This window comes from Mesocricetus auratus, unplaced genomic scaffold (assembly GCF_017639785.1).
Source record: "Mesocricetus auratus isolate SY011 unplaced genomic scaffold, BCM_Maur_2.0 Super-Scaffold_100006, whole genome shotgun sequence".
Taxonomy (NCBI): domain Eukaryota; kingdom Metazoa; phylum Chordata; class Mammalia; order Rodentia; family Cricetidae; genus Mesocricetus; species Mesocricetus auratus.
The window spans coordinates 43,630,799-43,754,573 of NW_024429190.1; the positions used below are offsets into that span (position 1 = coordinate 43,630,799).

Below are 123,775 nucleotides of genomic sequence, written 5' to 3' on the forward strand. Positions count from 1 at the left end.
TCCATATTTGTCATTTCTAATACTTTTGAAGTCTTCATTCCATCACACGAAAGCACCCAGAAGTTTGTGTTCATGGACAAAACAACGTGAAGAGCTGTTGTGTTTAGGATGGGCAGGCTGCCTTCTTCATAATGAGAAAGAGTCCTTAGACCTAAGAAGACAGCGCTGAGATGCAAATGAGAAATTTTCTGGAGATCTGATTTTTGTATTTTTGCCCCACTCAAACCCAGAGTTTCCAGATGTGGCATGGTGCCAACCTCTTTACAGGTAAGCAGTGTGTCAAAGTCATTAAAAGAAAGATCTAAATGTCTGAGACCTACCAGGGAAGACCAAATTATGACCTTTAACCTATTGTAAGACAAGTCTAAATGGCTTAACCCCCTGTTCAGGTCAAAGACCCTAGTATCCAGCTGTTGGATCCTGTTATGGCGTAGTATCAGGAAACGCAGTTTGGAGAAAGAGTGGAAATCGGAGGTTATAGGATGAGCCCATTATGGTTGTGGCTGCGGCCAAGTCTGGAGGAATCTCCCTTAAAGCCGTATTGGAGCAGTTGGAAATCAGTTCCCTTTGTTCTGGCAGCCGTGGGGCCCAGGCTTCTGTGGACATAGCAAAGTTATAAAGTATGCAGATGTTGCTGCCGAATCTCATTGCATTTCTAAGGAGTCTACCGCTTGTTTCCTCATATGAAGGATGAATGTGAGTTCAAATCCCTGGAAAATGGCACAGAAGGGTGGGTGTTTATGGGTTTACATACTGGAGGACTTTAATTTTTTTTTAATCCCAATATCTGACTACAGTCATCGATAGACATACTGCATCTTTTACTTCATCTCCGGGCTTTGGTCGATAGATCTGGAAGCCAGCTACTTAGCGTGCACCACAGCCCTGATGCTGACCGGGGCCGGTCCTGCAGGGAGAGCACAGAGGTGGGAGAACACCTCTTCCCTGCTCACTTTAGGGCCTGTCTTGTCAGGCCACCCCACCCTCGCCCACCAACCCCCACCCTCATCCCAGTTGACAGCCCGAGGGTTTGAAGAAGCTTGGAGAGGCTGAAGAGATGGATGATGACTCGGTGGCCAAGAGCACTTGCTGCTCTTGCAGATGACCTAGGTTTGATTCCCAGCATCACATCAGGTGACTCATAACTCCCTATCACACCAGCTCCAGGGTACCTAATGCCCTCTTGTGACCCCCAAGAACACGTGCACACACATAGTGCACACACTTACACTCAGGTACATATGTATACACATAAAACAACTAATCTTTAAAAACATTGATAGTGGTGTTTTACCACCCAATATTGTATACCCTGAATTCTTGCCACAGAGCGACTATTCAGCCCCTTTTATGGGTAGAGAGTTCCTGTGCAGGGGGCTGAGGAGGTCCTGAGTCAATGTAAAAAAGGTGGATGGAGGCCAGATTCAAAGTGTATTGTTGATGTGGGCACAGCCATGTCAAGAACACTAAGGCCTCAGACCCAAAGCCTTTCTCCAGGAGAGTCTCAGAGGTGATGGCAAAGCCTTCCTCTGGTCAATATTAGTGTTTATGAATGACTGACCAGTGCATACAAAAAGCAGCAAATGCAGTTCCCTCCTCCCAAAGGACAGGGACCTGAGACTGCTTTCTCAGAGACCTCCTGCTGAGACTAGCTGGCCCCTCCCCCTCATTCCACACATAACGTGCGCACATAATGAGTGAGCATGGCCCACCTGATGCTAGCATTTCTTCCTGCGTTTGTGTCTATTCTCTCCTCATTCCCTCATCTACCGTCCAGGTGTCCAGGACCAATCTGTGCACAATGCAGTGTTCCTGGAAGTAGTATCCAACTTTAAACATTTATCTACACGTTATGGTGGGCCCCAAACACCTGCCTTTATGCCTCCGTGTATTCTCACACTGGTGGCAAAAGCAATCTAAACCATTGCCAAATAGTAACAAGCAGGATAGAAATCAGTTTCCTTTCTTGGTGTGCATTGTTCCAGAGTCATACTAACTGCATTCACTCCCTGGAATGTACAAGTTCGTTTATCCATAGACATGACCTTGTTTGCTTATTCCGGCACTGTTATCTCCGTTTTGCAGATGCCAGCACTCATGGGTTGAGAATCACAATGATTTTGAATTAGATGAGGCTTAAGTTGCTGGACTGACACAGAATGGATGTGGCAAGAGAACTAACATTTTCACCAAATCTTCTGTTCAAGACACTTGTCAGATATTCGTGCTGCCAGGGACTTGTCTAGACACTAGGGAAACATCACTGCACTGGGCGGGAGAATTTCCATTCCTACACATCTAACAATTCAGGGAATAAGGAGAGATGCTGTATACAATAGTATGTATACATTGGGTGCTGATAAGGACTCACGGAAAGGGTGATTACGGAGAAGGTAACAGGGTATCTGTAACACATACAGGTGGAAATGGTAGGAAATAAAACAGAGAGCTATTGAAATACTTTAAATGCTACTTCATTCTTCCAGATTTCTCTTTCTCTGGAACCTTTTCAAATTTCTTTTTCCCTCCCACTCAGTGGAGAAACTCTTTAAAAAATGTGGCTACTCCACCAAAGTAGTTAAAAAATAAAATCTCTATTAATCCATGTTGCTGTAACAAATCACCACAGGCTGAGTAGGTGCCAACAAGAAGCAGTTACCCTTCGAGGTTGAGTATTGAGAAGTCAAGATCCAAGCAGGGCACACAGAGGCAGGCAGATCTCTGTGAGTTCAAGGCCAGCCCGGACTACAGAGCAAGTTCCAGGACAGCCAGGGCTTCATAGAGAAGAAAAAGCCAAGATCCAGGCTGGTGGATTGAGCGCCTAGTAAAAGGCTGCCTCTGCTTCACACGAAGGAGGGGGCAGGAAAAGAGAAAGGGGGAGTGAGGGCATCAAAAGGAAGAAAATCATGGATTTTCTACATTTTATAAAAGATAATTAGTTATCCATAGTGTTTGTATGATTCCTATATTCTATAAGCTTTTGCTCCTGGTAAGACTTCTCAAAGGTCCCAGAAGGACAACTAATTGATGAAGTCTCCAGTTCTTAACCATGTGACTGTCACTGACCTAAGAGGCCTTCGGGGCTATTTTTCTTTGCTCACTTATTAGTGGCTTCCCTAGAGTGCTACATGCAAAAAAACATTATGGGATTTTAATATGCAAGTAAGCTTTATTTATCTTAACAAGTTCCTGACAGATTTTTAAACGGTTATATATTTAAGGGCAAGTGTTCAGTATCTACTTCAAAGTATTCCCAGAATGCCAGTTTTTGGTTTCTTTTTTAAATTTGCCTACAGGGGTAATTACTTCTCAAAAGGCTGTGTCTGTGACATCTAATGTGGAACTATGAAGTTACATTTTTTTTTCCATTTCCTTAAGACAACATGTCAAATATTGGAAGGTCTTTCAGGCCAGCAAGGTGGCTTATTAAGTAAAAGAAAACCCACAGAACCAACTAACCTGGGCTCATAGGGGCTCACAGAGCCTGAACTGACAACCAGGGAGCCTGCATGGGACTGATCTAGGCGCTCTGCGTATGTGTTACAGTTGTGTAACTTGGTCTTCCTGTAGGACTCCTAGTAATGACTCTGACTCTGTTATCTGCTTTTGGTACCCATTCCTCCTGCCAGACTGCCTCATCCAGCCTTGGTGGAAGACAGGATGCCTGGTCTCACTGCAACTTGATGTACCATGGCTGGCTGATATCCATAGGATGCCCACCTGTGACTGAAGAGAAACAGTAGAGGCGTGGATGGGTGGGGGTGGGGAGGAGAAGGGAGGTTGGGGGAACTGGGAAGAGGGGAAGGAGGGGATGCTTCAGTTAGGATGTAAAACCAAGAAAAAAAGAATCAGGATTTACTCAAGATTAAAAAAAAAAGCACCACACAGTGGAAGGGAACAACAAACTCTCCTCTGACTTCCCACTGTGGCACAAACACATACATAATCAATAAATGGAAAATAAAAATTAAAAAAAGAATATCTCTCGTGGCGCTTGTTGCAAACAGTAATTTCCATGCATTCAGTGTCTCGTCTGAAGTTCTCTTCACCTGCAGATCTGTACTCAAGTTCAAACTTAACTAGTCGTGGACTGTGCAACTGTTAAGCCATCATTTAATGTTTAAAAGGGTTTCCATTCATTCGTTGAGGCTTGTGCAAAGGTGCCTAACAGATAAAGTCCTCTAGCAGTACGCTGATCACATCACACACAACAGATATCAGCTATCATGGACCAGAGTGGGACAGGGCAAATGATGTACCTACCACACAGTAGATATCAGTTATCATGGACCAGAGTCGGACAGGGCAAATGATGGGCCACTTTTAAGGCTTTGAGAAAGAACACAGTCTTTCTCAAAATTAATGTGAAACCGACATTAAATAAACATAAAAACTTTTCACAAAGACAGAGTTGGTACTCTGGCTTCCTCCTAGCCCCCAGCTCCGTCTTGGTTTGACAAGGTCACTGGGTTCATAGAGGTGATGTCAGTGTTTTCATCTCGCAGAACTCTTGAAGCTTTTAGACCTGAGAGCCACAGCCCTTAAAAACCACAGTGACTCCCACCCTGCTGCTTTGTGTGGCATCCCTTGGCCTGCAATGTCAGAGTTTCCATCTCTCGAGTGATGCTTCCTCCTGACCAATACTACAACCTGATGTGGAGTTACAACGAGAGAGGAAGAAACTCCCACTGAACTTCTCTTAATTTAAGAAACAAATTTCCCTGTCTCTCAGGCAATTGTCTGTGTAGTGGCATCTCATTAACGCATTTTGAGAGTAAGGCATAAAAATCATATATTGTTATAAGGAGGATTAAATCAGGGCCACGGGCATGCTAAGCGCACATTGTACGGCTGAGCTATGACATTCACCCAACATAAAGCTTCATGGAAGATGCATCCAGTAAGTAAGTAGTATATATTGTCACTTCATCGCCACTATTGCTGCTATGTTGAAAGCAGCTGAAAAGCAGAGAAACTCCTCCATTCACAGATTATGATGTAGAAGTCCAGCCCAAAGACACTACACAACAGCAGTTGGTGGTTTGCCCAAGAATGTGTCCTTTAATAATCCCAGTACCCCTATGTGGAAGGAATTGTCAATAGGGTGGGAGGATGGGGGGATAGTGGGGGGGGATGAGGGAAGAGGGGGAGGGAGAGGAAACTGGGATTGACATGTAAAACAAGCTATTTAAAATTAAAATTAAAAAAAAAGAAAGAAGATCTGAAAAAAATAATCCCAGTACATGGAGAAACGCTTAAAAAGCCACCAAAGGTTGAATGATCTTGCAAAACGAGAGTAAGAAAGACCATTTTTTAGTGTTTCTGTGTATCTGACATGGAGCGGTGTGTTTCCCACACACTGTCTTATTCAGTCCTTCCAATAACCTGACAAAATGGTGGCCACTATTATTCCTGTTTTTCAGATCTAGAACCCAAAACTCAGAGATTAGGTAACTTGGCCAGGGCAGCCTAGAAAACAGTAGAATGGGGATTTGAATTTGAATGTGTCTGGTGGGAGTTAAGTTCCAAACAAGTGTGTTTTCAAACTCTCAAAGCTGCTGCTTAGGTTGTGATGACCAAGGTGGGTTCCACTCACCTGGACAGCTGCTGTGGGGGCTTCCTTCTCTCACCCCAGTGTCTTCCTCAGCTTCAGTACGCTGTGATGGGATGCTCTATGTGTCACACGTCAGAGAGACTTTGCCTGCCTGTAAATATATGGAGAGTTATTAGTTCACAGGCTCAGCCGAGGTACTCCAGGAGAATGCTCTTGTAGTCTCAAATTCCTTGATGTGACCCAGACACCACAGAAGCCCCTCAGCCATCATTGGCTGCTTCAGGGATCTGAAGCATCCTTTGGAGCAGAAAAGACCCATCTGACCTGTCCCACTCTTTAGACACACAATGAGATGCAGAGCTTCCCAACAGTAACAGAGCTTCAGGTTGGTAACAGAGAAACTCAGCGCAATCCCTAGGACCATCCACAGTGGGCAGAAGAGCTGGCCGGGTGCTGTCCGAAGCGAAAATAAATTCAAACTTCCAATTTCCTGTAAGACAATTCTCAGATCAACGTCAGCCCCATAGTCACTAACCATTCAGCTTTACGCTAAGTCTGCATGTTCTCATTTGTATTAGCTCTTTGGAGAGATTTGTGCTTGCAGTCTTCTGTCTCAGTGGAGATGGAGGTGGGCGGATTTCTTAGACAAGGTCAGAGGAGGCTGTGGGAACAGTTTGAATCAGAGTTTCCTGTGAGGCTCAGACCATCCCCCTCTGCTTCGTGCTGGTGACTTTACGTGTCACAACAGCTAACGTGGAACAACTCTTCTTTTTTTTTTAATTTCAGCAAAACACACATTAACACTTGCCTTTTTAAAGACTTTAATTCTGGGGTGTTGAGTACATTGCAAAACCTTTTCATCATCCATTGTCACAAACTATCTCCCTATTTCTCCCCTTTCGTCCTCTGGTATCTGCTGTTCTATTTTCTGTCTCGGAATATGATGGTTTTAGTTGCCAGTTGTAAGTGAACTCAGACAATATTTGTTCTCTTTTTTTTTCTTACAGGCTTATTTCACTTAGTGCATTTCCAACGCCACCCCACTCTGCCATGTTCCAGCATGCCTCAGAATACCCTTCCTTTTTAAGGCTGAATAAGATTCACTTAATGCACAGGCGACATCTTGCTTAACAACACTAACCTGGGTTGCGTTCGGATGCTTGTGTAAAATGATGCTATGAAAAGGGAGCACAAACATGCATATCCCTGCAATTAGAGCCTTTGGTGTTGCCTCACCCCCAGGTTCAGATCAGTTACTTTGCCTCTCAAATTAGGTGGGGCAGCAAAACGATAAGAAGAAGAAATTCCAGCGGTCAGTTGTAAGAGCCTGAGAAGTGGGTAGAGACTGTCTGTGGTGTCGGGACCCTAAAATAAATGTTAGTCAAAATCCAGTCACTATAACGAGCTCCCGAGAAAATCAACTTACAGCAGAACTTTATTCTGGCTTGTAAAGGCTCCAGGGCATGGTCCCATCACCCCGCCATTTGGGGTCTGTGTGAAGCAGAGCATCATGGCATGGAAATCTTTATGAAAGAAAGTTACTCACCTTGTAGTACCCATGAAGCATGGGGGAGGAGGTGACTGGAGGAGAAGGGAGGAGAAGGGAGGGCAGAGAAAGGGAGGGGAAGGGTGACAGAGGAAAGAACTAGAGACAAAGTACATCTTTAAAGGACAGGTGGCATTCATACATATATGTCGTTTATATATATATAGTTATATATATATGTATAATTTTTACCCACACAGAGTGAATAAGGGGTGACAAAAGGAAAAGAGGAAAGAGGGGAAGCCTGTAATCTGTATTCCTCACTAGATATGCACTTTTTCAATTGACCTTGGTTTAGGAGAGTCTATGTAGGCATGGTATGTATGCAGGTGTGCACACCAGTGTGAATGTACATGGAGGTCAGAGGTCAACATCAGAAGCCCCCCCCCCCCCATTTTTTGAGGCAGAGTCTCTCACTGAACCCATTACTGACAAATTTACTAGACTGGCTGGTCAACGAGTTCTGATAGTCTACTTGTCTTCTCTGGACACACAGCGCTAGGCTGCCATGCACCCAACTTTACATGTGTGCTGAGGACCCAACGTAAGGTCTTCATGCCTGTGCAGCAAGTACTTTGTCACTGAGTCCCCTCCCCAGTTCCTCCTTTTTTTTTGCCACAGGTATTTGCATGTAGCCAGGGGTATTCTCAAATTTACAATCCTTTGCTTTACTTTTCGGAGTTCGGCAATTTCAGGGGTGTGCTCCATGTCTGGCTTCCCTGCTCCAACAATTTGTTCTCTTTTGTGGTAGTGGTGATAATGTGGATGGGAGCCAAGGTCATGTGCATGACAGACAGGTCCATACCACTTAGCTGCACACAATCCTATAGAGCTATCTTTGTGACTGTAACCAGGAGTCGCTATGGGTCTGAGGCTCAATTACAGAGCTCAGGCTTGTGGAAAAAATCTTGTTAGACACTTGACTGAGCTCAAGGATTTCCCCTAAGACTCCCTAGTTTGCATGGGAGCCACATACCATTGTTTTCATTGAATGTGAAAAAACCCACTACACAATGAGTCATGCTTACTAAGTCTTTTCTAATCTATCCAGTTTATATTCACTTATGAGAGCCAGTTTTTAACTTTCAAAGATTTCATGAGACAGTTAAAAACACTAAACCAAAAGCCGCATGTTGGTGGCGCACGCCTTTAATCCCAGCACTCGGGAGGCAGAGACAGGCGGATCTCTGTAAGTTTGAGACCAGCCTGGACTGCCAAGCGAGTTCCAGGACAGCCTCCAAAGCCACAGAGAAACCCTGTCTCAAAAACAAAACAAAACAAAACAAAAAACAAAACAAAACACTAAACCAATACTAAAAATGGACTTGTGTCTACTTGTTATTTGAACAAATGGCCTTAAAAAAAAAAAAAAAAAAACCAGTAAATTCTCCAAGCTCTTCACTGCCTGATCATTCTACTGTGTGCTCACTGTATTTATCTGTCTGATCATTCAGTCTATGACCGTTATGCTCACCATGATTGTGTCTGATCATTCTGTTGCAACTCACCATGGTTGTGTCCTGGAGAGCCTTTCTCTCCACTGTATCAGCATGGTGAAAACACTGTACTGGGACATTCATGCCCATCTCTTTCCAACTCCACCTTCAATGATGCCACATTGACACCTTGAAATTGACCATGAAGTGCGTGCATGCATGTGCGTGTGTGTGTGTGCGCGCGCGCACGCGCGCTCATGCACACCCATGCACCACAAAATTGCAAACATCAGTCAGGAAAATCAGAATTTATTCATTGTTTTATTAAATGTCTAGGCAAAATAATGAAGAGAGTTTTACTAACTTTTAAGATCCCCCCTTTTGGGATTTATCAGTACACTGCTGTATCTATCTGTGTTGTCTACATCTGCGGTGGACAAGTGAACACAGTCACACTTGTATAACCCTGGGAGTGGGGAGGCTGAGGCAAGAGGATCATCACCCTCAGTTACATAATGAGTTCAAGGCAAGACTGAAATACACAAGACTCTGTCTCAAATGCAAACCAAAGGCTGGAAAAATGGCTCAGGAGACACTTTCTGACCAAGCCCTGAGCTCAGTCCCCAGAACCCATGCAAAAGTGAAGCAGAGAGCCCGCCTCACAAAGCTGTCCTTCGACACCCCACACACACCAGGGCGTGTGTCACCACAAATACACAAGTAAATAGATAAATATTAACAAAAAATAGCTTTTCTTATAACTCAGTGGTTCATTTTTCCCACAGCAATGTTCGTCTTCTGGCCAAATTGTTCAGGGTTTACTTTAATCTCTATATAAATCCTGACACATTGCTTATGGCAACATCACACACTATGACCACCTAGTATCATCCTTATCAGTTTTTCACTTTATTTGGTTCATTTTTTCTATGTATATGTATTTGAGATAAAACATTCACCACACTCTCAAATAGCTAACTCAAAATTTTAATATACTTAAAGATATCAAATTAGCAGACACCACCCTTAAATGACACCACCTTCTGCCATCTTGTACTGGTGTCTTAGTCACTGTTATGTCGCCGTGAAGAGACACCATGACCACAGAAACTCTTATAAAGGATCTGGTTTATAGTGTCAGAGATTTAGTCGGTTATCGTGGGGAGCATTGGCAGCACTCAGGCTGTTACATGGTGCTGAAGAAGGAGCTGAGAGTTCTACATCCAAATCTCCAGGCAGCAGAGTCAGCCACTGGGCCTGGCTTGAGCATTTGCAACCCCAAAGCCCACCCTAGCAACACACTTCTTCCAGCAAGGCCATACAAACCTCAACAAGAACACACCTCCTAATCCCTGTCGAGTTCAGCCACTCCTTAATAACCAAGCATCCAATCATATGAGCCTATGGGGGCCATTGCTGTTCAAACCACCACATTCCCTTCCCTGGGCCCCCAGGCTTGTAGCTATATCATAATGCAAAAATGCATGCAGTCCAGTTTCCAAAGTCCCCATAGTCTATCACAGCATTGGCACTGTTTAAAAGCCCAAAGTCTCTTCTGGGACTCATGGCAATCTCTTAACTGTAACCCCCTGTAAATCAAAAAGCATATCATATATTTCCAACATAATGGCACAGGACATACATTACCATTCCAAAAGGGAGGACACAGAGAATAGTGAGAAAACACTGGACCAGACAAAGAGCTAAAACAGCAGAGCAAACTCCAAACTCTACATCTCCATCGTCAAAAACTCTTCAGATCTCCAGCTCCTTCCCGCTTTGCTAACGCAGCTCATTTCTCTCTCCGGCCGGTTCCACTCCCTGTCCGCAGCTCTCCTTGGCAGGTATCCCACGACTCTGGCAACTCCAACGTTTTTGGGTCTGCAATGAAATCCAAGCTTCACCTTCACAGCTTCACACAATGGACTCTCTGAGCCTCCACTAAGGAACACCTCCGACACATGCCTTCTTTAGCCACTGAGGGAAATTCTGTAACTCCTTTCTTACAACCTTTACCCGGAAGCCAGAACCACAGGGCAGAAGCTGCTGAGTTCTGCTGCGCGATAAGGCTGAAACGTGGTCCCTTGTTCAGTTCCATCTTCACCAGCTGTCTGTTTCTGAGGGTTTCCTTCACTGCTTAAGTTTTTATTTAGTTCCTTTACACACTTTGGAAACTTAGCTGGGCGAGGTGTGGCCCTAAAGTCACCACTCCCTTTATCCCATTTGGTGTCAGGCTTTTCTTAATCTTCTTATCCCCTTGAGCACAGGACTTAGCTCCATCACACTTTATGGTGGCCCCTTCTCCTCTGTACATTTGGTTTTGTTTGTTTGTTTGTTTTTGCTTTTTTCGAGACAGGGTTTCTCTGTGGCTTTTGAGCCTGTCCGGGAACTAGCTCTTGTAGACCAGGCTGGCCTCGAACTCACAGAGATCCACCTGCCTCTACCTCCCGAGTGCTGGGATTAAAGGCATGCGCCACCAATGCCCGGCTACATTTGTATTTTTCTGTACATTTTTCTCTCTTGCACAGCTTGCTCCTTTTCATTATAGGTCTCCATAAGACTGGCCACTAAAAGCCATATGATGCAGTCGATATCAGGCTGTTTTGAAATCTCCTCAAGCAATACCATTAATCCCAAATCCTCAGTAGGCTTTTCAGAGAATGCCAAAATATCACAAGAATGATCTCTAGGTCATTTACTAATGTTTTTCTCCTCTGAAACCTCTTGAGCCAGCCTGTCATAATCGACACTGATCTCAGCACCACTGTGTTCAATGTTCCTACTAGTATGGCCCATTAATTTAAATAATTCAATTGATTCCTAATTCAAAGTTCCAAAGTCCACATTCCACCAAGAAGTATGGTCAGGCCTGTCAGAGCAGTGCCCCACTCCATGGTACTAACTCCTGTCTTAATCAAAGTTCTATTGCTGTGAAGAGACACCATGACCACAGCAACTCTTATAAAGGAAAGCATTTAATTGGGGCTGGCTTACAGTTTCAGAGGATTAGTGCATCATTTATCATGGTGGGTAGCGTGGTGGCATACAGGCAGATGGTAACTGAAAGTTCTACATCTGGATTTTCAGGCAGTAGGAAGAAAGTACGACACTGGACCTGGCTCCGTTGAAACCCCAAAGCCTACCCCTAGTGACACATTTCCTCCAACAAGGCCACATCTCCTAATCCCTGTCAAGTAGCAACCCTCCTTAATAACCAAGCATTCAAATGTATGAGCCCATGGGGGCCATTCCTACTCAAACCATCACTTTGTAAAGTTTTAATAGGCCCCTATAACGTCACGCTGTCTAGGAAGAAAGGAGGCATTCTCAGGCCCAGTAAGTCACCAGTAAATAGTGTCTGCCTCCTCATTCTCAAGGCATAGTGTTTGTTAGGATCTTCTTGATTTGCTTCAATGGCTGTTTTTTTTTTTTTGTTTTTGTTTTTTGGGTGTTTTTTTTTTTTTAAATCAAGTCCCATTACCACTTGTTTGGGTGGTTTTGCCCAAGAGTTGCTTTCTTTTCTTTTTAAACAACCCTGTAGGGAGAGATTTTAGATACCTGTGCCACTGACCACGCCTGCTTTGGGCGTGGCTAGAGACACATATGGCATGGGAATGAAAGGTTCTGCAGGAGACGCACACTCTCTTTCAGGCTTCCAGTCCGGTCTCAGAAAGCTGCTGATTCACCTGGGTTGTTGCCAGTTTCTCTTGTAAGTACCTTCCGCAACAAATAGGTACCTATACCCTCATCAAGAGTGCGATCTGTTTTACAGCGACATGACCCTGTTCTAATTTGAGGGTGCCATCCATCATGAACTCTGGCATAGCCAAGGGAGGCAGGGAAAGCCGCTCTGAAGCGATGAGGACCCATCAGAAGAAATGATTGGCAGAGAGAATGAGTGTGAGTCAGGGAACCCAGCTCCTCTCCGGCATCTTGCAGGCTCTACTTTCCTGTCACCGTGCAGGCTGGAAACTCAGTGATTTTACTTATTAATAAAAAGAAAACAAAGGGCTTGGGACTTCCTTTAGTGGGTAGAAAGTGCTTGCCTAGTGTGGACTAAGCTCTGGGCTCCATCCTAAAGCTGAGTGTGATGGTACACACCTGTAGTCTGCCCTGGGAGGTGGTGTAGATAGAAGATCAGGCTATCCTCTGCTCATGGTGACTTTGAAGCCAGCCTGGGCTACATGAGGCCTTGTCTCAAGGAAAAGAAAAAGGAGTGATAATCCCAAAGAACAAACCTTGGGGACACTTGGTGGCACCAAATGCAGCTGAAACCTTTTACTTTTGTTTCTGGGTCTGTTTTTAACAAGGGGACATTCGTGTGTCTATTTTATAGACAAGAAAAAGGAAACTTGGGGAGATGAAGAAATTTATTCAATGGCACAGAGTCATTGGAAATTGAATGAGGATTTAATGACAGGAATGTCTTCCTAAAAAGCCCAGATTTGCTGGGTGTTGGTGGCGCACGCCTTTGATCCCAGCACTCTGGAGGCAGAGGCAGGCAGATCTCTGTGAGTTTGAGACCAGCCTGGTCTACAAGAGCTTGTTCCCAGGACAGGCTCCAAAGCCACAGAGAAACCCTGTCTTGAAATACCCCTCCCAAAAAAGAAAGCCCAGATTTAAACTTCATTCTCCACTGTTACGTCTCCCAGAGATGCCATTTTTATCGCTACCCTATTTTCTAATTTGCTCATTGGAAACTCCATGTACAGAAAAGTGTGGAAACAAAACAAACACTAACCTATAGACAAGCAGCGGCAATGCTTTTGCATACTTCGACTAGGCATTTTTCTTTCTTTTTTTTTTTAGTTTTTTTTATATTTTATTTTCCAGTTTAAATTTAGATAAGAAACAAGGTTGCTTCACAAGTCAGTTCCAGGTCCCTCTCCCTTTCCCTCCCGTTATCCCCTCATTCCCCCAGGGAGGGTGAGGCCCTCCATGGGGGTGTCCATAGTCTGTCATTTCATATAGGGCAGGGCCTAGACCCTTCCCCAAGAGTTCAGGGTGAGAGTGCACCTCACATTGTTCTATGGGAGTCCAAAGTCCGTGTGTATACTTGGGATGGGTACTGATCTGCTGCCCAAGGCTCAATAGATTACCTAAGCCTCCTCACTGACACCCAGATTCAGGGGGTCTTGATCAGTCCCATGCTGGATTCCCAGGCTGATGCCTGGGATTCAAGAGTTAACCTTTGTCTGGTCAGCTGTTGCCTAGGCATTTTTCTATGCCTATCTTAACACAACTGAAACCACCATGTGCTTGCAGTTTTGGATGTTGAGCTTAATGTCATAGTTGTATAAGCATTCTTCTATGCTGATAAAATGCTTCTTCTATGCTTAAAAAATTATGGTAAAAATACACAATGTGAAACTAGCCATCTCAACCCTCAGTACTTTATTGTATTTATTTATTTTGGGCACACACACACACACACACACACACACACACACACACACACATGCACTGTGGCATGCATGTGGGAGGCCAGAGGGCAACTGTGGGAGTAAGTTCTTACCTTCTAATATGTGGGTTCTGGGGACTGAACTGAAGTTGTCTGGCTTGGCAGCAAGCATCTCAATCCACTGAGCCATCCTACCAGCCCATTAACTCTAATATTTTAAATGGCCATACAGATGTCTGTAACTGAGTACGACACATGCCAGTAACCCCAGTTCTCAGGAGTCTGGGGCAGGCAGACTGCCTGGAGTTCAAGACTAGCCTGGGCTGCAGACTGAGATACCGTCAGGAGCCTAAACTTCTGAAGAAGGAGAGAGCAAGGCTGACTAAGAAGGTGAGGCATCGGCTCGGTGAATGGAGGACCCTGTGTAGAAAACCAGTTAAGCCTCGTCCCATAAGGGAAACATTCGTATTTCACAGGAAGATCTTCTCTTCTCCAAGTTTTATTTTCTTGTATGTATGTATATATATATATATGTATATATATATATATATATTGTCTTGGTTACTTTCCTACTGCTGTGGCAAACACCATAACCAAAAGTAATTGGGGAGGAGTTTATTTGTTTTCCATAACCCAAATCAATAGTCCATTGAGGAAAGCCACAGCAGAAACTCAAATGGCAGGAACCTGGAGGCAGGAGCTGATGCTGGGGCCATGGAGGAGTGCTGCTTACTGGCTTGCTCCTCATGGCTTGCTCAGCCTGCTTTCTTATAGAACCCATGACCACCAACCCAGGGGTGGCACCACCCACAATGGGCTACCCACCCCCATCAATCACTAATTAAGAAAATGTCCTACAGGCTTGCCAGTTTGCAGCCCAATCTTCTGACATCATTTTCTCAACTGAGGATCCCTCTTCAGAAGAGTACAGCTTGAGTCAAGTTGATCTAAAACTAGCTAGCATATATGTGTGTGTATGCATGCATGCATGTATGTATATACGTATGCATGTATGAATATACAGCATTTATGTGTATATATATATATCAATATAGTTTTGAAAACAAAATTCAGATTGCATTAAAAATGTTTTCTGTCTTGTTTTTCTCTTTTTATTACATTGTAAGCATTTTCCCTGATCAGGAAACCTGTTACACGTACACACACAAGTACACATATGGGTGCATGTGTGTGCACACACATACATGTAGAGGTTAGAGAACAACCTCAGGTGACGCTCTTTGGGTGCTGTTCACCTTTAATGAATTAATTTGCTCTTTTGAGACAAGTCTCCCCATTGGCCTGGAATTCACCTGGGCTAGCCTGGCTGACCAGCAAGCTTCACAAATGTACCCATCTTTGCCTCCCTAGTGCTGGGATTACAAACGCATGTCACCATGCCTGGGCTCTGATGGAACTTGAGTTCTTGTGTTTGTAAGGCAAGCACGTCATTAACAGTTATCCCCTAACCCCCAGACCATCGAATCTTTAAAAACCCAACCTTAACACCTAGAGAATCTCACAGTGGAACAGAACATCCTGCCTACCTTCTGTTTGAAGAGCTCCACTTTGTATAGAGGATGTGAGAATATGTCTCTTTAAAACACTCCCCTGGGCCTGCTAAGGGTGGGCCTGACATTCCACTCTGAACAATTAAGAGATGCATCTGAAAGCCTTGGAAATAAAGGTGCCAAGTTTTGATGTAAAGGGACAGGCTTGACAAGCAGGACCCTTTGTCCTTAGCGCTTCATCCTTCTCGGAATGACAATCAAATGAAACCAAGAGCCATTTTAAGACAGGATGAGGCCTATTTGCTTTTGGCATTAACCTGGAAAGACTGAAGAGGCTTGGATCATGAAAGACGGTACTCCGACTACTTACCTGTAAAATCGATGCAGGAGAAAAATAAGCCCCTGCTCACTTCAGGAGGTGGGTTTTGTTCTTTAGGGGTCCTATTTACCCCCGAAAAAGAGAGGTGTGCATCTCATCCCTCCATGCCTGGAAAGAGAACAGAGCCACATGGAAAGCTTACCCTGTGAATGCTGCACTTAGGGGAGCCCATTTGAGCATTTTTAAATTCATGACCAGGTAAAAAAGGCCCTGCATCTGGGCCTGCTTTCCAGTGCCTGGGGATTTCCTGGGAACTGCACATAGCTTCCAATCCCAGCAAGAGCCAAGCACCCTAGATTCCAGGTCTTCTCTTCCACTAACAAGACCAGGAAACCAGCAGATCCAGGGAGACCAGGGGACCAGCTGTTCCAGCAGGACCAGGTAAAACAGGCCCTGCATCCGGACCTGCATTGCAGTGCCTGGGGATTGCCTGGGAACTGCACAGAGCTTCCAATCCCCGCGGGAGCCAAGCACTCTAGATTCCAGGTCTTCTCTTCCACCAATGAGACCAGGAAACCAGCAGATGCAGCAAAGGGACCAGGGGACCAGGTGGAAGGCTAAGCACCCCAGAATCCTGGTCTTCTTCTCCACCCACGGGACCAGAATGAGGACAAGGAATAGAAGAACTACCAGATTATTAGACTTGCTAGCACCCACCAAAAGGGAACTCTGGTCCCCTAACCACCAGACCAGTAAGGGGTTCCTTCTGCACCCACTAGAAGAGGAGATGGGAAATAGACAATACAAAAACACACTCAGCAACAGAAAAACAAATATGACACCACCAGATTCTAGAGACTCCACACCAGCAAGACTCTAACTTTCCAATGCAAATGAAGCAGAAGAAAATTACCTTAAAAACAATTTCATGAAAATGACAGAGGCCCTAAAAGAGGATATAGGAAAATCCCTCAAAGAAATGGATGAAAAAACAAACCAAAAAAATGCAAGAAATGGAAGAAAGAACAAACCAAAAATTCATAAAATGCAACAAATGGGCGAAAAGATAAACCGAAAATTGCAAGAAACAATACAAACAGTGCAAGGGTTGAAAACTGAAATAGAGACAATAAAAAAAATGCAATCTGAAGAAAGGCTGGAAATAGAAAAGCTGGGCAAATGGTCAGGTACTACCGATACAAGCATTACCAACAGAATACAAGAGATGGAAGAGAGAATCTCAGGTGTTGAAGATACACTAGGAGAAATGGATTCATCAACCAAAGAAAATCTACAGAATAAAGAAAGAATATTAAGAGCAGCTAAGGAAAAATGGCCAAGTAACATATAAAGGCAAACCTATCAGAATTACACCTGACTTCTCCATGGAAACTCTGAAAGCCAGAAGGTCCTGGATAGATATTCTACCAACACTAAGAGACCATGGATGCCATCCCAGACTACTATACTCAACAAAGCTCTCAATGAATATAGATGGAGAAAACAAGATATTCCATGACAAAACTAGATTCAAACAATACGTATCCACTGAGCCAGCCCTACAGAAAGTTTTGGAAGGAAAACTCCAACCCAAGGAAGTTAACTACAACGAGAAAATCATAGACATTAGAGAATCCCTCTCTACCAACAGCCAAAAGAACAAAGGGGTGAAATTCCACACATAATTCCACCAACAACAACCATTCCAAATCAAAGAAGAATGAGCAATCAATGGTCATTAACATCCCTCAACATTAATGACCTTAACTCACCCATAAAAAGACACAGGCTAGCAGAATGGATTCGAAGACAGAACCCATCCTTCTGCTGCATACAAGAAACACACCTCACCCTCAAAGACAGACATTACCTGAGAGTTAAAGGTTGGGAAAAAATTTCCAATCAAATAGACCCAAGAAACAAGCAAGGGTAGCAATCCTAATATCTAACAAATTAGACTTTAAAATAAAATCAATCAAAAGAGATGAAGGAGGTCATTACATACTCATCACAGGCAAAATCCACCAAGATGAAGTGTCTATCCTGAACATCTATGCCCCAAATACAAAGGCATCCACATTCGTAAAAGCAACATTACTAAAACTTAAATCACATATAAAGCCACACACACTTATAGTAGGAGATTTCAACACACCACTCTTACCACTAGACAGGAATACCAGACAGAAACTCAACAAAGAAGCAAAGGGTCTAATATAAGTAATGACCCAACTGGAATTAACAGACATCTATAGAACATTTCATCCACATAAAAAAGAATATACCTTCTTCTCACCACCACATGGAACCTTCTCAAAAATTGAGCACATACTTGGCAACATATCAAACCTCAGCAGCTTCAAATAAATTGAAATAACTCCATGCATCTTATCAGACCACCATGCTTTAAAATTAGAATTCAACAACAACACAAATTGCAGAAAACCTACAAATTCATGGAAATTGAATAATGCACAACTGCACCATTCCTGGGTCAAAGAAGAAATAATAAAGGAAATTAAAGACTTCCTCGAATTCAATGAGAATGAAGACACAACATACCCAAACCTATGGGACACTTTGAAAGCAGTGCTATGGGGGAAGTACATAGAACTAAGTGCCCACATGAAGAAACTAGAGAATTAACAGCACAGCTGAAAGCTCTAGAACACAAAGAAGCAAACTCCCCCAGGAGGAGTAGACACCAGGAAATAATCAAATTGAGGGCTGAAATCAATAAAGTAGAAACTAGGAAAACAATACAAAGAATCAACGCAACGAAGAGTTGGTTCTTTGAGAAAATCAACAAGATAGACAAACCTTTGTCCAAACTTACCAAACAGAAGAGTATGAACATGCAAATTAACAAAATCAGAAATGAAAAGGGGGACATAACAACGGACTCTGAGGAAATCCAGAGAATCATTAGGTCATACTTTGAAAACCTGTACTCCACAAAATTCGAAAATTTGAAGGAAGTGGGCAACTTCCTGGATAGCTATCACTTGCCAAAATTAAATCAAGAACAGATAAGCAATTTAAAGAGACCTATAACCCCTAAGGAAATAGAAGCAGTCATCAAAAGTCTCCCAACCAAAAAAAGCCCAGGTCCAGATGGCCTCAGTGCAGAATTCTACCAGAAATTCAAAGAACATCTTATACCAATTCTTCTCAAAGTATTCCACGCAATAGAAGCAGAAGGGTCTTTGCCAAACTCTTTCTATGAGGCTTCAATAACCTTGATACCCAAGCCACACAAAGACACAACTAAGAAAGAGAATTTCAGACCAATATCCCTCATGAACTTTGATGCAAAAATACTCAATAAAATACTGGCAAATCGGATCCAAGAACACATCAAAACAATCATTCTCCACAATCAAGTAGGTTTCATCCCAGGGATGCAGGGATGGTTCAACATGCGAAAATCCATCAATGTAATCCACCATATAAACAAGCTGAAAAACAAAAATCACATGATCATCTCACTAAATGCTGAAAAAGCCTTTGACAAAATCCAACACCCCTTCATGATAAAGGTCTTGGAGAGATCTGGGATAACAGGAACATACCTAAACATAATAAAAGCTATATACAGTAAACCAACAGCCAACATCAAACTAAATGGACAGAAACTCAACACAATTCCTCTAAAATCAAGAACAAGACAAGGCTGTCCACTCTATCCATACTTTTTCAACATTGTACTTGAAGTTCTAGCTAGAGCCATATGACAACAAAAGGATATCAAGGGGATACAAATTGGGAAGGAAGAGGTCAAACTTTCACTATTTGCAGATGATATGATAGTTTACATAAATGACCCAAGGAACTCTACCAGGGAACTCTTAGAGCTGATTAACATCTTCAGCAAAGTGGCAGGCTACAAGATCAACTCAAGAAAATCAGTAGCCCTACTATATACAGATGATAAAAAGGCTGAGAAAGAAATCAGAGAAACATCACCCTTTACAATTGACACAAACAACATAAAATACTTTGGGGTAATGCTAACTAAAGAAGTGAAAGACCTGTATCACAAGAACTTTGAATCTTTAAAGAAAGAAATTAAAGAAGCCCTCAGAAAATGGAAAGATCCCATGCTCTTGGATAGGTAGGATCAATGTAGTAAAAATAGCAATCCTGCCAAAAGCAATCTACAGATTCAATGCAATCTCCATTAAAATCCCAGCACAATTCTTCACAGACCTTGAAAGAACAATAACCAATTTTGTATGGAAAAACAAAAGACCCAGGATAGCCAAAACAACCCTGTTCAACAAGGCAAGGTCCGGAGGCATCACTATCCCTGACTTCATGCTCTATTATAGAGCTATAGTCCTGAAAACAGCTTGGTATTGGCACAAAAATAGACAGGTAGACCAATGGAATCGAATTGAAAACCCTGATATTAACTCACACCTGTATGAACATCTGATCTTTGACAAAGAAGCTAAAAATATACAATGGAAAAAAGAAAGCATCTTCAACACATGGTGCTGGCATAACTTGAGGCTGGCATGTAGAAGAATGTGGATTGATCCATGTTTATCGCTATGCACAAAAAAGCATCTTCAACACATGGTGCTGGCATAACTTGAGGCTGGCATGTAGAAGAATGTGGATTGATCCATGTTTATCGCTATGCACAAAACTTAAGTCCAAATGGATCAAAGACCTCAACATAAATCCAGGCACACTGAACCTCTTAGAAGAGAAAGTGGGTGGTACCCTTGAACGGATTGGTACAGGAGACAGCTTCCCGAACATAACACCAGTAGCACAGACAGTGAGATCAACAATTAATAAATGGGACCTCCTGAAACTGAGAAGCTTATGTAAGGCAAAGGACACAGTCAACAAGACAAAAAGGCAGCCCACAGAATGGGAAAAATATTCACTAACCCCACATCTGACAGAGGGCTGATCTCCAAAATTTACAAAGAACTCAAGAAGCAAGTCTCCAAAACACCAAAAGATGTAATTAAAAAGTGGGCTGCAGAATTAAATAGAGAATTTTCAATAGAGGAGTCTGAAATGGCTGAGAGGCACTTGAGAAAGTGCTCAACATCCCTAGCCATCTGGGAAATGCAAATCAAAACAACTCTGAGATACCATCTCACTCCTGTCAGAATGGCTAAAATCAAAAACACCAATGACAATTTATGCTGGAGAGGATGTGGTAAAAGGGAAACACTCCTCCATTGCTGGTGGGAGTGCTAACTTGTTCAGCCACTTTGGAAATCAGTATGGAGATTCCTCAGAAAAATGGGAATAAACCTACCACAAGACCCAGCAACTCCACTCTTAAGTATATATCCAAAAGATGCCCATTCATACAACAAGGATGTCTGTTCCACTATGTTCATAGCAGCATTATTTGTAATAGCCAGAACTTGGAAGTAACCTAGATTCCTCCCAACCGAAGAGTGGATAGAGAAAATGTGGTACATTTACACAATGGAGTACTATTCAGCAGAATAAAACAATGGAATCCTGAGATTTGCAGGCAAATGGATGGCACTAGAAGAAACCCTCCTGAATGAGGTAATCCAGTCACAAAAAGAGAAACATGGCATGTACTCTCTCATATATGGATTTTAGACATAGGTCTGGGGAGTGCCAGCCTACAATCCCATGGCCAGAGAGTCTGGAAAACAGAACCTTTATTCAGTGGCTGATGGAAGAAGAGGCAGACTCCCAAGGCTAAGCACTGAGCTGAACTCAAGAAAGCCAGTAACAGAGAGGGAGGACTGATGACCAAAGGGATTAAGACTGGGCTGGTTTAACCCCCAGAAACAGCTGACCTGACAAGGGTTAACTCTTGAATCCCAGGCATCAGCCTGGGAATCCAGCATGGGACTGATCAAGAGCCCCTGAATGTGGGTGCCAGTGAGGAGGCCTAGGTAATCTATTGAGCCTTGGGCAGTAGATCAGTATTTATCCCGGGTATACAAATGGACTTTGGACTCCCACCCAACAATGTGAGATGTACTCTCACCCTGAACTCTTGGGGGAGGGTCTAGGCCTGCCCTGAATGAAATGACAGACTATGGACACCCCCATGGATGGCCTCACCCTCTCTGGAAAATGAGGGGATATTGGGGGATTGGGGGGAGGGCACGGGAGGAATGGAGGGAAACAGAGATGGACCTGGAACTGACTTGTGAAGCAACCTTGTTTCTAATTTAAATTTAAATTTAAAAATAAATAAAAAAAATCATGTCTGGAAATCTAGAGGTGTTGGCTAGCCCCTTAAGGGCACTTTTAAAAAATAATCTATAGTGTAAATAATGAAATTAGCTTAGAAAGTTTAAATAGTTTGTTTACAATCATCACAAATGAATGTAGAAGCTAGAATTAAAACCCAAACAAGGCTTAGAGATTGCATTTGAATTCTATTTCTTTTCTTTCTATCCTTCTTCCTTCCTTCCTTCCTTCTTTCCTTCCTTCCTTCACTTCTTCCTTTCTTCTTTTTTGTTTGTTTGTTTGACACAGGGTTTCTGTGTGGCCCTGGCTGTCCTAGAACTTACTCTGTAGACTAGGATATTCTCGAACTCAGACCTGTCTCTACCTTTCAAGTGCTAGGATTAAAGTCGTGCCCCACCACCGCTTGGCTGAATCCTATATTTCTTCTCATTTATCCATTTCTTTCTTTTAGTACTTCATTTTTATCTGTGCTTTGACCCAAATTCTTCATCTTGCAGCTTGGAATTCTTTGGGAGGAGATGCCAAAAGTGTAACCGCAGCCTCTTTGCATGAAGCTGCTCATGAGTTCAGCTGTCTACAGATAGGACTGGATCTAATGTCTCAAAATCCTGACTTTGCTGGATAAACTCTCAGAGTCTTTGCGCCTCCTTACAGAACTGCTTTTTAGACTTATGAGGTGCTGGGGGCTGAATTGTATCTTCCAAATTCATAGGTTGCACCCCTGAACCTCAGTACTTCAGAATGAGACCTTTCTTGGAAATGGGAGTGTTGCAGTTCTAATTAAAATAGGAACATTAGTGTTGGACCGAGGCCAATAGATGTCTGTATGAAAATGGGAAATTAGCACACAGAAGCAGCAGACATGCAAACAGGAAAGACAAAGTGAAGAAACACAGGGAGAAAATGGCCAAATGCAAATCAAGAAGAGGCAGGGAGCAGGCCCTTCCCTCCCTGATCTCACAAGGAATCAACCCCATCCTCTCCATGACATCCAGCCCTAGGACCTGAGTCAAGAAACTTGAACTGTTCAGTCTGGGCAGACATGGTCTCTGCACAGAAGTCGCTAAAGCTACTATAAAAGCACTTGTTAAGGAGTGGAAATGGGATTGTGAAATCTAGAAGTGTAATTTGGGAAGTATAGTGGGCCCAGAGGAAATGGAAGGATCCAGTTAGAACGACTGTTGCAACGCCATTACAGAATGACAGGTTTGTGGTCAATGTTCGCTTCCCATTGTGCTTTCATAGACGTTAAGCTGTGTTTCACAGATCTCCAGGTCTGATTCAGGAGTCTAACTAAGACCATTGGTAATATGCTCTTCCTTTTCTTTCTCCTCCCCTTCTCCTGGAGATAGGATATAACTATGTAGCCCAGGCTGGCTTAAAATTCAGAAACCTCCTACCTCAGCCTGGAGTTGCTGGGATTTCAGGCATATACCAATGACTGACTGCGATATGATTTTATTTAACTGCCAATGACTTGTACCAGTCTCATTTGTCATAAACCTCATATCCAATCACATTCATATTCATCCCCAGAGTAAGTCTGAGTATCCCAGCCTTTGCACTTTATTATAATGACCTTTTCATTCTTCACCATTACAAATAGACACTTCCTTCAAGACCCAATGGAAAGCCTAGCCTACCATTTCTGGTATTTTTGTTTGTTTGTCTTGAGACAGTCTCTCTCTCTCCAGAGCCCTGGCTGTCCTGGAAGTTGTGTAGACTAGGGTGGCCTTGAATTCACAGAGCTCCATCTACCTCTGTTACCTAGGTGCTGAGATTAACTACCTATTTCTAAGATGGCCACGTTAAATAATCCCTGTATGTTTCACTGTATGCTCTTGTCTCATTATTCTTTCTGTATCTGGAGTCATGCAGACTTCCAAGATTCACTGTGAGATCCTTAGACCAAGGAGTCATCAGTACATGCAATCATGTGTAGACTATGCCATCCTCTGTCCTTCAACTCCTCCAGTAAGTGGAACTAGAGATGAGAGCTTTACGTGCAAGCAATTTATGTGGGAAAGCACTATCAGGGCCTAAGAGCCAAGGGACTCAGAGGGCGAACTGAGAGAGATAGGGAAGTCAACCTGAAGTGGACCAAGTTGAAGTTTTTCTACTGTTGACCCAGCACTTGGAAATACACACACCTGCAGAGGGAAGGGCTTTTGCCAATTCTACGGAAAATTCAATGAATATGGTTATAGCAAAGAAACAAATTAATCGCTTAAGTATTTGAAATTAATGATCTTGGGGCTGGAGAGATGGCTCAGAAGTTAAGAGCACTGGCTGCTCTTTTGGAGGATCCAGGCTCAATTTCCATCAACCACATGGCAATTCACCACTGTCTGTAACGCCAGTTCCAGGGACTCTTATGCCCTTGGTGGGTCTCTAAGGGCATCAGGCATTCATGCAGTATACAGAAATAAATGAGGCAAGATACCTATGTGTACAAAACAATATTTTTTTTAAAAAAAGAAGAGAAGAATTTTAACAAAAATTGTAATACTCACTAATTTTTTATCACACATTAGTGGTAAACTGGGCCTTTAAAGCACAAATTCCTGCATCATAATGTCAAAATCATTTTTAGGTTCATGCTAATGGCAATGGCACCATTATCAGAATTGCCCAAAGCAGCAAACCTAATGAGGTGACTATTCTTATCGCTGTATGTGACATGTGGTTTCTGTTTGTTTATCCAGCTTGACGTTAATGGTTGCTCTTAGGTTGGCCCAAAAAAGTCCGTGTTTGCTTTTCTCGATGGGCCATTCCAAATAAGTCCTCCGTGACATGAGAGTTTTAAGCTTGTAGTAGTTGCTAGGAATGTTGTCCTGTGGAATGGGTTCCAGCAAGATCAGGATTAAGTTATCAGATCCTTCGTGGAAGAGATTGTGATGGGCAAAGTAGAGTTCATAATGGCACCACTCACTCTGGATGAAGTGGGGAGACAACACAAAGATGGACTTGTAACTCTTCTCGATGAAATGTATGATATTCTCCACGATGCTCTTGCCAGGGATAAAGTTTCTCTCGTGGAGACAAACCCGTATGCCGTCTTTCTCTAGGTTTGGCAGTAATTCACTCTTCACCCAGGCGGAATCATGCTCACTGTATGAGACAAAAGCATGGAACTGGAGATCCCTCTGGAGCTCCTCTACGGGGATGTTCCTGGCCCTGCGCCGGGTCTGTGTCCACTGACACACCATCCTGAGGTACCAGGGCAGATCTAAGCAGTAGCAGAGGAAAGCCACAAAGGCAGCCAGCACCAGCAAAATGGCCCCGATGGTGACAATCAGCAGACCAGTATCACAGGACAATGGAGACATGTGGAAGTCCTGCAGTAGGGTCCCCTGAGCACTTTCTGGGAAGTCACATGAGTAAGAATCAGGCCATCCCTCTACCACTTCTGATACTTGGCCTATGCGTTTGACAAATTCTCTCAGCTCACATGTGCACTGGAATGGGTTGTTCCCTGCTGCTATGGACCTGATCTTCTGACAGCTCTGGAAGAAATCTGCTGAGGGGAGGGAAACTGAATTATGCTCGATGACCAGCACAGAAAGGCTGCTGAAGGCCCCACATCCAGGAAGGTCCACTAAAGAATTGGATGCAACATTGAGTTCCTGTAGAGCTTGCAGGTGGGTGACATCATTAGGAATGCTCATTATTCTGTTGTTGTGAAGGTCAAGGACCTTGACCTTGGGAGGCAAGCATCTGAAGACAGAGCCAGTAAGCATATTTGAAGACAAATTTAAAACTAGCAAACTCTCAGTCCAGGAGCAAAGGCTTTCCTTGTCACTATAACTTAGAGAATTCTGGCTAATGTCTAGTTTTTGTAACGATGTCATCTCAGCAGACATAAGAATTATATTTTCAAGTTTTTTCAACTGGTTCTTTTGTAAACTGAGTGTTTTCAATTCGATTAAGTTTCTGCAATCTTTAAAAACCATGTCTGTTAAGAGGTTATCTGAGAAGTCCAAATGCAGAAATGGGCTAGCTTGGGATGGGCAAACCATGTGAAGCATGTGTGTTCCAGACAATGTGACGCTTTGGATGTTCATATTGGAAAAGATACCATATATGTAATGCTGTGGGAAACTGAACACATTGCTGACCACTTGATATATCGACAAAGCCTTCAGGGAAGTACCGGAGTAATTGAAACTTCTTTGGTCAACTTTATCTTGTAGTTTCATGTTTGAAATTGAGAAATACTTTACCGGTGTATGCCAAACCAACTGGAGGACTTTAATGAAGGAATTCCATGTTGTTTCAACGTTATTTAAGGTAAGATTTGACAGCCTCAGATTCTTTCTAAGCTTGAACAAAGCACTTAAGAAATAAGAGCACTCCTTGTCTTCAAGTCCACACTTGATGTTAGACAGTTCCAAACTAATTGCCGTGCTCACTGACACATCCAGTAGGAAGCGAAATTCTCTTTTCTCAGGGAAGACAATGTGAAGATTCCCAGTGCGAATGTGCTGAAGACTCTCAGGGTCTTCTACTTCCCCGTAAGTGTCTCCTAAAACCAGCAGAACCTTGCTGATATTCAAATGAGCAATGGACTGCACACTGGAACTTTGTACCTTGCTACCACTCAGTCCCAGAAATTTTAAATGGGACATGTTGCCAAACTCTTTGCATATGGGCAGAGCATCAAATGCATTAAAGGAGAGGTCTAAGTGCTTGAAGTTGACTGTTGGGGAGCAAGAAATCACCCTTAACTCATTGTGGGACAAATCCAAATATTCCAGTTCAGTATTGAATTTGAAGACACCAATATCCAGACACTGGATTCTGTTATGGGACATCATCAAGACCCTCAGCTTGGACAATGAGAGGACATCAGAAGTCTGAAGCTCAGATATATTGTTTTGTGATAGATCTAAAGTAGTTGTTGTCAAGGGTAGGTCCTTGGGCACATGGGCAAGGTTTGCTCTTGGTATCTTAATGATAAGTTCACTTCCATCAGACAGTTGCATTTTGATAGGTATCAGTCCTAAGACAAGGATAAAATAGAAGCCGATGGAATTTGTTTTAGTCATTGTATGGCAATAGACATCCCTGAAGTGGCTGCTATTCTTCAGAGCATCTCAACATGAGTACAGATCCTAGGAAAAATTCACATTAAATGATTATATTAAATTAGGTACTAAACAGTTTTTGTTATTAGAGATTCACAAAATAAAGGCTACATTCTTTAGAGTTAGACAACCCAAAATCAGGAAGATTGATTAATTCAGTAAATGGTAGATAGATAGACAATAGGTACTGTGAACTTTAATCAAACAAAACGTGTGTGTGTGTGTGTGTGTGTGTGTGTGTGTGTGTGTGTGTGTGCCACAGTGTATGTGTGGACAATTTGTGGGAGTCAGTTTTCTCCAGAGACTGAACTCAGCTTGTCAGGTTTGGCAGCAAGTGCCTTCACCCACTCAGCCACCTTGCTAGCCCCAAACAACTTGATATATGACAGGAGCTAGAGAAGACTCCAGAGAGACCCCTACCCTGCCGATGCCTGTATTTACAGCCTCCAGAATGAACTGCTGTTGTTTTAAGCCACCAAATCCATGATTATTTATTGCAGGGGCTGTAGGATTATAGCGCGGATGGCCCACGGAACCACCTGATGCTGTGTAGTTTAGCGCTAACTTGACACAGGCTAGCGTCATTGGAAAGGAGGGAACCTGGATTGAGAAGATGCGGCCATAAGGTCCAGCTGTGGGGCATTTTCTTAACTAGTGATTGTGGGGGAGGGCCCAGATCACTCAAAACCTTGTTGGTCACAGCAAGGAAGCAGGGTTAGATCCTATATTAGTTACTTCTGTTGCTGTGTTAAAACATCCTGACAAAGCAACTTAAGGAAGAACGGGTTTGTTTAGTTTACGGTTGCAGGGGGACAGCGTAATTACGTTGGAGAAGGCGTGGCCGCGGGAGCTGGAGAGCTGGCTGCTCACGTTTGTCCGGACACAGGAGGCAGAGCAAGAGGAAGGAAGTGAGACCAGGCTATAAACCTTCAAAACCCACCCCAGTGACAGGCGTACCCCCTCCTCAAGGCTCCACTCCCTAAAGGTTCCATCACCTCCCCAAATAGCGCCAACTGGAGACCAAGAATTCAGACACATGAGCCTATGGGGGACATATAGCAGATCCACAAACAGACCGTAAGATTCCCGAGGATATTGAGTCATAAGAGTAATTCACTCCACCCACAGAGACAGCTCACCTGATCTTGTGGCAGCTCACGGACTCTGGACCTACAGCTAGGAAGCCGACATGGGACTGACCTAAGCCCTCTGCATCTGGGCGACAGCTGTGTATCTTAGTCTTTTGTGGGCCCCTAGCAGCGGGACCAGGATCTATCCCTGACGCATGAGCTGGCTCTTTGGAACCCACTCCCTATGGTGTGATGCCTTGTTCAGCCTTGATGCAGGGGAGGAGCCTGGTCCTGCCTCAGCTTGATATGCCATGTTTTCTTGACTCCCATGGGAGACCTTACCCCTTCTGAATGGAGATGGAGGAGGAGTGGGTGGGGGGAGGGAAGAGGAGGAGAGGATGGAGGCTTTGAAGGTTTGTGGTGGGTATGTAAAATTTAAAAAAAGTTTAAAAAAGAATAATTCACTGATTCTTTCATTCATTTATTTATCCAGCAAATATTGGAGGGATTCAAGGATGAAAAATCTTCAGAAAATCTTTTTCGTTCATTCATCAGATGAATATTTCCCTCTCTGAAGGGCCAGACATTGTCTGGGGTTGTGTCCATTGGTGTAGTTATCAGCCCACTACCTCAGATGCTGTCCTGCTGGCGCCGCTCCGGCGGCCTATGAAAACAGGTGGGGCTGTGTTGACATCAGTGACAATGCATGAGAGCACAGTGACGCTTGAGAGCACATGTGTTGACATGGGCACTAGAGGCTCTTGAAGTAAAGGCTGCACAGCTCTGCAGTTGTCTCAGTGGACTGATTTAAAGCTCGCTAAAATGGCATTAGAAAAACAGGCCACCGGTACACCAACACAGCCAGATCCCTGCCCACATGTCCTCAGCACACATCAGTTGACTGCAGAGCCCTTTCCCTTCAAGCCATTAACTGGAGATATTCAGTTTATGAAACTACTTTTTGTTTGTATAACTAAGACATTAAAAGATTAGGGCTAGTGAGATTGCTTGGTTGGTAAAGGCACTTGCCACCAGCCCTGACAACTTGGGTTTGATCCCCAGGACCCACGCAGTTGAAAGAGAGAACCATCTCCCACAAACTGCCCCAAATTCCACACGAGCACATGCAAACACACACATACACACATACACACACACACACACTCACATGCACACACACTCAAAATAAAGAAATGCCTGTTTTTTTAAAAAAATCAAAGTATTATATATGCAAAGAAATAAATGTTAGATAATTGTAGATATTTTTAGGTATTTATGTAATTTTAGATATTTGGAGCTATAAATTGTTGATAATAAACTCACTAAAGTCACTGAAAATTGATGTCTAAATTTTCTTGTCCAAACAAGAATCAAATCTTGTTATTACTGTTTTTGTTTTTGAGGTGCCTCTTGATATGTAACCCTGGCTACCTTGGAATTCATTTTGTGGCTATGTAGACCAGGGTGGCCTCAAACTTGTAGTGACCCTCCTGCCTCAGCCTCTAGAATGATGGGATGTTGTACTATGCCCTGCCAAAACATTGCTGAGCAACATCTTAACGCTACTCACTGATCCCCATCTATTTTAGAACCTCAAAGCCACCTTACCATAACGAACTAAAAGGATGATTCATTAACTGAGCAGGAGTGAAGCCCTTATAAGCAAAAAGTCTTCCAATACATTTATGTCTATCTTTATGCTCCAGGACAAGTAGCTGCATCAAATGACACAAGGAAGTAACATGATTGAGCTACCTCTGTCCAGAAACTCTGGGGACATTAATTCAGGGTGTGGCTAGTCTTAAATGGGACAACACCCACACAATGAACCTGGCTCTTTAAGTTCAGTTCTGCCAACACGTGTGAAAGAGTCTGCTCTGGGCTGGTGTAACTATTAACCACTGCTGGAAAGTCCAGACAGAGGGCAAGAGCTTGGCTTCCTACGTGACTTTACAAACTTCTGCACTGATTGACTTGAGTGTGGCTTGGAGAGCATTTTCAAAACCTACAATTTCACCTTGACCTCTAGCTCCCCAGAACAGTTTCAATAGTCTGAGAAAACATCAAGAATATCCAGTAAGAATAACCCAGAATAAAAATGAACATAACCCTCTCCATTTACCAGAGCTGTCTATCGCACACAGCACTGAACTCTACTGGACAGTCTGCTTTCATTGGTATGATGAAACGCCCGAGACAGACTACTTGACAAAGAAAAGAAATTAATTTTACTTACCATTTGGGGCCACAGTCAAGGGGTCACATCTAACAATGACCTTGATAGCAGAGTCCCAGTGCATCAGAGGGCATCCCATGACCAGAGATGGGGACATATGTATGTATGTTGGTCACCCCCCCTGATTTTGTTAAGCCATCAGTATTCAATCACAGGTCTCTACTCTTATCTGATGGAATTCAACCCTAGTTTCCTCCAAATGCCATCGTTAGACTGAGCTTCCGCACTCTTTGTGCCTGGCAGAGGGTAGTAAGTTCCAACACATGGACTCTTGGTAGACACACTCAAATGTATGCAGGTCACAGCTTGTCCATTTTCCTGACCATTTCATTGAAAGGAATATGGATGGGGAGGAGGAAGAGAGGAGGAGGAGGAGAAGAGAAGGGGTGGGGAGGGAGGAGAGAAGAGGAGAGGAGAGGAGAGGAGAGGAGAGGAGAGGAGAGGAGAGGAGAGGAGAGGAGAGGAGAGGAGAGGGAGGACAGGGAGAGGAGGAGAGGTCACTTAAAACCAAAAATAGCTGTGTCCAAAAAACAAACAAAAAACACCTGTGACCAAATACTCATACACACACACACACACACACACACACACACACACACACACGCACATGCACACGCACACGCGCACGCACACACACACACACACACACAGGAGCTCTTGAAAACAAATCACACAAAATAAAGTCTTTCTCTGATTTAGGTTGGACAAACACTAGTGTCAAACCACACCAGTCACAGTAATTATCAGAAGCAAGCCCACTTAGAATAACTTACGTGACTTGATCATAGGGACATTTTCTATTTCTTCATGGCAACTAGCACTGTCCTTCTTTCAGAAAAAAAAAGAGTAATTTGTTTTGCTTACCAAGGCAACCTGCCTCACCAGCATAGCAGTAAAAAATTCAAGTACTTACTTCCTCAAGCACTTTTTGTAACTCCTTTCAGCATTGCAAGAAATTGCTCTTTACTGCCACCTACTGTTAGTTACTGGAGCTACACCACATAGAAAGCTTGAGCCCAAGTTCTCTTGTTCCTAAGTAGAATGGCCAATGAAACAAATTTGTAGACTTGCAGTCAAATTGAGTAATCTCTTTATGGTTCTGTCTTTATCTTTCACTTCAGTAGGCTCATTGCTGTCTCTACTGGTGGAGTGAAACAGCGGTGTTAATAATTCGTAGACCGTTATTGGTCGAATTCAACCTGCTGGCCATGGTGGTTCTGACAGTGCTGCTGTGTTTGTGGCACATCTCATCTGCTTCGCCTTTCCTCTGAACTTTCTGCTTGTTTTTAGAGACAGGGTTTCTCTGTGCAGCCCTGACTGTCCTGGAACTCACTCTGCAGACCAGGCTGGCCTCGAAATCACGGAGATGGGCCTTCCTCTGCTGCGATTAAAGGTGTGTACCACCACTGCCTGGCTTCCTCTGGCCTTCGGATGAGCTCACTATCTAGTGACCCAGCAGTGAAGTCAGGAGGCAATATCAAAGTTTTACAGAAGATGTTTTTGTTTCTCATAGATAGGAGAGATAATTTGTGAGAGGTTTATAGGGCAAATGCTAGTTAGTCTTTTGGATCATTAGTTTTCAGATACAATTTGGTGCTAAGATTTTTCCATTAATATTTTCTAACTTTCTTCAAGATATCAGGTTTTAAAGTTCTGTGTTTAAAAAAAAACAAACAAAAACCTGCCACCAGGGCTCTGTTTTCTCAATTAAGACACAAGACACTTGCTCTGCTTGATTTTTGTCAGCTCAAAGACTCTATTCTGATGGCCCCACTACATAAAACAACCACGACGTATAGGCAATCAAAACTAAAGAATGACAGCCACCTCCACGCTCGTCTGGTCACTGTGCATGTGGAGACAACAAAACTCCTTCCTTCTGCCCCCACTGTAGTCAGCTTTTCTACCGTACCCAGAGTGGCTCCCTAAATCAAGACCTCGGGGGTTTCTTTTTGACCTGTCTCTGTTCCCCAACTCAGAATTTGTTTAATGGAAAACATTTAATTCCAGTAGACAAGCTGACAACCAAGCACAGCCACCACGGTCCCCGAATGACCTGTCCCTGTTCCCCATCTCAGAATTTGTTTAATCAGGAAAATGTGTGGTTAAATAGGTTTCTGAAACTGAAAAGAAAATGAAGTGCTAACCCACTCCACCACTTCTTCCTTTAAACTCATAACTGGAGGCAGGGGTGTCTCTGAGAGTTCAGCTCTGGGCTTCTGTATTATTAGGGTTCTCTAGAGGAACAGATCCTACAGAATGAACCTGTATTTCTATACAGGAGAGTTATTAGAGTCGATTGCAGACTGTGGTCCAGCTAGCTTAACAATGACTGTCTACATCAGAAAGTCCAAGTACCCAGTAGCTGCTCAGTCCATGAGGCTGGATGTCTCAGCTGGTCTTCAATATACATCAGGATCTCGAGGAAGTAGGCTCTAATAACAGGGAAGGAATGGAATTGCCTGTAGTCAGACTTTTCCTGACCCACCAGTCAGCTCCCAAATGACCAAGTGAAGACATTTTATTAAGTAGGAAAGCTTGGTCGATAGCTTAGGCTTGTATCTAGTTCTTATAACTGGAATTACCTCATCTTTTTTTTTCAAGTTTCATTGACAATATTTTTAAATTTCGTTTTATATTCCAACCACAGTTCTCCCTCCCACCCTTCCTCCCACCTACCTCCCTCTTCCCTAGCCCACCCCCAGGCCACTCCTCCTCATGGGTAAGGGCTCCCATTAGGAGTCAACATAGTCTGGCACAATAGGTTGAGACATAGTCAGGCCTTTCTCCCATGCATTAAGACTGAGCTTGGAATCCCACATAGGGAATGGGCTTCAACAAGCTAGCTCATGTACCAGGTTTGTATCATGGTCCTACTGCCAGGGGTCACTCTGATAGTCCAAGCTTCACAACTGTCTCCCACATATGGACGGCCTAGTTTGATCCCCTGGAATCTCCACAGCTGTAGGTCTAGAGTTCGTGAGTTTCCAGGAACTTGGTTCAGCTGTCTCTGTAGATTTCTCCATCATGGTCTTGACCTCCCCTGCTCATGTATTCCCTCCTCCTTCTCTTCCCCTGGATTCCCAGAGCTCAGCCTGGTGCTTGGTTGTGGATCTCTGCATCTGGTTCCATCAATTACTGGATGAAGGCTCTATGATGATATTTGAGGTATTCACCAGTCTGATTACAGGGGTGGGCCAGCTCAGGCATCCTCTCTACTATTGCTAGGAGTCTTAGCTGGGGTTATTGGTAGTCACCCTAGCATGAGGTTTCTTCCTAAGCCCATAGTGGCTCTCTCTGTTAAGGTATCTCTTTCATTGCTCTTCCACTGCACCCCTCCCCGCCTAGGCCATCTCACTCCCTCCTGTTCTCATCACCCTTCTCTTCCCCCTAACTGACACTACCCCTGCCCCCAATTTGCCCCATAGATATCAACTACTTTCTCTTCCCAGGGTAATCTATGTGTCCCTCTTAAGGTCCTCCTTGTTACCTAGCTTCTCTGAAGCTGTGGATTTAGTCTGGTTATCCTTTGCTTTACATCTAATATTCACTTATAAGTGACTACATACCGTGTTTATCTTTCTGAGTCTGGGTTACCTCACTCATGATGGTTTTTTCTAGTTCCATCCATTTGCCTGAAAATTTAATGAAGTCATCATTTTTTTTTACCACTGAGTAGTACTCCATTGTATAAATGTACCACATTTTCCTTATCAGTTGAGGGGGCATCTAGTTTGTTTCCAGGTTCTGGCTATTATGAATAATGCTACTATGAACATTGTTGAGCAAATGTTCTTGTGGTGTGATTGAGCATCCTTTGGGTAAATGCCCAAGAGTGATATCACTGGGTCTTGAGGTAGATTCATTCCCAATTTTCTTAGAAACCTATATACTGATTTCCAAAGAGCTGTAAAAGTGTGCACTCCCACCAGCAGTGGAGAAGTATTCCTCTGGCTCCACATTCTCTCCAACCTAAACTGTTCTCAGTATTTTTGATCTTAGCCATTTTAACAGGTGTAAGATGGTATCTCAGAGTAGTTTTGGTTTGCATTTCCCTGATGATTAAGGATGTTGAGTACTTCCTTAAATGTCTTTTGGCCATTTGCTATTCTGTTGAGAATTCTCTGCTCAACTCTGTACCCCATTTTTCAATTGTATTTTGATGTCTAGTTCTTGAGTTCTTTATATATTTTGGAGATCAGCCTTCTGTCAGATGTGGGGTTGGTGAAGATCTTTTTCCATTCTGTAGGCTAATGTTTTGTCTTATTGACTGTGTCCTTTCCTTACAGAAGCTTTTCAGTTTCAGGGTGTCCCATTTATTGATTTGTTGCTTTCAGTGTCTGTGCTACTGCTGTTATGTTCAGGAAGTGGTCTCCTCTACCATTGCACTCCAGGCTACTCACCACTTTCTCTTCTATAAGGTTCACGTAGTTGGATTTATGTTGAGGTCCTTGATTCACTTGAATTTGAGTTTTGTGAATGGTGATAGATAAGGATCTATTTGCAATGTTAACTTCCTGTTATGCCAACACCATCTGTTAAAGAGGTTTTCCTTTCTCCATTGTACCATTTTGGCTTCTTTGTCAAAAATCAGGTGTTCATAGGTTGATATCAGGGTCCTTGAATCGATTCCATTGATCCACTGGTCTGTTTTTATGCCAATACCAAGCTGATTTTATTGTTATAGCTCTATAGTAGTTACTCATATCTTTTAATCTATGTCCTTTTGCGTCATTTGGCTACCTTTACTTTATAAAGCCCATGCTGCTTCCTCGATCTGTATCCCTGGTGTCTCCTTGCAACTCCACCTTCTTCCCAGCATTCTCTCTGCTCCCCTCCAAATCCAGCCTAGCTATTGGCCATTTAGCTTTTTATTAAACCAATCCAAGTGACATTTCTTCACAGTGTACAAAAAGATTATTTTATAACACTTCCCAGTAAGAGTGAGGGCAAACAGGCAAAGAGCAAAATCTTCCTTCTTCCTTGTCCTGTAAATAGATTGCCATGAGAATGTGTGGCTCGGATTTAGGGTGGGTCTTCCTACCTCAAAAGATCCAATTAACTAAAAATCCCTCACAGCAGGGATTTAGTTGAGGTTTTAGTTAATTTCAGATGTAGTCAATTTAACAATGAAAACTAGTTATCACGGTTCCCAGAGTCATGGGCCTTATGATTCCCACATCTAAAGAAATGCCCAAGGATGTGCCCACTGGGGTAATAGTGGCTCAAAGGTCATGAGGCAATCAACCACTGGAGTCAGATCTAATCAACAGGAAAGAAGTCCTTCCTGGCACCTGGTACTATAAACCTGGTCAAATGATCGTGAATCAGGGGCCCCAAGCCCTTAGAATGGAACTTAACCACTGTTGTCTTGCTAAATGAACATGTTGTCAAACTGCCTTCTAAATATTAAAGTTTATAAACATAGATTAGTGCTGCCTTAGACCTTAGCCAGAGGAGCCTCTCTCTGCAGTGGTCAGCACTTGGTGAAGAGACTCCTAAATTGTCAAAGTGCTGAGAATCAGTGACTGTTGAGTGCTCAGACTGAAAAGGGACATCAATATCAACCTTCAGCAGAGGCTCAGGGGACATCAGGAAACACAAAGCATAAAGTAAGCGAGCACTGGAGGATGGGGAAGAGTCCCGAGGAGTGCTGGCTTCCGGATGTCACTTGACCAGTGCGCTCACGAACTTAGAACAGCTGTGTTTACTCACATGCGATCACAAAACAACATCAACATTCCAACAGGCAGTGCTAAAGTAGGATGAGAGAGGAGAGAGGGGAGGAGAGAGAGAGAGGGAGAGAGAGAGGGGGGAGAGAGAGAAAGAGAGAGAGAGAGAGAGAGAGAGAGAGAGAAGGCCTGAAAGGATGTATTGGGTGGAGAGTTGGAGTAGAGATGATCAACATACATGTACACATACATGAAATTGCCAAAGTGTAAAAGATACTCTGTTAAAAAGAAAACGACCCAAGAAAGGAAAATAAGTGGAATGCCAGGCAAAGCACGCCACCATCCTAGTATCCCACTTCCCTCCAAGCTCACACCCCCATCTTTCTCTAAGCCACTTACTCACCTAATTCTGTCTCCCCAGTTATCCAACGGATAACCCATGTATCAATATAGCCATATCTTCTAGAGAAATCTTTCAGTCTCAAAAAACATGGTGTTTTAAATTTCTAAAAGTATTTACAGTAATATAACTTTGAAGTGTATCCAAATATTATTTCACCACTCAGTCAATACCAAACATTATTTAGCGTGTGCGCATGTGTGTGTGTGTATGTGTGTGTGCACATGTGCACACATTTTAATTCCAAGTCTTCAGTCTGATGTGTGTTTATTCATCTCGATGGGTCTCCCACATTTGAGGAGCTCAGTGATCATATGTGGCTAAAGGCTACCATATTGGACAGCCAGACTAGCTGACACTATGACAGCCATGGAAACACATGTCAGCCTAAGTCTACTCCTGTATTTCAGGCAACCCCCAACTTTTCACCACAGTGACTTCTCTGTCCCACATCCAGACGTGTGTTTTGGGGTTCAGGGCACTGTAAATCAACTGTCAAGTAGTTTTGATCTGTGATTAATTTTTTCTAACCCTTACTGAATTATACTCTAAAAATAAAAACATAAAAAGCAAACAAAAGTATAATTCACACACCACAAATCTTTTCAGTACCATAAATACTTTTGATGTATGTAGAATTGTGTGATCATTGCCATAATCAATTTACAAGATTTTCATCATCTTAAAATGAACCACTGCATCTCTTGCCCATCATCCTCTACACATCAGCCCAATTTACTCTCCAGAGGACACTAATTTCTGTGGATTTGCCTCTCCTGACTACTTCAGATAGTGGGTTTATACACTCCAGGCTCCTTTTAGACTGGTTTCTCTCCTGGTATCATGTCTTCATGGTTCATCCATGCTGTCACATATAAAAATATCTCCTCCTCCTCCTCCTCCTCCTCCTCCTCCTCCTCCTCCTCCTCCTTCCCCTTCCCCTTCTCCTTCTCCTTCCCCTTCTCCTTCTCCTACTTCCCCTTCTTCTCCTTCCCCTTCCTCTTCCCCTCCCCCTCCCCCTTCCCCTTGTCCTTGTCCTTCCCCTTGTCCTTCTCCTTCTCCTTCTTCTACTTCTTTTTCTTCTTCTTCTCCTTCTTCTTCTTCCGCCTCCTCCTCCTCAGTTTTTGCTCAACTTCCTTTTAAATTTTAATTAATTTTTATCTTACATACTAACCAGTTTCCCTTCCTTCCTTTCTTCCCACTGCCTCCCTCACTTCCCTTCTACCCACGGCCATCCACTCCTCCTCTGTCTCTATTCAGAAAAATTTCCATGGGAGTCAACAAAGCATGGCATATCAAGTTGAGGTAGGACCAACATCCTCCTCCTACATCAAGGTTGGCAAGGCAACTCAGCATGTGAATTGAGTTCCCAAAAGCCAGCTCATGCACCAGGGACAGGTTCTGATCCCACTGCTAGGAGCCCCACAAACAGACCAAACCACGCAACTGTCACACACATGCAGAGAGCCTAGGTCAGTCCCACTCAGGCTCCCTAGCTGTTGGTTCAGAGTCGGTGAGCGAGCTCAGGCCATCTGTATCTGTGGGTTCCCCTGTCATGACCTTGAAGCCCCTAGGTCACACAATCCTTCATTTCTTTCTTCAACAAGGCTCCCAGAGCTCGGCCCAGTGCTTGGCTGCCAATCTCTGCATCTGCTTCCATCAGTTACTGGATGAATGCTTCCTGATGACAATTGGGATAGTCACCAATCTGATTACAGGAGAAGACCAGGTCAGATACCCCCCCACACACTATCATCACTGCGTGTTTTTGACAACTTTGTTAAATATTAGTTGTCTGAGTCAGGCATGTGGAGCACCATATTGCACTTAATAATTTGTGTTTATTGAACCATGAATTGAAACCAACTTGGTCATAATGTATGATCTTCGTAAGGTGTTCTTGAATTTATAAATCAGAAACTAAAAGACAATGAAATAACCACACCAGAACTACTGAAAAAGGTGGTCCTTTGAAAATTAATGAGATAGACAAAATGCTAACCAAACTAATCACAAAAAAGAGAAAACCTAAATTAATAAAATCAGAGAAGAAACAGGGAAATCCAGAGAATCATTGATGAATACTTTTTGTCTTGGCCTGTGTGTTTTGTATGTGTGTGTATGAGCACGTGCATGTGTGCATTCGTGTATTTATGTACGTGCATGTTTGTGTGCATATGCATATGTGTGCACATGGGTGGGAAGACCAGATGTGTCTTGTGTAATTACTCTCTATCTTTTATTTTGAGGCAAGGCCTCTCACTTACACCTGGATTCATCTAGTCTAACTGGGTCTGCTTGCCCCAGGGATCTGCTGTCTCTGCCCGCAGCACTGGTGTTACAGGGTGGTCATCACGCTTGCCTGGCATGTATGTGGGCAATGCAGATCTACATTTAATCCCCCACACTTGTGCAGCAAGTGCTTTGCTCACTGAGCAATCTCTCAGTTTCCCCATCCCCATCAATGAAAACGATAAGAGCCCACATTAAAAAATAAACTGAATAATCTCCCAAACTTTTCAGGAAGACCCAGTACCAAAGCTCCTAAAACTGCTCCATAAAAGAGAAATATGAAGACTATTTCTTGCTGCTCTGTGTATACACATCTTCTACAGTACCAGACTAGTATGTGAACTGTTGTAGTTGATGCTTGTCTTGAAGTGCCCTTATTTATCCACCAAGTTTAAAAGATAGTTTAATTGGGTATAGCAAACTTGCATGGCCATTATTTACTTTTGGAGTTTGAAATATACCTTCCTACATTATCCTGGATTTTAGAGTTGCTGATAAGAAGTTTGAGGTTATTCTGATGTTTGCCTTTATGAGTTTCCCATTGCAGCTTTTAGTGTGGCTGCTTTGCTTTGTACTGTTGACATGTTGACTACAATACATCCTGGGAAAGAGCTCTTCTGGCCATGTCCACTGGGGTTCTAAATGCTTCTTTATGTTTGAATGTCCAAATTTTGAGAATTTTTGCTGTAACTTCATTGAATAGATTCTCTGTGCTTTGGTGTCCACCTAAACCCTTTTTTCCATACCACTAGTTTCCTAGGCTTGGCCTCTTAGCTGTGTCTCAGCATTGATGTGGGCACGCTCATTATTTTTTTTCTGTATTGATATTTCAGTGCAGTGTTTTGTCAGCCACATCCTCCATCCTTGATAGTCTGCCTTCTGCTTGGTTTAGTTGATTAGTGATACCTTCCACTGTGTTTCCATTTGATGTACTGGATTTTTCATTACCCGCTTTTTTAAGACTTAATTTCTTTGCTGAACTTTTCTTCCATGTTGCTAGCTTGTTCATGTGTATTACTATTTTTTCCTCATCCGTGTGGCTGACTTTTTCTTCTATGTTGCTAACTTTCCTCTCCAGGCCCTACATAGAATTCTTTTGCATATTTGCACTCTCTTTTGGGTCACTGATCATTTTTAAGTGCACTTTTGAAATCTTTATGTGGTATTTTACTTTCTTCAGTAACTTTTAAATTTTTATTAGTTTATTGAGCGTTTTGTACAATCCACTCCCTTTCCCTAGCCACCCAATTTTGTGTCCTTAAAATTCTTCAAGGCCAATTTGTGCTGCTCAAATTCTCTTGGATGTGTGGATGATCAGTTCACCAGGGGCTATACTATGTCAGTATCTTGTGTTCCATAATAGCTCTTTTATCCTGATCTTTTGGAGGGTTGTGTTGCTTGGCTTTTCCATCCTACTTGTGTCCCTGAGTTGTAATTTTTGTATCTGCTTGTTTGGATAATTTCTGGCTTCATCTGAGCATCTTCTAATTGAGTAGCTTGTGCATGGAGGCATAATGTCCAGTACCACTTCAAAGGGGGAAAAACCCACTATCCTTCTATAACAGCAATGGCATCAAGCGTACAAGACCTGGAAACACACCTAAAAGCAGTTGTAACCCATTAACACGCCATCACCTATAATCACAAAACTGAAAATGGCATGCCAGGGGCCTCTGCTGTCCACACTTAATTATGTTTATAAGTATTGACAGATTCTATCACCTTCGGGGATGTGGAGCAATATTTCCTGTTTCTTTTTTACTTTATTTTATCATTGAGCTTTTTTCATGTTTAGTGACTATTTGTACCTCTTTAGTGAGTTATTTGATCATGGAATATAACTGTTTTCATATTGTGATCATAGTTTAATACCTTAATGTGCATTCTTTTTTATGTTACTGACACTGGACCTTCCCAACTTTGTGCAGACATTTCACCCCCTGCTCATCTTTCAACTTCATGATGTTTTTGAAACAATGAATCTATATATTTTACAATAGATTTCCTTGGTTATTGTTGCCATCCAGCTGGGTGCTGGTGAACTTAAAGATTCTGGTTTGTAGCATTTGTTGATACTTGGAATGCCAGTGTTCCTTCCACAGCTGGTTTCTGGCTACCCGCTGATATGGCTGCAGAATTGATGGGTAGTTAGCAGTTGGCTATTATTAGTCTAAACAAGCTGGCTGTGATGGTTTGAATGAAAATGGACCCCATTGGCCCACATGGAGTGGCACTATTAGGAGGTGTGGCCTTGTTGGAGTAGGTGTGGCTTTGGTGGAGGAAGTGTGTCATTGAAGGCAGTCTTTGAAGTTTCTGATGCCCAAGACAAACCCAATGTCACTCTCTCTTTTCCTGCTGCCTGCTGATACAGATGTAGAACTCTTGGCTACTTCTCCAGCAACATGTCTGCCTGTGTAGCCATGCTTCCTGCCACAGAGACAATGGACTAAGCCTTTGAAACTGTAATCCAGTCCTAACTAAATGTTTTCATTTATAGAGTTACTGTGGTCATGGTGTCTCTTCACAGTAATAGAAACCCTAACTCAGGCACTGGCTTCAGCATGACATTGGCATTTTATTTATTTGTTTTTGAGACATAGTCTCACTGTGTAGACCAGGTTTGTTGATCTGTCTTCTTCTGCTTTCTGAGGACAGGGTTAAAGGCATAGGCCCTACTACTTTGATATTCCAAAAGTTCTTTCCTATAACAAAATCAAATATCTATAACTATGTTTTTCTCAAAGGTCCTTAGTAATTTCAATCTTTTATTATCCAAATAAAACATTTGCTAAGAAAAATCAGAAGAGACAAGTAAGTGAAAAGAAAAACAAACATGTCAACAATAATCCCACCACATTTTTGTGGCATCAGTGGAGATTTTTTCCCCCTCTAAACCTATGAACATGCTTCGGCTCTTCATGCCTGCTCACAAACTGTTGTTAATAAACTTTTACCAGTCTACCTATATACACCCTCAGGAGGATAAAACTCAGCTGAAGGCCAACAAGGAGCTATAGGACTCTCTGAGGACTGACATATACTATCACCCTCTTTCTTGTGTGTGTGCTCATACTGAATCCATCTGGGAAAGGAGGAAGAAAAGGGGCCTTTCTATGAATGATGGAGTATTTACTTTAAAAGGACTGTGTCAACATGAGAGGAGATAGCTAAACTAGATGAGGCTGAGCTGCCTCTGCCTAACAAAATAAGTGCCACACCCATCCCTCAGCCTCATTCCACAGCTCAGTGGCATCAAGACCTTCATCAACTCTCTGTCAAAGACATGAAAGAGACAGAAGCTATGTCTGTCAGCTTTGTGCCACTGTGACTGAAGACCTCATGTTAACAAAGGAGAAAGCGTTCATGGCTTCAGTCCAGGCTCATCTGAGCCTCCGGCTTTGGGACCTGAGGCCACACAGAGTATCATGGCAGTGGGGGCATGTGATGAGTGGTTGTTCACCTGTGGTGATGAGGAAACTGAGAGAAGGGGGAGGAGGAGACAGAGAAAGCACACTTAATTGTGGTGGTTCATCCTGTAATGCCAGAACTTGGGAGGCTGAGGCAGAAGGGTCACATTGAACTCAAGGACTATCTGAACTACTAAGGTGAGACCCTGACTTAAGAACAATAAGAAAAATGAGTTTTGAAGAAAATATAGCCTTCAAAGCCATGTCCCTAATGACCACTTCCTACATTTAGGGCCCCATCTTAATTTTCCAATCAGCAGTGAACTCAGCAGTGGGTAAGCCCATTGATGAAGTTAGTATCTTCATAAACTACTTAGAAATAACACCATCAGATTTTTCCTCAAGGCCTTCAAGCACAAGCCTTTGAGGACATTTTATCTCCAAACCATATATGTTAGTTTTTTGTTTTGCTTTGTCACTTGATACAAGGTAGGGTCATATTTTGGGAAGAAAGAACTTCAACTGAGAAAATGTCTCAATCAGACTGCAGACAAGCTTATGGGCATTTTCCTGATTAACATTTATGGGGGAGGATTCAGGGTATTGTGGACAGTGTCACCCCTGGGTAGGTGTTCCTCAGTGCTATAAGAAAGCACATTGAACACGATGCAGAGAGCAGGGCTGAAAGCAACATTCTTCCACGGCCTCTGCTACAATTCCTGCCTGCAGATTCCCACTTTGAGTTCCTGCCCTGACTTTCCTTCACAATACACTGTGACCATAAGCCAAAGGAAACCCTTTCTCCCACAAGATGCTTTTGGTCATGTTGCTTATCACAGTCAAAGAACCCAAACTAGGACAGCATGGCAGAAGTACCTCCAGATAGGGACCTAAAACCACAATGCTCATCAGAGTCCAAGCTGACAGGTTACTAAGTTGGAAATCCAAGCTTCAAGTTTTCACATCCTATTCATTTGATAATGCTAACTTTGTAATAAAAGAAGCTCTAAGGTTGGCCCAAAAGAGTCCATGTTTGCTCTTCTCTGTAGGCCATTCCAAATAAGTCCTCTGTGTCATGAGAGCCCGAAGCTTGTGGTACCTATTGGGAATGTTGTCCTGTGGAATGGGTTCCAGCAAGATCAGGATTAAGTTATCGGATCCTTCGTGGAAGAGATTGTGATGGGCAAAGTAGAGTTCATAATGGCACCACTCACTCTGGATGAAGTGGGGAGACAACACAAAGATGGACTTGTAACTCTTCTCGATGAAATGTATGATATTCTCCACGATGCTCTTGCCAGGGATAAAGTTTCTCTCGTGGAGACAAACCCGTATGCCGTCTTTCTCTAGGTTTGGCAGTAATTCATTCTTCACCCAGGCGGAATCATGCTCACTGTATGAGACAAAAGCATGGAACTGGAGAGCCCTCTGGAGCTCCTCTACGGGGATGTTCCTGGCCCTGCGCCGGGTCTGTGTCCACTGACACACCATCCTGAGGTACCAGGGCAGATCTAAGCAGTAGCAGAGGAAAGCCACAAAGGCAGCCAGCACCAGCAAAATGGCCCCGATGGTGACAATCAGCAGACCAGTATCACAGGACAATGGAGACATGTGGAAGTCCTGCAGTAGGGTCCCCTGAGCACTTTCTGGGAAGTCACATGAGTAAGAATCAGGCCATCCCTCTACCACTTCTGATACTTGGCCTATGCGTTTGACAAATTCTCTCAGCTCACATGTGCACTGGAATGGGTTGTTCCCTGCTGCTATGGACCTGATCTTCTGACAGCTCTGGAAGAAATCTGCTGAGGGGAGGGAAACTGAATTGTGCTCGATGGCCAGCACAGAAAGGCTGCTGAAGGCCCCACATCCAGGAAGTTCCATTAAAGAATTGGATGCAACATTGAGTTCCTGTAGAGCTTCTAGTTTAATGACTTTTTGAGGAATGCTTTTTATTCTGTTGTTGTGAAGGTCAAGGACCTTGACCTTGGGAGGCAAGCATCTGAAGACAGAGCCAGTAAGTACATTTGAAGACAAATTTAACACTAATATGCTCTCAGCCCACGAGCATGTTCCCTCATATGCACGAGAGTCCAAGGAATTCAAACTAACATCCAAAGTTTCCAAAGAGGCCATATTTTCAGTCATGAGAGCTACCTTGAAAAGGTTCTTCAAGCCATTCTTTTGTAAGATAAGTGTCTGCAGTCTCTTTAAAGTGGGGCAGTCTTGGAAAACACTGTCCGTGAAAACGTTCTGGGTAAAGTTCAGAAACACAAACGTGCTTGGGGACGGAGGGCAGAGCATATGAATGAAAGGTGTGTCTGCGATGGTCAGCTTCCTGATATTCATGTTCACAAACACAGAGTACAATGCCTCCTTTGAAAAGATAAACACCTGGTTTGTAATGTGCTCTATTGTCAATGCCTTCAGTACTGTCTTGGAGGAAGTAAAATTTTCATAATTGATGCTTTGAATTATCGTTAAGTTGTAAATGTTGAGGTACTCCACCGGCCGCGGCCAAAGGAATTGAAAAAGTTTAACCAAGCACTTCCAGGTTGTTTCCACATGGTAGAGAGTCAAATTTAATAAGCTTGGACCTCTGGTGAGTTCTAATAAAAATGTAATTAACTTTTGACAGTTTCCATCATTCAATTTAATATTACTCAGTTGTAAACATCTCAAAGCATTCACAGATATGTTCACTTGCACAGAGAACAAGCTATTTTGATGAAAGACCAAATGGAGAGCCTTGGTATTCAGAACCTGAAGACTTTCTGTTTCGCCGTCTTTTACATGATAACCCACCAGGCCCAGAAGAATGTAGTTTAGGTGCAAGTGAGCGACTGGGAGCAGATCCAGATGCCGGAACTTTGTAGCGCTTAACCCCAAGAAACTCAGCTTCGTCAAGTTGCCAAACTCCTTATACACGGGCAACACATCAAAGTCATTGAATGAGAGGTCTAAATGCTTCAAGCTCACCACAGGGCAGCAAGAGATGTTTCGCAAGTGATTGTGGGAGATATCTAGGTATTCTAACTCCCGGTTGAATTTGAACACATTGAAATCAAGCTTTTGGATTCTGTTATGGGAGAGTCTCAGGACCCTCAACTCCAGCAGGATGCTGACATCAGACATCTGAAGCTCCTGGATAGAGTTTTGAGACAAATTTAAGGCTTTTGTTCTTGGTGGCAGGTCTTTCGGGACATGAGTAAGGTTCCTGTCTGAATAGTCTACTGCAGGCTCCAGTTCATCAGAGGACTGCATCAGGCTTCCGACTATCAAGGCCAGGATGCAAACAACATGAAAACTTCCCACGATGGGTTCTCTGTCTCGGGTCATGTTGCAACGGCTATCCCAAAGGATCAGCACCATCTTCACAGCATTTTTACATGAGTTCAAGCTCTAGAAATGAGGTAGATAAAGATTAGGCAATGGCTTTTCAGCTTCCATTTCCCAGAATTTCAAGTGCTTCCCTCATCCACTCTAGAACTTATCACTATCCTATGGCTTTGTCTGTTATTTTCTCAGTCTATAACTACAGGGGACAACATGAACTTTTAATCAAAGTACCAAGGTTACATGTTTTGACTAGTCTGGGGGCTTCCAAAAGGATGTTGGGGGGCATCCCCTTTGTTTCCCACTCAGACCTATCTCAGGGCTGGAGCAACCTCCTGGGTGGCATTTGTCAAAAAACAAAATTTGAAAACAAATACTAGCTGCAGCCCCCTGAGTCAGAGGTAACAGAGCATAGACATACCAAGGCCAGAAAAGTAAGAGAAAGGAAGAAGGGATATACATATGGTGATATATTACTTGCCTGAGGATTCAGAAAAGCAAAGTCAGCCTCCAGTTTATAGAGATCAGGTGGTGACACACACCTTTAATCCCAGCAGCTAGAAACATGAGGTGGTGGTACACACCTTTAATCCTAGGACTCGGGATTAAGAGATAGCCGGATCTCTGTGAGTGAGTTCAAGGCCACCCAGATCTACACAAGAGTGAATCAGTCTAAAAGAGAATTAGAGCTCACACCTTTAATCCCAACATTCAGGAAGTATATAAGAAAGAAGCCAGGTCTCAGTAGGAAGCATCCATTCTCCAGTCACGCTGAGGAGAGGCAGCAGGATCAGCCCTTTCAGCCTGAGGTAGTGGTCAGAGCTAGTGGCCCCCTACTTTGCTTTCCTGTTCTTCAGTTTGAAGTTTGAACCCCAATATCAGCCTCTGGGCCTTTTATTATCATTTCATATATATAAATATATATATATATAATGGGTTGACATACACATACACACACATAAATATATATATATATATATATATATATTTGTGGGGCAAGAAGAGAAAGGAAGAGGGGATGGAGCCAGGGGAAGGGAGGCAAAGAGGCACAAAGGCCTCCACACAGATACACGCAAGAGCCCACACCATTCAGGCTCTGAAGCGCACAGAAAAATGTCTGAGTCCCATAGGGGACAGAAGCCAGCAAGAGACTGTGCTCTAGCCTTTGGAGTCAAAGAATTCTCCACAAACAGCTTGACTCTCACAGCCGCCCCCTGCCCTGCCTGTTGTGATACTATCAGGTTGACAATCCGGCGTCAGCACACATCTCAGGAAAACAGAGGCACTTGGATCCTAGCAGACGTTCATTTCACTTGTTCCTTTGATGCCTGAGATTTATTTTCAGTCTCTGGGTCTGAGCGTTTGACCCATGCTTCCTGAAGAGGAGTATGTATTTCTCCAACAGCTATTAGCCTAGAGGCTACAAACTGAAGGAAATGAGATTTCAGCACAGAAACTTTGAAGTTCCTATATCTAACACAAAATGGGAGAAGAGAAAATTTTGTCAAAACACCTGGGAGAAGCCAGTCGCAGTGACGCAAGGTAATCTTTGCCCTTGAAAAGGCAAGGGAGTTGAGAGTTTTAGGCCAGCCTTGGCTATGTAGGGATAGCATGCTTCAGAAAGAAAAGAAAAAGCACATGGAAGAATCTAGAAGTGTGTAAGGCTAAAGTATGTCAGCCAATAACTATTTTTTCAGAACCCAGAAGGTTTCATACGCATCATGTTAGATCACAGACATTGATGTGCATATCAGTGGCATTGAGTGACAAGAAAAGATTACCCAAGTGAGATACGGAGACGAGCTCACAAGCTTGCAGACCTCGTGTTTCACTGAAGACACATGGTTGAGACCACGGGCTGGCTCTACCCTCCTTCAGGTTCTGTTCTATATGTAAAATTATGTGTGAGCTTGGGGCACCAAGGTGAGCATTTCTTAAATAGAGGCTTGTACTGGGGAATGACTAGGAACAGGCTTCCACTATTCACAGTTGCTTAGTTTTGCTCACAGAGTGATCCACTGTTCATCACTGGAGGGTCTGCTGGGAATGGCAAAATGGTCATGAGATAAGCGCTTCTGGGTAGAAGAAAGCTCCCCTCTGCCCTGCCACACAACCTGTCCCACACAGCCACCAAAACATCCACGAAAATTCACAAACACTTAGAAACCCACCTTGGCACCAAGAGGGAAAAACAGAAGAGGGAGGCAAGAGGTCAGAATTATATGATAAAAAGAGAGCCCACCATTGCTGGCTTTGACATGGAGGAAGGACTTGGCTTCATCTGTTTGCTTGCTGATGCATTGGGAAATTAGGAAAATTCCTTCTTAAAGTTCTGGAAGCTGAGAGTTGAGTGCAAGCATCTGGTGAGAACCCCCTTGCTGGTGGGGACTCTTTGCAAAGTCCTTAAGTCATCCAGACCATGATGTGATGAGAGGTAACAAGCTTGTCAGCAAGACAGAGAAGGGGGACTCTGCAGCAAAGCCACTCCCTCTACAGCTCACTAACTTACTAACCCACAAATAGGTTGGTGCTTCCATAAGTGCTCTGCTGAAGACCCTGCCTCCACACGCTATTCACACATGACTTTGGCGATTAGGTTTCTAGCATGTGAATTCTGTAGATCAATACTTAAGCCATAGGGAAGGTCACGCATGCAGGTGGCTTCTAGAAACTGGAAGTGACAAAGGAACTGCTTGCTCCCCAACGGTCTGCAGGAAGAATTCAGCCTCACCGATGCCTTGATTGCAGACCTACAAGACTTGCCTCAGATGCCTTCATGGAACTGGAGAGCAACGAGTGTTCCTTGTTGTGAGTCCTGAGCTGGCAATGATTTACCACAGCAGCAGCAGAACAGACTGGGTTGACCCATCTTCTCCATCAAAACAGGGTAGTGAGCACTGTCACTGGGATCCCCAAACACACTTGGAAGTGTGCAATCAGACTCGTGAAGCTGAGGAGGACAAGCTCCATGGTAGCAAGGAGTGAAACGCAAGCCCCAAGAGAGGCCAACACCCTGGAAAGAGAAGAAAAAACTGGGTAGATATTCATATTATACGCCCTTAGAAGGGGGGGAGGAGAGTCTAAAACAGTGGCTGGGGAAGGGAGGGTCAATTTTCTTCCAGGGTAGAGCCCTGGGTAGGTCTGACACATCCAGCAGAAGGTCGCATACCCAAGAGTGTATGGGTAGCACAAATCGGACTTGATGGGTTTAGGGAAAAAAGAGGACACTAAGGTGGGTGGATAGGGATGAAGGGTGGAACAGGAAGGAGCTGGGGGGGGGTAAATACAACCAAAACACATTGTATGAGATTGCCAAAGAACTAATAAATTAGAACGCATTGTATGAGATTGCCAAAGAACTAATAAATTAGAAAAATTTAAAACCCACGTGAAATAAACCCCAAATAAAATGTCATATGCAAATAAGTGTGCTTGTATTATTTATAGTATGAATGCACACATAAAGAGCGCCAACCTCTTCAATAGGATAGTAGAGGTTCCATCCTACAAATTCCTCGCCGCAAGGACACATATGGGTCCTGAGGGTTGCTCGAAACCTCAAGCAGTTCTCAGGGTACCCATTCTGCGAAGCAGCGCAGTGTATACGTAGTTGAGGGGGCAAAGGGAAGGTATCACTGGAAAATTCAATAGTCTATGTTTCTTTAAAGAAAGTATGAGAGGACAAGAGAAAGACTTTAATACATCCAACGAAAAGTGAAAGAAAAAAGAGCAGTCAACACAACCCCTATTTCAAAACCAAAAAAGGTGGCGGGAAGAGGGAGTCTGTGAAAGTTAAAGCTACCAGAAGGGGAAGAGCGGCTAATAACCGCAGGCAAGGGCGAGCAAGAAAAGAGTTTTGTCATGAAGCCAACACAAACCCGAGAGAAGCCTGGCTTTGTCACACTTTGGGTGGAGGAAGAGCGCTGAACTCAAAGTTACAGAGGTTGGGAATCCGGTCTCGGTCACTTTCACCATTTAAATGTTTGCTCAGCGTCCTCTATGAACAACTGGACGGTAGAAACTAGTGCTGGGCATATGAAACCACACAGGTTTTCCTCCAAAATGCTCACAAACCAGTGAGAGGTACGGATCGATTAAAAATTATAGTCCCACGTGACTGGGAAACGAAGCACTGTTCCCATACATCCAGCACAGTGGGCAGCCACCACCACAAATGACTACAAACTTCCTGAAAGGAGAAAACAGCCCAAACCAGGAGGAAAAAAATAGTCACACGAGTCTGCTGGCTTCCTTGGCTACTGCTGAAAGGCCAGCTGTTTTCTGTCCAGTGTTAAGTCACACTATTTATCTTACGTAGTTCAAAAGACAGCCACACTTTAAAACACCAATCTCAGAGAATTGTGGTTGCAAAAATTTCCAAGAAAAGTTACCTATTCCCTACACGGCCGTTACCATTTTCTTTCTCGTTTGAAGCGTCAGCGCAATAATTTGAAAAATTCAGAAAAGCCTTCTTACTTACCAAGACTTTCTTCTCCGAAGAGAAAGTAACCTCCGAAGTGCTCTGAAAAAAATAAGTGCTTGACCAAGCCCAGTCCTCAGCCCGGGGACAGTGGTACGTGAGGGGTTTGGCGCCATCTCTTGGCCCTCGGTAGAACTGCCCCACGAATAAAATCATTCCAAAGCAGAGCTGCCGTATAAATCAACGTATAACTAACTCCTAGGATTCATGTAAGCAAGCAGATTATGGAAATTTTGGGAATTACTAGAAATATTTATCTACTGTACGTTTTGCCTTTTTTGCGTTTTCAGGATGAATTTTAAATCGCTACCAGGATAGAAAGTTATGAGACTCGGTTCTCAGCTACCAGGATCCTTCACACCGCCCACCCCCACAGATTGCCAGGGTTATTCAATCATGGTTTGATTGAGTGGGACTGACGGAGATCCTTTAAAAGTAAAATAAGCTTAACTTCATGGTTAGCTTTTTGGAATATCAATTTTTTTTGTGGTTGATACACATTTAGCCTGACTCCACAGTCTGGCGGTCATCTGATACTATTGGCTGTTCTAATTTTTAATCCTGGAAGAGCAAGCAACTCTGGGACCCTTCTAGACCAGCTCAGAAATTAGTTTTCTAAAGATCGTTTAGAATTTAGGAATACTTCCAGTAAGGCAGAGAGAATGACGGGCTAGCCAGACCCTACTTTCAGGAGGAAGGGAAAAGCAACCTCTTACTGTTCATCTTTCCTCACCAAACCTAAGAGGAAGTCTTCTCAGAACGGGAAGGCTCAGCAGAGAGTGAGGGGGTTGGGCTGGCAGCCAATGAGCAGCAGGTATGAGGGGTGACACTGGGAGAGGGGACATAGGCAGAGGGGAGAGGAGCCAGGGAGACTGGGTCTGCTTCTTAAGAAATCACATGATGCAGATGTACACACACAAACTTGTGTGCATGCACGCACACACGCACATCTACACAGAGGCACGTGTGCACACCACTGAAGATTGGTCACATGACTCGTGTCTCAACTGTATTGCATAATAATGTTGACATTTGGGAAGGTAGGCACTTTTCTTACTGAGGCTGTCACAATTCTAAGAAACGCCTTTAATGGGGAAGCTAAACCAGTCGAGTTCGTGTAACATGGAAGAGACCACATGACAGTGAAACGGGCAAGATGAGAACACATCGGGCTGAGTTCCTCCTTGGCTACTTTCGAACTGCGAGGCTTTGGGCAATTGTGCAACCTCACTGAGATTGCTTTTATCTACAGAATGGTCAGAGCTGTGGTTTTCACCAAGCAGCTGGAACGGTGATCGACACAAAGGAGAAGCCAGAATACGGGATTTGAGTCCCGTGAAAGCCGTGTTTTTAAATGGGGAAGTAGAAAGATCATAGGACATTGTGACCAAATGAGGCAACGCAGGCTGCAGGACCATGGCCTGGCCCACATCGACAGGGCTTGTCTTCCCGCCAGCTTTACCCTGAGCACTTTCCCTGAGCACTAACCTCACCGCGGTGCTGGGAGAGAAACACTTTCACCGCCCCTACCTCCCACTGGCTCAGGAGCACTAGGCAATGGATGGTGGGGCCAGGGGCAGGGGTGGGGGTGAGTGGGGGGTGGGAGATGGGGGGTGGAGGGAAGCAACCCCAAGACTGTGTGCTCTGCATGACAGTGTACCAGGTTCCAAGTCACAGAAGGAGGCACGGACAGACAACCATCTGACTCAGAGAATGATGTTCAGAGCAGATGAATGCCAGAGGCTGGAAGGGAGAACCACCATGCCTTCATTTCCAACTTTCTGACTTCTGGGACTTTAAGAAGAACAAATTGCTGTTGTACTAAGCCACACGCCTGAGGGTGGTTTATTATGTCGGCCACGGGAGAGTAATACCAGGATTGCATACATATGCTGAACACATACAACGCTTTTCTCAGAATTCTTGTCTTCCAGTAGAACTCAGAGATTTCCACTGACTATCGTATGTCCCTTTGTCCTTAAAAAAAATAACATATACATATGTCAATTTTTTTGAGATAGCATCTCACAGGTGGGCTTCAAATTTGCAATTCTGTGAGTTCCAGGACAGCCAGGATTACACAGAGATACCCTCTCTCAAAAAAAAAAAAGTTCAAATTTTGCAATCCTCCTGTCTCAGCTCCCCAGTGTTGATACTGTAAGCATGTGCCACCCTGTCCAATCTTGTGTGTTGTGTTATTTTTATTTTTAAAATGCCACAGTGGGGTACATAAGACAACATGGCCCAAGGCCAGCTAATATCCTGTCCCAGTTCAGACAAGAGCAAAACATTATTAAGTATTGATATTAAAGTTAATTTGCTATTGAGTTCCTGGGGGTGACAAGCCATGGCCATATAAAAAATGTATTTGTAATAATACCACCATATAATAGTATCCAAAATATGTAAGATTTTCAGCAAATCATTATAAATGTGACTGAGAAACCCAAAGAGAGGACAAAGCAAGCCAAGCGCATTAACGATAGATGGAGAGCAGAGAAAGCAGAAACAGGTCTTACATGGGGATGTACAAAGCCAAGCCTCCTCACTGCCCTTGGGAAAATACAGACACAAATCCAGACACTTGGTGATACCAAGCCGGAGTGAGAATGTTGGGATACAGGAGCTTGCCAGGGGCCCTGGTTTTTATAAACGGTCCAAGGAGCCAGGCACTGATACCATTTTCGAAGCCCTTCTATGACTATGCTGGAGCTGTAGGAGAATCTAGGAGCTGAGACCCTGCACACTTAGCCGGGTGTCGGGTTTCCTATCTGAACTCTCACAGGGGCCTGGAGGTGTCTGTCCTTGACTTTCTTCCTAATTTCCCCATCTCTGTCTTTCCCACCAACATTTGAAACCAGTCCTTGAAATCAGTCTGTCTGATGCTTCAGATTTAGTGTTTCATTCACCAAGTTGAGCACCAGCCCTTGGCTTAATTCTAGGGTTTTCAGTGGTTATGTAGCAAACCCCTGGTTATATCCCAGGTACTTTTAATAACAGTGGCTACACTCCAGCCATGACCTGATTTGTCTGTGCCTGACTTCCATTCCCACCTTAAGTCTTGCCCCCTGATGCCAACAATCCCCCGGCCTCACTGCGACGCTGGGAAGCATCACGACCCATCCCTTAATTGTTCCTCTGTAGTATGTATCTACCTTATTTATCTCTCCTCAATGCAAGTTAAGCTGCTCTCTTCCCTGGACCACGGAGCCAGAGGTGCTTAATGGAGTTGGGAGTAAATGCCTGCACCACCTGCTGGTTATCATGTGAAATGCATACTGTGTCCTAACCTCAAGGGGATGCAGTTCTACCAGACTGACCACCGTCCTTCCCTGGCCCAAGGATCTCCTACCCTTCCTCCCCAACCCCCAACCTTTACTTGTTCTCCTTTACTTGTCTGACATTACTCCCCTTCTTCATTCTTGACTGATGATGCTTCATATTGCACGAAGGAAACAGACCTCTCCAGAAGTGCTCTGCCCTGTGCAAAGCCCTGCCAGCCTACCTGAACTGTCTCCTCACTAAGTCACTCTTGCAGTGCTCCTCTCTGCTCAACATTATTCTGCACACGACGCTTCTGTTTCTTCACTGCTGGAAAGCAAATCCCTTACTTTAAACGCACAGCCTCCTCATCCTTGTTACTCCTCATATCAGAACACGGCTGATATTTTCAGTCACTGTCAAGCAAATCAGCACTCCCCGCTGCTCAAGAAGGATAACTCTTTTTCGAGGTCATAGACGGACTATCATAATGACAAACAGTGGTCAAGTTTCATTTTTTTCCGTCTAATTGGGATTATCAAGCAGCATTTTACATGGCCAGGACATCTAGAAAAGTTTTCTTTCTAGGCGCTCTGGACACCCATCTTCCCTCCCCTTTACTTGAATTAATTCCCCGTGAACTCACTGGCATTACCCCCCACCCCCTTAGGTTCTTTCTGTATCAAACTTCTTTTCTTTAATTCCATCCTTTCTCCTGGCATCAATGACTCTCAGTAACCATCTCCAACCCAGATTTCCCTGAACCTCAGACTCTTCCATCAAGGCCTGCCAAACACTTGTCAAGCCGTTTTTGTCGAAAATCAAGCCCTTGAATCCATCTCCCAAACTGCCCTTTGCATCCTTTTTCATCTGTCTTTGATCTTTCCACTCTCCAGAATCTCAGTCCAAGGTCCTGGGAGTAATTGGTAATTCCTTTCTTTGGTTGAAGCTATCCAAATTGACATCCAATCCAAGCACAATTCTTTCCTGGGTTTTCTTCAAAACAGAGTCATAAACAAAGCCCTTCTCATGCTGAGTCTCACAGTCTCATGATGATGAGATTGCTAAGTCAGGCTGTCATCACCATCAATGGTTCACAGGGATAAGCAAAGTAGTTCCTTAGTGGCCTCTACAATTACCTCTACCCATTCAGCCCCATCCACTCCAACCCAGCTAGACTCAGACCCTATAATTACAGTATCCATCTACTAAAAACCGCAGGGCTTCCCTTCTACTCAAAAGTATAGATGAACCCCAATCCTTCTCACCCACGGTACTCTAGGCCTTATAGGTTCTACAAAACCTTAGTTCCTCCTGGTATAGTATCAAGCTAGCGCCTTCAGAGTAGAACCCGCACTGCTTGCTATGTAATACACGCTTTTGTAAGGTTGTGTTGAAAGGCTGGAGGATGACTCAGGGGTTAAAGTACTTGTTTCAGAAGTGTGAGGCTTGGAGTTCAGATACGCAGAATCCCATTAAACACTGGGTGGGCTTGGCAGCCCAGTGTAATTCTAGCCTTGACAGGAGGAGCTGGCATCCTCAGAGCAAGCTGACTGTTGAGACTAGCCTTATCCGTGAGCTATGGGTTTGAATAATAAGTCCTGCCTCCTTGAGTAAGGTAGAAGAGTAATTGAGGATGATTCTCAACATCAACCGTGAACTTCCATATGCCTGTGCTCCCACATATAGGCCCACATACATGAAGACATGCTCACGTGCACACACACACACACACACACACACACACACTACATATATACATGAAAAGAGAAAAGGAAAGAAAAGCATTGAATAAATTGTTCAACCATGCTGAATCACAATGGATGGCAATTGGGACACGTTTGGTAAAGGCGGCCTGACTCTTCTATTTCTAACCTCTTGGAAGAGAATATATACAAAGATAATTATTGCAGCATTCTCTTTAAATGAGTGAAATAAGAAACATACTAAATATCCACTAACTAGAAAACTGATGCATTGTGACACAGAATGGATATCTAAAAGACATCAGAATGAGTGTTCTAGAGCTACGTGTATGAATGAACTTGGTAATTCTCAGACAAAATTTGATGTGAGAACTGGGGATGTAGCTAAGTTGGTAGACTGATTGCCTAGCACACAGAATGCCCTGGCTGTGATCTCCAGCACCATATAAATTGGTTATAGTGGAGAATTCCTGTAATCTAACACTGGGGAGCTGGGGAGAATCAGGTTTCTTTTCCTTCCTTCCTTCCTTCCTTCCTTCCTTCCTTCCTTCCTTCCTTCCTTCTTTCCTTCCTTTCTTTTTGTTGTTGTTGGTTTTTCGACACAGGGTTTCTATGTGGAACAGCCCTGGCTATCCTAGAACTCAATTTGTAGACCAGACTGGCCTTGAATTCATAGAGATCCACCTGCTTCTGCCTCCTGAGTGCTGGGATTAGAGATGTGTGCCACCATGTCTGGCTAAGAACCAGGAGTTTAAGGACATCTTTGTCTACATAGCAAGTTTGAGACTAGCCAGGAATACTTGTGACCCTATCTCAAATAAACAAATAATTTAATGTTAAGTTATGAGTATATATAGTTATTTGTAAAATTCAAACTAATATATATAATTTAAATAACACATAGCATTTAAATAATTTTTATATATTTATAGGTGAGGATATTGGCAGTAAACACTCAAAAATATGAGTGAAGGGATTCACAGCTACCTCAAGGCAATGGGGACCTTCAAAGAAAGTGGATAAAGGAAGGAAATAGATTCTTAACACTTTTTCTTTTGAAACAGAATTTCTGAAATAAATATGTCAAAAACTTAAGACTTGATATATTTGAGCCTCATTATGGCATATTCTCCCTTTTTTGCCCGCAAGTAAGTATTTGTCCTATTATAGACTTCTGTGTGTTTCAAACAGTCCAAGATATTTTAAATCAATGAAAAAAATTAAGTTTTGAAGGAAAGAAACATCTGGAAAAGACCTGGCTGGATCGGAAGCAGCTGTCTTTGAATACAGGATATAATTTACAGTGCAGCAGGGGTGAGGAACCGTCTTGTTGCTAGGATTGTTGGGTTGATAATTCATTGCTGAATAGGCATGGCATTTGGATTAAAGGAGGAAAAGGAGGCCCTCCCTGTCTGACTGAGCTGCCACCCTCAGCGGAGTGGCAGGTGCAGCAGAGACAATGATTGTTCCTAGGCAGGCACAGAAGTCCAAGAACGAATGCTGACATCAGTGGTTCATTGAAACATGCCTGGGGCACAATTTAGTAAGGGTCACAGTTTCAGAACTGGAAGAAAAGGGGGCAAAAAATACTCCGTGCTCTGTTTTCGAAATGAAAAGTGGGGTTCAGGGGCTAAGCACTAGATTGGGTATTAAGTTCTGGCTTAATTCACAAAGATCAATCTCTAAATTGAGGTTTTCACCCTTCCTCACATCCATATAACTTTCCAGTTTTTCTATGAATATAAAAATAAAAAGCATTCATTAGCTTCAATTTCTTTTTTCCATAGGGAAGATATAAGGAAGGAACCGGAATGACCTGATCGTAGATTAATTGGATCCATTGTTATACAAACGAAATATAATGTTGATCTTCCAACTCCTTGATTGATACATGTTGACCAAGAAAGATGGATGTCTGCAGGGTATCCCTATGAAGCTCAGATCAGCCTCAAGTTTTCTGTGGGGCCCTGGCTGATCTCGAACTTTCAGTTCTTCTGCCTCAGGTCTTCTGAGTTCTAGATTTATGGACACACCCATCGTCCCCACCTTCAGCATCTTGCCATTTTTATTAAAAGAAAGGAACTGTCTATGTAAATATGTGCTTACACAATGGAGGAAAACTACAGTAGAACCCACACACTCAAAAATGATAGTGAAGTCAGGTGGTGGTACCCACTTTTATTCCCAGCACTTGGGAGGGGGAGGCAGGCGATCTTTGTGAGTTCAAGGCCAACCTGGTCTACAGAGCGAGTTCCAGGACAGTCAGGACTATTACACAGAGAAACCCTGTCTTGAAAAAACAAACAAAAAGGATACTGAGCCGCACATGATGACGCATCCCTGCAATCCCAGTGACCATTAGGCTGAAGCAGGAGGATCACAAGTTCAAGGACTACTGGGCTGCATATCAAGACCCTGCCTCACAAATGATATAATTAAAAAGGGTTAGGAACATAGCCTGTGTGTAGCATTTATTCTGAAGCCCCGTGTTTAATCCCTAGTACTGCCAAAAAGATGTTGATAAAAAAGATGATGACAAAAGTGACGTTAAAGGGACTAGACTGAGGTTGTTGCCATTTTCTTTAATGTTGGATTTATAACTTATTTAATTTTTAGGTAAAGGTATTTGTCTTTATTCAGATAAGGCTGAATATATAGTATTAATGTGTACAAATTCACTGCTGATTGTAAAAGAGCAGAAAAAACTGAAAGGCTATACGATATCATGCATTATTTAAATGTTATAGAATTCAAAGGAATAACATATTCTCACCAGAAGTTGGCATACGTTTGTGAAAATCAGGCTAGAAGATTAATGGCTTTTTTTAGTAGACAAAGATTAGGATGAAAATAAAATTTTTCTTCCACATAAAGATGCATTTCAGATGGTTTATAAGTGACATACAAAAGTAAGCAACTAATATAGGCTGGCAGCAACCAGCAACGACCAGGGTCTGAGAGCTCAGAACAGACAATACCAACACCATGGAGGAGCCAGTAAGACTTTAGCCCCATTTGACAGTCTCAAAAGAGAGGAAGACAAAGAAAACAAGACCAAGTTGACAGAAGCAAATGGAAATACCTTAACTAGCTTAGAAACCCAAAAGCATCAGTCTTGAATGTCTCTACTTGGAGCCCTTCCCACTCTGAAAGTTCTTTCTCATTTTTTATTAAATGGAAAAGAAACAAGTAACAAACTTTCTAACAAAAGTCAACTGTCTATACTAAAATTAAGAACGCCTGGTTGGTGAGAAATCTCCCTAAATACACAAAATCCTATTCTAGGGGTTTCTTTTTTCGATTGCCCAGAAATGGACAAGCAATTCCTCAGGGTGAGTCCTGTCCTGTCCCAGGACAGCCAGGGCTACACAGAGAATCCCTGTTTCCAATATCACCCCTCCCCCAAATGGTAACCAGATACAGATATGTGGCACTTTATACACAATGAACTGGAAAAATCAGAAGGTTTAGCAACACCAAATGCCGGTGAGGGTACAGAAAGAGAAGCCCCAAGAAGGAGGCCTGTCCCCATTCAGAAAAAAATAAACTAGAAAACCAGAAAAATGAACCTCTGTAATCCACAGTCCCATCCTGGACAAGCATGTCAGAAAACTATCCCAGAAAGGGACACAGCAAGGATTTTGCTATGGCCTGAAATACGGTTCCAAGGAGCTGGAGGTTCAGACATCCGTCACTTAAGGTAGTGTGTGAGTAAAATTCATCATCATTATTGGATCAGAGCAGATCAGAGCAACAAAAGATGTAGTAGGCATCTACAAGGTTAGATAATCACTCATACTGACTGAAGACAGAGTGTCTACTGCGTAATGTCATCTAGGTACAGTAAAAAGCATACACACTCAGAAACGTATCTTATAACAACATTCATACCCAAAGTTATAAACACATTAAATAGGTACTAACAGAAGGGAGGGCATGAAGGAGAGCCACAAAACTAGAGAAGACCTAAGTGCAATAGCTGTGTGTACTTGGGTGGGGCTTGGATATAGATGCCAGGAGGTGTGTACCAATTATTGGGTGGCATCCTAGAAGAATGGATGTGCAGGGTTGCAGACACAGCTACCGTTATCTGTATAAAATTACCCCACTTGTATGCCCGGTACTCCTCTTTGGAGTGTGTGTCCTCACTTGTTGATCTCCCTGAAACCGAGGCTTCCCACCAAGAAATGCACCTCAAGCAAACTGTGTTCCCAAGACCCAAGTGAGAATTAAAGTAACCGTTGGCCCCCAGTGTGGCACCTACCTAAATACAACTTTCATTTAGTTTGCTCACTCGATGAGTATAGTTGCGCAGGACAGTTATTTGATGAAACGAAGGGCAATAGTGAAGGGGAATGGCAGAGAGCTGGGGTCTTCTCTATGTCCCAGGGGCTATCACACACTGCACAGCAAGCGAGCACAGCCGCAAGCTGTCTAGGGCAGCCACAGCCTGGAACTACCAAGTCTCCAACCGTTTGAGCCTGGGATCAACAAGGGACAGATCAAATGTCACACTTTGGTTTTACCTCGGCTTTATAAATTCTTAGCACGTGCTTGACTTTTTTTCCAAAAAAGAAGATGTGACTAGTGAAAGGAATAGGAGAAAAATTAGCCTTAAACACATCAGTCAGAAAGATCCACTGTTTCTGAATTGTTTTCGCTAATTTTTATATGAATCGTGTACACATACATATTTACAAAAGTAGTCCCTACTAATGCATGCATTTAGTTAGCTTCCGCCACCCCTAACTAATTAATCATTTAGACCCATATTAAGGAAGGCCTTACTATATGGCCTTCATCGAAATAAATCATGCTTTTTGATACAGCTGACCTGATTGTTTGGAGTTACTATAGTTCATATCACTAACCCCTGATTGTGAGGTATCCAGAGTGCATCCGGCTCTCCACAGCCTAAATAGTTAAAATCAACACGCGAGCACACACACACACACACACTGTTTGCTCAGGACAAATACATTTTCCCATTCCAAACACAGATGTACAATTCCCTCACACGCTAAAGAGATTGAACTCGATTCATATTTCCAAGTTGGCCTTCCTTTTAGATTCTGTTTGATTGCTTCCTTTTGTTATTGTTTTTAATAACATCCCACTCCCACCTATGACGTGATCAGAGAATTCCACCTAACTTAGAACCTGGGGATCCCACGGCGTAGCCCAGGGGACCTCTTCCTTAGGACTGTGTAGGGCTTTCCCGGTGTTTGTAAAGGAAGGCAAGGGACCCGGCGCTGTGCGGTACCACCGAGCTGGGACAGCTGAGTTCGCCGCAGGTCAGGTTGCAGTTGGGCCGGGCCAGGGTGTAGGCGGGCGGCCCGGGGCGGGGCAGCTCGGCCAGTCCCTCCCCTGCAGCCGCGTCCCCGCCGGTCCTGCCGACGTGGCGGGGCGGGACCCGGGGCTCCCGCGCGCACTCGGCGGCCAAGCGGTAAGAGCCCGGGGCGCTTTCTCCCCATCCCCCTTCCCGGGCGGGCGGGGACCCGAGCGCCGCGACCCCTGTCTTCCATGGGTCGTGAGAAGCCTGCGGCGGAGACAACCAGCCTGCTTGGGGACGAAGGTCGGGGGAGGCGCGGGCGGCGCGGCCGAGGGCCCTGCGTGGGTGCGGGAGTGTGAGTGTGTGTGTGTGAGTGTGTGTCGCTCCGTGTCCACGCTCATGCACACACCCACACGCCCGCACGCCGGGTCTGCACCCTCGCCCCGCCTGGAGCTCCGCGGAGCCGGATGCCAGAGTCTTGGCACTAGCCAGTCTGAAAAGTTTCCCCAAGCGTCCCAAGTCGAGGGGCGAACGATAGGGTCCTCCCCGGGCAAAGCGCAGAGGGATTCAGTCCCTGCAAGGCAAAGGCCTCTATCCCTAGAGTGTGCATGCCCTCGCCCTCGGGAAACTGAGCTCAGGCCTTGGTCTCCATCCTGGTCCATCACCCCTCCCCGACGTTCGCCCCCCTCCCGCTAGCACCGCCTGGATTCCCTTCTTGGTTCCCTCTTCTCCACCCCAAATGCAGCCCCTCTACCCAGCCCGCTTGTCTTCGTCAAGGAACCTGGTGAGTATTTCCCAGCCCTGAGTCAGTGCCCGGATTTCACTGGCTTTTCTTAAAGGAGGACTTTCTGCAGGCTATGGGAGTACTGTTTCCAGGCTGGACCTCTTGATGGAAGCAGATGGCTTTTAAAACCAGCACCCCTTGAACTCCTCCCTGGGACACTACATCCCAATGCTCTCCAGGCTTCCTAGAGGCTCCGTCCATCCCATCCCACTTTCCTAGGCTTTCCCCTGCATCTCTTCTATTAATTCTGAGATGCTCTGATTAACTTCTTACATGGAAAGCCATCAGTGAAGGACTCTAGGGTTGGAATCCGAAGCATAAGTGAGCCAGTGTAGAAGGATTCAAAGCAGGGAGACGGACCGTCCTGAATCTTGGAGATTCAGACGTGTTAGCAGCTTTTTTCTTTCATCAGACCAGGCTTATGCGAAACACCGTCTCTTTCAAATCAATATCAGACGCAGTATATTTCAGTTCGGTAAATATTTGTGGGTCAGAGTGAAGCAAGGTCTTGTGGGTCACAGGCCTGAAGGATGACATAGAAGAGACTTCTAAAGGCGGCAGAGAAGTCCGTGAAAGTCTCAGAAGAAGAGAGACACGGGAACAGTTCGTTGTTTGGAGGGTGTGGAGTTACAAAGCGCAATTGCAGATTAAGGGTGACACTAGATGTTGGGTAGCTAAGGGACTGAGAATTAGCCTGACAGGAAGGCATGACATCAGTGGAGGCAGCCAGCCTGGAGGCTTAGGAACACTGTGAGAATAGTGAGGACCAGCGTGGGGAGGCAAAAGTGTAACAAGTGTTGAGTTGCAAGAGACAGGTGGCCTTGGATCAGGAAGGGTCACCGGATGCCCCTAGTATTCGTTTGTTTGATTATTGGTTTACTTATTGTGTATTTATGTGTGTATGAGTGTTTTGCTTGCATGTATATCTATGAGCCATGTACATGCAGCACCCATGAAGGCCAGAAGAGGGCGTTGGATCCCCTGAGGGTGGAGTTACAGAGGGTTGTGAGCTGCCATGTGCTGGGAATCCAACCCTCCTGGGTCCTCTGGAAGAGGCTCTTAACCACTGAGCCATCTGTCCAGGCCCTCTTGGTTTTTAAACAAAGCAAATATAGGTCTCTCTGGTGCTTCAGAAAATGCCTGTCAGGTGTAGAGTCAGGCCTGGGGGCTGAGTGTGTGCACTGTGAAAACTGGACAGGTCTGAGAGCCTCTCTGGGGGTTCACCCTGTCCTTCTCTGAGCCTCACTTTTGTAAGGTAAGGGAGGCAATCGGCAACAGAGCATGTAACTGTATTTGCATCTCACCAAGTGAGGCCATTAGAAAAAGAAAAAAAAATTTTCCCTACTGCCATTACATTCTCATGACACTCTAAAACCAAGAAAAGCACAGACACTAAATGGCGTGATGAAGGCAGAGCTTACTTTGAATAAATTTAGATGTATGAAAGCCTTGAAACCCTGTCCTGATGTTTCTCTGCACTCAGGACTTGGGAACAAAGTTTCCAGATCATGTTATCCACTCCAGCTTCACAGAGGAGGGAGCCGGAAGCCCAGGACAGTGAGCCAGACCCAGAGGCCACCGCTTAGCCCTTTCAGCTTCAGAATCCACCTCAGTGTTCTGCCATGCAGCCACACGGGTGTAGCCTCAGCCACACAGATGTGCACCGACTGTCCAGAGCTCACTTGCGATCCTAGGTCTTTGCACATACTCCTGCCAGCCTGAAGAGTTATGCCAAAGCCATGGTCAGGGTCCTCCCACGCGCTAGTCCAGGGGTATTGTTTATTTTTATCTTATTTTGCATAGTTCTCTTTCCATTTTTCCTTCCTTCCTTTTAATTTAATTTGTGTGTGTGTGTGCTAGGAATCAAACCCAGTGCCTTGCATGTGTTGGACAAACACTCTCCCACTGAGCTGCCCTGCATCCCTGGGTAGCTTTTTAATGGTTTTGTTTTAGCCCCTCACAAATTTCTCATCCCCCATGCGTTCTGCTTACTTAGGGTGCTGTGATGTAGCTGCTCTGATGGGTCTAGGAGTATTTTAGGTGACTAATGAATTGGCTCATGAAAAACTAACTTATTCCCACCCTACAAAGGCTTCATTATGTCTCCCCCTTCCTCTTCTTGGAGCTTCCTGAAGCGCCCTCCTTGTTTCTGTGGGTCAAAGCCACGGACATGGCTGCAGAGATCAGTTTACCAAACCAAAATCAGAAGAGACTTCCAACTGTGCCGATAGGAAGTGATGTACCTATCCCTGGACACGGCACATTTGCTACAGCTGAGTCCTGCATGCTTCACCAGTCCCTGCTTGGAAATAGCTGCCCATTTAGAGCACAGTTTCTGGTGACAAAGGGCAGTCTTAAAACTGATGACCTGTTTCACATCCCAATATCATTCAGAACCAGTGACGGTCAGAACAGGCAGAGGGTTTGGGATGTAGCTCAGCTGGTAGAATGCTTGCCTAGTGTGCCTGACACCCTGGGCTACATCCACTGTAAAAACAAATGTGTTGGTGAACATCTGTAATCTTACACTCTAGAGGTGACATCATCAAAGATTCAGGGTTAGCCTTGGCCACAGAGCAAGACCAGCCTAGGCTAGATGATATCCCATCTTGAAAAAAAAGTAAAATAGAAAGAAAAGGCAAAAAAGATTGTTTTGGTAGATAATAGAGAAAAATCAGACCTATCACAGAAAACATAACTAAATAACTATATAAATAAATGAAGATTAGGAGTGTAATTAAATGTTAAAATAGGCTTCGCCCTCACAACCATTTTGGCCTTTCTGGGGAGTAGGCATCCTGTAAATTCATTTTAACAACCCTGCACTGAATGCCTTGTGGATTATCCTTTGCCTATTTCCAAAAGGCTGGTTTTTGTTGGTTGAATACAGTGCAGACACCAAGAGACCTTTAATTGCAGCAGTGGTCCTTGCCTGTGGTCCTTGCTCAGCATCCTTTTAGGTCTATATTCTAGAGACAAGGCTGGGCCAGTGCTCAGCTAGCTTCAGGTTTCGGAGTTCTGCAGTCAGCTAGAAGCTCTAGAAAAACCCCATCCCAAAGGACCTTGGGCTGCTGGCTCGACATAATCTTAGACCCTGGGCATGGAAGGACAGGGGTCACCAGTGCATCGTATCTGCTGGAGCACATGTCTTAGAAATAGCTGTGTCAAGTGGAAATGCATCTCTACTTTATTCAGTTTGGCAGACCCTAAAACATACATCCAAGGGGAAGACACCCAGTGATAAACTTTGAATGTTTGCTAAAGACCTCTGGGTATTGTGTCCCTGGATAGAGCAACATAGGTATTAGTCAGTCATCTTAGGATATAAATTAAAATTCATTAGCATGTGTATAGGTCATATGGCGTATCACAGTATATTACAACACCTGTGAGTGTTATAATAACATAATTAATACAAATAATAAAAGTGTCCATTGTGGTTTTTCATTTGCCCATTAGTGTTTGTCATGGCCACATTTGTTCTCATATTCCTGCTTGGAGAAAAGTTAAAATTGTTGCACGTGGTGATACATGCCTTTAATGCCAGCACTGGGGGGTGGGGGAGGGGGGCAGAAGCAGGCAGAGTTTGAGGTCAGCCTGGTCTACATAGCAAGTTCTTACCAGATAGTAAGACCCTGTTTCAACAAGAAAAAAATAAAAGCTAAAGAAAAGTAAAGTTCATTGGTGCTTCTTAGTGATCCAGACTGGTAGTAAGGGTGTTCAAATTAGTATACAAAGAAATAAAAGCATCAGATAAGGTCTATGACAGGCTATAGTTGAAAACAAAACAAAATAAAAAAGAAGAGCTAAAACTACTGTTGATGTGTGGACCTGCTGTTTCTTCTTGAAAGATGGGACAAGAAGACAAGAGTAAGAGAGAGAAGTCTTAGGCACCCGGCCTGGGGCTACATAGTGTGCTAGGCTCAAAGGCTGGTGTTTCCATTGGGTTTGGTTTGTGTGGCATCTGCAGTGATTTGCCACTACCGAGAGCCGAGAAGCCATAACTGCATGTGAACAGAAAGGTTCATCTGTGTTCAATAAAAGTTTATTTACCCAAGCAGGGCAGGGCGAAGGGCAGGATCTGAGCAGCAAGTCGTACCTTGTCAGCCTCTTACCCTTGTCAGCCTCTTACCCTTGTCAGCCTCTTACCGTAGGCCAGGCCCAGCTCCCTGAGTTCTCGTTATCAGCTCCTAAATGACAGTAGCTTTTCAAGTGTCCCTGCTAGCCAGTCCATGCTGTCCTGCCCCTGTGACCCAACACAGCAGCCCTCCAGTGGCCTTGAGCCATCTTTACTGCTCCAACAGGGTTTTAGACAGATTCCTTGACTGCCCCCAGCTAGCCCTGACTTCCGTAGACTTCACACACCAGCGAGAGCAGAGGGAATAACCTTTGCCTTTCCCACCTGTAGACTTGCTTACAGGAGTGTTGAGTTCCAGTACATACTTTGGTTTAAAAAGAGACATTCCAATTTAATTTTAGAGTTTGTATTTAAACTTAAATTTTCTTCCAAAGCTCATGGGCTCACAGGGCCCCTAACTTGGCACTGAAGAGAGGTAGCAACTTCAGAAGTGGGGCCCAGTAGAAGGAGTTGCAGCCATTGGGAGTGTGCCCTTTAAGGAATTCCAGCCTTTGGGAGTGTGCCCTTTAAGGAGCGAGTGAGACTTTAGTTCTTCCGCTTTGCTTCCTGAGTATGAAGTGAGAGGACTTGGCCACAAAGTGACATTCATTCTTCTTATGAGGTGTGACTTTGATCAGAAGCTATGAGCTAACCAGGCATAGACCAAACCCTCCCAAGATGTGAGTCAAAAATAACCCTTCACAGGTTGATCATCTCAGGGGTTTGTTATGGTGACAACACGTCTGAGGTGTGAAGGACATCCCATCATAGAGTCATTTGGAACCACCTTCCATAAGAGTACAGGCATTCTCTACACAATCTTAAGTGCTGAGCATATTTCTTGAGCTTCCTGATATATGCAGAACACACATGTAAAATATATATATAAACCGAAGATCCTAGTTTTTATTGAATTTACATTATAAGAGCAATGCCTCAAGTAACTTTAATCAGATAATTCTAATTGTCCAAGATGCGGTAGAAGCAAAGCACTCTGAGAATCCAGAAGAAACATTAAATCTAGTTGGGAGACACAAAGAATGAAGGACATGATGGTTTTACCTGGACTTTAAATATATGTGCAAAGCAATCCGTCGGCCCAATTCAGAGAGAATAAACACCTAACAGACTTCTTACCAAAGCCCATAGAGCCATCCATGGTGTCATCATAGACATTGCTTTGCCTGTGCTGCCCATTACAATAACTACGTGTAGCTCACCTGCCTTTTGCTGGGTCAATGCTGCCCTGGCAGCCAGGCTACTTGACCCAATTAAACCCATTGCATTTAATTCATTCAGTTGAGCAGAAGAGCGATGCCAAGGCCCTTGGAATGTGCAGACACATTCACGACAGACTGCAGCTGGCTATATAACTAGACCCAGGAGGCAAAGACTATGGATTTGGGGAATAGCCCAGGGAAAAAGGAAAACCCAAAGGTGCAGTCACATGCAGGTCCACAATGAGGGCCTGGCAGTGAAGTAGGAAATCATGGGCATGGCTTCCAAACACCAAAAGCTCTGAAGTGATTCAATCTCAAGGTCAGACATTTCTCAAACTCTGCCATTTACTAAAAGTGTATCCTCTAAGCCTCGGTTTTCTGATCTGGAAAATGGAGCTCAGTGTATCTAACTCACAAAAAAAAATACATTTGCATAACCTGGTCACTGCAAGCACTCAGTAAATCATAGCTCTGAGTATTTTATATTCTCTTTTTTAATTTAAAATTTTAATTTGAGAATTTTATGCAGAGTACTTTACCTCATTTCCACCCGTCTCCCCCTTCAACTCCTCCCTCGTCCTCCATTCCCTCTAAATTCATGACCTCTTCACTAATGATTACTACATATGTGTACTTACATGTGTGTAAATATGCACACACATGTGTTTATATGGATACAACCTGCTGAGTCCATTTAGTGCTACTCATATGTGTATTTGGCTATGGCTGACTGCTTGGGCTTAGGTAACCTATCAGGGGTCCATCCCTGAAGACCAGGTCTCCTCTGCCTGTAGCTCTTCATTTAGAGGCGGGGCCTTGTGACATTTCTCCCACCCACTTCAGTTTGTCAGCTGGTGGTTGTCGTTATGCAAGTCTTGACTGGGCAACCATATTGTTAAGATTTCATGGGTACAGCTTCCCTGACATTTATGGAAGACACCATGTCACAGCAGTTGTCCTCATCATCTGGATCTCACCAGCTTTCTGTCCCCTCTTGCACAGTGTCCCCTGAGCCTGAGGTGTAAGAGTTGTGTTGTAAATGGATTGACTGGTGTCAAGCACCCCACAGACCAGTTTTGACTTTCTGAAATAATCTTCATCTCAGCTTCTTTGACGAAGGGCAAGAACTACTTGTCTATGGGCACAGGGATAAGGGTTTAGAATGTAGCTAGAAATTGTACTGGTTTAGGAAAATGACAGGCAGTAGTGGTTCTCTTTAGAGTCCGTGACTTAGATATACTATGTTTTCTTAAGAAGGTGAAGGTTTCCTGAACAACAGCACTGAGATTTTAAGCCTGTTGTTGGCAGAAATGTAGGATTTGTTGTGAGAAACACACAAGACAAGGAGGCCAGCCTTTAAGAATAAGATATGGAAAGATGTCCACTTGACCACTAGAATTACTTATCTGGGTGTAGACCTTTCTCTATGTCAGCATATTAAGCTATAATTCACTGATCATAAAATCCACATTTTATGGAGTTTCCCGTGTTTAGGCATTCTGGCCAGTGGTTCTTGGTGTATTAGCACACCTATACAGCCACTGCCACCATTCAACTTTATAACATTTTGTCACCTCCAAGAGAAACCTCATCTTCATTAGCTGTCCCTTCTCGTTCCCCTCTCCTTAGTCCCTTAAACCATCACTCATCTATTCCATGTCTGTGGAACAGGGGCAGGAGTCTGAGAGCCACAATGAGCTCTTACCTGTTACAAAGGACTGTGGTCACCAGGAGCCATGTGTGTCCTTAAGTCCTTCTTAACTTGTACACAACTTATACAGCACACATTTACGGTTTAGAGGTCAGAAGTCAGACGTGAATTTTCCCTGGACTTAGATCAGATGTTGGCACGGCTGGTTTCTCCTAGTCTCTGGGAAGTAAGGGTGGTTTCCTTGCCTTCTTCAGTCTTCAGTGTCTGCCTCAGTCCCTGGCATGTTGCCCTTGCTTTATTTTCAAAGTGCATCACTTCAGTCTCTGCCCCCTGTCATCATGTCACCTTCTTCTCCACATGTCACTCTGCTTCTCCATCATGTCCAACTTTCTTGTGTTCACTCTGGCAAGGACACTTGTGACTACAAGGAGCTTGTGACTACAGTTAGGGCCACTCAGAGAAATGAAGACGACATTCCCAGGCCAAGATCTTCAGTAGCAACCAGTGTTCCTATTGCCATGTGAGACAACACTCAACAAGGGCCACGGTTAAAAGATATATATCTTTATAAGCCATTACTCTGGCTACACAAGGTCACATAGAATTATTTCTTGGTAGAAGATAGCTTACCCCCACTTGGCATAATTGAATTGAATGAAGGTTGCCAACACAAGTGTTTATGATCCCCTTGGCAGATATTAAAATGTCTGATGATGCCAGTGACATCATAGCCAATGAAGTCAAAGAAGATGCTGCTGAGATGCCCCATAGTGACTCCCCAACTGAAGATGCAGAAGTGCAGTGTGGTCCAACTACGACTTCAAATGAGCCAGTGCCAGCTGACCACTCAGGAGAGCAGCATGAGACCACAGCTGCATGTGCAGAGACTGCCCCTACAGGACTTCTAGAGCAATCCAAGGCCGGTGCTGCTGAAGAGGATCCCCTCAATGGAGAAGTGACTGAGGACACGCTGGTTGAGTGCATTGATTCCGTTAGCCTCGAGGGAGATACTGGATCTGACGTATCTCTGAAAGAACAGAACGACGTGGTAAGAGTTGCCATATTTTAACCTAAACTCTCCCTGACACCCAGTCTCCAATGGCTAGCTGTTGCTAAAAGCAACACAGATTGTCACAGATTGGATAAGTTATCAATAATAGAGGCTTATTCTGATTCATAGCTGTACACCAGGGTTTAGGGGTTTTATAAAATGATGGCCTTCTGGATGGCAGTGTCCCAAAGCAACTCAAGGCATCACTTGACAAGAGATCATATATGAAACACCTCGGTGACTGGCTGTTAGAGCTGCCCCATTACCAGGCTAACCCACTGATGGATTGAGCCCATGAATGCATTCATCCATTTATGATGTCAGAGCCCTGATCACTTGTGTTTGGTTGTTTGAGTGCTGGGAATCAAACACCTGGTCTCTCCAATTCTAGGCAAGTTCTCTCCCACCAAGCTACATCTTTGGTCTTCTAACTAATCCTTAAAGGTCCCACTTCTTATTATCACATGGAAATTTGGTTCCAGCATAAGTTTCAAAGGGAGGTTCAAAACCACATTCTGAAATGATACCATATTTAGCCCACATAGTTTATGCCAAATTCTGCCACTGGGACTTGAGAGTTCAAGATGTGCTGTGACGCAACATGTGTCCTTAAAGCATATTGTGTAGTGGGAGGGAAGACATTCAGAGAAGAATGTCTGGATCTGATATTTTTTATCATTGTGTTAAGAATCATGATAGCCATCAATTGGACATGGCCTGTGTGTCAGGAGCTTTGCTGACCACCTGATGTGCTGTGTGGTTCATTCCTTGTAATGGTTCAAAGCTAGGTGATCCTAACTACAGTTGATAGACACCTAAGCTCGAAGATGGCAAGCAGCTTGTCCTGGGCTTCTCAGTGGGTAACAAAAGATATTATGGTGTTAGCCTTAATAATTCCAGATGACAAGGATGGGGGAGGTCTCTGGATAACCCCTGGAGTTCTGCTGCATAGCTAAAAGTCTACTGTGGAGAACTTCAGCATTGAGATCACAGTTTATTATCACTTGTCACCTTCGTGGGGACCAGGTGCCCCTCTCCTTAGTACCCACACCTCTCCTTCTGCAAGATAACCTAGGCCAGTGTCTCCCTATGGGTACCCTTTTTTTTGGAGGGAGAGGGATTTTTGTGACAGGGTTTTGCCATGTTCCTGAGGCTAGCTTCCAATTCATCCTCCTGCCTAAGCCTACCAAGTGCTGGGGTTATAGGCATGACTTGTGCTGTAGCGACATGGCCATCCAAGCTAGATTTCCTGGCACTCTCCCCTCCAAGCACAACAAAAAACAGAAGGCATTTAGCCTTCTGGGTGATCTAGAATGATGATTCGTAAGAGGGGTCAGGGTCTAGCTTTCACCAAGAACTAGCCTTGTTAATCTCATGGTGTACACCTCAAGTTACTGAGAAGTGACCGAGTGGAATGTTCTGAGAGTATACATGAAACAGGGAACCAAGAAATCTGGCCATTCATTTTTCCATTGTGTTACTAACTGTGTTAGTTTGGTCAAGAAACATCAATTCTTTTTGTCTCTATTTTTTTCCTTTATTAAAAAAAAAGAATTTTCACGTGAAGACTTCGGGGATTTCTCCCAGTGTTTTTTGACTTGTATTCCAGGTGTGGCTTCTCTTTATCTTCCTCAAAGGTTTGACTCTCAGACCTGCTCAAAGACAGTATGAGCTCCCTGAGGGAGCAGGGTTTGGCTTCCTGTTACTGGAAACATACAGCCTTTGGCATTGCAACAGGTTTCCTACAAAGTTCACTCTGAAGAGCCACACAATCAAATTTAAACAAACAAAAACGAAACAATGTCACAGTGTCATAAGAAAGTTTGCAGTTTTGTGTTGGGTTACGTTCATAGCTGTTCTGGTGCAGAGTGGACAGACCTGGAATTCTAACCAAAGCTAAACAGCCATTCTGTGGGGATGGTATGGAGAAGACTTGAGAACCAGCTGGACATTAGGATAAGATGTGGAAAATATCCACTAAAGTGGTCATGTACAGGGCCCTTGAAGCCAGCCATGACCTCCTAAAGGACCACAGACTCCCAGAACAGAGGGTCACAACTCTACCCAAGCATCCCTGTCTCTGGGGATGCTAATGATGAACTGACTCCTGAGCCCCACCCTTTTAAGGAGCTTTAGATAGTTCTCATGCTTGTCTGGGATTGAAAGTAATATTCCAGGCCAGAAAACCTTGAGGAAACTTTTAATGACTCTTTGAGTAGGAGATGTCTTGGTACCACTTCAGCTCTATAATTCTGTGGTGCCAACCAAGCACTTCAAAAGCATCTGAAGAGGATTGTGTGTTAGATTATTAAATGAACATCAGAGTTCAAAGCAGGCCCCCGGGATATGCAAGACAACACACGCTATTACCATTGTTCTTGACTGCCACACCATCAGTACATGGTATGACTGTACTGAAGATACTACACACTTTGGCTATAGAACATAGAGAAGTCAATCAAACTTACTGGGGAACCTTCCTTCCCATTGGCTCGCTTTCATAGTGCTGGAAGTTGCTATGCAAGCTGTTGGGGGAAAGAAAACATCAGTGAGTGGTATTACTCAGCACTGTACCCCGATTGCTGCAATTCTGACCTGGCAGGCAAGATATGCTGCTGGTGCAATAGAGGCATGCAAGTAACCAGAGCAACCAACCACTTCGTAATTTGCTATGAGGCCTGCTCTAGAAGAAGAAATTTCAAGTTTAGTACTATAATCCTAGTCACAAACTCATGACTTAGGCAGTCGTAGACTCTAAGGTAGAAGTCCTACTATTTTGGTAAATGGTCATGCTATCTAATTGCCTTGAAAATATTTATACCACACGGTCAGATTTTAACCCTTCTTTGTAGAAATTACCAGTAAAGGACATTCTTCTCTCTCTCTCTTAGTTTCTTATCCTGAGTTCCTTAAGTTAATATTAGAGGTGATCAATTCTGTGCCTAGTCTTCAAATACTGATCATTTATTATATTTGCTTTTTGTTGGGTACTTACCGGCAATCTTCTTGCAATGAAGAAAATAACCATCAAGTCAGTTAATAATAAATTCTTTAGAAAAAATAGTGTCAAGCAGGCAGGAAGGAAGCCCTTGAAATAGAAGTTTATTCCTAAATTGGTTACTTGGCTACTGAACACATAGGAAAATAGTCAAGTTCAAAAGCCTCCTTGATCCTAAAGTATCTAATCCTGATAAAGTCTCATCAATCCCTTTAAAGAAGTTTTTGTAGGAAAAATGTCTTTTAGAGCACATTAGATTTTGTCACACTGCATAAATATCTATCTTTTAAGTGATCTGTGTTTGCAGCATTGCTGGATCTACCATTATGTTCACTTTTACCAGACTGAGTGGAGACTATACCTTGATAGACAAGGCCAGAGAACAGTATATGGCCAGTAGTCTACCAGGTGGCTACTGAATCAGTTATTTTGTGTTGCCATTCACAAACACCCAGCACAAACAACCTAAGGGGGGGGATATTTACTCTGAGTCACAATTTCAGGCGACTTTGTCTGAACATCATGGTGACAAGAGCATATGACAGAGGACATGTTTCACCTTGTGGTAGACAGGAAACAGAGAGAAGAAAGATACCAGAAGAGGCTAAATCTACCTCCCCAGGACACACACACACACACACACACACACACACACACACACACACACACACACACACACACACCGTGCCCCGTGGCATCCTACCTCATATGATTATTTGTCTTCTAATAACACCTTAATGTCATGAAACCACCAAGGGATTAATAAACTCACAAAGGTGGCGCCCTCCTATGTGATTGTCTCTGAAAACTCCATCAGACACACCCACACACATGCTGCAGGCACTCCTAAGTTATCTTTATCCAATCAATTTGCCGATCCAGACTTTCCACCACACAGCTCTGAAGGATCACACCATTATGCTATCAGGGAAACTATCTGATCACCGGGCGGTGGTGGCGCACCCCTTTCATCCCAGCACTCAGAAGGCAGAGGCAGGTGGATCTCTGTGAGTTTGAGGCCAGCCTGGTCTACAGAGGTCAGGCTTCAAAGCTATACAGAGAAATCCTGTCTTGAAAAAACAACAACAAAAACAGGCTGGAAAGATGGCCCAGTGGTTAAGAGTAGTGCTGCTCTTCTAGAGGTCTTGAGTTCAATTCCCAGCAACCACTTGGTGTCTCACAACCATCTATAATCTGGTGCCCTCTTTCTGGCCTGGAGGCATACATGCAGGCAGAACATTGTGTATATAATAAATAAATAAATCTTAAAAAAGAAAAAAGGAATCTGTTTTCAGGACTCCTTCTCTAGCCTTGGAAACTATGGAGCTAAGCCTTTCTGAACAATTTACTCAAAGCATCTGGGGGAGAGAGTCCCCATCCTTACTTGAACATCGGATGTTGGGATTCCTCGTTTGATACCTCTACCACTAGCATGCCACCAGCAAGCTGAGAAATGTGGTATCTACAGGATTTCTGCAGCCTAGCTAGGGCAGGCAGCCATACAGAAATGGTTCTAGCTGCAGCATGAGGGAAGCCTTTAGTGGAACATTTATTTAAACCAGTCTTGAGGATCAATTGAATCTTCCCCCTCAGTTCAGAAAGGTTAATCTTGGTTGAGAATGGTACAAATGTTCTTATGGATCTTGCAAGATTTGGTAATGTACCAGCCTAGCAACCCTTAGAAGACCCAGCTCAGGTCAAGTTTCTCTAGATTCTGGTGTGTGTGTGTGTGTGTGTGTGTGTGTGTGTGTGTGTGTGTGTGTGATATATTCATGCACATGTGCAATACAGAACTCACTGATTGGGTAGACCAGCTGGCCCAAAAGCCTTTCTTATGCCTGGACATGTAAAGGTGGGAAGACTCATAAATATATTTAACTATCTACAAATCAGATATTCAAGGTGTTGGTAAAAAGTGTGCTGTGTTCACCATTAAAATCCATTTCTGCAGTTCAGAATGCTAATTAGCAAAGCATCAGGTGTTAATAGAAGTAGAGATAATAGAATTGCTTATTAAGACTGCCTCTGGAGCATGGCTTACCTAATGAGGATGCCCTGCTGTCCTGGACTATACATATTTTATTGGAATTAACTTAATTAACTTAATCTAAGAAGCATACACAATATCATACTATGTATGTAAAAGTGTTCTAAAAATAACTGAAGTCATAATACTAAATGCTGGCAATAAACGAGTAACAGCGAAAAGACAGGGCAGAGGCAGTGCTGTTGGATACAGTTTGACTTGGATTTCTGTGGTGGTTTGAATGTAATTGGCCCCCTTAATCTCATGGGGGAGTGGCACTATTAGGAGCTGTGGCTTTGTTGGGGTGGGTATGGTCTTGTTGGAGGAAGTGTGTCACTGTGGGGGAAACTTGATTAATGTTTGGTCCATTTTCCCCCAAGTTGAATACATTCAAGTATTTTAAATAACAAGAATGTGACACATTCTATTTCCTTTTCAAGTACCTCATTTATCTATCGATTACAAAACCTTGCTGAGTGCTTAGTAATTGTTATAAAGCTATTAAATTTATAGAATAGGCTTAAAGACCTAAATGCTAATATACTATTCCTAAATGTGGGACAATTTTAGCTTAAAGTCTCTACTGTGATAATTCAGCTATTCATTGTAAATTGGTTTTCAAACCTTGTCACCCTGTTAAGTTCCATAAATATTAGTAGTGCAGAAAAGGTGAAATGTGTACAAAAAACATCAATAGCATGACTTTGGTGCTTTAGCTTTTCTATGTTTAATTTTTAACTCTCCCCAGAGTTGAATTATGTGTACTCATCAGGGAAGGAAAATTACTTGGAAACAACTGAGATATTGTGACTCAGACCTTCTGACAGAGCTGTAGGTTCCCTGGACAGCTTGCAACCTCCCTGCCACATTGAGGCTCCTTTTAGAGTATCTGTGCTGTGACTTTCAGAACTTAAGGAAGGCTTGGTGTCCTGGGTCCAATGGCCAACATCCCTGGTACAAGACATACACAGTACCCGATTCCTCATCTTGAAGTGGCGTTTATTACATAGCAAAAAGTTCTAGAGTCATTTGACATTTGTTTTTCTATTTGCTAGCCAATTACCAGCTGCCGGGCATATTAAATATTGTGGATTTGAGTCAGAGGTTGTCACCCCTGTGTGCATTGTTCTTCCTAATCATGGGCAGTGATTGGCCATAGGAAAGAATGATATAGTCATCAGCTTACGTCTGTCTTCCCGAGGGCACAAAATTGCCACTGGATTCCATTGCCAAATGAGGTGATCAATGTGGACACCACCAAGGAGTGCAGACAGTCATGAGTCATGGGTGTTCTACTCATGTTAACAAACCTCTCTCTCTGTTTCCAGACAGAAGGAAAAACTGACAGTCAGCTTACAAAGTTTCGTGTTGTTACTACCTAATCACAGAGTGTCTATATGGCTGGGATTTCATGCACAACTTTGTATGAAATAATTCTTTTAATCTTCACAAAACCTGTGGGATTATTGGTTCACACACACATATTTGAGTACACTCTGTACAATTTCATAAAAGTCTATGATAGCCTTGAGTATACCCCCCCTTCTACGAGCTCTCCTCTGCCATGTCTTGCATTTTATAATGAATGAATGAGTGCTTAGATGAGCTTTAGTAACTCGTTTTCCAGAACAGCAGAACCGCAACTCAAACCCAAGCAATTCAATTCTATGACCTTTTCTATTGCTCACATCTTTCTGCTGAATGGATGGTGTTTGGTATTTACTTGATAAATCAGTTAGGAATGCATCTAAGAAACAAATAACTAAAATCTAACACAGTGGTTTATGGAACAGCGATGGATTTTTCTCCCATGATACAAAAGATGGAGACAAGCAGCTCCTGGTGTTGGTTTAGTGCTCCATCAGGACCAAGGATGGTGCTTCCTTGACCTTTCTTGAAGCAACAGAAGGGATTGCTACTGTCAAACATCATATCCACATTCAGGGCAGGAGAAAGAGAAAGAGTTGGCAAAGGCCATAACTGAAAATTTATCACGAAAGTCAAAGCTTCCCTCTTTATACACGTCTTTGTGAAAAACTGGTCATGATACCACCATTGTCTGAAAGAGTGAGAGGCAGTAAGGAAAGGCATCTGGGGATGACTGACAGGCAGCCTGGGAGCTACAGCGTCTACGGATTATATAAGCCTCCTTCTCCCCTCCCTCCCTCCATTCCTTCTTCCCATAAAAAAGCTCTGAGGTGTTGCTTGGTTGACTCCTGATGTATGTATTCTTCCTTTGCTTTCTGTGGTCTATTTGTGAACTGTAAGAGAAAACTGTGCTTCCACTAACTGCATCCAGACTCTTGATGTAATCAGCAGAATCTGTTGCAGATCTGAGCAAGATAATGGATGAGTATCAGTCATTTAGCCAACAAATACCATTAAGCACTCCTCTCGACCCTACGGATAGATCAGTGACCAGAACAAGAAAGAAAGGGAGAGAGACAGAGAAAGAGAGATCAAGAGGTGGGCAGGGAAGCAAAACTGAGGGAACCTTCTAGAACACAAAGCTGGGAATGCAGCCAGCCCCAAGACTAGAGACCATAGATCTGAAATGCTTCTGTTTGCTTGGCAAATAGAATAGGGTGGCCCATATTGCCTGAATTTTAACCTTCTGTGGCTCACACTAAACCACAATCTCTAGTCTAGAATCCAGGGAGACAGAATGTGACTGCATAGGCCAGGAACAGTTTCATCCCTGCAGGTGAGGTCCGGAGTGACAGGGATCATTTGAGTGAAGCCAAACAGCTTGAATTCAAATATCCCATAAAACTTTCTGTTGTCACCACCCCCTCCAGTCTAATTGACGCCCTTTTTGGACACTTAGTCAATGTTGGACACCACCACCCACCCACCACACTACCGTTCCCATCCCCATTCCACAAGTCTGGAAGTTAAAGGTCGTGAAAGGCACATTTATTTAGCCCTGAAAGCATAGACTAATTCAGGGCCATTTTAAATGTTTTTGCATCACTTTTGTATTCTGTTGTGTTACATTCCCCTGCCCCCTCCACTCCTCTAACCCCACCCCCACTCTGCATGTCCTTGTCCCTGTCTTTCAGGGAATGGGATGAGGAGTACAACTCCCTTTTCACATTGGGCCAAGTCCACAGGAGCCAACGCCTCCTTTACTCAGTTTGGTTACAAAGTACATGCTGCAATGTAGGTCAGGATACTCTTTTATGACCCATATGAACTATAAGCCCGGGAGATATGGTTAACTTGGTGTTTTTTTTTTTGTTGTTGTTGTTGTTCTGGAATCTTCTCTGTATCTCTGAATGTTTTTCCATTCAGGGGCAAAGTGACTATCTGACCTGCTGCTAATTTGCTCTCCTGCAGGCTGTGGACTCCCCACCACGGGCAGGAGGATGGGCAGGCTGGGGATCCTGGGGGAAATCTCTGCTCTCATCTGCATCAGCCACAGTAGGTAAGTGTTGGGTGTTGCACCAGAACAGAGTTCAGAAGCTTGAAGGGACAAGAGTTGGTGACATAGCACATAATGATGGAGTTTAACACTTGCCCATGGGAAATCTGTTTCAGTGTTCAAGTCAGTATTGTTTGGGGGGGGGTTTAAACCACTACCTTTTTTATCCCTTAATGTATAGATTTAAGAAGTAGATATTTGCGTAGGCACACACATATTTATGCATATACATAAATACAGATACACACATAGATTTTTTTTAAAGATGAGTCTTGCTGTGTAATCTAGGCTGACCTTGAACTTGTGATTCTCCTGCCTCAGCTTCCTGATTGCTGGGATTACATGTGTGCACCACCACACCCAGTTGCTATATTCATGTTGATTGATTTGTGTGTGCTGAACCATCCTAAAATCCATAATATTTTAAACACAGACAATTTTTTGTGTCTAATACAAGAACTGAAACAACCAGCATGAGGGGAGATAGTGTTAGGGATCCCAAGGCTAGAAACAGAGAGTGGGGGTCAGGAGTTAGATTCTCAAAAGATCATGGAAAATCACAGTCAGAAGCAGGGGTTGGAATGGGACCATCTATGAGCAGGGATTCTGTAAAGTTACGGGTTCTAATGCTGCTGAGCCCATCAGGCTCCAACAGATAACTCCAAAGCCATGGTCACACAGGCAGCCCTGTTAATGTCAGTGGGATAAACACACACACACACACACACACACACACACAGACAGAGAGAGAGAGAGAGAGAGAGAGAGAGAGAGAGAGAGAGAGAGAGAGATGAATGGGTGAGAGAGAGATTTGTGGGAAAGGTGGTCAACATGGATGGTAGAACATAGGAGGTGAGATTAGTCAGTAAGTATGCAAAGTGTACATATGTAAAAAAATTAACAATTAAGAAAAAAGAAAAACATATGGGTTCCTGCCTGAGCTGTTAACTTGGTGTTGAGGGGTAACTTCCATGACATTCAGAAACAATGTCAATCCCAGCACTTTGTAGCATTAACAGTTTATCATTGTGGGACAAAGAAACTTATTAGAAAACAGGGCACTCACAGCCACAGAGACACTCTTGAAGGTTTATAAATGGCCTGCAGAAGGTAAAGGAAGAAAATAACCACATTCAACTGCGATTAACTTCCACTCAAAGCCTCATGTTACCCCCAGGGTGATTCAGTTGCAGACAGGCAGCAAAACATAGTCCTTTGCATAGGGCTGTCAACAGCACTGGAAATACAGAGGCTGAAATGCTGCAGTACAGCCGTTGTAAGTCTTTAGAGCTGATGGGAAAGCGAGCAGAGAACAGAAACATTTGGAAGGTGGTGCTTTCTTGGAGTGCTAGAATGTGAGACCCAGTCTTGAGTACTTCTAACCTGCTGAGGCAAGACACTGTGGCTCAGTAGCTACACCTTGTAGGTGCTCTTTGTGACACGGGGGTTCTCTATTTGAAAAAGAATGGTCAGGGGAACTTGAGAAAGCCTAAGGTCCCTTCCCACTTTCCTCCTGATAGCCACCTGTGGAAGGAAGTACGAATGAGTAGCCACTGTTCTGGATGGAATCAGATAGCCTACTGATGGGTGTTTGTCTCCTCTACACTGTTCTGTCTTGTCTTGTGGCTTATTAAAAAAGCATATGTGAAATCAAACATCTCAGCCAACAGTTCTTTTCGAGGAATCCTCCCTCTTAAAAGGTATCTACATCACTCACAGACAAACTGCGTCACAGTCTAACAATACTTAATCATCTGCCACTCATGCGTGTTGGAAAATTCATAAAATACATTAAAAATCCTTGTTATTCCATGCAGAACCCAAAAGGGGGAAATGCCAAAAACACAGAAAAATGACCAAAAACTGATAATATTGATAATTTCAAGGCAACATCATAAACATCAGCTATGGCTTTCCACAAGCACCTAGTAGACATGGCTTCCCTTTAGAATGTATTGCTAAGAGTAAAGTGATGGTCCAGTCATGAAAATGAGAGCTGGCAGTGCTAAGACATAAAGATTTCAGAGTCAAACCCCTACCCTACAGAATGGAGCAATTTATTACTCCATCCTATGAAGGCCTAAATGTTTATTTGAAAAGTTGGTTGTGGCAGTTTTAGGACTCTAAATACCTAATCAGGAATACCTGGTTGGGTGACAGAATGCATCTGGACACATTAACTTTTTTACTTTCTCAAAAACACTGTTCTCCTCTTACCCATCCTTTCTCAAGTTGCAGTTTTTCACATTCTAATAATACTTTCTACCAAACACATCCAGACAACCTTAGTGTTTATTACAAAGAATGGCAGACTCATCAAAATTGTGCTACTATGAAAACTCCCCTCTGTACACAGTACCATTGACTGCAAGGGAATATTTATCTGTCTGTCTGTCTGTCTGTCTGTCTATCTCAAAGTGATGCTGATGATCTAAAAATTCCTAAGCATTGGGAATTTTAGAGAGCCCTATACCAATCAGGGTTATCTAGAGGAACAGAACTTATAGAATGGATGTGAGTATATATATGAATATATATATGGAAATTTATTAGACTGGCTTACAGACTGTGGTCCCACTAGTCCAACAATGGCTATCTACCAATGGAAGGCCTAAGAATCTAGTAGTTGTTCAGTCCTCGAGGCCGGTTGTCTTAACTGGTCTTCTGAATCCCAAAGAAGTAGGCTCTAATGCCAGTGAAGGGATGGACTTGCTTCCTTCTTCCATGTCCTTTACATAGGCTGCCAGCAGAAGGTGTGGTCCAGATTAAAGGTGAATCTTCCCATCTCAAAAGATCTGGATTAGAAGTGAGTCTTCAAACGTCAGAGGATTTAGTTAAGAAAAAATCCCTCTGCTCAACCATTTGGGTTTTAGTTAATTCCAGATGCAGTCAAGTTGACAACCAAGACTAGTCATCCATGAAAAGGGGTATGGGATTGATGCCATTGCTTCCCACAGTGCTTTGCAGTCTCTGTACTAGGGACGAGATTGGTGGGTTTCTGGTGGACTTTGATGAGAATGCTGTCAGCTCAGTAGCACTTACTGTTAATCCTGACCCTAGGGTAGGGTATATACGTGAGCATTTGACTACAGAGAAGTTTGGCCATCATTTGGGAGAGGGAAGAGTTTTCCAGAAGGCAAGTTGATTGGCATCTTTTTTTTAGTTTGCTTTAGTTGACAATGGCAGCCTCAACTGTATGTTTTTTCTAACAACAACAACAAAACTACATTCTGCTCTTTGTTGTAACAAAAAGAAGATTTAAGAAGGAAATGACACTGGCGTATGGTATCACTCCAAACCTCACCGCCACAGCCCCACATCTTACAGCACAGGGGTGATTCCAGACTACAAGCCCTGGCCCTGCAAGGCACGGCTGGGAAAGGTAGCTAGAGTGAGATTGCAATGTGAAGTGAACTTTTCCTTGCTCTGTGGCCACTGTGAGGTAAGTCAAATCCAAATCCAAATGTTTTAGAGGACAAAGCTCTTGAGCAAGGATCTGACTTCTGGAGTTAGAGAATCAAGGCTACACTGGCATTCTATAATGACTCACACATAAAACTTCCTTAGTGTAAAGTAATGAGTACACAGGTTGGTTAAGGTGTCAGGCAGACTGGGCTTGAATCTACCTCCCACCTACCAACTCGGGGACCTTTGGCAGGGGATGTCATCTTGACAGGTCTCAGTTTTCTTGGCTATGGAAGGGCTGTAACACCACCTCTTAACACACTGCTATTGTGAAAAGTAGATAATTTACTATTCTGAACTTTTTAGCACAGTGTCTGGGATATCCTACAAGATCAATAAACACCCACAGTGGAGAGATTTAGCACATCACTAGAAAGTACACATCATAGATTTCCTGGCAGAGAAGGCACAGCAGCAGAGACACAGGAGGTGAATTACTTCACGTCACACAGCAGAGAAATGGTGGAGCCCAAGTTCTTGGGTTGACTTTGGTGTAGACTGCTTTTCTTTAGAGTCTAAGTACAGGTGACTAAAATACCAGCTGACCGTTGAAAGTTTATAAATGATGTTGTCCTGTGGCAGTCTTGCAGTCTTATTTTGATTTGGGTTCATTGTTTTTCTGGTTTTGTTTTAGTTGTTTGTTTTGCTTCCCAGCGTTCACTTTCTACTGCAGCTCGAAAACCAGCCCCAGGCCCAGCCTTAGAGCCTTGGGATTCCAGGGCCTTCCATGTTTTAGGGTATTTAGGCTCGTGGTGACGTGAAGTTAATCCACAAACTACACTAAATTGTGTCACATGAGTTGGTTGTCTTTCTCTTGCTGATAGAATCCAGCCACTGTCTCTGGAAATGGAGTCATCAAAAGACCGGTGGTTCTATTATGATTTCCTTATTCTGGGCACTAGATGTCACACTAAGTCAAGCTTTAGAAGTGACTTGACTATGTAGGGTGTGGCAATACCTACTATACATACATATATACATATATACATATATATATATATCCTACAGCTTTTAGGTAAATGTAAAGCTTAACTTTGAATTTCTAGTAGAATCCAGAAATACTTTCTTTTACTCACACAAAAAAATTAGAACTGTTAATCAGAAAACAGCAGCTTCTTGGCATCTGTGTTCCATTAAATACGTCTTGCTTACATGCACATTAAAAACTGTTTCATTCCAAAAAAAAGGAGTTTTCTAAAGACAGTTTTATACACACTTCTGTGTTGTCATTTGTAAGGCTTCCCCCCACCCTTTGTCTTTTTGTGTTGTTTGAGACAGTGTCTCATGGAGCCCAGGCGGGCCTTGAACTTGTTAGGTATCTGAGGCTCTTGAACTCCTGATCCTCCTACCTCTGCCTTCCAAGTTCTGGGACTACAAACTGACAGTCCTCTGTGTTCTGAGATGGCGAGAAACTGTTCTTCCCAACAAAGAAACAGACAAGATCTAACCTGCCAGGAATGGAGAGGGTCAAAGGGGTGATGATGAATGAAAGGCTAGCTGAACTCACAGAGCAGGCTAGGCCCCCAGCCTCCGAAGCTCACTCACTCTGATTTTGGCTCTCAGAAATCTATAGCTGTGAATTGCGCGTGGAGATTTTCCTTTTGGAAAATTCATAGATTTTTGTTGTTTGTTTCATTTAAAAAAGAAAACAATGACCTTAAGGAATCTGAAGTCAATGACTTAAATGCTGAAATTTCAGTGAATTTTTATTGAAATGTTTGGAATTCATTGGAGGCTAGAAAGAATTAATTTAAGCCAGATTGAAAGCTTATAATTAAGTCTTAGGCTTAGCAGTTTGTTTTTTCAAGTAACTCAGTAATGAGTTTGAGCTGTGTTTAATGATCTGCATGAGTGTAGGCACATATTTCTATTGTAATTAAAGTTGTAAATCATGTTTCCTAGGTTTTCAGCATTTGTAGGTAATATATGATGACAAATAATTTTCAGTTGGAACGAACCAGTGAATATCATTGCCCTGTGTTGAGGTTGCTTTGATAAATTGGGTTATAATTGATAAAATAACACTTGTTTGTATGGTGTGTTTATATGTGGGTGTGCATATGTGAGTGTGTACACAGGCCAGATTTAGCCTCAGATGCCACTCCTCAGGATGTTGTCCACATTGCGTTTTGGGACAGCTTGGCTCACATAACCTGAAATTTACTGATTCAATTAGAATATCTGGACATCAGGCCCCAGGAATCCACCTGTCTCTGCCTCCTAGTTCTGAGACTACATCCCGTGCCACCACCCCCAGATTTTTACATGAGTTGTAGGTATTGACATCAGGTCCAAAATACATTCTTTGAATTCACCTGTTTCTTCCTCTAACTCCGGAGATGGATGAACAGTCATTTGAACAGTGCTTTGTATTTTTGACTGGTTCTGTTTAGCTGTGACTTGGCTCTTTGCCCCTAGGAGTTATGATTACCACTGCCTTATGTTTGAACAAACCAAGGTCCCTGCAGATGTCCTTCCTTTCTTCTTGCATGCCAAAGCAGGGGGCAGGCACCCACATGGAGACAGCACAGGCTGGTTTTCCTTCTCCAATAGCTGTGAGGACCTCAGTGAGCCGTCCGGGTTTTGGTTGCTTCATTCTGTCTGGAAATACAGAAAGGCTATAACCCATCTTAGTGGAGGATGTCCCACTGTCTTTGGATGAACTGTAGGCAAGACTTTTTTCTATCAAGTCAGGGTTGGTTTTTGCTCAGTGCACAAGAGGGTCTGCTCTATACTCACTCATCAAGGACTTACTGAATCACAGCTGTGGCAGTGTCTTGGTAATAAAGGACCGCCCTTCTTGGAAATACAGGTGTTACCTGTCCAGTAGAGTAAAACCAGTGACCTTTGGCCTGATTTGGACTGTTACTGCTTCCTGGTTTTCCTACTGACTGACCTTTTTTGATTTAGAGTCTTCAGGTCAGTCCAAGACTTTCCATGGTGCACTTTTAAGAAATGCGGTGATGCCCGGCCGTGGTGGCGCACGCCTTTAATCCCAGCACTCGGGAGGCAGAGGCAGGCGGATCTCTGTGAGTTCGAGGCCAGACTGGACCGATAGCCTCCAAAACAATACAGAGAAACCCTGTCTCGTAAAAACCAAAAACAAAAACAAAAAAAAGAAATGCGGTGATTTTTTGTTTGTTTTGATTTTGAGACTTTGTTTATTTTATTTGTTTTGTTTTGAGACAGAATCTTGTTAAGTTGCTCTGTAGCAAGCAACGGGCCTATAATGCTATGTAGACCAGGCTAGTTTCAAACTTGCATCCTCCTGCCTCAGACTCCTGAGTTGGAATCATAGACGTGTGCCACCACCATGTCTAGGTTCATACACAGGAATGTACTGAAGCTCATCTGACTTCAGTTCAGCCAATGTTAACTGAGCATCTACAATGTGCTAGGACTTAAAAAAAACAACAACAAAAACAAATGACACATCAGCCATATGACTCTTTAAAAAGCATGAGGAAGATAAGACAGCCATGCCATTCAAAGATACTGGCTTGAGTTTGGAATCTCAGTGTGAAAAACGGTCAATATGAGAGACAGAAGGCAGAGGGTCTGGAAACATAGTAAGGAAACTGAGTCACAAAGGGAGTGTGGCTTCTTTCAGGTCACTCGGCCTTGACCAAGTTGAGCTCATCTTTGGGCCCTACCCCAGAGAATGTAAATGCCCTGCTGTTGAGCATTTTGTTTTATTCAGGGTGGACACACACAAGGCCAGATAGTTTTGTGTGATCAGCCCAGGGGTTACAGACTGTGTGGGCTTATAATGTATCTGTGAACTATATATTTATTTCCCTACAGGTCATGGATTAACAGCAGTCAAAGAAAAGGCTGGGGCAACCCTGCGAATCCACAGTGTCAATTCCGGATCTCCTGAAGGGGTACCAGCTGATGCCGAAAATGGATTTTCTGAAAGTGAGTGGCGTATTCACCTCGCGTTCGATTTTATCACAATGTGTGCACAGTTACACAGTGGGAAAGAGCCCAAGTTCAGATCAGCAGAACACATTCTAACAGGGGTGTTCTCTCTCTTGTGACAGATACGACTCCTGCTCAGGACCCTGCGGGAGGCGCCCACACTTCTCCACCAGGGGCGGCAGGGTCCAGGGGCATGCTGTCAGCCCTCACCAACGTGGTTCAGAACACGGTGAGTCCCTAGCTGCCCCCTGTCTCCCCTGGTGGCTCCCTTCTTTTGATCTCTCCATCTCGTGACCCAGATACATCAGAGAAAAGGCAGACTTGCTCGTGGCTCTGGATTATGGATGGCTTGTTATGCTTTTTGCTACAGAGTAGGTGTGACCTTGGTTCTGAAATAAAAGGGCAAGTTGAAATGTGGCCTACGTTTAAAAGAAGAGCGTGGTTTAGCGGGGACATTTTTTTTTTCCAATCTGATTTAACTGTGACCTTTCCTGCTGCTGCAAGGACAGCCTCTGGGTGGGGGAGGAACTCAGAGCCAGGGCAGGTCTTCTTCCTGGATCATGTCTCGGTGTTCTTAAAAGTACGAGACTGTCTACATACAAAGTATGTCACAAGTCAAGAGGAATAGCCCAGAGACCAACCCTGTCACAGCCCTGCAATGCCTACTGTGCCCTTCCTTGAAGAGCCCTAAATATATCCCTGCAAGTCCTACCCTTCCTGTTTATTCATTTTCATTTAAGTTAAGTGGATATTGTTGAAGGACAGATGCATAGCCATCTCACTCCTAAAGGAAGCCTGCTATCTTATTGACCACAAAACACTGATGAGTGTTGAAAGGAAGCGGAGGTACCTGGTCCTCAGAGCCAGGAAGAAAAGATTCAGTCTACTCTCTCTAGAACAAACTAACTAGATTCTCTCGAAATATGGCTCATGTCCTTTTTCAGTCATTTACCCATGTGTGATTTTGAAGAGAGACGATTGCCCTCACTGTATACCAGGAACCTCATCAGACTCTGGCCAATAGCTGTTGCCAGATTTTGCCATATTAAGTCAATTCAACAATGGAATGCAATGCACTATGAGAGAGGGGATTGTAGATGAGCAGGGGAAGTTATCTTACCCAGATGCTGGGGTGAAATAAAGAAAACGACTGTCCTGTACTTGCTCGTTGAGGGCCCCTGGACCGGGCAGGAAGAAGGAGGCATGCCAAGAGTGTTTTAGTAGTCACCACAACAGAGCAGTTCAAGGGCACCCATGGGGGTAGCGGAAGCTCACTCAGTAACTCTGGAGTGAAAAATGAATGCATAGCTTGTCACTTCCCTTTTTGAAACTAAAATGTTTGTCATTGTTATTGTGTATGCACATGATGGGAGGTTGCTCATATGAACATGAGAGGACAACTCTGTGGAGTCAGTTGTCTCCTTCCACTCTATGTGAGTTCCGGGGATGGAACCCAGGTCATCATGTTCATGCAGCAATTGGAGCCATCTTGCCAGCCCCGAGCAATCCACTCCTGAGAGCACCACGCACATCCTCAGCTCCCTTTTTGTGCTCTGAAGCTGCTTGCCTTCCTTCCCACAGTCCCACCCCAAATGCAGGCTTGCCCTTGTCCGACAGTGCACAGACACTTCCTGTTCTCACTTTATCCTCTACGGAAGTGGCAGGATGTTGGGGGCCCGTAAATCAGCGTGTGCCAAAGTACAGCTGCTGAGAAGCCCGGCGTCCTCTGTATGCTTCGCTTTTATCATTGCTGGGACAAAATGCCCAACAGAAATAACGCACAGAAGAAGGTTTAGTTTGCTTACGGTTTGAGAGACTTGAACCATGGTTGTTTGCGCCATGTGCTTGGAACAGACGTCATGACGTCACGGTAGTGGGAGAACGTAAGCAGGGAGCTCTTCGCCTTCTGGCAGCCAGGATGCAGAGAAAGGGAAGGTACTGAGAACTAAATAAAGCCTTCAAGGTACACGCCCTGGTGGCCCACTTCCTCCGACTAGGCTCCGTCTCCTGAAGTTTCTGGAACTTGCTAAAATAACACTAGTAGCTGAGGACCAAAGATGCTCATGAGCCGGCGGGGGACACTTTATATTGAAGCCATAGCATCCTTCAAAATGTCTGATTTTGCAAGTCTGTTCCATAATAGCATGAGTATTGATTTTGTGCCAGACTTGAAAACAAATTCCAAATGCTGGAAATTCGTTAAGGCTGAAAACTGCCATTTAAGTCATTATGAAGATTGAAAAACACCCAGAGATGATATAAAAATGAAACCTGACATTTTCATGTAAGGAGAGAAAATACAGTTGTTTGCAGATTGCAGTTAGAGTTTATTGTTGGAGTTCTGTCTTGGGGTTTCAGAGCAATGTGGGTCTGTTCATCTGAGCAGTGTGAGTCAGTCTCTGTTGTTTTCATTTCCGTGAAAAGGAAAACAATGGCTGGCAAAGGGATTTTTCCTGAGTGATACCTGGATAATAGGACAGTTTCTACAGCTGGAAGTACATGGAGGGCAAACTGTCCTACTTCATTAATGTACCAATTATATTTGGTGTTCATCGGTTTCTGAAAGTACGAAAGAGACATCTGAAACAGCCTGAGGGTCCAGTGCTTTGGGGCCCTGGATTAAAAAATCATCTAAATCAGCCTGAGTATTTGACATTTTAATAACCCACCCCAAATAATTCTGTTACTTATGCTAAAATTCTTTCTAATGAACACGGCAATTGGGTCATCCGCTAATTTTACATCTTAGATTCATATCTCTTGATATGCTCAGAGCCACTGACGTGAATCCCAAATGTGCATCATCTTTTAATAACACCACATGCTCTACAAATTATGCAATATGCAGTTTTTCAAGAAAAAAAAGAAAACAGGATTTAAATAGATGATCAATGTCATGGTGTGAAAAACTTGTAGCTTTCTATTGATTTTAATATTTGAAGAGAGTGCTGGGTACATGGGAACTGTAGGCTACTGCAAAAACAGCAGGGTGTAGAACATCTAATCTCATGTGTTTTTCTCATTTGCAGGGCAAAAGCGTCTTAAGCGGAGGTCTGGATGCTCTGGAATTCATTGGAAAGAAAACCATGAATGTCCTCGCAGAAAGCGACCCAGGGTTTAAGCGGACAAAGACACTGATGGAGAGAACCGTTTCCTTGTCCCAGGTTGGACTAGATCCTTTGCTGATTTTTTCCTTTCAGCCAATAGAATCAAAGCATGTGTTCAAACTTAGGTGGCACAAAAAGCAGGAAGAAGGCCAGCTTTCTGACACAGTCCACTGAAAACCTCGTGGGAGGCAAGCATGTTAATGGTCCCCTGTGCACGCTGTTGGGTATCTCACAGACATAGTGATAAATAAGCATTTGGGTTTAGGAGTATGCATGTTGCTGTACATATAGATGTACACACACACACACACTCCACCCAAGTGGCACCATATTGATCACACTTGCATACATTCTTCATTTAATAATCTTTTGAAGATTTTTCCATGTATGCCATTGTAAGTACCTCAGTTCTGTCGCTTACCATCTGTACAACCTTGTGGGTCTCTGTGCCTCAGTTTATCCCCTGTGCAGTAAGGTGACAGCAATACCTCCTGATAACTTCATTGTGATGATTACATGAGCTAGAACAGAACCTGATAGAGACATGTATGTGTACATACATATATAACTTTTATTCTAGGTAAAATGATGATGATATTGGAGAGACTGAGTCTAAAATCTGTCAGCTCTAGCTACTTTTGTTGTAAAACAAAGAGGGGGGTTTTGAGTCAAATTTCCCAAACTACCATAGTTTTTGTGACACATTCATGATTTTTGTCAGAGCTGCATGCTAGTTGCATTTAGAAGGCTGCACCACACATGGAAATGCGTTACCCAGCACCCACAGGGCCAGCAAGGATGCTCCGTGTTGAAAGAGTGAGCCACGATGAGAGTTGTCAAAGACGAGAGCAGAGGGACCATGGCTGCAGATGTCGGCTCGTCACAGGGGGCACTTGCGGGGCCGTCAGTGAGCTGGGGGAGCTGCTGCAGCATTTGGAGGGGTGATGGGAACTGACCTGGGTTTTGAAAGGGTCACCATGGTTACCGTGGTGAAGAGAGAGTGTGTGGAGGGAGGGAGTAGGGAGTAATCCACTCAGAATGTGCATCAGTCTCGTTCCTCACAGAAGTAGGTCTTGAGGTGGGCTGAGATGTTCAGGGATTTACTCTGAGAGAAGACAGGTAGGGAACTTCTAAAGCCTGGGAGGATGGTTCATGTCAGAACCCAGTGAAGGAGGACCAAAGCGGGGACTGGACGGCAGTGTGCCAGACTGCCATACAGCCTAAGGAGCTTGGCGAGGGTCATGGGGAGTCCTCTGGGTGATGTCATCTGATGCCAGCAGGGTGACCCTACTGCCCCCTCCTCAATGCCCTGAGGTTAGAGTGACATCTGTGTTTTATTACAAGTGTTAAACCTTCCCAGTGATGGTTTCACTGGGTTATTTTGAAAACATTAAAAGTCAGAGCCTTACTAATTTAGTCTTCAAGATAGACAGGAGAGAGAATTCCTTTCACGGCCTAATGGGATCTTGGCAAACAACCTCAAGAGCCCAAAAGGAAAGTATGGCTGCCTCTTTTATTGGCACATAATAAACACCAGCCTCTGTTCTTGGATGTGCTTCCCCCTGTGACCTTGTGGCATTGGCCTGTGTGTTTATGGGGCTCTCTGCAGATATTAAAGGACTCTATAAACTTAATGTCCTTGTAAACTTAATGAGAAATCAAATAAAAGAGGTCTAGCATCAGAGCAAGCAAGTGCAGAATGTTGTTAATAATGGACAGGCTCGTGTCCATTCTGTCGTCTTTGCATTTAAACAACGAAATAACTGGAGGATCTTGGGGGTGTGTTTCTCTTTCTTAGCGTATACAAGGCCTGGGTTCCATCCCCAGTGCTGCAAATATAGGTGAAAGAGGGGGAGATGAAGGGAGGTGAAGGAGAGGAAAAGAAGGGAAGGGAGGAAGGAAATATAGAAGTTATTAGTGTGAACAGAAACCCAAGCATCTATATAAGTGAATTTCTAGTCGGTGTCCGCTGATGAATACGTCATGAGTTTACATTTATTAACTCTTTTCATTGAAGATGTCTCACGCTTCATCCATGGAAATCAAACCAGCTTCCTTCTGTTTTGAAATCTGCCTGGGTGCAGAATTCTCAATAAGGTCACAAAGAATCAGCCTTTCCTAGTGTCAGGTCCAGAAGAAACTCAGGACAAATGCCTGACTGTGGTGCCTATTAGCATATCAGAGTGTATGCTGGTGTCCAGGCTCACTCAACACGTGGCTCCTCTCAGCTCTTCTCACCCTCCCACCCCACCCCTGTACCCTAAGCTTCTCCAGCCTGTGGACTTCCCTTCCTCCAGCTTCTCATTCCCATGTAAGCCTGCCATCTCTACCATGCTCTCTTTGCTTCCTCTTTCTTGGTCCCCTCCCTCTTGGTTCTCTCTTAGCTCTTGACTCTTGGTCCTCTTGGTCCTCTTGGTCCTCTTGGTCCTCTTGGTCCTCTGTCCTCTTTGTGCTCTCTCTCTCTCTCTCTCTCTCTCTCTCTCTCTCTCTCTCTCTCTCTCTCTCTCTTTCTCTCTCCCCTCTCTCGTCCCTTCCTCTCTCACTCTCCCCCTCTATCTCCTCTCTTGGCTGGATTCAATCTACTGGCCAAGTTTAGTCTACCACTCTCTCGTGCTGCTCTGGACTCTTCCGGATGCCCCTGGCTGTTCTCTCTATCTCATGTCTACAGTGAAACCCCCTCAGCCATCCCTTGGAGCAGCCATGTCCTCATTTTATAGATCCGGTGCATTGGAAACTGTGAGTCTAGAAAATCTGACGCTTTCGAAAAGAATGAACCGTGAGTGGGAAAGACCTCGGTGGGCAGCAGAGGAAGCCTTTGTGTGTTCCTTCCACTCTTACGCTCAGGCACAGATGCCTTGCCACTTGGCTCAGCCAAAAAATGAAACAGAATATGTAAACATTAATAGACAGTATCAATCTAGTATCTAATTTACATTTATTTAAAATGTATTTTTAAATGAAATGTAATTACATCATCTTCCCCCTTCCTTTTCCTCCCTTGAACCCTTCCCCCTTGCTCTCTCTCAAATTCATGGCCTCTATTTCTTTAACTATTGTGTGTGTATGTGTGTATTAATACTGTAACACATATATGTGTGTATATATATATGCATATATACAATTTCTAAATATATAAGCACAACCTGCTTAGTCTGTATAAAATTACATGTATGCATATATTTTCAAGCTGACCATTTGGTACTGGATAACTAATTTGGGGGCTCTTCCCTGGGGAAGACTATTTCGCCCACTCTCAGCCTTCCTTAGCTACCTATAGTCTTTTGCATAGGATTGAGGCCCCATGAGCTTCCCCCCTTTCGTGTCTATTGTTGCCTTTGTTCAAGTCTTGTTTAGGCAGCCATGGTCATTAGACTTCATGGGGACCTGAAAAACTCTTCCCTGAGGACTAGTGTTTATGGTATCAGAAGGCACTACGCAAGCTTCCAAGGAACATGAGCAACTCATAGTCCTACCCAAGCTATGATGCCTATGAACTAAGACAATGATCTGCATGGGGAAGGGTGTAATATAGCAGCACATATTCCTGGGCAGTGGCCAACAGCTTTCTAATTGGACCTAATACCCCCTCAACACGAGGGAGATTATACCCAGTCCTAGAAACCAACCCAAGCACCCAGAGCTAGTGAGGTCAGGGAGGAGAATCTACTGCCACCTATTTACGAAGAATCATCTTGAGAAATTCCAAGTGATAAAGGTGATTTTTTTTCAGATAGTGCCTGTCTTCCCCATCGCCTCAGTATCTTGCACAGGAAGGCCCCATGGAAAGATCCATCTAGTGCATGAACCTTGTGTCTCTGCAGATGTTGAGAGAGGCCAAGGAGAAGGAGAAGCAGAGGCTGGCACAGCAGCTCACAGTGGAGAGGACTGCACATTATGGGATGCTTTTTGATGAATATCAAGGTTTGTCGCACCTGGAAGCCCTGGAAATTCTGTCCAATGAGAGTGAGAGCAAGGTACATTCCCATGGGTCATTTGAATGGCATTGTTTGGTGATGTGTTTCCTTAGCGTGGAGAGGCACAAAGGATGTTTTCTCGAGACTTATGCTAAGGTCTCTCATGCTGTACAGCTTGATGTCCCCTCTAACTGCTTACAGTTTCCTCTCTGTCCTATATTAACCTGTTACCCCTCCCAGTTCAGAAGGCTAAGAATATCCAGTCCTCACTACCCCTCCTCACGGGGAAAAGACTGCTCTGAGCCTTGCCTGCCGGGCCCTTTCCCTCCTTTTGACGATTTCACTCCCAGATCGAGATCCCTCACCAGCCCGTGCCTGTATTCTACCCAGTGAAGACAGAATGACTTGTGTTTCTGTTAACCTGTGGGCATTGGGTGTATGTTGTTTTATGCCTTACAGCGTTGTTTATTTGGCCACCTTTATCAGAATATCTGGACCATAAAAGGCAAAACCATCCTTCTGAGAACTATTTGAAAATGCTCCCATTTAGAAACCTAGATTACCAAACAGATGGCCCTGTACGTTCATGCTACCCCCACGTGACCCCAGGAAGACAAAACAATTTGCTACGGATTAGAGGCAAGGCTAGGCTACATGAGCCTCTGTCTCAGAAAAGAAGCCATCAGGGCTAGTGGGACGGCTCACCAGGCAAAGGCATGTGCTACCAAGCCTGGCTCCCTGAGTCCAGTCTCCAGGACTCACAAGGTGGAGGCAGGACTGACTCCTCGTGCCTGCAAGTTGTCCTCTGACCTCTGTGTGCACATGCAAATAGGATTTTAGGAAAAAATTTTAAACTATTGGAAAAAAAAGCAAGCAAGCAAAACACTGTTAAAGGATAATTAAAAAAATAAAACAAAAAGACAAAAATCACGACTCTCATATTGATAGAAAACAAGCACCTAATAAAGATCTTTTTTAGTTCATTAATGAAATGAGGGTAACAGGCAGGTGTTATCACCAGCTGTAAAGAAAACCAGAGAGAGAATCTTGAATCGTAGTTGCATAAACACAAGCAAGCCACCCGGTGGGACTTACTGCCTGCCCTCCACCTGCAGAATCTGTCTAAAATTGTCTGTGTGTCTGCAGAGAAATGGCTTTGCATTGCCATCAGCCTTTGACAATTTGCACAGTTGTAAAATTGCCCCCCCCCGCATTCAAAATCCCATAATCCGTTAAAAAAATGCAATTTCCCACCAACGCACAAAAGTCTCCCCATGACAGCTGAGTCTGGAATCAGCCCTTATGTGATTATACATCAATATGAGGCTGTGGGATTTTGGACCTCTCTTACTGCAATCTGCTTGAAATGACAGTGATGATAAAAACCGCTTTCTAGGATGTCTAAAGGGATTCAGTGAGATAACCCATGTCAGGGCTTGTAGCAGCATGCCTGGTACAAACAGGTGCTCAGGAAACACTAGCTGCTGTTTTGTGAATTCACATGCATAAGTAAACGTAATGTTGACGGCATTGTATTTTATATGATCCACGTGGGTATAAAAGTAAACGATTGACGGTATTGTATTTTATATGCACCCTCATGCTGTAAATATCTGTTGTTGTTGTTATTATTATTTACAATATTACAGGGGGAGTCTGGTCCCTACCCTGAAAATATAGAGAGGTTGCATTCTGGTACATTCCATCACAAGACCTCAGCTGCAAAACAGCCCTTAGCTTCTTCATATAATCCTCCTGCCTCAGCCTCTCAAGTGCTGAGATTACAGATGTGAACTACGTAAGGTCCCATCCATGATGAGTTGGCCCTGTCATGTTAAGTCTTACAGCGAGCCAGCACAGCAGGGTGGAGCAACACCACTCACTTAGGCCAGGAAGCAAGAGAGGAAGGAGCCAAGGCCAAGACCTCACAACCCCCTCCAAGGACAGTTCTCCAGTGGCCTAATACCTCTCCCTACCCCCAACTCCCAAAGGCTTAACCACCTTCCAGCACCTACAGGCTAGGAAGCAAGCCTTCAACACAGAGGCCTTTGGGGAGCATCCTAGAGGGGTCAGCATCTTCTTTTTGTACATTCTTTCCACAAGCTTTGTTTCTTTCCCCAGCATGGAGATTCCTGTGGCATTCAGGGAAGAATACAGAACTTTTGCAAAGTTCTGCTTGGTGCTATCATAAGCAGTCCCACACACCAGCGTGAAAACCAGCAGAAGTCATTTTTTCACTCCCGTGACAGTCCAGAGTGGGGTGCCTGGTCAGCAGGCAGCTTCCTGTACTCAGGGATTAAAGTACACAGGCGCCCAACGAGAATACAAGTGGAACAGAGCCCTTCTGGAGGTCTTCAGGCGCAGCTAATAGCATACGATAGCTACCCTAGAGATGCATTTATAGCACGGTGACTGTGGGTAATGGAAATGTACATATTTCAAAATTGTTGAAAGCATAAACTTGAAACATCCTTACCACAAAAATGGTGTGAGGCAATGTATTCGTGGATGCGTTTCCCTAGCAGGATACATTCATTTCCCAGTGTGCACACATGTCAGATCACCACATTGTGCCCAAAGATACAAGTATGAGTCTGGTGGCATGGGCCTGAATCCCAGCTATTGAGGAGGCTGAGGCAGAGTGATTTCAAGTTCAAGGCTTGTCTGGGTTACAGAGTGAGCTCAAGGCCAGCCTTGAGAAGCTAAGATGACTGACTCTGTCTCAGATTAAAAAGTGAATGAAAAGAATTTAAAAAATGACTAAGGATAAAGTTCAGGGTTAGATCACACACCAGTCCCCAGCACCAAAGATAAATTATTTAAATTCAATTTAAACTTAAAAATAAGGGCCAGCATCATGACACATTGGGTGAAGTCACTTGCCACCAAGACTGATGACTTGAGTTTCATCCCTGGAACCCACATGGAAGAAGGAGAAAATGTCTGCCCTCTACACACACACACACACACACACACACACACACACACACACACACACCCCAAACATGGAAAATAACATGAATAAGAAAGGGCTGCGGGCCTTTGCAGTTGGGAGGGGGTGGGTAAGGTGCTTACCTAGCATATATGGGGTCCTAAGTTCAAGTCTCAACAACCTCAGAAACAGACAATAGAAAAAACTCACAGGATGACTTGCTAAAATTAACTCTCAATGGATACATCCTACTAAATATTCCAGACAAACTTAGCACCAAGAAAATACTCATTGTGTGTCTGAAACACCAATTTAGCTAAGTTGCCTCTATTTGCCTGGCAACCTTACATGTGCCAATCCTTAAAAGTTAAAAAATCTTTGAAACCAGTCTTGTCTTTCCCCCTTGACAAACTTTCATCTTGGCCTGGAAGGCTGAGGTCCCCTCTTGGAATTCTCAGTCTCCCTGAATTTCCATTCCATCCCCCATCTGCCCCTTCAGTCTTCGAGTGTCTTTTACCTCAAACCGCTGTGCACGGGTAAGCGAGACACCGATTGGGTTGTTCCAGCTCCACCCATGCCCCCCTCCCCTTGCAAGCACCCACCTCTGGTCACCCCCTGGGTTCACACTGGCCTCAGCACAGCTTGGGAAAGAGGCCTACCAGTAACCTGGAGAGAGCCTAGAAGGGGGAACAGCCCATGTGTCCTGTGGACCCCTGTGTCCAGGTCTAAAAGGGGTATTAGATATCACCATCCTCATCCTCAGATGTTTTTTGGTCTTCTGAGTCCCATCAACCTGAGGAAGAAGAGAGGACAGTCCCATTTGGAAGCTGGGGACAAGGATGGTTGCTCATTATGTCCACTGTTACTTCACTGGCTGAGACTCAGACTCACAAGAAAAAGGAAAGGAAGACTTGGGGCTGGAGAGACTGCTCAGTGGTTAAAAGTGCCTGCTTCGAAATCACGAGGACTGGAGTTCAGACCCTGTCACTCACAAAACGTAACAATTCATGCCCACACGGTGCCATGCACACCCACACCATGCCGTCAGCACGCACACACAATAATAAATAGGGTCAGATTGGTTCTAAGACAGACCTGGCAGTGCAGCAATACATGATGAATGTGAAAAACTAGTCATTTGTTTCCATTATACTCAGTTGTTTGCTTGTTTCCATTTCATGGAAGAGGGGTATAAGACACCCTGTGTACCCTCCTGTGACCCGAACAAAACTCCACCTAGTACCAAGCAGTCAGTCAGCATTCCTCCGGTGTTGAAAAAAATATGCATGATTGCTTATTATTTATTCTTGAATCCAACTACAATTCAGTGCGCATCACTGTGGCAGAATGGAGTAGCTCAGAGGGAGAAACAGGAGCATGTGAGTAAAACGAAGGCTCTCAGAAGAGGCCAAGGCCAGAAGGGCTGGCCCAGAGCCACAGAGCAGGGCGCGTTTGCTGCTACCTGCCAAACTGCGTGGCTAATGGGTACTGTGCTGATTTCCTGCCAAGCTTCCTCCCAGAGCCTTGGACAGGTGCACAGCACCCAGTGACGTGCCTAAACCCTTGGGAAAATGGAGTCTGTCAGCCTGGATGCCCTGGCTGACCCTTAGCCTGGTGTGTTGTTCACTACCATGTGAGCATTGGAACCTATCCCAGGGAGGACTGAGCTCCTCCGCTGGTGCTCCTTTTCAGAGCAAGCATCTAACTTGCAAAATGTAAAATCAAAAACTTACAGCGTTGCAGTCACACCTCATTTTAAAAAATGATATTCCATGCCTGTGACCAATTTGTAAATTCAAATTAATCTTCAGAGGATGGTTGGCCATCTGTCCTTGTTTTGAAGTGTACACAGAGCTTACTATGGAAAGAGACTCTGAAGATGAGCAGGGGTGAAGCAGAGTCTTCTCTCCCAAGCTCTCTCTGCACAGCTGTTTCCTCCCCCAAGGGAGAGTGACCCTGCTGTGCCCTCCCCCCACATCCTGTATGGCTGATACTGGTTGACTTGGGTTTCCTGCCTCTACACAGTTTTAGAAACCTTCCTAACACTGTGACCCTTTAATACAGCTCCTCATGTTGTGGTGACCCCTAACCATAAAGTTATTTCACGGCTGCTTCCTAAAGGTAATTCTGCTCTGTGTTACGAACTGTAACATAAATATCTGATAATCAGGATGTCCGATATGCAACCCACCAGTTGAGAAACTGCTCTCTGACACTTAGCTCTCAGGAAAGGAAAATGTATCTTGGGCATTTTTGTAAACTCGATGTAAGGCATGCCTAATGAGTATATATGCGTATGTGTGTATTTGATATTTCATCTATTGAGCGTCACAGTGTTTTAAGCCAGTTCTTTTGCTTTAATGATCAAAGTGACCTTATAAGGTTGATATAAACAGTCCCCAGTTCATAGATAAAGCCAAGACCTAGGGATATAAATTATACAAGGTCAGGAATTGGTGGGTGAGGGGCTGACATTTGAGCTGTGTGGAGGCCAAAGTGTGTTCTCACCGTCGTGAGGAATGGTTCCCACCACCATTGACCTGTGCCATTTGCTTTGTTCTTTACCAAATAAAGGATCACAAGGAAGTGCGGTCCTGTTTTAGGGATAAGATAATTAGTCCTTGTGGTAACTCATGCCTGTAACAGTAATTAAGAAGCTGAGGCAAGAGGAGCTAGGGTTCAAGACCAGCCTGGACCCTAAAACTTAGCTCAAGGCCAGTCGGAACTATATACTGAGATATAACAGGAGTAGCAATAACAAAAGATGGAGGAGACTGAGGCCCTGGGAGCTGATGCTGTGAGTGGGTGTAGAGCCAACAATGCTCTCTTACCTCCCACACCGTTGCTCTTGGGAAAACTGAAGACAGACAGGCGGATCTCTGTGAGTTCAAGGCCAGCCTGGTCCATGTTTATGAGAAGGAATGATGGCAGTTAAGCTGACCTGTTTTGTTTTTGTTTTTCTTTTTCAGGTTCAGTCATTTTTAGCATCACTAGATGGAGAGAAGCTAGAACTACTGAAAAATGACCTAATTTCTATCAAAGACATCTTTGTAGCCAAAGAATCAGAGAGTGAAGCAAGTCCAGAAGAACAAGGTAAAGAGAAATAAACAGCAAGATAAACCGGTGGCAGGGGCCTTGTTAGGAATAAGGAATAATGGGTGACAGGTTGACACTCCTGCACTGGGACCAAGGGGCCGGTGATGGACAGCAGGTGCATGGGGAAACAGAGACCTGTAGATGTGACTCATATTGAAACTTTTATTGAGGGGAGGTAAGAAAGTAAAGAGACACAGAGACAGAAGAGAAGGGGGGGGGGTGAGACAGGGAAGGTCCTGTCTGCCCTTCAGAGGAACAGCGGTAAAGAGAACGGAAGTAGGTGGGGCCTTTCTTTTTTCATATGTAATTTTCTTTTTGTTTTTATGAGACACGGTTTCTCTGAATTGTTTTGGAGGCTGTCAGTCCAGCCCAGCCTCAAACTCACAGAGATCCGCCTGTCTCTGCCTCCCGAGTGCTGGGATTAAAGGCGTGCGCCACCACCGCCCGGCTTGTAATTATTTTTTTTATTAATTTATTTTTTACATTCCGATCCTGAGCCTTTCTTTTGAATCAGGGTACATACACCTGCCATGAGCAGGTGGGCGAGAGGCGGAGCCAGGTTTGTCTGGATTACGACAAGCCTTAGGACATAGTTGCTGAGCAACAGCCCGTAGAACAGGGTGGGACTTACTTAATCCGGGTGCCCTCCTGGCTGCCCTGTGCACTACTGTAGGTAGCTGGGCTGGCCACGGTGACATAGAGCCCTCTCTTTGCTGAGCAGGCACCCCATCCTTCCTCTGGTGTCCAGCATAGTTCCTGGCACGTCACCAGCACACACACCAAATGCAAAAGGCCAAATGACTAGAGCACAGTTTGCTGGGCCTACATGACAACAATGTGTGTTGTACCTACCAGTTCTGTGTGTGGACGCCTTTTGATGTGGTTGATGACCATGGAGTGTAAATCCTGCAATAGACCTCTGTGCATAACTTTAGTCTTCCTTTTAATGCCCGTGTGTAGAGTTGTGTATCTGCATGTGTCCCACGCGCCATCCAAACACTACAGTTCTTGGTGTGGAATGCTGGTAGCCTCGCAGCATAGCACGTGCTTAGCTTCACGAGACCCGAGTTCAGTTCCCAGCACCACACAGGAAGTACAGTTCTGACCGTGGTTGGGCCATTTTCCCCAAGTGCCCCAGGATGAGGTGTCTCAAGCTGAAGACCACAGAGTGAGTGAGGCACACTCATCTCAACAGTCTTCCCCCTTGTCCCAGTTAATTTTCTGTTGCTGTGAAGAGACACATGACTGCTCCCACGTGAATGACCAGTGTAGTCACTGGGCATGGCCAACGTTGAGATTATCTTTTCCCTTCTTAAAAGAAGACTTGTTTCTCTTAAATGGGCTCTGGACTCCTTTGGGTGCAGGTTACTTTTGAGGGGTGTGGTAGATTGAATGAGAATGGTCACCATAGTTAAGCACTTGCTATGTGCAGGGTGTCTTCCTACAGATGGCAGTCACAGGCACCACACCACCGGTGCTTCCTGGAGTTTGTACCAATGGGCCCAGAAACCGCAGACACTGCTTCTAGGACCAGTAGAAAAGCCCACTGGAAACCTTTTCAGCGATTTCTTGAACAAGTTACATGGTCCTGCTGAAAAGAGTTATCCTCACTACATCCTAGGACAGCGCTTCATATCCCAGGAGCTTTTGTAAGGCTCAGATTAAATACCATACCCAAAAAACCATACATTATGGGGCCTGGAAATTTAGCTGAGTGATAGAGCACTTGCCTAGCAAGTGCAACACCCTGGGTTCAGTCCTCATCTACAACAAAAATACACAAACACACACACACACACACACACATGCACACACCACCACCACCACCACCACCACCACACTACATATCTTGGCATACAGAACTGCTCATGTCTGTTAGCTGGTATTATTATTATTTAGCATGTCAATAAATACCAGAGAGGTTGGAAAGTTAGAGTGAGCTGCAGCTTTTATGTATTATTGCCCCTGCTGGTGCCCCACCATGCAGAGCAGTGATAATAAGCATTCACACTGTCACCATCAAGCCACAGAAACGCTTTGTTCCCAGGTGCATTGTCTACCTTTAATCAAAGCTCAACCATCAGGCCCAATGTGCTTGAGCCTTGAGGCTCAAGGAAGATGATTCTGTGCCTTCACAAACTTGTTTAATTGCTCTTTCCCCCTTAACCTCACATCCTGACCTCCTGTGCCTTCACCTTAATGAGATTTATGCTCATTGCATTGGAATAAAAAAAAACCAATTATAGTGAAGTGTAAAAGGGGCCAATATCAAAGAGGCAACTGGGAATAATCTTTTTGAGCATTGGTACAGAAGTCATCAAAGATGGCAACCTTGTCATTTTTCTAATGAAGAAACTAAAATACTAGCTGTCAGATGAGATGCAACTCACTTTGGGGACTCAAAATAAACCATTAGATGCCCTTTTCCAGCCCTAACTATCACCCAAGTCAGGGTATTCTTCAAGATCATGAGTTAGATCTTAGTCTGCTGGGTGTGTCACTCAGAAAGGATTTTTAAAAAATGAACCCTAGGTCTGGCAATAGGCCTCAGCCAATAAATGCTTGCCTTTCAAATGTAAGGACCTGCATTTGAATTCCCTTATAACAAGAAAAAGCCAGAATCGGTGACAGACTCCTGTTCTCTCAGCTATGGAAAGGTAGGAGGCAGAGGCAAGCTTGTGGACCAGTAGTCTGGCCTCTGTCTCTCTGGTGAAGTCCCTGGCCAATGAGAGACCTGGTCTCATACAATGTGTGAGAGACCCCTAAGGACTGAACTGGTCTTCTGGTCTCCCCACACATGCTATGCATGCACACCCACACCATGGATGCATCCACACTCACGTGGACACACACACACACACACACACACACACACACACACACACACACACACACACACACGGAACTCCATATTTTCATCATCAATGTCTCCATTGTCGCTAATGCAAAGTGAAATAGTATTATGTTGCTTGTTAGTTAGTGCCATTCCTTGGAGAGAAAACTTGGTTCTGTACTGATAAAAGAAAGTGTTGCCACAGGCGGTGTGATACGTTCTCATTTAAATATAGAGCTCATTCAGTAAATTGAGGTTTTTGGATTTCACACACAGACATACAAGCATGCATATGCACACATGCGTGTGTATACACACACACACACACACACACTGAAGTGTTGAATATCGTATTTTAAGAAAACTGGGGGCTGGAAGGGAGGAAAATGGTAAATTTGTCTCTCTTTTCATTAAAAAAAAAGTCTATTATCTCCTGTAATAGATCCATTTTCCCCAAAGGGCATCTCCAGATGATCAAAACACTATTAATTTTCATTAACTTGATTTAATAAATAAATGTCATTCAGACACTTAATGAGGCACTGGGAGAGAAGAGCAGAGGTGTTGTAGAATCAAGTGTGTCAGCTCCAGGAAGACGGAGGGGTTACCCAAAACATGACAGAAAGGGATCTTAGCAGTGGAATAGGAAGGGAAAAAAAATCCAAGAGCAAAACTGTGGCAGAGATCTAAGCATTTTCACCAGGTTGTTGTTGTTTTAACAAATGCACTTATATTCCTAAAGCCTCTAACAACTAAATAATTTATTTGGTAGTCTCAGAAAGTGTAATAATAAACTGTCATCTTCTAGATAAATTTAATATCGGGCTCCTGCGCACTGAATAACACTGACTCATGGTTTGCACGTTTGTCTTTCTGGCACAATGTAGTCTCATCACATGGCTATGGATCTCTAATTTGCTTTACTGTGACTGTGAGGAGATTTTAAAAGTCCATTTTCTGCTTTTATTGCCTTGGGGAAGTTCTCTTGGCCATGTATATAGACCAAGAATAACAGTAATAGTCTTTGTTGCAACATTTATTTTTTTCTGCTTTTATCTATTTCTAGGGATTTTTTCCCACTGAAATGCATGCTAAAAGCTACTGGTATCTGTTCAGTAGAGCTGATGTCCATTTAAAAGCTGGAGCCTCCTGAAGTACATGTGTTCTCACGTGCTGTCAATTCCCACCAAATATATTTGATCCCGTGTGTCCATGTCTGTGTGGCGCACGACAGTTCTTTCACACAGCTTTCCATTCTTACAAACAACCCAACATGGCTGCATTTGGCTCTTACAGCAACTAAAACGTGAAGGATGGAGCTGGGGGCTGTACCTCAGTGCTGGAATGCCTGCTTAGCCTTAAGTCCCTGGATTTGATCCCTAGCCACCCACCCAAAGTACAAAGTAAGATTTCACAAAAGGACTATTATCCCCAGTTGACAAGGTGTTGGGTGTGTGAGGAGGCAGCGGGTGGGAGGCTGAAGAAGTCTGGGGCCCTGTTTCAGGGCCCAGAGGCTAAGGAATGGACTGGGGTGGAAGCCGTCTGTAGGCCTCAGCCAAGGCTCCTTCTCCACAGCACAGGCTCAGGCACAGGGAGGCCAGGCAGTTCCAGATGAGGCCTTAAGGAGACCCCCTTCCTCCCTCTCTCTCCCCCTTCCTCCCTCTCTCTCCCCCTTCCTCCCTCTCTCCCCCCTTCCTCCCTCCCTCTCCCCTCTTCCTTCCTCTCTTCCCCCTTCCTCCCTCTCTCTCCCCCTTCCTCCCTCTCTCCCCTCTTCCTTCCTCTCTTCCCCCTTCCTCCCTCTCTCTCCCCTTCCTCCCTCTCTCTCCCCCTTCCTCCCTCTCTCTCTGTCTTCCTCCTCACCCTCCCTTCCAGCCTCCCCTTCCTTGGCTAATGGAGGCTGACTCTCACTTCTCCTCAGGCATCCCTGTAGGAGGTTTTCATCATTCTTGTCCGAGAACGATGTTACAGCTGCGCTCACCTTCCTGGTTAAACGTTTTCCCCTCATCCCTTCATCGTGAGCTAAGGCAGCTGTCTCTGTCTACCCCACTACACACACCTCACTCACTGGCCTCCTTACTGCCCCCTGACTAGACAGGCACATTGCGGCCGGCCGCTGCCAGGCTGCTAGGACGTGCCTCCCCTGAGCTCTCCAGTGGTGGCTACACCCCAACTCCACCTTCCCCTTTTTAGTTACTGTGTGAACCAAATTCAACAATGGCGAACTGTTCGCAAAGATGGAAAATTGGTGTAAATGAATTATTATGTACCATACTGACACAAACACACAAAGGTTAAATGTATTTGGGCAGGAATCAACGCTAAATCAGAACACAAATGCTTCAGGAGGGTCCAGTTTTTACATCAATTCTTCATCCTCTCCCTCCCATTCTGATGCTCCTGTCCTGTTCAGGGTTCCATAGCAAGCACCACAGTGCACTGTATAAACAACAGGATTTTTTTTCTCACAGTTTAGAAGGCATTCTAAGATCCAAGTGCTGGCACATCTGGTATCTAGTGAGGGTCCATCTCTGGGCCACAGGCAGCATCCTCTAGCTGTGTCCTCCTATGGGAGTAGAGGCCAGCCAGCTGTGTGGACGCTTTGAAAGGACACTAATCTATTCATGAGAATGCCATGATCATGACCTAAAGTCCCAGCTGCTAATGCTATCACCTCTGGTGACTAAACGTCCACATGACTTTAGAAGACACAGTATTCACGCTATAGCTCTCACAGAGGACCTGGGTTCAGTTCCCGGCACCAACTGGGTTCACAGCCACCCATCCAGCCAACACCTTCTTCTGGTCTCTACTGACCTCAGCAGGCACCAGGCATGCACATGGTACTCACGCATACACGCAAGCGAGCACTCACACACGTAAAAATAAATAAATATTTAAAATTTTTGCTATCAAATTCCTAAGTTCTACCTACCCCTATCCTTCTCCCATGGTTTATACTTCTCCATAAAACTTACCACTTGACATAAATGTTTTGTCTATTCATTGTTGATTGGCCTGTCTCCCTTGTGATAATAAACAGATCAAAGATAAACATTTTGAACAGACCCCCAGGCCACCCCAGCCATCTTTGTGAGCTGCCCATGAACCATTTTTCTATAAAACTGAAGCTAGCATATCCAGGCAAGTATTATGTACAATATTTTCCCGGGGCTTAGCCTTCCCCCAAAGCACGCCCCGGCTCTGGCATAGTCCAGGTTCCTTCTCTACTAAGGGTTTTGCTCACATGCAAGCAGGCCAGTTACTGATGCTTTTATTCTCCCTGCAATAAACCCATTATTGAATCAGTACTCCAACACCCACCGGAAGCTTTAAGATGGCATTATCTGGAAGTTACAAATGAGAGAAGGAAGACTATGGCTTTTAAAGATCTCTGCTGCCTACCAGGAATATCTATTTTCGTTTTATGGTATATAATTACACTATATAGCAAATATTACATGATTATTGTATTATAGATCATATGATGCAATAATAGATTATCAAGTCAGATAATGTTTTCTTTAGCACCTACTATATTCCAGACACTGTGTTGGGAATGAGTGAAACTCTTCTTTGTCCTTAGATAGATTCCAGTCTGAGAAAACAGATCACTAAAAAGTATTATAGTGCCACGCAGGTGGGAAATTTCTCCAGAGAGATGGTGTCACATCAGGGTACATACCCCACTGAGATTTCTACTCACTGAGCCCTGCAGCCCTTCCTCAGCAGGGCACTCTATCTAGCAACACTCTGAGTACCAGGCATCAGAGGCCCGACACAGGTCATGCCTCTGTCCACTTATTCTTTCAGCAAATAGCTATGGGCCACTAGAGCTGTGGTTCCAAGACATGCAAGGTCTCTCCCTCCCCTCTGAACCAGCCCAGGGGTGCCTTGGTGTCAGAGGCCTGCAACCAGGCCTTGGCAGCCTTCCTGCTGCCCCCCCCCACTGTGCTCACCAGTGGAAGACATGACATCCATCTTCCCAGGCAGCCCCAGGGCTCACTGCCATAGCCTCTCTTTAGTCTACCCCGCGTGCAGGCTGCAAAGCCAGGGGAGCTGCCACATTCTGAAGGATGAAAAATAAATAAACCACGCTCCTTACTTCTGTCGTGTTCTATTTCCAGGCCTGCAAGAACAGGGTGAAGAATTTGCTAGCATGCTTACCGAACTCCTGTTTGAATTACATGTCGCCGCCACACCTGACAAACTTAATAAGGTCAGAACCAACCCAGTCTGTGTCTTTGGTTTTTAAAAGGGGCTGGGGAGATAGGGTCTCAGTTGTAAGATTCCACAGATCCACAGGAAATGGGAGAACACGGAACCCCTATGGCGTATGGGGGGAGGGGAGTTGATAATTAGTATCTGAGGAGCAATACGATGTATGCAGGACTTCTGAGACCTGCCTTCTGTAATTTTACTAGCAATTTATCTCGTGACCTTGAAAAAGTCAGTTACCTTCTCACAGTGAAATAGAATTTTCTGTCAGAGGACAGTTTTCTTCAAAGTGAGGTGAAGGGGAATCACCAGGGGATTTTTTGAGACTTTGCTCCTAGCCCTGCCTCTTAAAGAGACAAGCTAGTTTTAGAGAGATGAGATTCATATCTCTGCTCCCACTAGGGCTGAACATATCTTAGTACAGTCCAGCTTTGGCATTCCAACTTCCTTTAACAGCAGAGTGCATTTGGCAAGTTAGTACAGGGGCTTGCTGTGGGATTTCTTAAAGAAGACACTGACCATTAATTATTCAAAGCTATGTAATTTTTTTCTCTCCTTTCCTCTTTTTTGTTACCTTATCTAGCAGAGGTTTGCACGGGCACTCACCTATTATAATAGCAGAGGTTTGCACAGGCACTCACCTATTATAATGGCAGAGGTTTGCACAGGCGCTCACCTATTATAATAGCAGAGGTTTGCACAGGCACTCACCTATTACAATAGCAGAGGTTTGCATAGGCACTCACCTATTATAATAGCAGAGGTTTGTATAGGCGTTCACCTATTATAATGGCAGAGGTTTGCACAGGCACTCACCTATTATAATGGCAGAGGTTTGCACAGGCGCTCACCTGTTATAATGGCAGAGGTTTGTATAGGCACTCACCTATTATAATAGCAGAGGTTTGTATAGGCACTCACCTATTATAATAGCAGAGGTTTGCACAGGCGCTCACCTATTATAATAGCAGAGGTTTGTATAGGCACTCACCTATTATAATAGCAGAGGTTTGTATAGGCGTTCACCTATTATAATAGCAGAGGTTTGCACAGGCACTCACCTATTATAATAGCAGAGGTTTGCACAGGCGCTCACCTATTATAATAGCAGAGGTTTGTATAGGCACTCATCTATTATAATAGCAGAGGTTTGTATAGGCACTCACCTATTATAATAGCAGAGGTTTGTATAGGCACTCATCTATTATAATAGCAGAGGTTTGTATAGGCGCTCACCTATTATAATAGCAGAGGTTTGTATAGGCACTCATCTATTATAATAGCAGAGGTTTGTATAGGCGCTCACCTATTATAATAGCAGAGGTTTGCACGGGCACTCACCTATTATAATAGCAGAGGTTTGCACAGGCGCTCACCTATTATAATAGCAGAGGTTTGCACAGGCGCTCACCTATTATAATAGCAGAGGTTTGCACAGGCGCTCACCTATTATAATAGCAGAGGTTTGCACAGGCGCTCACCTATTATAATAGCAGAGGTTTGTATAGGCACTCACCTATTACAATAGCAGAGGTTTGCACAGGCGCTCACCTATTATAATAGCAGAGGTTTGCACAGGCGCTCACCTATTATAATAGCAGAGGTTTGCACAGGCGCTCACCTATTATAATAGCAGAGGTTTGCACAGGCGCTCACCTATTATAATAGCAGAGGTGTGCACAGGCGCTCACCTATTATAATAGCAGAGGTTTGTATAGGCACTCACCTATTATAATAGCAGAGGTTTGCACAGGCGCTCACCTATTATAATAGCAGAGGTTTGCACAGGCGCTCACCTATTATAATAGCAGAGGTGTGCACAGGCGCTCACCTATTACAATAGCAGAGGTTTGCATAGGCACTCACCTATTATAATAGCAGAGGTTTGTATAGGCGTTCATCTATTATAATAGCAGAGGTTTGTATAGGCGCTCACCTATTATAATAGCAGAGGTTTGCACAGGCGCTCACCTATTACAATAGCAGAGGTTTGCATAGGCACTCACCTATTATAATAGCAGAGGTTTGTATAGGCGTTCACCTATTATAATAGCAGAGGTTTGCACAGGCACTCACCTATTATAATAGCAGAGGTTTGCACAGGCGCTCACCTATTACAATAGCAGAGGTTTGCACAGGCACTCACATATTATAATAGCAGAGGTTTGCACAGGCGCTCACCTATTATAATGCATAAAGAAAGGGCAGAATGAGGTATAAGGTGGCAGGGGTGAATGAGTAATTTCTTTCTCTGTTAGGGGTCACTGATCTGGCAGGTCAGAGACTTCAATACTGGGAAATTGCCTCATTCATCTCCTGGCAGCACCTGCCACTGCTTGGAGGGGAGTATGGGGACTTCCCAGTTGTGTGGGTCAGCCTCTGTCCCTAAAAGAGGACTTTTAGGGTGTCTCTCCCCTAAGCTGCCAGCTCTTAAATTACCCCCACCTCTCTCATTCTGATATGTTAAACTTTGACTCATAGGCTTTAAGGTAAGTCAGTTTAGCATGAGAGAAGCGACAATGTCTTAAGCAACCAGCCTAAAGGATTCCGTGAGCTCTGGAGTAGTCTGCCCTTTCTCTGAATTCAGGTCTGGGGAAATGGTTTCTGCAGCTTTCAATTAGCCACAATGTTGTAGGTCACAGGTTGCTTATGCTGCGCTCCTGGTAGCACCAGGCCTCTGCGCCCCCTAGAGGTTGGAGGCCAGAAGGAGCAAAGCCATAGTTCTTTCCATCACTACACATTATTGATTTCTGAGATGATTAGGAAGACCACCACATGAGGAAATTCACGTCAGCCATGACCCTTTACTAATTTCTAGCCTATACAAGAAAAAGCATCTTTTATCACTGGCCATGAAACATGAAGAATACGCTGTAGATTTTACAACGTATCTTTCATTTTTATTTTCATCTGAATATCATTTCAAACTGCTCTTTTTAGGGGCTGGAGAGGTGGCTCAGAGATTAAGAGTACTGACTGCTCTTCCAAAGTACCTGGGTTCAACTCCCAGCATCCGCATGGCAGCTCACAGCTGTCTGTAACTCCAAGATCTGACACCCTCACGCAGACACACATCCAAGCAAGACATCAGTGCACATACAATAAAAATAAATTATTTTCTAAATACACTTTTTAAAGTTCTCAGGCCCTTTGATGTGTTCTATATACCCCCAATTCCTCCTTCTTTTCCTAGTTTATATTTTCTACAGGCAAGGTTGCCATCTAAGGAGCTTAAGGAATGGCCCCACACACCCGCCCTGGAGGGTCCGGGTTGACATGACTTGGTTTTTACATCCCCATGGTAAATTCGCTCTTTGGTTGGCGCCATTGCAGGCCATGAAGAAAGCTCATGACTGGGTGGAAGAGGACCAAAGAAATCTGGTGTCAATAGATGTGGCAAAAAGTTCAGAGGAGGAAGAGAAGAAGGGAGGAAAGGAAGAGCGAGCTGAAGAGCCTGAAGACGACAAAATCGGGGGGAAAGGAACTAAGACAGTAGAGGTGAATCCACTCTGCATCATCCAGAGTTATCTCTGATCATTTTATTAGCAGCCACATTTCAAGTGAGGATGGCCACCTTCCATTCACACCACGCCCTACGTTTAGAAAGTGTACTAGACACTCCAGTTTTCCCTATTCTAAGACAGTGTGTGGCTTAGCTTCCTGTACATTTTGTAGTTTTCTCCATAACTTTATAGTTTAAAAGCAGAAAGATCTTCCGGAGCATAACTGATTTGTCTTTACAGTGAATCTCCATCTTCTATGCAAATTTGTTACTATAAATTGCCTTTATGTTCCCTCACTAATGAGGTAACTGAAGCTCTTTTTTCCCTAAAAACTTTCATTGCTGAGGCTTCTTTCCCACAGTTTAATACATTTATATGTGTGTGCTTTATGTCCTGCTGTGCTCCGAAAGTCGTCTGCAATGATTGCTCATTATGCTGGCTTCTAATTTTAAAGTGAGTCGGTAGATCACCCCAAATAAGCACATTCCTGAAGTACTTCTGTTAGTCTTTCCTTCCACGCTCCTTACTCACAACCTGCCTGTTGTGTGTCCAGTGTCACTCTGACTGTTGAGGACACAAGTGTTAACTATGTCTTATCCCTGGGCACCTGGCAGCACACACACTCACATGCACTTTCTGTCTCTCTGTCTCTCTCTGTCTCTCTGTCTCTCTGTCTCACTCTCTTTGTCTGTCTGTCTCTGTCTCTTTCTGTCTCTCTCTCTTTGTCTCTCTCTTCCTCTCCCTCCCTCCCTCCCTCCCCCCTCTCTCTCTCTCTCACACACACACACTGTATACATGGTTTGTCTCTGTACAGAGGCTGGAGACCGACTTTTCATATTCTTTCCAGTTACTGTCCACCTTATTTCCTTTTGAGTCAAGGTCTCACACTGAACTGGAGTTTCCCCAATTGTCTATGGGCAATGAGCCCCAGGGACTAGCCTGTCTCCATCCTTCAGTCCTGGGATTAAAGCTGTGCAGCATTTAAATAAATGCTGAGAATCCAAACCCAGGTCTCAAGTTTATGCAGAACTACTTTACTGACCAAACCACCACCCCTGCCCTTTGAGTTATATATGAATACAGGATTACATCATCTAGGGGCCAGGATGTAGCTCAGTAGTACCATATTGCGTAGCATCATGTCCTTTTCTTCATGTGGCAGGGATTTTTGGAAAGAGGCTGGTTAGTGAGTTATCCTCTTGGGTGCATTCATTTCAGGAAGTGTACATGTTATCCATCGAGAGTCTGGCTGAAGTAACTGCGCGCTGTATTGAGCAACTTCATAAAGTTGCAGAGTTAATTCTTCATGGACAAGAAGAGGAGAAGCCAGCTCAGGACCAAGCAAAAGTTCTGATAAAGTAAATGGCACTTTTAATTCTTACTTTTAAATTGTGTGTGTGTGTGTGTGTGTGTGTGTGTGTGATTCAAATGCACATAAGCATATACTCCAAGCAACTGAAGAGTTAGATTTTCATGTCAACTGTTCTGTTACTCTATGACCATTTTAAAAAATAAGGACTTCCTCAGGAAATATATTATACAGCAATAAATAACAGTAATAACATAACATAGGTATTGTTTATGAGATTTAAGAGGAGACACACTAAGCTGGACACACAAGCCTTTCATCCCAGCACTTGGGAAGCAGAGGCAGGTGGATCTCTATGAGTTAGATGCCAGCCTGGTCTACAAAGTGAGTTCCAGGACAGCCAGGGCTACATGGGGAAACCCTGTCTTGAAAAAAAAACAAGAAAAAGAAAAGGCGATATACCAAATCATTCAGCACAGAGCATTGAGGGTAATTCTACTCCTATGACACACCTACATAGACAGGGTACTATCATGTGCCTTCCCAGCTACCTGCACAAAAGTAGGCAGATACGCATCACCCTTCTCAGAGACTTCACCTGCCCTGTGTATTCTGTTTTCTGGGTGTGAGAGCCACTAATGCAAGCCCGGTCTCTGCAGGGTGCATTCCTGCATCATACATTGTAGTTTATGTTTTTCAATAAGCAGCTGTTGTTGTTATTAGTTTATCTAGTGTTATGCTAACACAAATATACATACATATGTATATGTATATGTATATATATATGCACACACATGAAAACAGTTGGTGTGGAATCTTGAAAATAGAAAACATAACTAAAATTAAGTCATTAACTTTTATGTGTATAATTATATATTACAACATGGAATTTTAGCTGATGTCCAAATACCCCTCTATTATTATTGAAACAAAGGAGCCAAGTAGCCACCAAGAAAATACATTGGGACACACACACACACACTATCCACATTCACTTTGTCAGCTCACTAATCTTGCTACATCTGACAAAGCAAATTGTGTATTTAGAAAGAAATTATATATTATGCAATAATTCTAGAGAGATCATGCACCTTTTAGCATATGGAAGGAAAAGAGAAGGACAAAACAGGAAGACTTTGAAATGCCGGGGACACCATCTAGGGACTGCTTTGTCTCTTTGCCATATGGATCCGAAGGAAGAGGACTGAGGGCATGAATCTTGGGACTTGCTCTAAGCCCCTCCCTGATTCCCTGCCCAACTCAAGCTGCACCAACACCCAGCTGGTCAGTTCAGTGAGGGCCCTTCCACCATCTGACCAAGAGCACACAGCATGATTCCCTGCTGTCTCCTGGCCTTGCCCATAATGCTTCTTACAAACTATATGGATGCCTTCATGTAGCTCATCAAACCTAATACTTAGGTCTAGGGGTGTAGTTCAGTAGCAAGGCTGGACTAACACGTGGGAGGTCCTAGGTCTATTCCTCAGCAAATACAGAAGGAATGGGAGGCTGGGAAGATGGCGGATTCCGTAAAGTACTTGCTGTGTTCCTCCAAGGAGCTGACTTCAATCTCCATCACCCTTACAAAAAGCCAGATGAGGCTGCAGACACCAGCAATCTTGGAGTTGGAGAGGTGGAGAGAGAGGGTTCCTAAGATTTAAGTTGGACTTGTGAGTTTTCAAGTCCAATGAGAGATCTTGTCTTAGAAAACAAAGTGGAACCCCACTGAATGTGATGGTGCACACCTTTAGTTCCAGCACTCAGGAAGCAAATGCAGGCAGATCTCTGAGTTCAAGGCCAGTCTTGTCTACAGAGTGAGTTCTAGGATAGCCAGGGCTACACAGAGAAACCCTGTCTTGAAAATTCAATAAATAAACAAACAAATAAACAGGTAAATAAATAAATAAGGTTGGACAGATTAAGGAATGCTCAGATGTTGACCTCTGGCCTCCACACAGGTGTGAACACATACCTCCTTCCCCCAACATGTGGCAAATGCACACATAAGCAGCTACATACTCACAAAGAAAACTCGGAACATATTGGTTAGATAGAGTCCTCATCTATCAAAACAGGGGAGGAAAAAAGCCTTTCTCTGACATTAGTGGATCTTCCAGTGTGTATGATTTTTAATCTGTAGCATTTTAATCTAGCAGCATTTTAATCATCAATAAATCACGAACTCTAATTGTTAGGACAAAATCAGACAGGACAGTCATTGTTCGGCAATTTTTGTTTTCAGTTTTTGTTATCTGTGGTGTTAAGATAAACAAACTTAATAATATTTCTTGCTTTATTTTCTTGGAGTAAAGACTTAGAAGTAAAATGGCTAAGTAAAGTTTGAATTTTGGAATGTCCTAAAGACATTTTCTAGGGAATCTTGAGTAAAAACCTAATCAGGATACAGAAAGAGAAACTGGATATGAGGAAGCATGCCCAAAATTCCAGCTCTCTGTAGGCTGAGGCAGAAGACCTCCTGTAATTCTGGGCAAGTCATTCCGGGCAGGCAATTCATTCTGGGCAGGTCATTCTTGGCCTCGTAATGATACACTGCTAAAAGGGGAAGGAAGAGCTAGAGTGCTTGCTTAGTACATCCAAGATCCTGGATTATTCCCTAGCACCAAAAAGTGTGTGTGTGCATGTGTGTGTGTGTGTGTGCGTGTGTGTATGTGCATGCGTGCGTGTATGTGCGTGTGTGTATGTGCGTGCGTGCGTGTGTGTGTGTGTGTGTGTGTGTTGCCTGAGTTTTAATAACCCTTTCTGCAGTTGCCACTGTGTGTCCCATGCAGGTTACTTTGCAGGTTGAGTTTAGTCATTAGATAACATGTGATTAAGTGCCTCAGTGAGCATCCATTATTTTAAAATGACCCAGATACTGGAGGAAAGCCACCTGGCCTGAATTTCCAGTCCTATGGAAATGATGCTCAAGTCTGATATTTCCCTGCACATGGCTTTGATTCTAAAAGGAGGGCAAATTACTTAGATGGTTATTCCTTAATTAAGCTGGAAAGAAAACTGACTTGTGGAAGACTGTTGAGGAGAACTGCTCATTTCTGTGGAGTGACTTCACATGTCCTTTTGATGTCATATTGCATGCATGTCATTAATTGTTTCGAGGGTTAAGTTCCTATACTTATGGAAAACTCCAAAACTTCTTTTTTTTCCTATTTCAGGTTGACCACAGCAATGTGCAATGAAGTAGCCTCCTTATCAACAAAGTTTACAAATTCTTTAACCACTGTTGGGGTAAGAGTACAATTTGGAGCATTTTCTTACATTTTTTCAGGAAGAAATCATGGAATATGACACCTTTGGAGATAACTCCATAAGTAGAGCTGTGTCGTGCTGTTTGTTAAAATCAGTTAAAACTGCCTCTCTCACCTCTCTAAATACCATCAGCCTAGGGCTCTCCTCTGTCTTAGGACTCCAGTCTGCTGTGTGTCTGTGCTGTGGACTCCAGTCTGCTGTTTCAGACATCTGAGCTGTGGGATGAGTGATCAGATATCTGTGGGCCTCATTTTATTCATCTATCAAATGAAAGGTTGTCAAATGAAGGTTCCTTTCCATTGCTTATTATCTATGATTTCTCTATTAATATAATTAACTTTAAATATTATCACTCACCATTGTCCTCTCCCTTATTAGTCACATATGATTAAAGTTTCAAAAGAAAAACAAAATGGCAACTAACATCCGAGTGTTTCTGTTCTCAAGATAATAGCTTTGAAAAACTGCACTTATTTCAATGTGTGGCTTCTGATTACATATCCAGGTTGTCCTTTTCTGACACTTTTCTGTCCCAATTAGTCTTTGTGGGCTGGGGAGATGGCTTCATAGATAAAAAATTTGAGGTGCAAGGACAGGAATCTGAGTTCAGATCCCCAGAACCTTCCTGTAATGTCACTACTCTGGGGGAAGACTAGGAGCTCCCCCAGGGCAAGATGGCTAGCTAAAAATAGTCAAATTGGGTAGCTCCATGTTCAGCAAGAGACTCTGTCTCAGGAAATAGAGTATGATTGAGGAAGACCAAACATCTGGCCTCCATACATATGTGCACACACATGCACCCACACCCTCACACGCATGCAAACATTTGTGTCTCTCCCTTCACACATGGCAGGAGGAGGCAACTAGGAACCATTCCTCTTTAACCTTTCTACTTCTCTTTTAAAGTCCCAGATGCAAGATCTGGTCCTTCCCAGAGACACAAGAGACAGGTGCTAGCTGGGGTATCTATGATTGCAATGTACAGTTCTCTGGATGTGTCTGGAAGTCTGAAACCAGGACTGTGCTCTCTCCTAGGCGTCTAGGTGTGGGTTATAAATTGCCCAGATAAATGGGGCTTTATGGAAAGCAGTACAAGACTGTGAATAGCTTTTGGGACCCAGAGGTAGACCTCATCCACACGGAAACACCCCAGAAGTGTTTCTCCTTTCACATTCCTTTTTCCTGGGTGAGAAGTTCCAGAAAGACCATTGACATGGGTCAGATGGTCAAATGTTTGCCTTGGTGTCACTCAGCAGTGACTGGGGACAAGATTGTGTCACACAGGCTATACCTAACTGCTTTGGTGTAACTGCAATTTAGGTCAAGAACAGTTCTCAAGAGAAATGGGGTATCTGCTCCCATACTCCCATAAGTGACTCTATGAATAAAGGGTGAGCTATAGGCCACCAATCCATTCTGCTGTCAGGAGTCTGGTTTGCTTGGCATATCCTGGGCTTATCTAAGTTTAGGCTTTCAGCAATGGCATGCCATTGTCTATAAGCAGAGAGATGGGGAGATGGAAGCCGTTGTTTGACAGGCTAGATGAAGCACACTTCTATACGCCAAGTTACTTGATAGCAGGCTTTGGTGGGAATGGCGTGTTTACACCACAGTACAGGGCTGACCTCATCAATTTAGGTCCCGAACCTCCTCTGTTCCATCTCCTCACTCTCTGCAGTTTACTAACTGAGAACTCAAGTCTCGGAGAGGTGACCGTATTCGCCTGGGCCCCTTCATTGATCTCTCAGCTCCCACAGCAGCCTATCAGGCATCAGACTGTTTGATGCCCCCGAGGTGTCTGTGGGTTTTATACGATTTGTGTGAAACAGGCTTTTCTCCTGGGGTGGGTAATGTTTGTGACAGTGTTTTCTTCTCCTCGTACCATGTCATACTCTAGTATAGTGTTTCCCAAACCTTACCATGCACATCAACTACCTGGAGACCTCATTCAAATGTGGGGTCTTACTCAGGTAGTCTGTGTGAACTGAGGACAGAGATTCTGCATTGTTAATAAGCCCTAGGGTGACCAAGCAGAGGTCTGTTCCTGAGCCAAGTTTTCAGCAGATACAAACGCGTGTACAAACATTTTTCATGTCCAAAAAAAAAGGAATCAGCAAATGTGTTGTCCACTTGGAGACAGTGGAAGTGACATCTTAAAATGGAGCTTGCAGGCATGCCACCACCCCGCCACAAAGCCCCATCTGCAGCCATGATGAATCATTTGCATCTGTCATTGTTTCTGTCCTCCAAAGCAGCCATTATTCATAACTTGAAGCTAATGAGTGTGTATTGCTCTCCAGACTCCCTTTAAATTGCTCACACATCTCATTGATTTGGAAAACCACTGTCATTTTACTGCCCTCATTTTGATTATATCTTAGAGGTTTATTGATAATCACATAAACATGAAAGCATATCCTATAATGGATTTTCTGGTTACTTACTAAAATGACTGCATTTTTTAAAGAGGTTCTCCCCCACCTCCCACAGACTCCGTTGTGGTTTCCTCGGCAAGGCATTACCCTCTGTAGAGTAACGCCAAAGAAGGGAGGCTTCTCTGGAAGATATATTTAATTCATAAGCTTTTGTTTGCCATGGAGCCTCGCAGGTACAGTAAGGGAGGGCAGCCCACTAAGAATGCCCCATTAATGATTCATTGCTGTAGGAGTATGTTGAGCAATTTAGATAGAGAAGACTGCTGATTGACAGCCCAATAACATAAATCAGGATAATGATCATCTCTGCCTTTTGGAGCACCTGAAATAGGGTTTGTTCTCCAAGCTGTACACACCCTTGTGCTTTTCAAACTTGATTCTGCAGACGCATTTGAAAATTATATTTAAGGTTGTTTCCACCTTGTTGATCTTCTTGTAGATAACCCAGAGCCAAGATTCGTTTGCAGCTTAAGTGGAAGGAGAAGAAAAGAGAAAACAAAGAGAACAAAGAGAAAACAGACAGATTGTACTACTAGGATGAATAAGTGAAGGACTTAACCTATCTGGAAATCTTGAGAAAGCCAAAATATGAAATTAAAAGTTTTTTAATTAAAAAAAAGAAAGCTCAGGGCGTGGAGAGATGACTCAGTAGTTGATAGCATGTAGGACTTTTGCAGAAGTCCAACATTCAGTTTGCAGCACCCACATAGAACAGATCATGACTACCTGTAATTACAGCTCCAGGGAATCTGACGCCCTCTTCTGGCCCCTGCACTTACATGCACATATGTCACACCAACATATATACACATATTTAAAAATAAGTAGAAGAGAATTCTTAAGGATAAACATCTCAGTAGGCTACATAGATATCTTAATTAAAATGTGCAGTGGGGCATGTTGCTTGTCTGTAATCCCAGCTCCTGGAAGCCTGAGACAGGACGATCATGAGTTTGAGGGCAATCTGGGCTGCATAAAGATCCAAAAGGATTCCAAACGCAGTAATCAAAATCATGGTGAATTCACTCTCAACATTGTAAGTGTAGCGGATCTAGATGTTGGATGGTGTTGGGCAGATTGTGCAAGTAGAAGACAGGATCCAGTCGGCTACACACTTCCAACAGTTAAAAAGATAGTTTACATTTCTAGCAACAAGAACTTACACAAATGGCTCAGTCTTCAGGATTGCTAGTGCCTAGGCATGTCACAGCAGCAGCCTCCTCCTCGGATTGCTGGTAGAATTAGAGGTCACATAAGGGAGGTGCAGACTCGAAGGCTGGTTTGCAACAAGCACACACTTTCCTCCTCCTTCTCTCAAAGACGTCCCTCTACACAGTGGTGTCTCACATTTGGTGCGCTAAGTCTTACAGTATGAGCCCCTAATCTGTCAATCTCATACTTTCAATTTCACAGAGCAACAAGAAGGCTGAAGTCCTTAACCCCATGATCAATAGTGTGCTTTTAGAGGTAAGTAGCCCCCAGAGAGAAAAGTACTCTGAACCAAAGCAAATGTTACAGCTTTGTTCTTTCTTCTTTCTCCTAGTCAGCAAGTGTTATCAAAACTCTAAATCTTATCTCCAACAGTCTCTCTCTCTCTCTCTCTCTCTCTCTCTCTCTCTCTCTCTCTCTCTCTCTCTCTGTGTGTGTGTGTGTGTGTGTGTGCATTCCTGTGGCTCAGCCAGCTGTAAAACCTCTGGTGGAGCAGCAATGTCTAATTTTCAAGAGTTCCTCGCTACAAAAGGAAATGCTAAGCTTGCAGGTTATTTCCTGCCACTGTCTCCCACAGCAGAGGCAGATTTCTGCTGCCAAGTTTGACTCTGTGATCATTGGCTGTAAGGAAGGATTATTGCCCACTGCTGATTTTCATAAAACCCGGGTATTTCTCTTCGTGAGTGACAACCTTTGGTGCATCAGAGTCTAAGCTCCAGGTTAGCAAAAGTGATGCAGAATGTCTGATGTCTGCCCATTCAGCTACAGGGACAGAGTCCCCGTCAGTGCTCACTGCCTGACCTGCCTGCTCACTAGGACTTCCTAGCACCAGCACTGCTGGGGCTCCAATGACCCCGTCGATGGAAGAGAGAAGCAGCCCAAATTGCCTTCTTACTCTTAGAGCATGGGAACCATGTTCTGCATGTGGCCAGTGGAGGAGGATCTTCCATTAGAGACCAGACTGTAAAACACTTGCAGTGGGTAGCCCCAGATGCAGAACACCGCCAATGCACATGCCATCCATCGTCTTCACATTTAGATGCCAATTGAATGCTTTGGTGATTACAAAGCATCTGAAATGTTGCCTAAGAATTGATGGCAGTATTGCTGGGAATTGTGCCCCATTGTTAGCCAAAACTGTCAATGGACAAAAATTAACAAAGTGGTGGCAGCTAATGTGGTTGCTTAGGACACAGCCACACAATAGAGTGGAACCAACCAGAGGGGGCAGGAACTACAGGGACAAATTCAGTGGAACAGACACAGCTAATAAAAACCCTGGAAGTCAAAGGCAGAATAGAGTATAAGAAAATCTACCTCTGGAAAGCCGGGCGTAGTGTTGTTCACCTGCAGTCCTAGCACTCAGAGGTCTGAGGCAGGAGGGTGGTGAATTCAAAGCCAACACAAGCTGCATAGTGAGACTCTGTCTCAGTTCTCAGTCTCCTACCCCAAACCTCTGTCCTGGCTTCCAGATTAAATACCTACATTAATTTACCATATTTGTGCACCACAAATGTGAGACCCAGTACTTACTCACTGGCCCAGAAGAAATGTTCATATTCTAGATACCTTAAACTTCACCATTTTACCAAAAATCTCTCTAGTGAACATCTGTGGTTTAGACTCTCATCTTTGTCCTGTGACTTCAGGGCCATAGGGTCGACCTGAGAAAGGATTGAATAAGACTGGCCATACTGGGTCATGGATCTATACACACTCACATCCCTTAAAAGCCCATGGAAATGCTTTATCTCATTTTGCATGAAGCCCCTTTGTTAATTTTCATAATGCAGACCCGGGCATACTCCATCCAAAAGCATGTGTTTACACTCATTACTTGCACGAACATTGTAAGCATTTCATGATATTGTAGTTTGATGGTGCTCCCTCTCCTCAGACGAAAAAGAGTGTTGTCAAATGGTGACAGCCATCGACACTGAACTATGAAAACATCCCTCAGCTCCGTCTTTCCTTCTTGCAGGGTTGCAATAGCACCACGTACATCCAGGACGCCCTCCAGCTGCTGCTCCCAGTGTTACAGGTCTCCCACATCCACACCAGCTGTTGGAAGGCCGAGACCCAGCTAGACTCCAGCTAGTTCAGTGGCCGGCCACCTCTCTTCACTACACAACATTTAAAGGCGACGGTCTTCAACGTCACAGGCAGGACCACCCATCCGAGGACACTACAGGCAGTTTTGCACAGTTTTGCAAATACAGAGAGTTAACATTTCTCTTAATGTATATTGTTGTTTTATCAATAATTATATTTTCTTTATATTAACTTAAACTTATACTTGTTATATTGACATTTTCCTTTAATCTGCAATTCATTCACAAATATGTGTTTCCTTGGTCAAATATGCTATATTTAGAAATCCATAGGGGAGATCCTAGATTTTTGTGCGTCTTTGAAATGCTTACCTTTAAATGCCCTATTTTTCTAAAATATAGCTTTAAGTCAGTTCTTATACTGAACTTCATTTTGTTGCATAAATATCACAAGCAAAAATAACACTACTTATTTGGCTTTTTAAAAGGACATAAATATATTTTTATAGTCATTCATTTTGTGACAAGATTTATCAAGCACCTACTTTGTGTTTACCATAAAGGAATATGACCTCACTCCAATAGAGACATGTTCTAAAAGATGACTTATAATAATCTTCAACATATTTTAAGATATGAAGATGTTTTCTAAACTTTGAAACACTTGAGGAACCAAGTAAATTGGTGGTTACTTAAAATGTGTTATCTTTCAATTTATTACAATTTTCACTCTCTTTGAACTTGTTTAATACCAAAATTACCTCCAGGGTAAAAATATGTATGAAAAGGGATATGAAAAAATATTTATTTTTGAAACAGGATCTCACTATGTAGTCCAGGCTGGCCTCAAACTCACAAAGATCTGCCTGCCTCTGACTCCCAAGTCCTGGGATTAAAGGTATGAACATCCATGCCTGCCTGACCTGAAGAAGTATTTTAGTTTAGGATATATGATGGCAAAATTAGAAGGCTTGGATGTATTTCAATAGAAAATTAAAGGGTTTTTAGCATGCAGAAGTCCAGACCTGCATTCCAAAAATATCTACTAAACCAATCACACATGCTGTGGTGCAAAGGGTAAAAATACTGACGTGTGTTGGCCAAGTAGTGCATTGATTCAGGGAGATGCCTTCAAAGACCTTGCAGCTAGCAGTGGCAATGACACTGGGCTCTTTCTGAGCCGCACCTGCTCTTGGCAGGGTGGGATCTGTGGCATGCTTCTGTTCCAGAAATTCACTGACATCTGTACCAGCAGTTCCAAAATATTCAAGCCCAGTAGCTGTCAAGTGATGCATGTAGCCTTTGAAGGGAGAAAGTCGCTGGGCCTTTCTTTATTTCTGTGATAGAATCAACTGTCTCTGTTCCCTACAGGCCAAGTAGACACTTGAATAGTCTCAGCAGCATTTTTTGTGTGTCTGTGTTTTGTTTCTCAGCTGTATGTCTCCTGAAACAACCAAATAAAAACCATAAGGACAATGTATTTGCAACCCAGAAAAGTAAAATTCTCTCATAAAATCAAGTAAAGGTTCATTTCTCCTCTTCTGACATCTAGAGTGTTTCTGATATTAAGTATGGTGGTGATTGACTGATAACGATGCCACATTTACCTTTATGACTTCTATAATTCTTATGTACAAAGCAGAAGAAAAATCTAGATTTGTGATTTTTTTCACATCAGACAGGTTTTACATGAACTAGAAATATAAAAGAAAAACAAATGCCTCAAAGAATTCTATTCCCAGACGTAGTCTCTCAGCCGTCAGTTCTGAGTATTGAGACAACAAAAGAGCATGGGTTTGGATCCCCAACACACACATAAAATCTGGGTGCACACCTGTACTCCCAACAGCAGATACTGGAGACAGGAAGACGCCTGGAGCTCACTGGGCAGCCATAGTTAGCAAGCTCCAGGTTCAGTGAGAGACCAGATCTCAAAAGAAGAGAGCGTGAAGGAACCGTAGAGGAAGATGGCCAGGGTGGACCTGTGGTCTCCTCAGACAAGCGCACAGGCACAAGTGCCTGCACAAATATGTGTGCACACCACACAAAAGCCTGAAAGAGAAGTGCAAAGCTCATGGTGGTGTATGCCTGTAATCCTAGCACTCAGGGGGCAAGGCAGGAAGATCAAGGGTTCAAGATCATCCTCGGTTACATAGCAAGTTCCAGGCCAGCCTGGGCTACACAAGACCCCATTCGAAAACACTGCCTAAACATCTATTCAGTGTACAGCAAAAGTTTTAATTATACAACAAAGTTTTTAAAAAGCTCTTTAAAATAATAGATAACTATTTCATTTATTTACCTTTTAGTGAAAAAAAAATGTCCAAGTTGCCAAGTGGAGACACGAACTGGAAGTGTTCCCTGATCCATGGTCTGTGAATTAAACTATTTAAGAGAAGTAATCATTGACTGCAGACCCATTGTCTAGGATTGCTCTCTCTCTCATTACTGGTTTCCATCACTTTGAAATAATTGCTGCTTTGCTTTGCTTTGCTTTAAAAGCTGTCAAAACACATGATCGAGACCTGGGGAAATGGAAGTCTATTGCTGAATTAATGATTTAGAAGGCTTACCGTGGAAGTTCAGTATTCCTTGAGTAATACTTTACATAAATTGGGTTCATTGCACTGTACACAATTACTCCGAACAAGCAAAGTCAGATTTCGTATCAAGTACAACATAAATTCTGATCAAAATATTGATTATAGCCCTGTGTTTGTGCCTTATTAAGTAAAACATGCCAAAGTATGTTTCAAATCCAGAGCAAAAAACATTCAAGAAAACTTGCTTTGGGGCATTGACGCATATAGATCTAAAGGACAGAGTCCCCAATCTTAAAGGACAGGCCTAAGTTAGCCTTCCCTCCCACTGAGAACAGGAGTATGTGCTGTTTCTGGGTCCCACACAAATTCAGAGTTAAAGGAGCAATGTAACTCATTGAAGCTGTGGCAGAAGAAAGCCTTGCACACCAACAAAGAATTGGCACACCCCAGACACAGAGCAAGAGGGGCCAAGAGTAATCCCTGCAAAGGAATGGCATACCCCAGACACAGAGCAAGAGGGACCAGGAGTGTGTTCACACTCATACATCCCTCCAGAGGAACAGCACACCCCAGATGCACATCAAGAGGAACCAGGAGATGCATCCCTCCAAAGGAACAGTTTACCCCAAATGCAGAGCAAGGGAGACCAGGAGTGTGTTCACACTTTTTAATCCCTGCAAAGGAATGGCAAACCCCAGACACAGAGCAAGAGTAACCAGGAGTGTGCTCACATTTTTGTGAACCTGTGCCCATAATACCTGCCAGAAACAACTTAGGGAAAGAACAATTTTCTTTGGGTACAGTTTCAAAAGATTTCAGCCCATCCTAATGGGGAAGTACAGGAAACTGGGCAGTGTGTGTCTGTGGGGGCTGGTGGAAGAGGTTGTTTACATCATTGCAGATCAAGGGAATTAAGAGTCCAGCGGGGAGCTAAATGAAATCTTCAAAGGCCCCTCATGGTGTGCTTTCACCAAGTAGCTCTCCCCCTCACAAAACCTCGCTCACAAGACAAACAACAACAAAAGCATGCCGCCAACTGTGGAATAAGCATTCAAAGCAAGAGCGTGGGGTAGGGGGCACATTTCAGATTCAACCCGTAAGAAGGAGGCATTGACAATGTGCTGGCAGAAGGAAAGTGCAAATTACCAGATAGTGCCCCAATGCAGGAAGCAAACGTGTTCCTTTGCTGGGTAGAAATCACCTGCCTGCCCAAGGTGCTTATGATTCCAGAAAGGCACAGGCTGACCACGCTGTGCCTGTTTAAGGAACAAAAGCAGAATCCACCAAATTTACAAATTTTGAAATTATCACTGCATTTCTCTTTGTCCTAAAATGAAAGGTGTTGTGTGTGTGTGCTCACACGTGCTCACATGCACACATATGCTCACATACATACATATGCTCACATGCATACATGGGCACACATGCTGAGCAGATGAAGTTGGTCATGCTACACCACTTCAAGTGGTGTTTAATTTTCTAAAAGTAATTACTCCACAGGGCCAAACTGGGCTTTACTTTGCTTTGCTTTGCTTTTTGATAATGTAAGAAATCGCTCTTTGATCCTCATCTTAAACATGCCCTACATTCTAACATTCAGACCTGGCCTTCAACTTGGCTCCTTCAATTACCATGCTTGTAAAGGCACTTCAGAAAAAATCACATTGGAAATCCATCTTAGAATGGCGATTGGGTTCCAGTTTGTAGTTGATTAGAATTCATAATGTCATGGGAGTGGCTTCAGACCAGTCATTTTTCACAGGAAAGGAAATAAATGAGGTGTTTAACCATGTGTTTTCCTCTCTGAGCTATCTCATCCCATAGGCGGGTTTGAATTTATTTTCTGTATGTTCACCCATACTAAATGATCTTCAAGAATATCTGCCACTGAACAGGTCTGAAGAAAGACATCATTTTCTTCATTTTTAAAAATTTTCCATCCTAAAAACAAGGAGCTATTGCACACTTTGAATGTTCAGCTTTTATGATCAAATTATGACAACCCAAATGGTAGGAATGTATTGATGTTATTTCTACTATTCCTAGTGTCTGGGGTCATCACAGATTGGGAATAGAAAGACTGACTACAGAGGGCTAGATTTTGGGTTGAGATGTGAACTAAATTTACCTTTGTCTGGACCACAGAGGGTTTTTCCCTGCATGAGCTGTTAGCCGGAAAGCAATAGGATTATGTCTGCTGTAGTGACTACAGCTCACCTGACTGGCCTGCCTCTTGCATTAGTCTCAAAGGAGCTTTAACCTGAAAAGAATAACGCATGGGTGTCTTCACTGCCTTCACGGAGTGCAGAGATTTGGAGTGGTTTTGAGCTGATCTGTCTTCCTGCCCTTCATGTTCCACAGGCAGGCTTCTCAGATGCTATTTGGAAGGAAAAACCAGTATAGACGCCAAGGCCAGATGGGTGAAACCTTGGCAGAAAGCAAAGCCAAGCTCTGTCTTTGAGTCCTTGCCATCTTTATCCTGTTTCTCTAGCAGGATTTTTTTACAACCAT

At 43.7% G+C, this 123,775-nt stretch overlaps 4 protein-coding genes and 1 long non-coding RNA gene across 7 annotated transcripts in view; 1 reads left to right on the forward strand and 4 right to left on the reverse strand.

Moving 5' to 3' along the window:
- Window positions 1-893, reverse strand: part of Tlr10 (toll like receptor 10) — a 2,763-nt gene extending 1,870 nt beyond the window's left edge. Inside the window, 2 exon segments of the mRNA XM_005139227.4 lie at window positions 1-474; window positions 476-893. The exon segment at window positions 1-474 is cut by the window's left edge and continues 563 nt beyond it. Of these exon segments, the coding sequence (XP_005139284.3) occupies window positions 1-474; window positions 476-648 (647 nt within the window). The 5' untranslated portion in view covers window positions 649-893.
- A 23,532-nt stretch (window positions 894-24,425) lies between these two features.
- On the reverse strand, window positions 24,426-31,288 carry Tlr1 (toll like receptor 1). The gene is made up of 2 exons (XM_005074382.4): window positions 31,144-31,288; window positions 24,426-27,091 (listed from the first exon to the last, which is right to left on the reverse strand). The coding sequence occupies exon 2, from the start codon at window positions 27,023-27,025 to the stop codon at window positions 24,641-24,643; it is 2,385 nt and encodes a 794-aa protein (XP_005074439.1). The 5' UTR covers window positions 27,026-27,091; window positions 31,144-31,288; the 3' UTR covers window positions 24,426-24,640.
- Window positions 31,289-41,486: 10,198 nt separating this feature from the next.
- On the reverse strand, window positions 41,487-50,113 carry Tlr6 (toll like receptor 6). 2 transcript variants are annotated; one of them, XM_040747104.1, is made up of 3 exons: window positions 49,955-50,113; window positions 48,206-48,487; window positions 41,487-45,540 (listed from the first exon to the last, which is right to left on the reverse strand). In XM_040747104.1, the coding sequence occupies exon 3, from the start codon at window positions 45,508-45,510 to the stop codon at window positions 43,108-43,110; it is 2,403 nt and encodes an 800-aa protein (XP_040603038.1). In that variant the 5' UTR covers window positions 45,511-45,540; window positions 48,206-48,487; window positions 49,955-50,113; the 3' UTR covers window positions 41,487-43,107. The 2 variants fall into 2 exon arrangements, with proteins under 2 accessions (XP_040603038.1, XP_005139282.2); XM_005139225.4 differs by having other exon boundaries at window positions 47,717-48,487; window positions 49,955-50,111.
- A 10,173-nt stretch (window positions 50,114-60,286) lies between these two features.
- On the forward strand, window positions 60,287-120,266 carry Fam114a1 (family with sequence similarity 114 member A1). Of its 2 annotated transcripts, none has more exons than XM_005074381.4 (14): window positions 60,287-60,367; window positions 68,661-69,013; window positions 77,380-77,467; window positions 84,734-84,847; window positions 84,973-85,079; window positions 87,880-88,014; window positions 91,779-91,931; window positions 97,773-97,896; window positions 104,857-104,948; window positions 108,281-108,445; window positions 109,669-109,808; window positions 112,933-113,005; window positions 116,875-116,928; window positions 118,652-120,266. In XM_005074381.4, the coding sequence occupies exons 2-14, from the start codon at window positions 68,669-68,671 to the stop codon at window positions 118,766-118,768; spliced, it is 1,707 nt and encodes a 568-aa protein (XP_005074438.1). In that variant the 5' UTR covers window positions 60,287-60,367; window positions 68,661-68,668; the 3' UTR covers window positions 118,769-120,266. The 2 variants fall into 2 exon arrangements, with proteins under 2 accessions (XP_005074438.1, XP_021085363.1); XM_021229704.2 differs by lacking the exon at window positions 60,287-60,367 and adding an exon at window positions 60,832-60,977.
- LOC110341699 lies at window positions 82,590-86,797 on the reverse strand. The gene is made up of 3 exons (XR_005877755.1): window positions 86,656-86,797; window positions 85,971-86,134; window positions 82,590-83,530 (listed from the first exon to the last, which is right to left on the reverse strand). It is a non-coding gene; the product is annotated as an uncharacterized LOC110341699 (long non-coding RNA).
- Window positions 120,267-123,775: the final 3,509 nt, after the last annotated feature.

Coding starts and splice junctions, on each gene's coding strand:
- Tlr1 (XM_005074382.4), bottom strand. CDS start 27,025: ATGACTAAAACAAATTCCATCGGCTTCTATTTTATCCTTGTCTTAGGA.
- Tlr6 (XM_005139225.4), bottom strand. CDS start 47,755: ATGAAGCCAAGTCCTTCCTCCATGTCAAAGCCAGCAATG. Junction 45,541..47,716: donor CCATGTCAAAGCCAGCAATG/GTGGGCTCTCTT, acceptor CCTCATTTCTAG/AGCTTGAACTCATGTAAAAA.
- Fam114a1 (XM_005074381.4), top strand. CDS start 68,669: ATGTCTGATGATGCCAGTGACATCATAGCCAATGAAGTCAAAGAAGAT. Junction 84,848..84,972: donor CGAAAATGGATTTTCTGAAA/GTGAGTGGCGTA, acceptor CTCTTGTGACAG/ATACGACTCCTGCTCAGGAC. Junction 97,897..104,856: donor AGCAAGTCCAGAAGAACAAG/GTAAAGAGAAAT, acceptor TTCTATTTCCAG/GCCTGCAAGAACAGGGTGAA.